The sequence below is a fragment of the Clarias gariepinus genome, chromosome 28 (genome assembly GCF_024256425.1).
Source record: "Clarias gariepinus isolate MV-2021 ecotype Netherlands chromosome 28, CGAR_prim_01v2, whole genome shotgun sequence".
Lineage (NCBI taxonomy): Eukaryota > Metazoa > Chordata > Actinopteri > Siluriformes > Clariidae > Clarias > Clarias gariepinus.
In genome coordinates, this window is record NC_071127.1 from 17,307,560 (window position 1) to 17,451,397 (window position 143,838).

General features: G+C 39.0%; 20 protein-coding genes and 1 long non-coding RNA gene across 22 annotated transcripts; 9 read left to right on the forward strand and 12 right to left on the reverse strand.

Moving 5' to 3' along the window:
* Positions 1–14,291: 14,291 nt before the first annotated feature.
* On the forward strand, positions 14,292–14,927 carry LOC128515620 (histone H1-like). The gene has a single exon (XM_053489705.1). The coding sequence runs from the start codon at positions 14,292–14,294 to the stop codon at positions 14,925–14,927; it is 636 nt and encodes a 211-aa protein (XP_053345680.1).
* A 1,397-nt stretch (positions 14,928–16,324) lies between these two features.
* On the forward strand, positions 16,325–45,787 carry LOC128515749 (histone H2AX-like). Its single transcript, XM_053489903.1, has 3 exons — positions 16,325–16,707; positions 23,430–23,443; positions 45,381–45,787. Exons 1-3 carry the CDS (start codon positions 16,325–16,327, stop codon positions 45,770–45,772), a joined length of 789 nt encoding a protein of 262 aa, XP_053345878.1. The 3' UTR covers positions 45,773–45,787.
* Positions 18,592–19,017, forward strand: LOC128515768 (histone H3). The gene has a single exon (XM_053489922.1). The coding sequence runs from the start codon at positions 18,607–18,609 to the stop codon at positions 19,015–19,017; it is 411 nt and encodes a 136-aa protein (XP_053345897.1). The 5' UTR covers positions 18,592–18,606.
* Positions 24,229–24,603, reverse strand: LOC128515764 (histone H2B-like). The gene has a single exon (XM_053489918.1). It carries the CDS (start codon positions 24,601–24,603, stop codon positions 24,229–24,231), a length of 375 nt encoding a protein of 124 aa, XP_053345893.1.
* Positions 25,433–25,744, reverse strand: LOC128515766 (histone H4). The gene has a single exon (XM_053489920.1). The coding sequence runs from the start codon at positions 25,742–25,744 to the stop codon at positions 25,433–25,435; it is 312 nt and encodes a 103-aa protein (XP_053345895.1).
* Positions 43,618–44,255, forward strand: LOC128515752 (histone H1-like). The gene has a single exon (XM_053489905.1). The coding sequence runs from the start codon at positions 43,653–43,655 to the stop codon at positions 44,253–44,255; it is 603 nt and encodes a 200-aa protein (XP_053345880.1). The 5' UTR covers positions 43,618–43,652.
* Positions 45,788–46,475: 688 nt separating the features above from the next.
* On the forward strand, positions 46,476–53,152 carry LOC128515621 (uncharacterized). Its single transcript, XM_053489706.1, has 3 exons — positions 46,476–46,889; positions 50,380–50,551; positions 52,791–53,152. Exons 1-3 carry the CDS (start codon positions 46,485–46,487, stop codon positions 53,108–53,110), a joined length of 897 nt encoding a protein of 298 aa, XP_053345681.1. The 5' UTR covers positions 46,476–46,484; the 3' UTR covers positions 53,111–53,152.
* A 671-nt stretch (positions 53,153–53,823) lies between these two features.
* On the forward strand, positions 53,824–54,218 carry LOC128515762 (histone H2B-like). The gene has a single exon (XM_053489916.1). It carries the CDS (start codon positions 53,834–53,836, stop codon positions 54,206–54,208), a length of 375 nt encoding a protein of 124 aa, XP_053345891.1. The 5' UTR covers positions 53,824–53,833; the 3' UTR covers positions 54,209–54,218.
* Positions 54,219–56,578: 2,360 nt separating this feature from the next.
* On the reverse strand, positions 56,579–56,989 carry LOC128515756 (histone H3). The gene has a single exon (XM_053489910.1). It carries the CDS (start codon positions 56,987–56,989, stop codon positions 56,579–56,581), a length of 411 nt encoding a protein of 136 aa, XP_053345885.1.
* Positions 56,990–57,552: 563 nt separating this feature from the next.
* LOC128515748 (histone H2AX-like) lies at positions 57,553–81,639 on the reverse strand. Its single transcript, XM_053489902.1, has 3 exons — positions 81,257–81,639; positions 58,699–58,709; positions 57,553–57,961 (listed from the first exon to the last, which is right to left on the reverse strand). Exons 1-3 carry the CDS (start codon positions 81,637–81,639, stop codon positions 57,567–57,569), a joined length of 789 nt encoding a protein of 262 aa, XP_053345877.1. The 3' UTR covers positions 57,553–57,566.
* LOC128515758 (histone H2A-like) lies at positions 69,093–69,493 on the forward strand. The gene has a single exon (XM_053489912.1). It carries the CDS (start codon positions 69,093–69,095, stop codon positions 69,477–69,479), a length of 387 nt encoding a protein of 128 aa, XP_053345887.1. The 3' UTR covers positions 69,480–69,493.
* On the forward strand, positions 70,057–70,467 carry LOC128515757 (histone H3). The gene has a single exon (XM_053489911.1). The coding sequence runs from the start codon at positions 70,057–70,059 to the stop codon at positions 70,465–70,467; it is 411 nt and encodes a 136-aa protein (XP_053345886.1).
* Positions 72,828–73,222, reverse strand: LOC128515760 (histone H2B-like). The gene has a single exon (XM_053489914.1). The coding sequence runs from the start codon at positions 73,210–73,212 to the stop codon at positions 72,838–72,840; it is 375 nt and encodes a 124-aa protein (XP_053345889.1). The 5' UTR covers positions 73,213–73,222; the 3' UTR covers positions 72,828–72,837.
* Positions 73,894–74,247, reverse strand: LOC128515767 (histone H4). Its single transcript, XM_053489921.1, has one exon. It carries the CDS (start codon positions 74,245–74,247, stop codon positions 73,936–73,938), a length of 312 nt encoding a protein of 103 aa, XP_053345896.1. The 3' UTR covers positions 73,894–73,935.
* On the reverse strand, positions 80,044–80,549 carry LOC128515755 (histone H3). Its single transcript, XM_053489909.1, has one exon. The coding sequence runs from the start codon at positions 80,538–80,540 to the stop codon at positions 80,130–80,132; it is 411 nt and encodes a 136-aa protein (XP_053345884.1). The 5' UTR covers positions 80,541–80,549; the 3' UTR covers positions 80,044–80,129.
* Positions 81,640–82,768: 1,129 nt separating the features above from the next.
* On the reverse strand, positions 82,769–83,422 carry LOC128515751 (histone H1-like). The gene has a single exon (XM_053489904.1). The coding sequence runs from the start codon at positions 83,369–83,371 to the stop codon at positions 82,769–82,771; it is 603 nt and encodes a 200-aa protein (XP_053345879.1). The 5' UTR covers positions 83,372–83,422.
* Positions 83,423–94,433: 11,011 nt separating this feature from the next.
* On the forward strand, positions 94,434–95,872 carry LOC128515772 (uncharacterized). Of its 2 annotated transcripts, none has more exons than XR_008356706.1 (3): positions 94,434–94,584; positions 95,425–95,471; positions 95,655–95,872. It is a non-coding gene; the product is annotated as an uncharacterized LOC128515772 (long non-coding RNA). The 2 variants fall into 2 exon arrangements; XR_008356705.1 differs by lacking the exon at positions 94,434–94,584 and adding an exon at positions 94,998–95,111.
* A 7,304-nt stretch (positions 95,873–103,176) lies between these two features.
* Positions 103,177–103,608, reverse strand: LOC128515770 (histone H3). The gene has a single exon (XM_053489923.1). The coding sequence runs from the start codon at positions 103,591–103,593 to the stop codon at positions 103,183–103,185; it is 411 nt and encodes a 136-aa protein (XP_053345898.1). The 5' UTR covers positions 103,594–103,608; the 3' UTR covers positions 103,177–103,182.
* A 1,836-nt stretch (positions 103,609–105,444) lies between these two features.
* Positions 105,445–107,453, reverse strand: LOC128515622 (histone H2A-like). The gene is made up of 2 exons (XM_053489708.1): positions 107,443–107,453; positions 105,445–105,817 (listed from the first exon to the last, which is right to left on the reverse strand). Exons 1-2 carry the CDS (start codon positions 107,451–107,453, stop codon positions 105,445–105,447), a joined length of 384 nt encoding a protein of 127 aa, XP_053345683.1.
* Positions 107,454–109,395: 1,942 nt separating this feature from the next.
* Positions 109,396–112,474, reverse strand: LOC128515623 (histone H1-like). The gene is made up of 2 exons (XM_053489709.1): positions 111,872–112,474; positions 109,396–109,965 (listed from the first exon to the last, which is right to left on the reverse strand). The coding sequence occupies exons 1-2, from the start codon at positions 112,472–112,474 to the stop codon at positions 109,396–109,398; spliced, it is 1,173 nt and encodes a 390-aa protein (XP_053345684.1).
* Positions 112,475–131,683: 19,209 nt separating this feature from the next.
* On the reverse strand, positions 131,684–132,058 carry LOC128515763 (histone H2B-like). Its single transcript, XM_053489917.1, has one exon. It carries the CDS (start codon positions 132,056–132,058, stop codon positions 131,684–131,686), a length of 375 nt encoding a protein of 124 aa, XP_053345892.1.
* Positions 132,059–143,838: the final 11,780 nt, after the last annotated feature.

A 143,838-nucleotide genomic window follows, 5' to 3' on the forward strand; every position in this document is an offset into this window, starting at 1 on the left:
AACTTTTGATTTGGTGATAACAAAATTACTGGTAAACAAGTACACACGTAGACACACTAGGGGAAGACAAAATGGCATCTCAGTAATTCCGCGACCCAGATCTTTTTCCCTCGGACTGAGGTGGCACAGATATTACACAAATAAGTTTACCTTTTGTTCAAAATCCATACAGTGCAGAGTAAAATCTAAAACATACCACTAAATGTCAATAAATTTGTAGAAAAATGGACAGTCCAGTATATCCAAGCAAGAATGATCCTCTTATATATAAAATACAAAATTATGAAGTAAAAAACTCATTAATTTGCCCTTTACTTAAAAAAAACCTAAAAAAAAAAACAGATAGATAGATAATTTTTTCCATAAGTGTTTGTGCAAGCCTGCGCTGTATATGTGTGGGTGTGTGTTACAGAGGTTAAAGATCCATTTTCTCTCAGCCTGCACTATTTGTGTGTGTGTGTGTGTGTGTGTGTGTGCACGCACGTCAGTAGACACTGTGTCCCTCCCCTCCTCCTCCTCTCATCTTCACACACACACCCACAGACACACACTTTTTAACGGAAACAAGAGTCTGTCGCAATTCTTTCCAAAGGTAAAGTGCAGGTTAATTGTTTATTTTTACTTTAAAACTTGTAATTATTTTGGCAAGTATTTTGTAGTTAGTATTCATAAGCCTTGGATTGCAAGCATAATTCGTTTCGCAAGCAGGCTCGTATATCAAAACATTCGTAAATCAAGTAAAGCAGGCGCTGTGTGTGTGTGTGTGTGTGTGTGTGAGTGTGTTTGTGTATGTGTGTGAAGCTAAAGTAAGAGGAGAGGAGGAATGAGACCATCCCCTTTCCCTCTTCTTATCTTACACAGTAACCCTTCCTTCTCTCTTACTGTTTTTGAGTTTCACACACACACACACACACACACACACACACACACACACACACACACACACACACACACACACGCACACAGGCACACACACACGCATACAAAAGCATTTTGAGCACTCAGGTCATGTGAGATTGTGTCACTTTCGATGTAACATGGCATGAGTGCAGGAGTCCTCAAAATGAATGTATTATAAAACCAAACATAAAACAGAATACAATTCAATAGAATTTATTGCTTACAATCATTCTATTTGATGGCATAACTGTTTCAATTTCAACTATAAAGTTAAATATCTTTTAACTGTGTCTATATAGTAGGTGTGACATGTTACTCTTTACAGAGTTAAAAATCATAAACAAGCAGGCAGTTTGTAAGGAACTATTGCGTGACGCATAGCACCAAACTGAAGGAGGGTCTATGCAAATGATTTTTTTTGTTTGTTTCTACACATACAGTATAAAAGGAAGTAAAAAAAAAAAAATGCAGGGATGATATTTACTAATATTTTCTGAATCTACACATTTGCTGGGGTTCAATGTAAATAACCAAAAATTATTTAACAAAATAAGTACATTTTGGATAAAAATCTGGACAGGCAGACTGTTGGCATGGTGGCAATCAGGCAAAACACACCAAGCAACAAGCACACAAACACTTTCACTTTCCCCAGCACAACATAACACACCCCTTGTTGTTGCTCTGTTACACCTCTTGTCACTATAGTCATAACAAAAAGATTACCCTTAACTGATAAACTACAGTACTATAATACGTAATTGTTATGCCTCGGTCTAGATCGGGCCATAACAGGAATGAAAAGAAAAGAAAAGGGGGGGGGGGGGGGGAGTGAGGCCTATTGTGCGTTCGCTTAGTGTTTATTTACAAAGTTGAATAAGCAAATCCTAAAAAGGTGGCTGTGAGCTTCAGAAGCCGACAATGCCAAAACAATGAACAAAATTCCTTCTACCTAGTACGGAAGTGAAAGAACTAACCTGCACCAAAATTAATAAAACGGAAATACAAAATACTACTCTTACTCCTTTACTGAACACAAACTAGGAGAAAACAGAGTACAAACAAAATGGTGTCGCCTCTCTACCGCTAAATACATAATTATGTACAAACATTCTGTATATACAAATGTGTTTACAAAACAAACAATCAAAGAAGGGTGTATCCAAAAACATAGTCAAAACAAGCAAATGGTCATACACAATAGTCTGTCAAATGTCAATTAAATATTAAAGGGGGAAAACAGATCGTCTCTTGATTACTTAATTATCAGTCAGGAGGCAGGATCAACAAAGGACAGGCAGGGCAGCAACCAGTAGATTGCAGGCAAGGGTACACTGAAAAGGGCGGGACCTGAAACAATTAGGGAAGAGGCACCCTCATCCCACCACCAGCAGAGACACGCGGAGACAAACAAAACATATCCAGAGACACAAATAACAAATAGATCCAGTATCATAACAGTAATGACGCAGGTCTTGCAAGGGACAGAACTGGGCAAGAATACTCTCTACTGTTCAGAATGGGCAGATCCGCAGGCTACTACTCCGCGAAACACCCGGAGTGACGCAGCTGCAGAGGCAATCAGTGAGGACATGCTGCACCTGGTGCATGCTTATTTAAGAGTCCTGATACCAGCACAGTTTGTGGGATCAAAAGTGAGTGGCCTGTATGCTCGCTTTGAGTTTATATTGTATAAGCACAAAAAAAAAAATCACACATAAATCATTGGTAAGGGCAAACCCTTGAAAGAATTAATGTTTTATTTTTATTTTCCAGAGCCCTGTCAGTTGTCAAAGCGACGGAGCTTGAGATTGGACTGAATTCGAGTTTATTTTGTGTTTCCAGTTTACCTTTAATTCCTTTGTAGTTTACTAATTAATAATCCCACGTTACTTAATTACCTTCCCCTTTATATCTACATAGCACGTAACACAAGGAAACATAACACAAGGCCTCTTGTGCTTTATATAACACACCTATGATTCACTTTTTATTTAGACACTTTTTATCTACTGACCATATTTTATTTATTGACATAATTTAGATGCAGTGACGGTCCCAAGCCTGAATAAAATGGGAGGGTTGCGTCAGAAAGGGGATCTGGCATAAAACCTGTGCCAGTCTTGCGTGCCCACCAGATGGTCTGCTGTGGCAACCATTTGCTGGGGAGAAGCCGACAGGCCTAGAACAAGCCAAAGAAGGCTTTTGTATTACATTGTCTTCCTTTTACTGTATATGATTGTTCTCTATTAACAATTCAATTCAATTTTATTTCTATAGCGCTTTTAACAATTGGCATTGTCCCAAAGCAGCTTTACACAATCAAAAAAATTATTTAAGTTTGTATGGAATTTGAATGTTCTGTATATGAATCAAAATGGTCAGATAGTTTATGGTGAGCAAGCCGAGGGCGACAGTGGCAAGGAAAAACTCCCTAAGATGGTAGTAGGAAAAAACCTTGAGAGGAACCAGACTCAACAGGGAACCCATCCTCATTTGGGTGAAACAGAAAGCAGGAATTGATCTGCATTCATACTGTGTGTTAGTTGGCAGGCAGTTCAGCTATAACAGTTGATGTAAATTGATGTTAATATGGAGTCCAGTTAGTTATTGAAAACTCAGGTAGACTGGTATGAAGTTCCAGTCCTGAACGATCGAACGATCAAGTCCTCAGAGAAACAGTTGCCAGACACCAGTCAATGGCCAGAACCATCATCTAGGTAGAGAGAACCATCCCCAGACACGAGACACATCCCAAAGAGACACACGGGGCATCCATGTGATGAGATCTCCAACCAGAAGCGGGGCACCAGGATGGGTCAGACAGGTCCGGAGGGGAGAGGGAGTCTGGATCACTGGCAGCTCGTGTGTGTAGCTCGACAGAGAGAGGGTAGGAGAAAGAGGGAGAGAGAGGGAAGAGAAAGAGCAGGAGAGAGAGCAGAAGAGGAGAGATAACAGTTAGGTCTGGTCACGGTCACATAATCTATAATGTGAATGTACAGTATATTGACTGTAGAGTGCAGGCAGAGAATCCGGCAGGACTAAAAGGATTAACACACTGTTTTATTAGATTAAAAATATCATAAACAAATTTTATTAATTTAATCTCCAGTTTTCTGTCATATTTATCTAATTTAAAAAAAATTGATAAATAGACAATTGAAAAAAAAAACCCTACAAACAAAATATTAGAGAAACAGAGTTGCTTTGTTAAGATGACCAACTGCCCCATGCCAGGGAGTAAAGAGGTTGAAACACTTGAACATTTTCTTCTCACATGTTATCGCTCCAAGTAAGAGTGGGGAAAAATAAATTAAATTGGTGTTTAAATCGATAGTAATATGAAATGAGTGTTTTATGGCATATTTAATTGAAAATTTAATCAAAATAAACATGATCTTATCTGATTATATGCGTGCCTAAAAACACGCACTAGAATGACCATTGACCAAAAATTTGGACATAGTGAAAAAATGTTTAAATCACTGCATGAATAAATAAATTGAAAAAGACAATGAACAAATCATTTAAAGGCTCATTTAAAGAGGGACACACTTTCCTTATAAATGTGGACTCTTTAAAAGATAACAAATGTAATTGCTTATTTAAAATTTCACATGACATTCTCTGAAAAATGTACATGGAACTTATTTCTTTACCTTTTTTTGATGAAATTATTTAAAATTATTGCAAATATTTTTGTAAAAAAAACTTTCCAACTTTTATTCATACTAATATTCTTAGCCTGCATCTGTCCTGTAGTTTTATGTAAGGAAATGTCACGAACTGGGTGTTATTGCGGTTGTTGTAGTCGCTGTGGGCATAAGGAGCAGGCATAAGTGAAGAGGGTTGGTTTATACAAAAAGAGTCTTTAATAACACAATCACCCAAAACATGACCATTAAAGAAATAAAACAAACAAAGAAACCATAAACAAACTCAAACTATAACTAAAAGCAAAAAGCGAACAAAAGGTCTACGGTAAACACAGGCTCTAGAGCTTAACACGTGTTACTTAGGCTCTGTAGCGTTAGACAAGAGGCTCAGAAACAAACAAATTATGCATGGAGCTGAAACAAGACGAGACGGGACCACAGACATGACAAGGCTAGTGACAGGACGAGACTAGATACAGGACAAGACCAGAGACTGGACAAAACGAGACAGAAAGGGAGAGCATATGACGGAACGGGTTAGTAGTTAAAAACAAACCTAGCCCTAGCTACACATACACCCAGCTAAACATGGCAATTAGCTAAACATACTGGAATACCTCAACATTAGGGAGACAGCAAACCAAACTTACATAAAACTTGATACTAACACAACACTTCACAATACGGAATCATCTCCACACACACTAAAACACAGCAATCATACTTATGAACTTAATACTTGAGCCTTGGGACTTACACAGCGCTTACAGAGTAAAACAAAATCAAAATACACCCAATATTTTGCATCCGCATCACCTGACCGAGGTGCCTTCTGGGAAACTGAGTCTGCCAACCAAAACTGGCAAACAAACAAAACAGTGACCTCCAGTGGTGGTCCCTTACAGAAAATACAGGGAGGTTACAGAAAGAGACCTCTTGTACAAAAACACAGATCATGACGGTTTAATCACCATCTGCAAAAAACTAAAAGTTGCCTTCTGAAAAAGATCTCATAAGCAGTAAACAGACAAGCAAACTGGATAGGAGACATGAATACATGAAATAAAAAGGGCAGTGCAATATATAAAACTATAAATGTATATTTGTTGATTTTATTTTTTAATATGAAATGTAAAAATTTACAGAAAAAAATTTGAATTGGGTGAATGCTTTAAGTAAAGAAATTTATAAATAAATCAATGACAAAGAGAATGGAGAAATTGTCAAACAAACATCTCTCGACAAACGAAAAAAAAAATTTACAAACTAAGGATATAAATTAGACCATGAGGGATATGATGTGGCTCATCAGTGGTGGTCGTCTAGCTGTACGTTCTGTTGTCAAATGGAGTTATGTTACATACAAAGCATGCCCTGTTGAAAACTATTCTAATGATGAGACGATTGAACACCTACTAATACTGTACACTGTCACCGCTCAGCTGACACATGGCACAATAGGAATTCAGTTGGATTGACCACAAACATTAATAAAAATCAATAATGTATGAAGTTTTATAGTAAGTAAAAAAATAAAAAATAAAAAATAATAATGTAATGTGTTTGACAGTACCCTGAAATAGTACATGTACCAAACTGTGGCAATTGTAGATGCACTATAGTACGGTACACGGTTCTATCATGTACTGCAGTGCAGTTTTGTTGAACACGTACCAGGATACTGTCAAAAATATGCTACACTCATTTATGAACTGTAATGATAATATTTGATATACTAATCTCTGCAGTGCAATCTTACATGTTACGATAACCTCCAAATGTTATTATACAATACTCTGGTGAATACCATTGTACTTATTGGGTACCACAGCTACCAAAGTGCAGTAGGTATGTAATATGGCCTGTAACTATACCATAATGGTACAGTATGAACGAAGTGCCACAGTACATATCCTGGTACTATATATGGTGCCTTTTTCCATGGTACCTACATATCCTGGTACTATATATGGTGCCTTCTTCCATGGTACCTACATACCCTGGTACTCTATATGGTGCCTTCTTCCATGGTAATACTATGGTATATATGGTTATGACATTTACTATAGTTTACCATAATAACATTTATTTAATAACACAGTAGAAGTAAATCAAATTTAAGCTAAAATCAAATTTAGAAAGACTCAGAAAGTCTGTTTTAGTAATTTAATTAGCATAAAGACCACAAACTTGGATCAGACTGAATGCGCAGCCGGCACCTCTGATCTGAAGCTAGGACTGTTAAATATTAGATCTCTCGCATCTAAAGCAGTTATAGTTAATGAAATTATCACAGATCAGGAGTTTGATATACTCTGTTTAACAGAAACCTGGATTAAACAGGACGAGTATGTAGCTCTAAATGAAGCTAGTCCTCCTGGATACAGCTACATACACCAGCCTTGGTTAACTGGTAGAGGAGGAGGCGTCGCAGTTATTCACAATGATAATTTGACTATTGTACAAAAACACGGACACAAATTTAATTCATTTGAAATTCTTTATAGTAACATAAGTGTATTTAACTATATTAAGTCAGCTCAGTCGATCCCGCTAATTGTCATTTACAGACCTCCAGGGCCGTACTCGGAATTTCTTAGTGAATTTGCAGATTTCCTCTCAAACCTAGTCGTTTCTGTAGACAAAGTGTTAATTGCTGGAGATTTTAATATTCATTTTGAAAACCCAGAAGACCCTCTGAGAACTGCATTTATGTCTATACTGGACTCGGTAGGAGTAAATCAGTGTGTAGTAGGACCCACTCATAAAGCAGGTCACACTTTAGATTTAATAATATTATTTGGATTAAGTATAAGAAATTTATTCACAATACCACTATCTGAAGTTATCTCAGATCACTATCTTGTCTCAATTCAAGTGTGGTACAATAATAATGTACACACAGCGCCGCGCTACCGTATGAAACGTACATTCACATCAACTACCAAACAGAGTTTTATCAGTAATCTCCCAGAGTTCCCAACTTCGATTAGATCACCGTCTGACCCCACAGAACTCGATCAGGCGACTGAATATTTAGAGTCGACATTTCGCTATACCCTAGATAATGTAGCTCCAGTCAAAAGAAAAATTATTAGAGATAAAAAACTTGCTCCCTGGTATAACGATCACACGCGCACTTTAAAACAGACCGCTCGGAAATTAGAACGTAAATGGCGTCAAACTAAATTACTAGTATTTCAAATAGCATGGAAGGAGAGCATCCTGAACTATAGAAAAGCTCTTAGTGTAGCTAGATCAACATATCTCTCCACTCTTATAGAAAATAACAAAAATAATCCTAGATTCTTATTTAATGCTGTAGCCAAATTAACCAGACATAAGACCACTGCAGAAATCTCCACAACAACATCATGCAATAGTGAGGACTTCATAAACTTTTTTAATAAAAAAATTGTAAATATTAGGCATAAAATTGAGGTTTTGAAACCGAACAATGTAATTGATGCAGATGTTAATCTAGCCATGTCAGACCAGAACCTAGAATACTTTACTCCCCTTGAAGAGAATGAACTAATTTCACTCATCTCTTCTTCAAATTCATCAACCTGTATATTAGATCCTGTACCGACACATTTTCTTAAACAGATAGTACCAGCAATAATAGAACCCCTGTTGAGAATAATTAATTCTTCACTCAGCATTGGATATGTTCCAAAATCTTTTAAATTAGCAGTTATCAAACCAATAATTAAGAAACCTGACCTCGACCCCTGTCAGCTGTCCAGTTACAGACCAATATCAAACCTCCCCTTTATCTCTAAGATCCTGGAAAAGATAGTAGCAGAGCAGCTATGCTCATAAATACATAGAAATGGCATACATGAACTGTATCAGTCAGGATTTAGGCCCCATCACAGTACAGAGACAGTGCTCGTTAAAGTAGTAAATGACATTCTATTGGCCTCTGATCAGGGTTGTGTAACTATGCTTGTATTACTTGACCTCAGTGCAGCTTTTGACACTGTTGATCACGCTATTCTTCTTCACAGATTAGAAAATGTAGTGGGAATTAAGGGTACAGCCCTCTCCTGGCTCAGATCCTATCTGACCCATCGTTATCAGTATGTAGACTTAAATGGTGATTATTCTGCATGTTCTCTAGTGGAGTTTGGCGTTCCGCAGGGTTCAGTTTTAGGTCCACTGCTTTTTTCCCTTTACATGCTTCCTCTGGGCAACATAATCCGTAAGCATGGTATTAGTTTTCATTGTTATGCTGACGATACACAGTTATATGTCTCAGCAAAACCTGATGAGAAAAAACAGCTTACTAAAATTGAGCAATGTGTGCAGGACATAAGAAATTGGATGCTAATTAACTTCCTTCTGCTAAATCCGGATAAGACAGAAGTTCTAGTCATAGGACCGCATACAGCTAGGAGTAAAATTTTAGATCACACCGTAACTTTAGATGGCCTTTCTGTTCCATCAAATGCAACAGTGAAAGACCTTGGTGTGATTATTGATTCCAGCCTTTCATTTGAAGCACATGTAGATAATATTACCAGGATAGCATTCTTTCACCTCAGAAATATTGCCAGAATAAGAAATTTATTGTCGCTAAATGACGCAGAAAAACTAGTTCATGCTTTTATCACCTCTAGGTTGGACTATTGTAATGCCTTACTGTCTGGTTGTTCAGCTAGATGCATAAATAAGCTTCAGCTAGTCCAGAATGCAGCAGCGAGAGTCCTCACCAGAACCAGAAGATATGAGCACATCACCCCTATCTTATCTTCACTCCATTGGCTCCCTGTGAAATTTCGCATTGATTTTAAAATACTACTCTTGACATATTAAGCATTAAATGGTCTCGCGCCGCAGTACCTGAGCGAACTGCTAGTGTCTTACGATCCGCCACGCCTACTTCGATCAAAGGATGCAGGCTGCTTGTCAGTACCGCGTATTATGAAAAATACAGCTGGGGGCAGAGCTTTTTCTTACAAAGCCCCAAAGTTATGGAATAGTCTTCCAAATAGTGTTCGGGACTCAGACACAGTCTCAGTGTTTAAGTCCAGGCTAAAAACCTATTTATTTAGCCGAGCATTTTTATAAATAGATTTGCCATAGGTAAAGGAGCAGATCTGCGGGACTCATGGACGTAGAGTATTATGGTGAACTGGTATGTTTGGATGCTGTCTTCCTCACTCTCATTGATCACTCAGGTTTGCTGACGGTGAGGTGATTGTTTGCTTTACATGTCAGGAAGCCCTCATGTTTGTGTTTCCTTCTGGCTCTCCCTTTTAGTTATGCTGTCATAGTTAGTCCTGCCGGAGTCTCTGCTTGCACTCTACAGTTAATATACATTCACATTATACATTGTGTGACTGTGACCATACCTAACTGCTATCTCTCCTCTTCTTCTCTTTCCCCCCCTCTTTCTTTTTCCTCTCTCCTCCTGTCCCCCCCTTTCACCCTTTCTCTCTCTCTCTGTCGAGCTACACATGTCGTTCCTGAGCTGCCAGTGATCCAGACTCCCTCTGCCCTCCGGACCTGTCTGACCCATCCTGGTGCCCCGCTTCTGGCTGAAGATCTCGTCACATGGATGCCCCGTGTGTCTCTCTGGGATGCGTCTGGTGTCTGGGAATGATTCTCTCTACCTAGAAAATGGTTCTGGCCTTGACTGGTGTTGGCAACTGTTTCTCTGGGGACTTGACAGTTCGATAGTTCATGACTGGAACTTCTTACAAGTCTACCTGGGTCTTCAATAACTACCTGGACTCCATATTAACATCAATTAACATCAGCTATTATAGCTGAACTGCCTCCCACCCTACACACTGTATAAATGCAGATCATTTACTGCTTTCTGTTTCACCCAAATGAGGATGGGTTGCCTGTTGAGTCTGGTTCCTCTCAAGGTTTCTTCCTATTACCATCTCAGGGAGTTTTTCCTTGCCACTGTCGCCCTCGGCTTGCTCACCAGGGACAAACTGACCATTTTGATTCATACAAATTCACATTTCATACAAACCTAAATAATTCTTTTGACTATGTAAAGCTGCTTTGCGGCAATGAAAATTGCTAAAAGCGCTATACAAATAAAATTGAATTGAATTGAAGTAAATGTAAGAGGCTGAAAATGTAGCTTTTGTATTCTGTATACACTATCTCTAAATGACCTCTAATTAAATCTTTGTTATTTCACATACAGTGGTGTAAAAAACTATTTGCCCCCTTCCTGATTTCTTATTCTTTTGCATGTTTGTCACACTTAAATGTTTCTTCTCGTCAAAAACCATTAACTATTAGTCAAAGATAACATAATTGAACACAAAATGCAGTTTTTAAATGAAGGTTTACGTTATTAAGGGAGAAAAAAAACTCCAAATCTACATGGCCCTGTGTGAAAAAGTGATTGCCCCCCCTTGTTAAAAAATAACTTAACTGTGGTTTATCAGACCTGAGTTCAATTTCTGTAGTCACCCCCAGGCCTGATTACTGCCACACCTTTTTCAATCAAGAAATCACTTAAATAGGAGCTACCTGACACAGAGAAGTAGACCAAAAGCACCTCAAAAGCTAGACATCATGCCAAGATCCAAAGAAATTCAGGAACAAATGAGAACAAAAGTAATTGAGATCTATCAGTCTGGTAAAGGTTATAAAGCCATTTCTAAAGCTTTGGGACTCCAGCGAACCACAGTGAGAGCCATTATCCACAAATGGCAAAAACATGGAACAGTGGTGAACCTTCCCAGAAGTGGCCGGCCGAGACAACTCATCCGAGAGGCCACAAAAGACCCCAGGACAACATCTAAAGAACTGCAGGCCTCACTTGCCTCAATTAAGGTCAGTGTTCACAACTCCACCATAAGAAAGAGACTGGGCAAAAACGGCCTGCATGGCAGATTTCCAAGGCGCAAACCACTTTTAAGCAAAAAGAACATTAAGGCTCATCTCAATTTTGCTAAAAAACATCTCAATGATTGCCAAGACTTTTGGGAAAATACCTTGTGGACCGACGAGACAAAAGTTGAACTTTTTGGAAGGTGCGTGTCCCGTTACATCTGGTGTAAAAGTAACACAGCATTTCAGAAAAACAACATCATACCAACAGTAAAATATGGTGGTGGTAGTGTGATGGTCTGGGGTTGTTTTGCTGCTTCAGGACCTGAAAGGCTTGCTGTGATAGATGGAACCATGAATTCTACTGTCTACCAAAAAATCAGAGGACAGAGGACCCTCCTTCTTCTCAATTGGGAAAATAAGGCAGACGGTATAGCAATATTATTTTATAACAACAAGATTAAAACTATTAAAAGCCGAGAGATAATTCCAGGTAGACTCATGTTCATGGATGTCTTTTATTGTGGTCGGAAAATTAGAATAATTAATCTGTATACAGCGCAAGACACGGTTAGGAAAATCCAATTATTTAGAAAACTTAAAATGTTATTATGTGCCGGTTTCCCGATAGTAATCTGTGGTGACTTTAACACTATTACTGACAAAAATTATAGGATTTCAGATATATTGTGTAAAATTAGGAGAGAAGAGATCTTCTTAAAAACCATGATGAATGAACACCAATGCCTGGACACTTTTAGAATTTTATTTCCAATGAAGACTGACTTTACAAGATTTGATGTTAACTGCAAAACCCGGATTGACAGAATCTACATTAGCAACAATTTTGGAGTAAAGTATTATAAGACTAAATTGTTAATTGACTCAGACCATCTAACTAATTTTAAAAATGTTCCAAGAGTTAGTTATTGGAAGTTAAATGTGCAAATGTTAAAAAGCCTTTCTTTGATCCTAGATACAAAAAACTAAATAAATAGAATACAATCTCTAGATGTACTCACAATAAATAATTGTGAACTATGGGAAGTTTTAAAAAAACAATTAAAGGCCTTTTTAAAATATAAAAGTCGTACGTATAACAATGAAAAAAATGATAAATATAATGGTATCATGAATGAATATATTGAAAACAAAAGCCTCCCGAAATGAAATCGAAGAAAACACTTTAAATAACCTTAAAAAAGAGATCGAATCTTATCATAATCAAATCTTGTTCAATATTCAGGTGCACGCAGGAACAAACACAGAAGAACTTTTAAATTCAAACAAAAGTATATCATTATACAATAGAAGAAATGAATCTAAGTTTATTGGATTAATTAAGGCAGAAGACGGAACGGTGGTAAATCAATCCGCAGAAATTAGGAAAACAATCCGTCAACTATGTTTAAATATGTACAAAGAAATTAAAATTGATGATAACCTGTTAAAAACCTTCTTAAATGATCAAGGTCAAATAACTACGTTTTAAAAGTCGAAGAGAGCGAAGTCAACTCAGCAATTCAGCAATTAAATAATAAAAAAAAAATCACCAGGAAAAGACGATCTTCCTCTAGAATTCTATAACACATTTTCTTCAGACATATCTAAACTGTTAACTAAGGCTTTCAGTGAGGGCATTAACAAAGGTTTCATGTATGACTCCTTTTATGATGGAATATTATCTTTACTATATAAAAATGGAGACACACAAGACATTAATAATTGGAGACACTTAACTCTAATGAATGTAGACTATAAAATATTTGCAAAAATAATCATGAATCGTATGACTGAAATATTAGATTTAATTATTTTCAAAGAGCAAACGTGTGCAATTAAAGGTAGACTCATATGGGACAATTTAAACACCTTAAGATAACTTGTGTATGAGAAACACGAAGCCGGTTTTTACGTGGTAGCTTTGGGTCAAAGAAAAGCTTTTGATCTTATATCTAGAAAATATTTATGGGAAGTCTTAAGAATGTACAATTTCTCTGAACACTTTATAAAAATGGTTCAATGTTTGTATGGACAATCTAATATGCAAGTCAACGTCAATGGTCATCTGACAGAGTATTTACAATAAGGAGAGGCGTTAAACAAGGATGTCCCCTGAGTGCAGCCATTTATGTTCTGGCAATAAGTCCATTAATTCATAAAATTCAAAGTGACAAGTGACTTGAAGGAGTAAAATTAGGGGAGAACAGAATTGTAATATCTGCTTATGCAGACAACATTACAGTTTTTATTAAATCAAAACATGACCTAGAAATAATACTCGAGCATTTTAAATCGTACGAAAAAGTCGCTAGAGCGTCACTAAATATGAATAAAACTGAATGTGTATGGATCGGAAATCCTAAAAAGAAATTTAAAAAACAAAAGACTATAAACAAAACATTGGGGGATTCTGTAATGTGGGATGCACTCTCCTTATAGATGTGGACTCTATGAAATATAACAATTGTTAAATTTTGTTTGCAAATGTATTTATTATTATTATTATTATTATTATTATTATTATTATTATTATAACTGTCATTATTATTTCTTATTATTACCCTTTGACCTATTTGTCTTCTGAATTAAATTATCGTTGCGGATATTGTAATATAATGTGACTGTCATTGTAATCATTTACAATCATTATATGCCTTTTCTCAATAATAAAAAAAAAATAATAAAAGGCCTTTCTCACTAATCGTGTGCTTGAACGCTTGAGATCTGCTGTCAGGACTCGGATTTTCGCCGAAAAATGTCCGGAGAAAACACAGTTGCTAGGATGTGACGGAAGTGCAGTCATTCCGCGCCTGCCTGGTTGAGTCTACACCGATCTCATGTGTGTTTTAAGATCAGTCCCATTCCAGTGTGTTCCAGCGTACTCAGCGTTACACTCGCTTATTCTACTTAGCTTCCTGAGAGATGGCAGAAGTGGCTCCTGCTCCCGCCGCCGCGCCGGCTAAAGCGCCCAAGAAGAAAGCAGCTTCGCGGCCAAAGAAAGCTGGTCCTAGCGTCGGCGAGCTTATTGTCAAAGCGGTTTCTTCATCCAAGGAGAGGAGCGGCGTGTCTCTCCCCGCCTTGAAGAAAGCTCTGGCTGCCGGTGGATACGATGTGGAGAAAAACAACTCCCGCGTTAAGCTCGCCGTCAAGAAACTAGTGGAAAAGGCCGTCTTACTTCAGACCAAAGGCACCGGCGCGTCTGGCTCTTTCAAGCTAAACAAGAAGCAGTCCGAAGCCAAGAAAATCGTGCCCAAAGCGAAGAAGGTGGCCGCAAAAAAGCCCAAAAAGTTAGCGGTCAAGAAATCCGCCGCGAAGAAGTCTCCTAAGAAGGCGCCGAAGAAGCCCGCCGCCGCCAAGAAGTCGGCTGCCGCCAAAAAGTCGCCGAAGAAGCCGGCTGCCGCGAAGAAGTCGCCGAAGAAGCCGGCTGCCGCGAAGAAACCCACCAAGAGCCCCAAGAAGGCGAAGAAGCCGACGACTCCGAAAAAGACGGCCAAAAGCCCAAAGAAGGCAAAGGCCGTTAAGCCCAAGGCAAAAAAGCTAGCTCCTAAAAGGAAGTAAACGTGTTAGTTTTTATTTTATTTTGCTTCCCCTAAACGGCTCTTTTAAGAGCCACCCACATTGTCCTGTACGGAGCATTGGTATTCCGTTTTTATAGTCAAATTCCATTTTCTTTTTCACACAATTAAGTGCAGAAAGGTCTTTAATCATGTGTTGCATAATATTTTCAAACGATTTCATAGTTTGCACGTTCTTTCTTCTGTTTTTATTTATATTACCAAATGATCTGTTTCATGATTGTTTTAGCTACATTTCCTATATTTTAACCGTGCACGGATGTATACATCACTAATGATTTCTTTCATGTTTCTGTCCCTGAATTATTTTTTAAAAAGCCATCAAAAGTGTCAAGAAGCAATCATTTTCATAAACAGATGACGATTATTAGCTGTTCACTGTGTACAATATAAACACACACACACACGTATTTTTCTTATACAAAACAAACTTCAGACACCTTAATTTATATAAAAAACTACTATATTTATATAAAAAAAGGTAGGTCAGTCACCACTTAACTCCTATATGTAAAATACATAACATTTTGTACTGTAATACACATTGCTGTTATTTGCACTTTAATGGACAAACGCTTTATGTTAATAAAATAAACTCAGGTTAATCTGTGAGTGTGAATCTGAAAGAAAGGAAGAGAAAGAGAGTGACACATTTCATTTTCATACCTGCACTGATTCCTGCTACAGTCTAATAAGAATCAGCTAAATCACTGATCAGATGAGGAGAGTTTATCTGAACGGAGTATCTCTTCACCGTCATAAATGTAAAGCAGAGACAGATCCTGTGAGTGAGCACGGTCTGGCTGTGAAGATGGGCCGGCACAGGAAAACCTGGCTGCACAGAGAAGAGAGACTGTGCACTGTGTACGAGCGGTGAGGTCAAGATAGAGCTACACGTCCTCCTCCAGTGTCACCTTCACTAAGATCATCACTCAAATTTTTTTTTTCAAAATTAACCCATGGTGAATATATATATATATATATATATATATATATATATATATATATATATATATATATAATTATTTGGGCGGGCGTGTTTTGATTGTGTGTACTCAATATGATATTCTTTTCCATCATATCTAATATGTTTATAATTGTATATCTGTTTATACATTCAGATTTATGTTATTTATAATGTAATTAATGTTTTATCCTGTAATTGCCAGTTCATGCCAATAAAGTTCTTCAAAACTGAACTGAACTTCAGGTGTTTAGAATTTGACGGCCTTATTTGTAATTGGTGGATTTTCTACAACAACCGGAGCCAATGAGAGTGAGAATGCAGCCAATGAGAACGCAGCAGTTGAATCTATATTAGAGAGCGCTCGGGTCATGTGTTGTTTTACTTAGTTCGCGGAACATATCTCAGAATTAATCATGACTGGAAGAGGCAAAACCGGGGGAAAAGCTCGCGCTAAGGCCAAGACTCGCTCATCCAGAGCAGGATTGCAGTTTCCCGTGGGCCGTGTCCATAGGCTTCTCCGTAAAGGGAACTACGCCGAGCGTGTTGGTGCCGGTGCTCCGGTCTACTTGGCCGCCGTGTTGGAGTATTTGACCGCTGAGATTCTCGAGCTGGCTGGCAATGCCGCCCGCGACAACAAGAAGACTCGTATCATTCCCCGACATCTGCAGCTCGCTGTGCGTAACGATGAGGAGCTGAACAAACTGCTCGGTGGAGTAACCATCGCTCAGGGTGGTGTGTTGCCTAACATCCAGGCTGTCCTTCTTCCCAAGAAGACCGAGAAGCCGGCCAAGACCAAGTAACTTCCCCCACTGCTGCATTTGTCAGTACCCAAAGGCTCTTTTAAGAGCCACCCATTTTTCCCTTTAAAAGTGCGACTTTCTTTGTTAGTAATCATGGGTTTAACGCGGGTGTGAGTAGAAACTGTATAAACCTAAGAATAATTACAATGGATCCCATGTTCTCCAGTCGGGGTCTACTTGTGTGCTACACTATATGCTTCTGAGAGACTATATAATATTGTGAGAGGAATCGTGTTCGGAAGACAGTAATATTTTGAGCTACATTGTTTAGAAATGTTTTCCTGTTATATGAAGTGAATACTTGTAAGTATTCAGTTTATTTTTCTACCAAAGTTATTCTGTCCAATAAGGTATGTAATGTTTGACGTAATGCTCAAATGACTTTAGGTTCAAATTTTATGTCACATAGTCATACACAGTACGATATTCAGTGAAATGCTTACACGACTGCCAGTGACCTTAAAAAAAAAGCTTATACATAAGAAAATAAATACAAATATATAATACGTCATTGTAAGAACATACAATAACTAGTAAAATATGCTGTACAAAAATACTGTAATAAAAGAAATGTTCGAAAATAAGAACTAGTGAAATGAGAAAATATCAATATAACAGATAGAAATATAAAAATAGAAATATGTCAAAACAGAAATTTAGTTTGAAATGGCTCTGGTGTGCAAATATGCAAAAGAAGTGACTTCGTAAGTGTCTTATTTAAAGTGATTTGTGCTAAAAATCTAAATGTCTTATTTAAAGTGATTTCTGCTATTAGTGATAGTTACCCCACGTTACGTTATTGCTTATGATCTATCTCGCTGATAATATCTGGAAAGCCCGATTCTCTCTCTGTATCACTCTTACATCCCCGCTGACGAAGTCTTAAAATAAATCACTTGGGAACTAAAATGAAAAAGAATAAAAAAGTAAAACTGGTAAAATAGGAAATATGCATAAGATTACGTTTTGACGTTTCTTATGTATATACCCTTGTAAATATGTATAGTTCGTCTAAATTCCTGCATAATATATGTCTATATTATAATAATAGTCTGCTCTTATTCATGTATATACATATATACATCCTCATATTTATATGCTATCTTGGTGGCTTAAACGGGACCTGGGTCCTAATTTCGTACCAAGACATGGAAGTGTGCTGGTATGACAATAAAGCATCCTTGAATCCTTGAAATAACATTTGATAAAGTTGTTTTATTGATTTTTACAATCAATCAATCAATCTTTATACATCCATGGACACTATATTCCACGCACATCACATCTACACTACATGTTCACGTTTACATTCTGGACCATTGCACATTGAACGTTTACACTCTGGACCATTGCACATTGAACGTTTACACTCTGGACCATTGCACAAAGACACTTTAATAACCCCTGCACAAAGTCACTTTTCCTATGCATATTTGCACACCATTATATTTCTATTTGTACAGTATATTTCTATTTTCAGTTTCTATTTTTAGTTCTATTTCTATTTCTCCTAGTTAAATTTTATTTTTATATTTAAATTTTCTATCGTATTTCTTTTATTTATATTTATTACTTATTATAAGCTTTAATTCTCTTTTTAAGGTCACTGGCGGTCGTGTAAGCAATTCACTACATTTCGTACTGTGTATTTGACAAATAACATTTGAATTTAACGCAGGTCCACTTGGTTTTGGATACAGATATAAGAGGCTTTGAACGAGTCGGTGGTGGAAGAGGAGCCAATAAACACGAGGTGACGTAACGCACTGGGACCAATGACAGGCCGCGCTTTCAAGACGCCCAATCAGCTCAGCCGAGCGTTCGGTTGTAAATAGGCCGCGGTCTGTGGCTTTGCTTATTCGCTTTTCTTCGAAAAAGCTCAGAGTTCGTTAGCTATGGCAAGAACTAAGCAGACCGCGCGTAAATCCACCGGTGGTAAGGCGCCCAGAAAGCAGCTAGCCACTAAAGCTGCCCGCAAAAGCGCTCCGGCCACCGGCGGCGTGAAGAAGCCTCACCGTTACAGGCCCGGCACAGTGGCTTTAAGAGAGATTCGCCGTTACCAGAAGTCTACCGAGCTGCTCATCCGTAAGTTGCCGTTCCAGCGCCTGGTGAGAGAAATTGCTCAAGACTTCAAGACTGACTTGCGCTTTCAGAGCTCGGCTGTCATGGCCCTGCAGGAGGCAAGCGAGGCCTATCTGGTCGGCCTGTTCGAAGATACCAATCTGTGCGCGATCCACGCCAAGAGAGTGACCATCATGCCCAAGGACATTCAGCTGGCCCGTCGTATTCGCGGAGAGCGCGCTTAGACTACAACTTCGTATAATCTACACAAAGGCTCTTTTAAGAGCCGCCTCATTGTTTCAGAAAAGTTAGCAGGTTTCTCTATTTTCTTAAATTATTACAGCATTGTTTGTACATATTTCCGTAAACAAATTGACTCAATTAAAAATCTTACACATTATATCTACATGTTTGGTAATAAATTTCAATATTCAAATATTTATAAGTTTATTTAATGTGTTTAAAATCATATGTAATTATGAACATCTGTTCCACTGCCCAAACCCACATATGTAATGAAAAGGTAATAAAAGTTACAGAAGACAGACATTAATAATAAACTTTTGTCAAATAGTCTTTTAATGTCATGTAAAGCTTGTAAAATCCAGACCAACAAATGCACCTATACACATGTAATGAGAATAAAATCCGTCTTCTTAAAAATAAACATCAACATGAAAAGCAAACATGCATTTAATATTAAGAATTGTTTTGTGTATATTGTTATAGCCCCTATCTGTTAAATATAAAAGTGTAGCATCACATTAAGTGAGTTTGACACTGACTTGAGCTGATATTTTAATTTTAAAATGCAGTACATAAGTATTGAGATTATTTTAAAGAAGTAATATAGTATGCTAAAGTAATTGAGATTATTCAAAACTCTTGTCCTTCCAAATTTATGTTTTTCTGTACATGGTAAGTATTTTAATAAGACTATTGTAGCATATAGAATAGAGACATTTCCCCCCTCACCAAACAATGATTTTACTTCAATTAATTAATTTAAATAATACAATTTGAGGCCTTCAGTGCTGTTGTATGTTAATATTGAGACACTCATCTCTAGTACAGTGGAACCTCGGATTACGAGTATATTTCGTTCCGAAAGTGGGCTCGTATTCCAAAACACTCGTAAACCAAATTAAAATTTCCCATAAGAAACAATGGAAACTTAAATTATTTGTTCTACAGCCCCAAAAAATAAATACATAAAAATAATTAATACAAAATATTAAGTAAAAATAAAACAAATTAACCTGCACGTTACCTTTAAAAAAAAGTTAAAATTAAATCCCGGCAGATAAGCGTTTCCCTTTGTGAAACCGTGCAATCGAGGTGTGTGCGCGTGTGTGTGTGTGAGGCTAGAGTAAGTTAAGACTCTTGCTTTCTGCCCCTCCTGTCTCCCTTTCCTCATCTTACACATTAAAACTTTCTTCTCTCGTTTAAACACACTCACACACACATTAACGGAAAGACTGTTGTTCTGTTATAAATTGTTAAAGCTTCTCCGCTTTTTTTTATGTTTCTCGCGACAGTGTAACAGCCCATTAATCCATGCTCGTGTAATGATGAGAAGGACAAACTGCTCGATGCCCGTTCTTTTTATTTTCTGCATTGTCAGGTTATAGTACAAACTTTAGGGTGGATCCTGCACTTAAATCCAACTAAAAACTACTGAAAAACAAAACTCAGACTCAATATCCTAACCTAAATCTAACATTCGCGTTCACACACACCGGACTGCATTACCCACAATGCATCTCCCGCACTGGACTACACTTTCGTAAACAGAGGTCATAAATCAACGTCTCTCTCCCGTTACACTGTTTTATCAAAAAAAAAAAGCAATAAACATCGCTAAAGACACTCGTGTGAGCTCAAACTAACAGAATCACAGCTGTAAAGTAAAACAAACAAACAAATGACCCGGCATCTTACGTCTGAAAAGATTTGCGACAAAGTTTCTTTGGAGAGCAGAGTGTGTGTCTCTTGCCTTCATTTCTGAAGCGCGTGTGTTTGTGAATGAGGGTTTCACACACACACAGCCGGCACAGTGTCTAATTACGCTTGCGCGCGTGCACACACACACACACACACACACACCGCGATGAGGAAGAAAATAGATTTTTAACCTCTGTATTAAGAATTTCTTTTGCCTTACTCGCGCGCACACACGTGTGTTATTAGAAACTGTACACGCGCTGTACACACGCGCTCCCGAACACAAAATAAAATGTTTTACAGACACACAGAGTCACAGTGTTATAGTAAACAGTATACGCGTGCACAGATGTTGATTATACCAAAAAGAGACGAGCACTAAGACCCAGCAGGGGAGACATTTCCGCAGCGCAGGAGAGAGAAAAACCGTCGGCTCAGTTGTGATCACGTGACGCTCGGCGTCTAAACAAGAAGCGCATGCGTGAAACATGATACTCGGTGCTCGTAAACCAAGAAAATGCTCGTTTTTCAAGTTCAATTTTATTAAAAATCTTTGCTCGTCTTGCAGAACACTCGTAAACCGTGTTACTCGTAATCCAAGGTTCCACTGTATATGCATTTGAATGTGTCTGGCCATCTAAGCAGCAGCACAGTGGTGTGGTTTGTACTGCTGCCTTGCACTATCAGGCTCTATGTTCAATTCCTGTCTCATGGTCTGTGTGCATGAAGTTTGCATGTTGTCCCCGTGGGTAGGGAGATCCCTCTGGGCTCTCTGGTTTCCTCCAACAGTCCAAAGCCATGCAGATCACCCAAAAATAAAGTAATCCAATGTGTGCGTGCCAGGGCACATTTAAGCAGAACGGCTCGATTTGTGATGTCACTATTTAGTTCTTTACTATCTGGCTGACAAGCTAATTAGAATCCGCTGATTTTGAATCTAGCTATAATTCCTCTTACTCCCAGAACTTCTCTTTCACACTTAGAGTCCTGGAATATGACCATACCATCAGGGAAGATGCTGGGTGGAAATTGTAAATGCCTTTATTTTAATGTTGATTTTTTTTCATTAAAAATGTTTAAGTGATCTCCTTCATATTAAGATTTACCACTGCTCTTCTGGGTTTTAATAATGTGTTGAAAGGTTCCTAACTCAGGTCCAGGAATTAAAAATTTCCTTAGTTGTTTTCTTTGCCTTCTGCAGCCCAATAATTTAAAACTTCTGAAATGGTGACAATATATAACAATAAAAAGTCCACCGTCCTTGTATGAAATAAGCGAATAAAACAGTAAAACAATAAATAAATAATAATACTACTTGGTTTTAAAAGTTCAGAAATATATTAAAGTGCTAAATTATTTAGGGCATTAACACTACTTTAAACGTGACCCTGAACTGCACGGAAAGCCAGTGTAAGGATGCCAAGACAGGAGTTAAGTGTTCCCATTAAAAAACGTGCAGCAACAATTTGGATCAGTAAACCGTGCAATCGAGGCCTGTCCAACACCAGGACCATTACAATAATCAAGCCAACTTGAAATGAAAGTGTGACCTTGGACAAGACGAGCCCAAGCTCAAAAAACACGAGTTAATTTGCTTATCCAGTTTCAAATCACTGTCCTTTAAAACACCCCATTTTTCTAGCAGTTGGTTTTACATTCAATTCACATTCAATTCACATTCCCTGAGGGAACTCCTCTCAGGGAAAGGGTCAACACGGGCTGCATTAAGTCCAAACACCAGCACTTCAGTTTTAGTCTCATTAAGAGTTAGAAAATTTAAAGCCATGCAAAACTATGCTTTGACATCCTCTAGTCATTCCAAATGTGTTAAAGTGTTTGTATCCATCTGTGTCAGAGGAAGATATTTCTAATATCATCTGCAAAACAGTGAAAAGACATTCTGTCTTTCCTAATTATGCGTCCCAATTGCAGTAAGTAAAGTAAAAATAACAAAGGCCCAAGACAATTGTGCGACTCCGCATGTGAGGACTGCTGATGAGAATACAGTGTGTGAAAAAACTTCTGTTTGTCAGGTAAGATCTAAACCAGTAATCAACACACTTTGTTGGAATGATCCACAGTGTCAAATGCAGCTGTGATATCCAAAAAGCGGAAGAAAGGCAGAATTCCCTGAGTCAGTAGTTATTAAGAGATCATTAAAAACTTTTAAGAGGGCGAATTGGTGCTGTGGGGAGCTTTAAAACAAGATTGGAACACCTCAAGAATGTGCGTCTAAGTAAGACTAAGTATGACTAGGGCTGTACAGAGACAATTTCTGCAGTAAAGAAATTGTAAGTTAGATATTGGTCTGAAGTCAGAATCAAGAATCCCGGTTAGGTTTTTTTTTATTATTAGTTGCACCACAGAATGCTTAAAAGTCTCAGCCACATCACCAGGAGTCAACCTGACATTTTAAAGTTCCTGAACCACTGGTCCAGTGGTATGAAAGATCTTTAAAAAAAAATCAAGGAGGGACAACATCTGTGGGACAGGATTAACATTTTCTATAGCCACAATTTCTAAAAATGGAAGTGAAACAAACTGCTTAAAAGTGGCAGATCATGTAGCATGAGTGAGTAACACCAGAAAACTGCAAATAACTATTTGACTTTATGCTAGGACTTCATACTAAATACTAATTGCTGATAGCAATTAAATGAAGAAAAAAAAATCTTATTAACCTGATTGACATTATTAAAAAATAAACAATTAGAATGTCATTAAAACATTTGAACCCTTTCAATATTGGTTTATATGTAGTTTCTCAGAGATTTACACATTTGGTTTTCTCAAATGGCATAAAATCACAGAGCTCTTCAGGTTAAAAATAAAATAATCTATAAAAATAAAACAAAATACATAAAAGGTCTTCATGTGTTTTTCCATATGAGTATGAACATTTAGAGAGAAAAAAAAAGACTAAATGAATAAGTGTCTTGTTTTCCAATTTTGGGTTGTGTACTCAAACCAAAGACGATTACTTCATGTGTTGTGTTGGATAACTTTCTTTAATAATCAATTAATTTTATCTGAGGCGACAGTTTTTTGTAACACGAGATGCCACATTTAAACAGGCATGAAAGCAGGATTAATTAGACTTTGAGCCTTGGTGATACTGTACTCATGCACAAAGTATCTGGTACATGGGATCCTCTTCTTTTCCTCAAACAGAATATAGATATCCATATGAGCAGCTAACAAATGCGAAAAGCAAGTATTCATTTAATCTTAAGTAATATAAAAAATGAAAATACGATGTCAGGACTTCTTTTATTTACACAATTGAAAACTTAAAATCAAACAGCCATTATTTTTTCATTTGGTTATGGGAAACATAAATGCCTTCGTCTCTCATTTAATTAAACCTACAAATTTTATTTATTAGGCGCTGCTAAAACGTTCTGAATTTGATCATAAGAGCTCCCTTTCACAATAGGCAATCGCTCTTTAACGGAAAACATGGGTGGCTCTTAAAAGAGCCGTTGGTTTGATGAAGGCAGCGGTGAAGCGCTTTACTTAGAGCTGGTGTACTTAGTCACAGCCTTGGTGCCCTCGGACACGGCGTGCTTGGCCAGCTCGCCAGGCAGCAACAGGCGCACGGCGGTCTGGATCTCCCTGGAAGTGATGGTGGAGCGTTTGTTGTAGTGAGCCAGACGCGAGGACTCACCGGCAATGCGCTCGAATATGTCGTTGACGAACGAATTCATGATTCCCATCGCCTTAGACGAAATGCCGGTGTCGGGGTGAACCTGCTTCAGGACTTTATACACGTAGATAGCGTAGCTCTCCTTCCTGGACTTTCTGCGCTTCTTACCTCCTTTGCCGGCCGTCTTGGTCACGGCTTTCTTCGAGCCCTTCTTGGGCGCAGTCTTGGCTGGTTCGGGCATGGTGCTGTTGTTTCTCAATGATACTAAGAGAGAAATGACCAACTCCGCCTCGCAGGCCCTCCAAGTATAGACTACATTGTAATTAAGCACAAGCCAGCAAAGGAGTTTGATTGGTCGACATTCTAAAGCTCCTCATATAAGGTTTCTCACTCTGCCCCGCCTCCGCTACGTTGTATGTCTCTTCCCGCCGGTTTAGAATCGTGACATTCCTAATTATTTTGTTTGTGTAGAAAAGGGACATTTACACAAATTTTATCCAAAAAAGATTTTCAACTATTAGAAAAGTTATATAAATATAAATGTCATTCAAATGTATATTTGAAAGAGTATCACATATACTTTAAATGCTTTCTTTTCTCATACAATCGAATGGTTTCCTAATTATTTTTTAAGACAAACGCTAGAATTAAATTTAGTTCAAAGCATATATCCATAATTGCAGTTTGTATTATCCCTCCTTGGTTTTTTTTTATAACTCTTGTGTAGCTTTTAAACGGTAAAAATAAAATAAAAAAGAAGAAATATATATGTACATACACAAAATTTTATCCTGAATTTTAACGTTATATTTTAAAGAGCCCACATCTATAAGAAGAACGTATCCCATATAAAATACCTTAAACGCGCTGCTCATTTATTCTGTCAAATGCTTTTCCAATTATTTCCACACACTGAACACGTCTTCTGATTAAGAAAACTTATGCAGGTGCCTACTAATTTGTGAAAACTTGACTTTTACACACATACACAGGGGAAAGCTCTTTTTTTCTGAAGATGTGGGTGGCTCTTAAAAGAGCCGTTGTGGTTGCGTGGTTAGCTGTTGAAACGTTTAACCGCCAAAGCCGTACAGGGTGCGTCCCTGGCGTTTCAGAGCGTACACCACATCCATTGCAGTGACGGTCTTTCTCTTCGCATGCTCGGTATAGGTGACGGCGTCGCGGATCACGTTCTCAAGAAACACTTTGAGCACACCGCGAGTCTCCTCGTAGATCAGACCAGAAATACGTTTTACTCCACCACGACGCGCCAGACGACGAATGGCTGGCTTGGTGATACCCTGGATGTTATCGCGGAGAACCTTACGGTGACGCTTAGCGCCTCCCTTTCCGAGCCCTTTACCGCCCTTGCCTCTGCCTGACATCGTACTGCTCTAACGAATGTAAAACTCTGAATGGAACTCAAAGCACAGCGACCACATTGTTAAACGCCTCCAGAGGACCTACTTGAGACCAAGCGAGGGGCGGGACCAACGATCTTAAAATATATCGTTTTAATGTTTTGCTCTGTAACAGCAGGAGGCGGAGACGTATCTCTTCCTCTTAAAATACATAAAGTCTTTTTTTTTTTTTTTTTTTTTTTAATAAAGTTTGATTAAAACAAGTTAGTGAGTAGCAATCCACTGCAGGGAGTGTGCAAACACACACCAAATTTCAGACACTTAGGATGTAACAGTCTGTCGCTGAAGGGACTGCTCAGCGATGAAACAATTTGATACATGGGGTGAGAGTCATATTCCAGCAGTGATGATTACTTAGCTACCATCCTCCTTTCTCCCACCTCCTGTACAGTGTCCAGGGGAATCCCTAGTACTGACCTGGCCTTCTCTATCAGCTGTGTCTAGTCTTTTCCTGTCTGCAGTAGAGAGGCTGCTGCACCAGCAAACAACTCCAGAGAAGACGGCTGATTCCACCAAAGAGACAAAAAAAGGTCTTTGGTAGTGCTCCACTTCTCAGCAGAAAGAGTCTGCTCTGTACTTTTCTATAGATTGCATCCGTGTCTGAACAGTACAGTTTATTGTTTTATAAATACCTGGGTGTTCATCTAGAGTCCACTCTCTCAATATCCTTTCCATGATTGTTTACTGGTGATAGGGAATGCAGAGGACTGATTTAGAACTTTGTGGTCTGGTGCCACAAACATACTTCACTATCATTATCCTCTGTGATCAGGCCGACGAATTCCCACATTCAGCTGCTTGTTCGCCGCTCTTTTTATCTATGCCATTACCATTACCATCACTACTGCCATCTAGTGTATAGGTGGGTTTATTGTTGCTAAATGTATACAAAAATGCCCAGTTGAACTTTTTGATGATATTCTAATTTATTGAGATTTAAGTAAGCTAATGTTACTATTGGGTATTGCAGAGACTGATTTCCCTGATTACACAGTGTGAAGTTCAGTTCTGTGTTTTAACTTCTTCTGTATCTTTTGTTCTGGAGCAGTGGAACCTGATCAAAAGTTCCTCCCTCAAGCAGTGGCTCTAGTGTGTTCACTGAGTCCCACAATGAAATGATACGTTGAAGTATCATTTCATTTCAGTGTGTACACTGAGTCCCACAATGAAATGATATGAAGGTTAACAAAAATAAGTGTTTCACTCACCAATTTTATCAAGTACATTATATTATAAAGAAATTATATTAACATTTCAGGATAAGGATTTTTTCCTCCTTCTTTTATTTTTCTAAAATGTCCCCCTAATGGCTAAACCATTCCCAGCCCGGAGCGGGGTTGGGGAGGGGGATGTAAACTAGATATATATTCTTCCGAATAATTTCATCAGGACAGAAGAATGAAATATGACTGTAAAACTGTACAGTATAGTATATATTTCTTGTGTTATGAATGATCTGTGGTTTATTTGGTGACATGTCGTAGTGTAAATGAATAAAAAGAAAATTCTATATACTTATTTAATGCTTTCTACAAATCTTTCTATTTACTATGTTCAATCGTTTTCTATGTTTCATGATGCTTGAGTCAACACAGGGTGATTTGAAATACATGTTCTTCTTTTTATCTGTTGGCAAGAAGGTGTGAAGCTAAGCATCACCCATCCCATTAAACAGTGGGGAGAAAGATGACTCACTCTTTTAAATACTGTATGTCAAGCCACTCCGCTGCAAAATGCAATTTGCTGACAGAGCAAGGGCCATGATCCTGTTAGTGGCAAACAAAGACATAGTGTACAGTAAAGAACGTCGTCTTCAATTTGGTCACCCAAAAAAAAAAATTCTTTTGATGGAGAAGGACTGGACCTAGAGTGGCTGGATGAGTGACGAAACAGTTCAGATGAATTATTGGACATCCAATGCCGCAGGGTAAGGGGTAGCAATATTAATGTAATAGCTAACATATCTACTTTGGTTATGAGCTAGATTAAAGTACTTTTTGCAAGAGACAACTGGGAACAAATATACATTATGCCGGTTAATTCAATAAGGCAGTAAGCGCACTACCGTACACGAGCGCTCAAAAGTTTGTACACCCCTTCTCTCACCGTAAAACAATACTGAAGGTGTTTATCCAAACTATACATTACATATAAATACATACATTATAGATTTACACAAATTTCACAGTATGAAAGAAGTGTTATTAATCTCAGATCAATAGTACAATTTCTATCATGACTGTTTCATGGCTGCACTGATGCCTTTATTGGCTATTAGGCTGAATAAATTGAATATTGGATAAGCCATAACTAACTAAAACAATGTGCCAAAAATACACTACATAAAAAAAAAACAACTGAAAGTATTCACGCTCCCATGTACAGATATTGTAATCTTTATTCTTCTGTTTTTTCTGTACACTGAAGCTCACTATTACAGCTGCTACTAATACCACTGCTACTGCTACTAATATTTTTTGCTCTTTAACTGCTTGATTGTAATTTGACAAAATTCTTAAATACTTTTTCTTTTTTAGCTACACAGACAAATGCTTGAATACACAACAGAATCTCCATCAAGTTCTGAGGTCAGTGAGGATGAATATATTCCTCATTTATCTCAAGAAACAGAAAGTGACAGTTTAGCAGAAAATATCAAACTGCACAAGATTAAGAAACAAAAGTTACAAAAATCATTCTTAGCTGCCCTTCGGAAAGTAGATGTCCAACCCCCCAAGAGAAGGCATACAACACATTCCAATTCGCTGACTGAAAATTACACCAGAGACTCCACCTCACTTGATGCTAATGACTCCACCACACCTGATAGTTCTGACTGTGATGACGCTAAAGAAAAAAGAACATGGCGGCAGACTGTACAACAAAAAGTGTGTGTTTTGCTCTAAGCCTTTTAGCAAAATGTCACGCCATTTGGAATCAAAAGACAAAGATAAGCCAGAAATGGCTAGAGCAGTTGCATGTCCCATCAGGTCTAAAGAGCAAAAAATACAGTGGGGTTTATTAAGAAATCGAGTGAATCATGCTCATAACAATCGGGTGCTTAGAGAAGAAAAGGGAATAGTTATACCTCGTCAATAAGCGAATGTATCTGTAACAGCCAGCAATTACTTGCATTGTATTAACTGTGAAGCTTACCGCAAGAGGAGATATGGAGGCACATGCAAAGATGTCAGCTCAGCAGAAAAGTCAAGGGTTTAAAGCCAGGAGTGTCTAGAGACTATGCTTTATATAAATGTGCTGAGGCATATCCAGACAATGTACTGTAAATGCATGGCTTTGGAAACTGGTACAGTGCATGCATGATGATAAGAAAACAAATCTTGTCCACAAAGAAAAAAACATACTTAAATTCGGAGAGCATCTCTTCAAAAAACATGGACATGATGCCACTAAACACAAATATATTAGACGCAAAAGATGCATGAGACAGGGCGACTAGTGCTTCAAGGACAGAAAAATGTCAAGTAAAAGACACTTTCTGATTTCTTTGTACCTACTAATTTCCATCATGTGATTGAAGCTGTGAAAAATTTAGCTGGCTTGGATGAAAAAAAAAAACACATACAAAACACTGTCTTTCACTGTCTGAAGTTAGGCTGCAACCTTAAGAAATAGCTGGTGTTATCCAATGTGAAGCAATGTGCGCATGTTCAAGCAAATCTGTGACACTAAATGGAGTGAGTATGTGTCATCCAAAGCTCTCAGGAATTTAAGTGAGGCAAATTGGAATGCTCCCCAACTACTTCCTTTTGCAGAAGATCTGAAGAAGATGCACCAGTATCTGAGCATACAAAGGCTGGAGTGCCAAACAAGACTTGGAGAAGAGTAAAGTAAGAAGCACTGGGCAGAACATGCAAAAATCACACTCTGTGATGTGATACTCTTTAACCGTAGAAGAGAAGGAGTGGTATCCAAGATGTCTATTAATGCTTTTACATTGAGAGACAACTTATCAACTCATCCAGATTTTGAACTTGGTTTATCTGACCATGAGAAGGAGCTTTGTAAGCACTTTCAGTGAATAGAGATAAAAGGCAAATGTGGAAGAAAGGTTCCCATTCTCCTCACACCTGATATGCTGGCATCAATGGAGTTACTTGTCAAGATCCGCCCTAACTGTGATGTCCTGATTAAGAATCCCTTCATGTTTGAGAGGCCACAAGCACTTAACCACGTCAGAGGATCAGATGTTATTCGCCAGATGGCTCTAAATTGAGAGCATTCAGAAGCTTTATCCTCCATCAAGTTGGCCTCAATGTCTAAGGTATTCAACTTAAAGGACAACGAAATGGATGACCTTGCAGATTTTTTTGGGCATGATATCAGAGTACATCACCATTATTATAGGCTGCCTGAAGGGACATTACAGTTGGCGAAGATACAGTAAGTAAAGTTCTTATGGCCCTGGAAAGAGGATTAAAGCGGTAGATTAAATTCTCCAATGCAGTATTGCAACCAGCAAATGGTTAATGATGGATGCACTCTAAAAAATAAAACTGTGCTGTACTCAATTTTTTTGGTGAAACATTTTTACACTTAAAAATATTGAGTAAATATAAAAAAATATAAAAATCATGTAAAATATACTTCATGAATTGAGTACAAGTCAGTAAAAAAATTAAGTAGACCTGAATAACTATATTTAGTACAATGATGTACAAAATTGAGTAAATGTAATGAAAATTAGAAGTTAATGAAAAGTGAAAATGAGTAAAATAATTGAGTAGATATAATTGAAATGGAAGGTAGAAGATACTGAAAATTATACTATTATTTAATAAACAAATGTGCTACAGTACATTTACTAAATATTTTAACTGAATGAAAGAAACAATACACACATTTTCATTTTAATTAAACATTTATTCGCCAAATTTGACAAGACATGAAGTCTAAACTCAACCTGGTTTACTTTGCAAATGACACGTAACAAGATCATAAACAAGGAGCTGAATTTATGTTATTAGTAAATAGTCTCAGAAACAATACTCCTGCCACAAGAATTATACAGTTAACACATGGGAAGTAGACTTTTGTATTATAATCTAATGAGTCACATTTTACATCTGAAAGATTGCACACCTTCACTTCAGTTTCCTGCAAACTGTGGGATCCATACAAATGTGTGTGCAGACCTTCTCAGGTCTTAAAGAAGCAATGACAGTCTAAATGAAGACAGGACACTAAATATCCATGACCAACAGTACCATGCTTCACTCTGTAATGATCGGAATTCCTTTTGATGATACGACAAATGTGCAGAGCTTACACCGCCATCCCATAAGCTGGCACCTGAAAAAGGAACAATAGTATACAAGTAAGTATAAGTGTGACTGTTAATATAAAGTCTACCAGACTGGTAAAATAGTACTTCCGTTCAAATACATACTTTTTGGACTAATAGTCTATTTCTATCTTTGATTCAATAGTTACACATTTAATACTTCTGTAACATTTAAAAAAGTTGACATTTACCTCCTGTTTTATCTCCATTCAACTTCTCTTCATTAGTGGTGTTGGTGCTGTGAAAGAGATATAGAAAATATATAACATGTTTCACACAAACACACACACACAAAATCAATCAGTTTTAGGTTCTTTTACTTACATATCAGAACATACATAATGTTTCACTTCAATATTTAAATTTCATATTACTTTCTCCCAATTCTAATTCTGAGATGTTGTATTTTCACTAAATCTTTATATTTCATAGCTTTAGTTACTAGTACAGTACTTAGCACATTTATTTTATAACATCTGCTGCTGCGTGCTCAGTGTTTAATCATGTTAAAAATACTTATATACAGTAACGGATAAAACACTGCCAGAGTCCGGACACTGCACCTCATTTCTGCTGTTTAAACCGGATTTGTTCTGAGTTTCCTCCTTAAAGTGTCGGAGTGACCGAGCAGACTCGCGGTTCAGTGTGTGTGAGGTGGACCGGTACACATGCGGTAATTATTTGAACATGTTAGTTTTATATCCTCTCCACAGTGGCGGTAGGCTGCGCAAAATCACCGCATTTGGCGGGAGAAATTCAAATATTGCGGCACAACCGCCGCCGTTTACACCGAGAAACCCGGAAAAAACCCGGACATGCACGCGCTGCTGCTCGGTGTTAAATCTCTCCTTTTACACCAGAGTTTAAGTGTCTGTATTAACGCCGCTTTAGCTGAGCAGTTTGGTGGTTGGAACAAACAAGCTAAATCACACTGAACCCCAGGACTGGCCTGTTGCTAGCTATCGTTAGCTCTGGAGCTCGGTGACAGGATTCAGAACAGTAACACACACCCTATAAAGTTGTGTGTGCGGGCAGACAGAGTCATTATTACAGTAACGTGTGTTAGCTGTTTACTCACCAGGATTTGTAAGGAATGTTCCAGAATGTTCCAGGTGCTTCATGTCCATTCTCACATCCTCACAGCCTTCTTGTCTCTGATGTTACACCAGACTTCCCATGAGCACTTGCACAGGGCAATTTACTCAATTATTTAAGTTTTTGTTGTTAAACATAAAGAATATTGAGTTGGAATAATTTATAATTGTAGTTCTTGAAACTAATCAGTACAATTACTCCATTACCAGATATTTTGATTAAAATGTATCAAAAAATATTAAGTGCATGTTAAAAATATAATTCAGTTAGTCAAATACTGATTTTTACTAGTGAAGTAAACTTAAATTATAGTGTAAATTTAAGACAAAATAAATAATTGTTTTTTTAGGCATTTATTTTGATTTGTCTAACTCAAACAATCATGTATGTGACTTTTAGAGATTTTATTAAGGTAACATAACTTTTTTATAACTGTGAAATTTACAAGGCCACAGAATCATTTTTTAGAGTGTGGGAGCTTCCTTTGGTGGAAAGAAGTTAAGTTTTAGCATAGTTCAATGACTAATGGTATGTCAATTTATGCCATTATGATAGGAGTATACTCCTTCTGGTAGGGCAGTATTGTTCAAAGAATGCGTCAAAGGATGTAACGCAGTTTGTTTTAACAGTGCTTGTTAGTGAAGTGTTTCTTTCTTAACATTGCTCATTTTCTAATGTTTTTATCCACGTGGTTGCTGTGGCTTTCAGAGAATATAGCTATAGACACTGATGCATCAGACACTGAAGATGAGGATCAAATGAGTGTGTTGGATTCTGCATCTTCAGCCGCACTTTCATCTACGCAATCATCAGGTGAGAAAGAAAGAATAATAGAAAACCTAAAAAGCTACTCATAAGAAAAAAAAAATTACTGACACTGAGTTGCTAAATGGTTGTTATTGTGTTATGATTAACATAAGGGGGTTTCCAGATTAATAATAAAAATATAGAGATTATGCAAGATAAAAGTGTGTTGTAGGGTTGGAGCAGTATTCAGGTTTAACAGTACACTGAGGTGTTAAAGTAGATGGTAATCATACCTTAAACATTTGCTTTTTACTGGTATTGAATTTTTTTATTTTTTTTATTTGACATCTAATCTCTGTGTGCGTGTCAGACTTTTTGCTCATCAGGGACAAACTTATCATTTTGATACATACACATTCACATTTCATTCAAATTTCCATAATTCTTATGATTGTGTAAAGCTGGTTTGCAACAATGACAATTGTTAAAATTGCTATACAAATAAAATTAAATTGAATTCTACCAATATGCTCACAATCTCTGCTCTGAACATCTCAATCTGGCCTCTCTGACTTTATCTCCAAAACATCTGAAATGGGTTGTCTGTGATGTACTCATACTTAATCCTATCCATCCTTGTCACTCCCAAAGAGAACCTCAAAAGCTTGATCTCTGCTACCTCCAACTCTGCCTCCTGTCTTCTCTTCAGTGTCACTGTTTCTAAGCTGTAGAGCATCGCTGGTGTCACCACTGTCCTGTACACCTTTCCTTTTATTCTCGCTGATACTCTTTTGTCACATAACACACCTGACAGTTTTCTCCACCCGTTCCAACCTGCTTCTACACGCCTCTTCACCTCCTTTTCACACTCTAGGTTGCTCTGGATCGTTGACCCTAAGTACTTAAAGTCCTGCACCTTCTTTACCTCTGCTCCTTGTAGCCTCACCATTCCACTTGGTTCCCTTTCATTCACACACATGTATTCTGTCTTGCTGCGGCTAACCTTCATTCCTTCTTTCCAGAGCGTACCTCCACCTCTCTAGGTTTTTCTCCACCTGTTCCTTGTGTGACAGTCTTGCCTGGGCGGCCTCTACACAATGAGGATAAAATGTGGAAATAAGAATTTTGTTGCATGAGACATGAATCAGCTCCACAGGGTGTCTCATTAGCTCTGCTGTTTATTTAAAACAGTATTCTTATTTTTTTATCAAATGAAATCTTTTAGCTTTGTGATCATATAGTGGAATGTCTATTTTAAATTAGCAGTTTCAATAAACATTGTTGATGAATTACATATATTTAATTATGAATTACAATTCATTCTATTACATTCTGATTTTACGGAATAATATCCCCTAGTGGTGAACATGCACAACTCTCAACAAATTAACCAATGAATCCATTAAACACTTTAAAACAACATTTTCTGTAACATACAGTACCTGCACAATGAGGATTTAATGTGGAAATAAGGACTTTGTTGCATGAAAAGAGAATCAGATCTACATAAAACACACACATGAACTACAAGTCAAAAATAAAAAAGTAAAAATGACTCTATATAAAATAACACATTTGATGCCAAATAAGTAATAACAGTTACAGAAGAAGTTCACAAAGGGATGAATCGAAAAAATAATTTATGTGTTTTTAATAACTTTTTAACTAAATTTTTTTTAATAGTTTCTCACCCACAGCGTGTCTTATTAGCTCTGCTTTTGGCGGTCCTTATTCCACAGATCAAATACCATCACGGCCCAAGAAATGGCGCTGTCTCCATTTATGCATTAATTTAACCTTTTTACACTCTGTTACACTTGCTCTCGCCACAAAGCACAATGTCATCTGCAAACATCATTGTCTATGGCGACTCCTGTCTAACCTCATCTGTCATGCTGTCCATCACCATAGCAAACAAGAGTCGATCCTTGATGCAGACCCATCTCCACCTTGAAGTCTTCTGTTACACCTGCAGCACATCTCACCACTGTCTTACAGCTCTCATACATGTCCTGCACATGCAGACTTTCTTATACAATACCACAGCTCCTCTCTAAATCTACAAAGACACAATGCAACTCTCTATTACCTTCTCTGTACTTCCCCAACAGCATCCTCAAAGAAAATGCTACATACATTGTACTTTCCTAGGCATGAAACCATACTGTATTGCTGCCCACAAATGCTCACCTCTGCTCTTAACCTAGCTTCCACTAATTACAGGCAAATCAAGGCTGAAAAAGAAATCTACGCCTGAAGTTGGACAAAACAAATATCCACATCCGGCTAAAGGTAATAATACTTATAATATGTGTAAAGAAACATGATGATTATGAAAATTTTGGTTAAATATTTTTAATTGTAAAGAGAGCACAAAATGTTCAGTGACATTCCTTGCCTTTATTTATTTTTTTTTGCACGTTTCTTTAAACTACAGAAACTATTACAGAAAAGTTTGTTGCCCATATTCTTTGGACACCAACAGACAGCAGACATACACTTTATCGCCAAAGTATTCATTCGCCCATCCAAATAATTGAGGTGGTCCTCATAAATCAGGTGTTCCAATCAGTTACATGGTTACAGGTGTATAAATTCCGCTTCTACACACATTTGTAAATGAATTGGTCGCACTCAGGAGCTCAGTGATTTCTAGCGTGGTATCTTGATAGGAAGCCATCTGTGAGTGGCCATAAGTCCAGTTATGAAATTTCCTACTGATTATTCCACAGTCAACTGTTCATGGTATTCTAACAAAAAGGAAGTCCTTCTCACACTCTAAAAACTAACTCAGAGGACCTTTTACCACTACTTGATTTAATACATGGATGCAAGTAAAACATTCTAATTAATTGATTTAGATGAACTTTCTAAGTTGCAAACTTTATTTTTTATAAGTTGTGATCAAATAATAATGCTGGTAATTATATCAACTTAATTTTGCATGTCATTTAAACTCAAATTTAATTGTTAATGGGTTGAAAACAAAATTTAAGTTGTCTTAACTTTAAAAAGTTGGCATAATAAGTTCATTCTTTTAAGTTATATCCTACCCCCTATGCCTGGACGTGTTCCAGTGGTAAGATTGTGTGTTAGCAGACTTATAGGCTAACCAAACTCAATATAAACAAAATTTCATGGTGAGTATTGTAACACTTCAATTTACATCTAATAGTTCTACTAAAGTAATGAATTTGCACTTGTTTCATTGAGATATCTGCTCAGCAAGAGAGCTGATCGGAAAAACTTTATTCAAGTTTTGCTAATTTGACCATTTGACTGTAAGCTACGTAATGTTAACTAATTTCAGTCACAGCCACAGTTTTTAAAAATCTTTTGTTCATTCACATGGATGGCTGTGTGCTTCCACTGTAGGCAAATTGTAGTAGCAAAGAAGTAAAAGCAGAGTGTTTCTTTTATTTTAGTTTGCTTGTATTTTAGTTACTTTTGTAATACAATTCAAAGTTAATATTTGTCTGGGTTTTGTGGTATTTTTCATAACATTAAAGGGCATGTAAAATGTTGGTATTGTGATTCTGACAGTATCACTGAGGTGTATGTGTCCACCTGAAATTAATATTTTGCATTAATAGTTATTCAATAGACATTATCAATCTAATTAGATTAGTGTGTTAAGTTTGACAATATGGTTTTAAAAAATGGGCTGTGAGTGCAAACTGTGTAAATTTATCTCTCTCATTGGAAATGACTGTCATTCAGAGCTTAGTCTCTTGGAATGTTCTATGACATGCTACTTGGCTTTTGACTGTTATATTTATAGAGATTTGCCTAACTTTTTTGTGATAGCATAATTTATTATGCTCAGTTATTCTTAATGAGGACCAGTTGAATTTTGAGTTTTTTATTTGCATTTAGTGCAAGATTTATATATGATTTGTTCACATACTCAACTGCAGTTGAAAATAAAAGCTAATTGCACAAAAATAATGGTTGAACTAATGTCTTTTTTTTAATCTACTACAGTAACAAAAACCAAAAAACCCTACATAAAAAGAAACCTGAAAAAAAAAATCTATTTGGAGTCACTTAATTTTTTAAATGGTTGCTATTTGAAATTTTGTATAAATTATTATAGTAATTAAACAACATATAAAATTGCTTTAAAACAATATGGTAAAGCCATTTGGAGCAACATAATTTATACAAGTTATCAACTTAAAAACTTGCCTTTTGTCTAACAGTTAATAAGTAAGGGGTAATTAAAATAATCTTTGACTGAAGAGGAAAAGCTAATTCCCCCAACGCAAAGAAGCTTGTTGGTTCAAAATAATTTCAAATGAAGTTGTCATAACGCAAAAAGACTAATGCAAAACGTTGCGTTAATTTTTTTTGTTAAGTCTAAACATTTCTTTTTAGAGTGCAGTTTTGTTCACCTGTTTTATATATAAAAAATATAAATATATATATATATATATATATATATATATATATATATATATATATATATATATATATATGAAGAGATGTCGCTGGTCGTAGAGGTCTCTGGGTGTAACACATTAGTGTACTTGGATTACTTTTTTGATGTAACGAGTAATCTAATGCATTAGTTCTGCCATTTAAGTGCTCAGTTATTTCATTATTTTTTCATAAAATAAAAAATCCGTTATTTAGACAATTTACGTAATCCGTGAGCCAGACAGCAGTTCTCAGTTCTCAATCCCCTAGTGTGTGTGTGAAAGTCGTCCTACAAGCCCAGCCCCAATAACCCGCCCCCCTCTGTTATTCCTGCTGTTATACCCCTATCTCACCTATGCGGTTCGACTATGCAAGGTTGAACGTGTGGAAGATGGGAACCTAAACACAGCGCCAAAACTCGCGGTTAATCATGATGAACCCACATCACAAACTTGCTGAGTGATGATGGTAGAATACAGTAATTATAAAGGTCTTGACTAAAACAACATGCATAAGGAATCACAAAGGAGTTTCCTTTTTTGCAATAGAAAACTACTCCAACTGGTTACTTTTATCAGAATGTAACACGGTAATGTAACTGACTAATTTTTAAAGAGAGTAATTTTGTAATGGAATAAGTTACTAGAACAAACCTTATGCTCCTCTTTTTTAAGAACTTTAAGTGACTGTCTCCTTTTATTCAGGGTCATCACAAAACCAAAGATGTTACTGAAGAAGAAATCCAGCCTGTGGAGAAGACACTCATGGACTACATCAGCTCTGGGAAGGTTCCTGGGAAAGCCCATTGCCTCAAATGCATTGAAAGTTCACCAGTAGCACTTAAAGGGAGGAGTTGAGAGGGAGTGAAAGTTTATGTGAAAAACCGCATTGATGTTTTAAAGTAAGACTGTGTAAAAATAAGGTAAGCTCTGAAATTGCTGAGACATAAAAGATTAAACAGATACAATTTTGGTGGAACTCTAAATCTTTTCTGTACTCTAAGTCATGTTTGGATTTTTTTTTCTGTTAATTTAATAGGAATGTGTTTTTATTTATAACAACAGATAGATTACTTTGGAGAGTGATATATGGTGAATTTAGTTTTTTGATCAGTGACTCAGTTATTTTAAATAAAACTGAACTAAACTTTAGAGTGTGTGCTTAGTACTTTTACTCCCACCACATACTGTATGTATTTATAGATACATAGTTGTTTTGATAAAAATAAAAGTAAGTGACGTTAAATATACATTCACTGTCACATATAAGCTATAACCCAAGGTCAAAGGCATAATATTGTAGCATTTTACTGCCAGAAAAAATGTTGGAAAGACAAGCGAACTTAATTGCTGCCCAATGCAATGACTGGGAGTACTTTATTTAAACAACCTAGTACAGTCACCGTATAGCATGAACAGCACATTCACACGAGAACCTAAACCCAATTCAGCCTAAGCATGAATCAGATCATATTCAACAGGTCACACAAACCCCACATACAAACATGGCCGAAGCCACTAACCCAAACACCCTTCCCCAACAGGGTGAACACACAGCAACCCCTCCCGCAAGGCATTAACTGGGAAAATAAAGCCTTCATTACATTTTTATTGAATATGGAGTCCATAAAATAATAATAATAAAAAAATATATATATATAAATAGGATGCAGAAATATTTTTTTAAATTTCAAATAATAATTTTCTTTATAGTACAAACATATACTTATTATTTATGGTTGCAGATGTGTTACAGTATGTATATTTATGAATAAATCTAATATAGATAATATTAAATTAAAATAATAAATCTAGTCTGGAAATCCTCACGGTACAGGAAAAACAAGTGTGTGTGTGTGTGTGTGTGTGTGTGTGTTTATCAGTCCAGTCCCTTTGTGTTGAGGAGACGGATGGCTCGTGGGTAAAAACTGTTACACAGTTGTTGTTTTTTTTTCCTTTTTCCAGATGGCAGGAGGGTGATAAGTGAGTGTGAGGGGTGTGTCTTGTCAGCCACAATCCTGGTGGCTTTGCGGATGCAGCATGTAGGGTAGATGTATGTGAAGCTGGGCCCTCCTTAGCTTTCCCAGGAAGAAAAGACATTGGTGGGCTTTCTTGTGCAGAGAGCTGGTGTTGAGGGACCAGGTGAGGTTCTCCTGCAAGTGGACACCCAGGAATTTTGTGCTCTTGACGATCTCCACAGAAAAGCCATCAATGCTGAACGGAGCGTGATCGCTCCGTGTCCTCCTAAAGTCAACAACCGTGATCGCTCCGTGTCCTCCTAAAGTCAACAACCATCTCTTTTGTCTTATCAATGTTCAGAGACACTGTAACAGGCAGGTGATGTCTTCCTGTAGTTAGTGATGGCTTGTATGCCCTGCCACATGCGCCATGTGTCACTGCTGTCCCTGAAGTGGTTGAGGATTCTCTGGGCGTGTGCGCCTCTCTGATGGCCTGGGACAGTTTGGCCCTTTCTGTTCTTAGGACCACCTTGTCCCCCACTCTGAAGGCAGAGTCTCGGGTCCTCAGAAGTGTATACACCTCTGCAGTAATCTATGGTTCTGGTTGGGTCGTGAGATGATGCTCTTGGGGACAGTGACGTCACCGGTACACTTGTTGATGTAGCTGGTCACTGATGACGTGTACTCCTCCAAGTCGGTGAAGTCACCGTAGGTCGCAGCCTTCCTAAACATGTTCCAGTCAGTGTTCTCGAAACAGTCCTGAAGAGCAGAGATGGCTCCTGCTGGCCAGGTTTTTACCTGCTTCAGAACCGGTTTTAAACGCCTGACGAGTGATCTGCATGCTCGAATTAGCATAACAGAGATGTGGTCTGAGTAGCCGAGGTGGGGGCAGGACTCTGCACGATATGCGCCAGGGATGTTTGTGTAAACACTATCCCCTCTTGTTGCGAAGTCCACATACTGATGGAATTTAGGAAGCACTGTCTTGAGATTTGCATGGTTGAAATCTCCAGCAACAATAAACAGTCCATCGGGGTGTGTTTTCTCCGCGGTTTAATGCCGTAATGTTATTCTCCGGTGGAAGCGCTTGTGGAATTATAACATCGCAGGTGACATGAAAAAGGAAAAGCACCCAGCCCCCCCCCCCCCTTTTTAATGCTTATTAGGGCTAAATAACATTAAGAAATCAGTATTTGGTGAATGAAGCATACTGTACTGTACATACTCACTTGTCATTATTCACAATATAAGGAATAGCTTATACCCCTCGCTGTAAGATGTGGTGTTGTATGTTGTAGCGCGTTTATTTTACTCAGTATATGGACATTGGTCCACCACCAGACACTTTTATACCTCAATAACTTGGTAAAATTCATTCAAGATGAACTGCGTCAGAAGCTATGTGATCTCGGCTTGCTGCGGGCCTCCAGTCCTCGGCGTTTTCTGATGCCGATGGCCAAAGAAGGGGACATCGTAAGTGGGCTGGAGTCTGTGCTAGGCTAAAATAAAACCCTAGCTGGCCGGCTCTTCCGTCCATCATCTTATTAAACGTCTGCTCCCTCAACAATAAACTGGACTACATCTGACTCCGAAAGACTACACATCGTGAGTTTAGGGACTTCTGCGTCTTTGTTTTCACTAAGGCTACGTTTACACTGCAGGTCTCGTTGCTTAATTCTGATTTGTTGCTTATATCTGATTTTTTTGACCGTCTGTTTACACGTTCTTTCAACTATGACTCATCTCCGATACACGTGTTTACACTTGCCATACCATATGAAACATTGCACATACTTAAAGGGAGGTTCTTGCGCTACATACTAGCCAAGATAGACGAAGGTGAAATATGCTTAACACTAGCTCTGCGATATATGCAAAGTTCGAGAAAGGTCACCATGGAAAAAACGGCATAATTGCAGCCTGCGCATACAGTATATTTCAGCATGATACTTTTATATTCCAGCATAGCAGGTTGATATAAATATTTTACCCTACATTGTTGCATTATCAATATAAAGTTTTGCAGAAACAATTATTGACAAAAGGTTACTTGTCCCTTTTGTTTTCAATTTTTTTAGTGTTTAACACACACAACATTGAAAACACTGAAATTGCAAGTTATAGTGAAGTGAGCTTTGAAATTAAGAAAATTGTTTTATAATTTCAAATACTCTCATAACAGTTCTACATGCAACAGGCCCAAAACCTGCCTCCAATCTTCACAGTCCATTGAGAGGGCATTTGATAAGGACAGCTGACGTGGGTGGGTGTGCTTTCTGTAACTACAAAAGACAAGAGTACAGTAAGTCATTCTGGCCCCAATAGATGGACAAATTTCTCATACACACCGATAGTAGCTGTACCATGGTATATAGTATTGTGTTTGACAGTACCCTGGTACATATTTGCTGAAAGAGTACATGTACCACAATGTGGTAATCTGGTTCTACTATGCTCTTCCTGTGTTTACTTTGAATTACAGTAATTAAAAACAACTTACCGAGTAGTAGCGTCCGCGTCGCGTAACCGCACAGCGGCCACCAGTAACTAAAAGTATATTACAACCGTAATGATTTAGCACTACAACTGAAAGTGAATGGGAAATGGGCGGGCGTAGTTCTTGTCCACATTGTGTCCGCTGGCAGCCAGAGCTCATGTTATTTCATTATAAATCCACAATTATATTGATGAATGCAACTTTTACCGCACATATATATTTTTTTATCATTGGTTTAGAATATGTGAGGAAAGAAAGTCTGAAGTCTAAACCATTTCATCTTAGGTCAGGCAAAAATGGCCATATACATAAACAGACAGAATAAAATTGTAAAAAGTTGAAAAGCGCTTTGGGGAAGCTGTGCGTGTGCAGTTTAGGATGATGAACTGCACACAGGTTTTTTTTTTTTTTTTTTAAGCTTGATTACATAATTAATGTTTTAACCAGTACATATTTAAATGTTTTACCAATTTTTTATCCAATTTATTTATTTTTATCCAATTAAGTCTTTTTTTAATTATTATTTTTACTGGTTAAAACCAGTGCCACGGTGAACACAAAATGTTTAAAAGTAAAATCAAAACTCAGTCTCTCTCTCTCTCTCTCTCTCTCTCTCTCGATTTTTCACTCTTAATCAAGTTTGTTAGCTCCTGAGTTTACTTGTATATATAATTGGTGATAAATTCACAATTTATCAAGAGCAGCAAAACAAAAGTGCATGAAATGTGTTGAGAAATAGGCTAATTATTGTACAATGATTTAAATCAGATAATCAGTAGCCAATGGGCCAGGGGTAGCTCAGTGGTTAAGGCATTACGGACTACGGTTCGGAAGATCCCAGTTTCAAACCCCACAACCACCCAGTTGCCACTGCTGGGCCCTTGAGCAAGGCCCTTAACCCTCAGATGTGTAATGACATTAAACATTTCCCTGAAATTGGTGTCCACCCTGTCATTTGGGAAAACTGTCAGTTTGAAAAAAAGTTGTTAATATAATCATTGACTTCACCACCCACATTTTGCCTTTCCTCTCTAGAGAAAAAAGACACTAAACATATTCACGTATACAGTATGCTATAATTTTCATCATATTGTGATTGTAGTTTGATGCCAAGCTTAATATGTCGACAAGAAATCCAAAATATGTAAGAAACAGTACACAGTCACCTGCAACAGTGAGTCACTTTGCTAACTGAAGGTACATCATGTGATCATAGGATGGAATAGTGTGGGACATTTCTTAGACGGGTGCCAACAAACAAACAAACAAGACAGACCTCCCCCACACCTGACACACACGCGCTCTCAACCTGTCTCCCTATAATCTGTGCTTTACACAGGCCAAATCAAGCTTCGTTTAAAATTTTATACACAACGCCCGGCCAGTGCTCATACATCAAGCTCACAGACGGGGCTCGCCTTCAGGTCGGACCAGAGTGCTTACAACAGCTCGACCTGTTTTTGTCCGGTTTTTAGACACAACACGCACGAAATGCACAGTCCCCGGCTCGAGCAGCAGGCACGCCGCGCACTTTTATGGCTATTGCGTGAAAGTGCGACTGTCTAGCAGGTCATGCTGGGCCTTAGAAGAAAGAGGAAAGGCCTTTCTCAGTAATCGTGTGCTTGAACGCTTGAGATCTGCTGTCAGGACTCGGTTTTTCGCCAAGAAATGTCCGGAGAAAACACAGTTGCTAAGATGTGACGGAAGTGCAGTCATTCCGCGCCTGCCTGGTTGAGTCTAAACCGTTCTCATGTGTGTTTTAAGATCAGTCCCCCACCAAGGGCAGGGAGATTCTAGTGTGTTCCAGCGTACTCAGCGTTACACTCGCTTATTCTACTTAGCTTCCTGAGAGATGGCAGAAGTGGCTCCTGCTCCCGCCGCCGCGCCGGCTAAAGCGCCCAAGAAGAAAGCAGCTTCGCGGCCAAAGAAAGCTGGTCCTAGCGTCGGCGAGTTGATCGTCAAAGCGGTTTCCTCATCCAAGGAGAGGAGCGGCGTGTCTCTCCCCGCCCTGAAGAAAGCTCTGACTGCCGGTGGATACGATGTGGAGAAGAACAACTCCCGCGTTAAGCTCGCCGTCAAGAAACTGGTTGAAAAGGACATCTTGGTTCAGACCAAAGGCACCGGCGCGTCTGGATCTTTTAAGCTGAACAAGAAGCAGACCGAAGCCAAGAAAACCGCGCCCAAAGCGAAGAAGGTGGCCGCAAAAAAGCCTGCCGCGGCGAAGAAGCCCAAAAAGGTAGCGGCTAAGAAGGCGAAGAAGCCCGCCGCCGCCGCCAAGAAGTCTCCTAAAAAGGCGAAGAAGCCCGCTGCCGCCAAGAAAGCTACCAAGAGCCCGAAGAAGCCGGCGACTCCTAAAAAGACAGCCAAGAGCCCAAAGAAGGCAAAGGCCGTTAAGCCTAAGGCTGCGAAGCCCAAGGCGCCGAAGGCAAAGAAGGCAGCTCTTAAAAAGAAGTAGACGTTTTAGGTTTTTTTTCTTTCATTTTGATTCAACTAAACGGCTCTTTTAAGAGCCACCCACATTGTCCTGTAAGGAGCAATAATATTCCGTATTTATTTATAGTCACTCTTCGTTAGCGAAGAAGCATGTGATTGAGTGAAGAAAGGTCTTTAATCATGTGTTGCATTATATTTTCAAACGATTTTATAGTTTGCATGTTCTTCCTTCTGTTTTTATTTACATTCCCACAGGATCTGTTTTAAGGTTGTTTTAGCGGACATTTCAATATATTTTAACCGTGCATGGATGTATACAGCACTATTTCTTCCTTTCATGTTTCTTTCCCGAGATTAATCTTTAAAGAGCCACCAAAATTGTCAAGGAGCAATCATTTTCCATTTCCTGTTCTTGCAATCATGCAATCATAAACAGATGACGATTATTTACAGTTGACTGTGTACAATACATACATATATACACACAAAAAAACATTAGACACCTTGATTTAGATTGAAAAAAAAAAAAGGTCACCACTTACTTCCTATGTGAAATACTATTGTCCTATTTTTACATCTTATACTGTACATTTTGTGTTGCAATACCCGTGTACACTCATGTGACACACAATGCAGTTATTTGAACTTTAATGGACACACGCTTTCTGTTAATTAACTCAGGTTAATATTGTGCGTGTGGATCTGAAAGAAAGGAAGAGAAAGTGACACACTGCAGTCTCATACCTGCACTGCTTCCTGCCACAGTCTAATCAGAATCGGCTAAATCACTGATCAGATGGGGGTTTGGTTGTGTGTACCCAATATGATATTCTTTCATATCTAATATGTTTATAATTTTATATATGTTTATAAAATCAGATTGATGTTATTTATAATGTAATTAATGTTTTATGCTGTGAATGCTTTGGCATTCATGCCAATAAAGTTCTTCTAAATTGAACTGAACTTCTGAGTATGGGAGGTGTTTAGAATTCGACGGCCTTATTTGTGATTGGTTGATTTTCTACAACAATTGGAGCCAATGAGAATGAGAATGCAGGCAACGCGACTGCAGCAGTTGAACCTATATTAGAAAGCGCTCGGGTCATGTGTTACTTTACTTTGTTCGCTGAACATATCTCGGAACTCATCATGTCTGGAAGAGGCAAAACCGGGGGGAAAGCTCGTGCTAAGGCCAAGACTCGCTCATCCAGAGCAGGATTGCAGTTTCCCGTGGGCCGTGTTCATAGGCTTCTCCGTAAAGGGAACTACGCTGAGCGCGTTGGTGCCGGTGCTCCGGTCTACCTTGCCGCCGTGCTAGAGTATTTGACCGCTGAGATTCTCGAGCTGGCTGGTAATGCCGCCCGTGACAACAAGAAGACTCGTATCATTCCACGGCACCTCCAGCTCGCCGTGCGTAACGATGAGGAACTGAACAAACTGCTTGGCGGAGTAACCATCGCTCAGGGTGGTGTGCTGCCTAACATTCAGGCTGTGCTTCTGCCCAAGAAGACCGAGAAGCCGGCCAAGACCAAGTAATTTTACTCACTCCTATGTTTGTCAGTACCCAAAGGCTCTTTTAAGAGCCACCCATTTGTTCCTTTAGAAGTGCGGTTTTCTTTCAATTCGTAATCATGGGTATAACCCGTGATGAATAGGAACTATATAAACCTAAAAGAATTTAGAACCAGTTCTTCAGTCCGGGTCTACTAGTGTGCTACACTATATGCTTGCACATATTGTGAGAGGGATTGTGTTCGGCAGACAGTAATATTTCGCGCTACATTGTTGTGTAGAAATGTCTTCCTGTTTAAAGGAATGAATACTTCATGAGTACTCTGGTCTGATCTGAATGCTAACCGGCCGTTGCGTACAATATTGCTTGTGAAAAATTGAAAGTGGAACTGGTAAAAAAGGAAATAAGATTATGATGTTTTGACGTTGCTTTATAAACGTATATTTATGTACATGTTCAAAATCTATACCCTTGTAAATAAAATAACATTCGATGAAGTTCTTTTAAAACGCAAGCAGTCCGCTTAGTTTGGCATACATATAATAGGAGTTTCAAACGAGTCGGTGGTGGAAAAGGAGCCAATAAACACGAGGTGACGTAACGTATTGGAACCAATAACAGGCCGCGCTGTAAAGACGCCCAATCAGCGCAGTCGAGCGTTAGGCTGTAAATGGGCCGCGGTCTGTGCCTTTCGTCATTCTGTTTTTCTTCGAAGAAGTCCAGAGTTCCTTGGCGATGGCAAGAACTAAGCAGACCGCGCGTAAATCCACCGGTGGTAAGGCGCCTAGGAAGCAGCTCGCCACTAAAGCTGCCCGCAAAAGCGCCCCGGCTACCGGCGGCGTGAAGAAGCCTCACCGTTACAGGCCCGGCACTGTGGCTTTGAGAGAAATTCGCCGTTACCAGAAGTCTACCGAGTTGCTCATCCGTAAGTTGCCGTTCCAGCGCCTGGTGAGAGAAATCGCTCAGGACTTCAAGACTGACTTGCGCTTTCAGAGCTCGGCTGTCATGGCCCTGCAGGAGGCGAGCGAGGCCTATCTGGTCGGCCTGTTCGAAGACACTAACCTGTGCGCTATCCACGCCAAGAGAGTAACCATCATGCCTAAGGATATTCAGTTGGCCCGCCGTATTCGCGGAGAGCGCGCTTAAACCACAACTCCGTCTAATCTACACAAAGGCTCTTTTAAGAGCCACCTCGATGTTTCACAAAAAGCAGCATTTCTCAATTTTCTAAAATTATGGCATTGTGTTTGTACATGTTTCTGTCATAATTTGACTTGAAAATCTTACATAATATATCCACAATAATGTTTGGCAACAAATTTTAATATAAAAATATTTATACAAATTTGTTTGTGTTTATAATCATATGTAATTATCAACGTCTCTTGCACTGCCTAAACCTTTATATGTAATGAAAAGGTAAGAAGAAAATTTACAGACGACAGATGTTAATAATAAACTTTTGTCATATAGTCTTTTAATGTCATGTAAAGCTTGCAAAATCTGACCAACATGAAAAGCAAATCGTGCATTATATATTTAGAATTGTTTGTGTATTTTTTTTATAACCTCTCTCTTAAATATGAAAGTGTGGCATCACATTAAGCGATTTTGACACTGACTTGAGCTATTTTACTTTACAAATGCAGTACATAAGTATTAAAATTATTTTTAAGTATTATAGTATGCTAAAGTGAGATGGGGTATTAGCAGTTAACAGATTATGGGCCAAACTTCGCTGAGTGATGATGGTAGAATAATTATAAAGGTCTTGACTAAAACATAAGGAATCACAAAAGAGTTTTGTTTTTTTTGCAAGGGAAAAGTGCTCAAACTAGTAACTAGAAATCTTTTTTTTTTTTATTTCAAATAAAATTTTTCTTAGTTCTACAAACTTATTGTTTATGGTTACAGATTTTGATACTGTAGAATTAAGTAAGTAGAATTTAAGTAGAATTTGGGGATTTTAAAATTTTGTAGGTTACAACCATGCCTCAACTATGCTGTTATTACATAAAAAAAAAAAAAACGATTGTCCTCATGCTTCACCACCTAGTCTGGAAATCCTCACGGTGCAGGAGAAACGTGTGTGTGTGTGCGAGCGTGTGCGTGTGACCCAAAGTGTGATAGAAGATGATGTCTCATACAGTAAGTGATATCTGATTGATCAATAACCACTGAAGTAGTTACTGTATTTCTGCATCTGCTTTAATGTTCCTGTAGGTCTTTTAACAGCTGTTGTAATATTTTTTTTCTTGTCAATTTTCTCCACTTCCTGATTCTAACCATTCTGATGTTTTATAACTAAAATTAGAGATCCTATGTGTCAGGGTTCTTTAATTTTTGACCTGTTATCTGTTACTTTGATTTAATACATGGGAAGTATTAAACTTTGCATAAAAAATTAAAAAGTTCTAATTAATTGATTTAGGTGAACCTTCTAAGTTGCAAACTTTATTTTTTATAGGTTGTGATCAAATACTGTAATAATGTTGGTAATTCTTCCATGCTTGGTCTCAGTGCACGGGCGTCACTCGTATAGTCAACATCCTTTCACATGTGTACTGTTTACTATAACACTGTCACTACGTGTGTCCGTGTAAAGCATCTTTTATACTACTAGTGCTATATACTAGTACTAGTGGTATAGTGAACTAATGTCTTATTAAAAGCTACTACATTAACAAAAACTGCAACAAAACTACCAAAAAAGAAACCTAGAAAAAAACAAATGTGTATATATATATATATATATATATATATATATATATATATATATATATATATATATATATATAAAAAACAGGTACATGAAAATGCTTCAGTAAAGCCCAAACCTCGGCTGAATACTCACAAAGGGAAGAAACCTGCTGGCATTGTTGAAACTGGTACAGGTGGAGACATCCAAGTCATAAAATCCAAACTGGTGAGTGTATTTGCAACAAAATTCTCTCCTGATTTGGACTCTGAGACTTTGACTAAATATATGAAAGATAAACTTGGGCGTGATGTAACCTGCCAAAAGGTAGAAGCTGTACAAAGTCGGTTCAGCTCTTTTAAAATAACCGCAGAGTGCAAAGAAGTAGATGAAATGTATAATCCAGAGCTGTGGCCTGAGGGCACTTTTGTGCGGCGATTCTATGAGGCACGCAAACCTAAATCTACAGCTATGTCAATATCAGTGATGAATGTGCCTGTAATGGGATCAGGGGTACCCTTATGCCTAGTACTAGCAATAGTGATGGTGCTCAAAGTGGTGTCATACAACTCACGAGGCTTGCGCCTAGGACAGAGTGCTGGGGACAGAGCACGTCGGAGTGTGGTTGACTAGCTACTGGAGACCACAGATATTCTCTGCCTGCAAGAGACATTTTTAGCCAAACAGGACCTTGATAAACTTAATTCTGTCCACAGTGATTTTCATGGAGCAGGAGAATCCACAACAGATTTAAGCACCAAAATGGTGCGTGGTAGAATACCTGGAGGCGTGGCCATTTTGTGGCGCAAGAAATATGATCCAATGATTAGTATTATCAGATTAAAGGTGGACTGGTGCATTGCAATTAAAGTTGTGCATTCTATGAATGTTTTTATTATTTTAAATGTCTATACCCCATACGACTGTTATAAAAATGAAGATGAATATATGAATAGATTGGCTTTTTTGAACTCTTATATTAGGGAATGTGCATATGCAAATATATTTGTGATGGGTGATTTGAATGCAGATATCTCTGATGACAAATCTCTTTTTGGTCAGCACTTGTTACAGTTCTGTCATGATAGTAAACTGGTTCTTTCCAGTATGAATTTTCTCCCTGCCGGTAGCTATACTTACATCAGTGAAGCTTGGAACACTATATCTTGGCTGGATCATGTAATTTGTACAGCTGATGCTCATGAAAGTCTGGAAAAAGTTGAAATTCTGTATGATTTGACTACAACTGATCACTTACCTGTCTCTATGATTATAAATGTCGATAACTTGCCTGACTGCAGTAGTTTGACAGAAGATGGTGCCAACATGGGTAAAGTGGATTGGGATAAACTACATAGAAAGGATGTCTTGTACTATTGTGGGAGGACGGATGCTCTCCTAAGGGAAATACAGCTACCCATGGGTGCTATTTTGTGTTCAAATATTAATTGTGATGATGTCACTCACTGTAATGATCTATGTGAAATGTACTATGGTATAGTGAGTGCTATACATGATGCTAGTTGCCCACTATATACACATTCCAGAAAGGCTAAGAATATTAAGCCTGGTTGGAATGAGTATGTAGGTGACTACCAAGAAGCTGCTAAGACGGCTCATAGGTCCTGGGTTATAGCTGGTAGACCCAGACAGGGGCCAGAGTTAGAACATAAAAAACATACCAGGGCTAAATATAAATATGCAGTGCGCTTTGTTGAAAAACATGAGGAAGCCTTAAGAGCTCACTATATGGCGGGAAACTTGATTGGCAACAATGTCACTGAGTTCTGGAAGGCTACAAATAGGGCCAAGACAATATTGCCTTGCCATATCGAGGGTGTATCTGGTGCAGAAAATATAGCAGAGCTGTGGAGACAGCACTATGCAACTCTGTTTAATTGTATTAAAAGTGAGCCCTATTGTGTGGGTAAGTTAAATGAGGATTTAATTCACTTTACTCCAAATGAGATCTATAATGCTGTAGAGCAACTAGCTGATAACAAAGCTAGTGGCAAAGATAACATCACTGCGGAGCATCTCAAGTTAGCCAGCCCTAGAGTGGCAGCCCTGTTATCTATTTGCTTCACAGGGCTGATGACTCATGGTATACTGCCAGACACCATGTTGACCGTCACATTAGTGCCCGTTATCAAGGATAAGGCAGGGAAAATAGGGAGTCTTGACAATTATAGACCCATCGCTCTAGCTAGCATTCTTTCAAAGGTGTTAGAAAAGTTGCTACTAGATAGACTGAGTGGGCTCATTTGCACTACAGAAAATCAATTTGGCTTTAAGTCTCAGCATAGTACTGATCTATGTATCTATGCCTTGAAAGAAGCTGTTGAATACTACAGAAGGCAGGGCTCTACAATGTTTATTGGGTTTATTGATGCGTCCAAGGCATTTGACAGAGTAAATCATCATAAGCTTTTTACTAAACTCATGCTTAGGGGTGTGCTGGGATGCATCATACGTATACTGGTTTACTGGTATGCCAAACAAAGCATGCAGGTTAAACGGGGAAATAGCCTATCGGCACCCTTCAGTGTAAGTAATGGAGTACGGCAGGGGGGGTTTGTCTCCAGCCCTGTTTAACTTATATATGGACAACCTTTCAAAGCAGTTGGGGAAATGTAAGACGGGTTGTGTAATAGGGAATACTCTGTTAAACCACCTGATGTATGCAGACGATTTAGTTATTGTGTCCCCCAGCACTGTTGGGTTCCAGCAGTTGGTGGATATATGTTCCAAGTATGGGGTTGAGTTTGATGTACAGTACAATGCAAAGAAGAGTGTTGTGTTGATTTGTAGGACTTAGGAAGATCAAAAGGTGCACTTCCCTATGTTTTACCTGTCAGGACACTGTATCTGTGTATCTAACTGTACAAAATATCTTGGGCATATTATTACTGACAAGATGGAAGATGATGCTGACATGTATAGGCAGAGACGAATGTTGTATATCCAAGCGAACATGTTGGTCAGGAAATTTCATTACTGCTCTGATGATGTGAAGGTGCACTTGTTTCGTGCTTATTGCACCCCTATGTATGCAGCCCCATTATGGGTCAACTATAAAAAGGAGACTATGCGCAAACTGCAGGTAGCATATAATAATTGTCTGAGAATATTGTTGAAGAAGCCTAGGAGTAGCAGTGCAAGTAAGCTTTTTTGTGACGTGAGGCTAAGTTGTTTACCGGCCCTTTTGAGGAAACTAATGTTTAAGTTTATGTGTCGACTTGATGAGTCAGAAAACTGTATTATAGTAAGGCTCACAAGTCCTATGTGTAGCTCGGTCCGATATCAAATCACATCTATGGAAGCATTGGTATGAGTGCCTTTTAAGACTCTTGTGAAAAAGGGTGTATTTTTATATGTTTATGTAGATTTTTTTTTTTTTTCCTTGTATATGTTGTATGTTCTGTTATTGGGCCTGGAGCCTGTAATAAAGATTGTGTATATATATATATATATATATATATATATATACACACACACATACACATACACACACATACACAGAACAAAAATATAAACGCAACACTTTTATTTTTGCTCCCATTTTTCATGAGCTGAACTCAAAGATCTGTAACATTTTCTACATACACAAGAGACCCATTACTCTCAAATATTGTTCACAAATCTGTCTTAATCTGTGTTAGTGAGCACTTCTCGTTTGCCGAGAGAATCCATCCCACCTCACAGGTGTGGCATTTTAAGGTGCTGATTAGACAGCATGAATATTGCACAGGTGTGCCTTAGACTGTCCACAATAAAAGGCCACTCTGAAATGTGCAGTGTGATCAGTATTTTTGTTCAGTGTATATATATATATATATATATATATATATATATATATATATATATATATATATATTCAGCCACTTAATTTTTAAAATGGTTGCTATTGAAATTTTTGCATACATTAATATAGTAATTAACTGTCCAACATGTAAACTTGTTTTAAAATAATATGGTAAAGCCAGTTGGAGCAAGATTTTTTTTTATGAGTTATCAACTCAGGTAAGGGGCAATTAAAATTATATTTTCCCCAACATAATGTAGTTTGTTGGTTCCATATAATTTGAAGTTGTCATAACTCAAAAAAATTAGTAATTTATGATTTATTGGTATGAAATATATTCACGCATTTTATATATTTTGAAAGAAGGGAGGCTTCTTCTCCTGCTAATATCACAGGGGAAACTTTTAAAAACATTCTATTGCACGATCGTCGATTTCAGCCTCTGCCCCCTTCGCCTGGTCTCAAGTAGGTCCTCTGGAGGCGTTTAACCGTGTGGTCACTGTGCCATGAGTTTCATTCAGTGTTTTACTTTCACAAGGTAGCACGATGTCAGGCAGAGGCAAGGGCGGTAAAGGACTCGGAAAGGGAGGCGCTAAGCGTCACCGTAAAGTTCTCCGCGATAACATCCAGGGTATCACCAAGCCAGCCATTCGCCGTCTGGCGCGTCGTGGCGGAGTAAAACGTATTTCTGGTCTGATCTACGAGGAGACTCGCGGTGTGCTCAAGGTGTTTCTTGAGAATGTCATCCGCGACGCCGTAACCTACACCGAGCATGCTAAGAGAAAGACCGTTACCGCTATGGATGTGGTGTACGCTCTGAAACGCCAGGGACGCACTCTGTACGGCTTCGGCGGTTAAACGTTCCAACAGCTAACCACAACGGCTCTTTTAAGAGCCACCCACATACTCAGCAAAAGAGCTGTTACCCATTGTGTGTTAAAGTGAGAACGTTAATGCTTAAAAAAAAAAAAAAAAAAAAGGTCTTCGAAACACGTAATGTTCCTTTTATTTTTTTAATATGCTTCTTATACCTCCTTTATAATTTTTAATTGCTTATATAGATAATTAAATCGGTATAAGTTGTCTATTAGTCAGAAGACGATGTGGTGAAGTCTTGTAGAAATAATTAGGTACTTAATAAATTAGGAGTCTTATTTAATAAATTAAAGCACTCGGATGCATAAAAAAGTGATTAAGACTGAACAAAGCGTTTAAAGTCTATTATGTTGGATCCGCTCTCCTTATAGAAGTAGGCTCCAAACCATAGCAAATATTAATGCTTATTTACAAATGTTTTTTTGTTTTTTTAAAGGTTGAACACTTATTTTCTGGATGAAATTATGGTAAGCATCTTTGTTTTTCGAAAATAAAAATAAGATAACCCGCCAGTGTCACGATTCAAAAAATCGGCGGGAAAGGGCACGTAGTGGAGGGAGGGCTCTCGAACGAGGAGTTATGGAATGTCGACCAATCAAAATCCGGTCCTGGCTTGCGCTTAATTACAATGTTTACTGTACATAGATGGCCCGCGAGGCGGAGCTAGTTATTTCTCTATCAGTATCGCTCAGAGGTGCTGTCACTATGCCTGAGCCAGCCAAGACTGCGCCCAAGAAGGGCTCGAAGAAAGCCGTGACCAAGACGGCCGGCAAAGGAGGCAAGAAGCGCAGAAAGTCCAGGAAGGAGAGCTATGCCATCTACGTGTACAAAGTTCTGAAGCAGGTTCACCCCGACACCGGCATTTCGTCCAAGGCGATGGGGATCATGAATTCGTTCGTCAACGACATTTTCGAGCGCATTGCCGGTGAGTCCTCGCGTCTGGCTCACTACAACAAACGCTCCACCATCACTTCCAGGGAGATCCAGACCGCCGTGCGCCTGTTGCTGCCCGGCGAGCTGGCCAAGCACGCCGTGTCTGAGGGTACCAAGGCCGTGACCAAATATACCAGCTCCAAGTAAAGCGCCTCACCGCCGCCTTCATCAACCCAACGGCTCTTTTAAGAGCCACCCATGTTCTCCGTTCAAGAGCGATTACCTATTCTGTTCGTGTGGTAGGAAAGTTAATAGCATCATTATGATCACATTTAAAAAGGTTTTCTTGCACTCATCTAAAGTCCAAGTTAATAAAATTTGTAGCTCTACTCTAAACTGCAAAATTGTTTCTAACCAGCACAGTAACTCAAGTCCACTTTTCAGTTACATTTTAATACGCCATTACATGAAAGATTTAGGTTGATATTCGGTGAAATTCAATGTTTTAATTACATTCTAATTCAATTAAATTGCTATACAGCAGTCAGTACAAGTTCTTTTCTTTTTTTTCCAGAATCATCTGGAACCGCCTGGTCAAAAAGTCATCAGCAGTACTCTTGAATATCACGTAAAGAAATTTGACACGAGAGTTCACAAGTTATTTGACAGATCCTGAGGTTTAGGCATTTCTGTGCCCTACCACTTATTTGTTTGCTAAATCAGCTGGTTCTAATATAGCACTAAAAAGAGAGAACTAATTAGTGACATCTGTTTTGTGTGCATGGCGAAATATAATTATTACAAAGAGTCAGACAAAAAAAATGTATACACACTTCAGGAAAAGAAAACCTTTTATAAATATTATAATACTAATCTATTGCTAGAAGTTAAATATCATAACACATTATGATAAGATTGTGATTCTTTTATTTTCTTAAAATTTAAGTTTCTGAATAAACGTATATACTGAATATATATAATTAGCCAAATGTGTAGTTCTTAATAGTCTGAATTATTTGAGCCTTCGCGTGCGTCTCGTATGTGAGGGAGATAGATGTGTTATTAACACACACACACACACCTACCATGTTAAGCACAATGTGAAGGTGGACAAATTGAGATACTCTGTTCAAATAGCCTTAAATATGCCCGGGCCTTTTTCTGGTCAGCACACATAGAATTAGTTTATTTAGGGGGCATGTGAGTGGAGAACACAACCCACTTCTTTACCATGTCCTCCTTATTTACAGGCACATATAGTAGATGGTAACCACAAGTTGATCACCTGGATATTGTTAATATGTGCATGATAACATACCTATTACCGATTGTGTGTCAAACAACAGAGCATCCAGTGTGTTAACCTTGTTCCAAGAGGCAGGGTGAAACCAGCACGGACTGTCTGAAAATAATAGTAATTCTTTTGATTGTGTAAAGCTGCTTTGCGGCAATGACAATTGCTAAAAGCGCTATACAAATAAAATTGACTTAAATACTAAGATTCAACAGTACTGAATGCCTCAAAATGTATTTTTAAATGATTTAACTGAAGTAAGATCATTTTTTATTGTGGTGATGAAAACAAATTGTATCATTATATATGCCACAGCAATCCTATTATTAAAAGTGTTATTTCATACTAATATACCAATACTTATACTGTAATACTAATAATCTCAACCCTTGCTATATATTGCATTTGAAAACTAAAATATCAGTCAGCGTCAAAATCAATAATCACTTATATTTCACTGAGAAGGATTAAGACAAAATACACAAAACTAGTCTTAATATCAAATGCATTCTTCCTTTTCATGTTGATGTATCGTCTTATTGTCATTTTATTTCCATTATGTGTAATATCAGACTACCAAATGCATCTATACACAAGCTTTCAGTGAAATTATAATAGTTTATTATAAACTTCTCATCCAAATCTTACCTAATGTCTTCTGTAACTTTTTTGTTACATTTGCATATGATGGCAATGGACGAGGTTACTTTGTCAAATTTTGTAGTTAACAGTTGGTGTTTTAATGATGCAACTGTTTTGCAAATAGTATTTATTCAAATGTTTATATATATATATATATATATATATATATATATATATAAAATTTTAGATTAGAGTAGAGTATGAATGTTCAAGTTTAAAGGTAAAATGCATGTTTAAAAAGTGATCAACAAACACATGGATCGTGCACCAATAGTTTATATGATATTTGATTAATAATTCTTGAAAGTATGAATATTTACACTGATATGAAGGTTTGGGGAGCGTTAGAGGAACATTCTGGAAACATAAAAAACGTTCTTTTCATTCTATTTTATTGTTGCCGTATGTTACTTACTGTACGGGTATGCTTATAACTGCTCAACACAAGTTGAGAGTTATGAAACTTTTTTGCACGATATACATATATACACATACATATCGTGCAAAAAAGTTTCATACACACATAGTACATAGTATATATAATATATAATTTTTAAGAAAATATGGAAACATGCTGACTTTTTTTAAACAATGAGGTGGCTCTTAAAAGAGCCTTTGTGTCGTTCGGACGGAGTTGTAATCTAAGCGCGCTCTCCGCGAATACGGCGGGCCAGCTGAATGTCCTTGGGCATGATGGTCACTCTCTTGGCGTGGATAGCGCACAGGTTGGTGTCTTCGAACAGGCCGACCAGATAGGCCTCGCTCGCCTCCTGCAGGGCCATGACAGCAGAACTTTGAAAGCGCAAATCAGTCTTGAAGTCCTGAGCGATTTCTCTCACCAGGCGCTGGAACGGCAGCTTACGGATGAGCAGCTCAGTAGACTTCTGGTAACGACGAATCTCCCTCAGAGCCACAGTGCCGGGCCTGTAACGGTGAGGCTTCTTCACGCCGCCGGTAGCCGGCGCGCTTTTACGGGCAGCTTTAGTGGCGAGCTGCTTCCTAGGTGCCTTACCACCGGTGGATTTACGCGCGGTCTGCTTGGTTCTTGCCATTGTTCAAGAGCTCTGCACTATGTTTTAAAGAAAAACAGTATGAAACACATCAGAGAAGGTGGCCTATTTACAGCATAACGCTCGGCTACGCTGATTGGGCGTCTTGAAAGCGCCGCCTGTCATTGGTTACAATGCGTTACGTCACCTCGTGTTTATTGGCTCCTCTTCTACCACCGACTCGTGTCCTAACGCCCTTATCGTTGTGTGCTTTAAAACTTTATTGAATGTCACCATTTATCAATGTTATTTACGTGGTATAATTTTTGTTCATATACACGTCTAAAAATTCTAAATATCGCACTTATATTACGCGTTCTGTCGCGCTCTCTTTAAACCGCCGTGACAAGCTCGTTCTGTCTAACACACAGACTTTGCCATCTCAACTACCATATCTGTATCGCCAAGTAACACAATCGTTAATGTTTACATAGTCAATCAACATAATTATATTGTGTTGCGGCTTATGTGCTTACAACCAGAAACAAGGGAGATGAAATGGAAAAACGCAGTCTTAAAGCAGATATGGGTGGCTCTTAAAAGAGCCTTTGGGTACTGACAAACGCAGCAGTGGGGGAAGTTACTTGGTCTTGGCCGGCTTCTCGGTCTTCTTGGGCAGAAGCACAGCCTGAATGTTAGGCAACACACCACCCTGAGCGATGGTCACTCCGCCGAGCAATTTATTCAACTCCTCATCGTTACGCACGGCTAGCTGCAGGTGCCGGGGTATGATACGAGTCTTCTTGTTGTCGCGGGCGGCATTGCCAGCCAACTCCAGGATCTCAGCAGTCAGATACTCCAGCACGGCGGCAAGGTAGACAGGAGCACCGGCACCAACGCGCTCAGCGTAGTTCCCCTTACGGAGAAGCCTATGGACACGGCCCACGGGGAACTGCAGTCCGGCTCTGGATGAGCGGGTTTTAGCCTTAGCACGAGCCTTCCCCCCGGTCTTACCTCTTCCAGACATGATCAATTGTTCGATATGTTCAACGAACAGAATGTGATACCAAGTGGCTCGAGCAGCTCTGTAATATAGGACGAACTACTGCATTCTCATTGGCTACAATCGTTGTGGAAAATCAACCAATCACAAACACGCCGTCGAATTCTGACTTCCTCGTCTTCACCGACCCCCCCCCCCACACACACACACACACACACTCTCTCGCGCTCTCTCTCTCTCAGATCCCAACTCACAAATTAGCCACAGTTAATTAACATAAAGCTTGTGTTCACATCTGTATCACAATCTAAAATACAGAATGTGAGAGTAGCGCAACCAACAGTTTTGCATGTCACATATACGGATGAAGTGGTAACTGACCTTTGACCTGTTCTTCCAATATAGTACTTTTAGATATGATTCAGGGTGTACGAGGTTTTGTAAGAAAAATTACGTTGGTGCTATTATACAGCCAACTGCAAGTAATCAACGTCACCTGTTAGGCATGGTGATGACAGGAGATGGAAAACTTTTGCTCCTTAAATGACAATTTTGGTGGCTCTTAAAAGATCCATGTAGGGGAAGAAACATGAAAGAAATAAACACAGTTGCCTCTTTTTAGGAGCTGCATGTTTATAGTGATGTATACATACATGCACGTTTAAAATAAAGTGTCATTTTTTAATAGGACCTATGACAATCTTTGAAAATATAATGCAACACGTGATTAAAGACCTTTTACACTCAATTACATGCTTTTTTTGCTAATTAACTTTGACTCTAAAAATGTAATATTATTATTGCTTATTATTATTAATTCAATTACAATTAATAATACGAATAAAAAGAGACGTTGTGGGGAAGAAACATGAAAGAAACAAACATGTTTACTTAGGGGCTGCCTTTTTTGCTTTGGCGAATGGAGCTCTGTCAGTGAGCTGGATGTATGAGCACTGGCTGAACGTTGTGTGCAGGGTTTGAAACAGAGCTTGTTTTGGCCTGTGTAAAGCACAGCTAAGGAGACAGGTTGAGAGAGCGAGAGGGTGTGAGTGTGTCACGTGTGTTTGTTAGGTTTAACATTAAACTACAATCACAATATGATGAAAATTATAATATATTGTAGCGTTTTTACGCCGGGAAGAATGCTGGAGAGACGAGTGAGCTTATTTGCTGCCCAATGCAATGGCTGGGAGTACTTTATTTAGCACACAGCAGGTATGGCATGAGCAGCACCTTCACTCAGGGGCCTACATCCAATTCAGCACTAGCTTGAACTGGAGCACATTTCACACATCACACCCTACACACATAAACAGGGCCGAAGCCACCAACCCAAACACCTTTCCCCATCATGGTGAACACACCGACATTCCCGCAAGGCATGCTGGTCGTCAGCCGCCGCCCCGCCCACGCCACAATATGTATAAGTGTAAATATGTATTGGCCTTACATTTTTTTAAATCTCCAGTGAGAAAAGACAAAATAATGGTGGTGATGTCACTGATTATATCATCACTTTTTTCCCGATACACATTTCAAGGAACTTATAATTGTGTTGTACTGTGTTTTGTCCTTTATAATGAAACCTCAGAATTTCATTATTTTGCAGTATGTTTACCACAACTGGATAATTTTGATGACGACACCAAAGGCACTTCATAATGATATTAACAGTATAGCAACCGGTAGCATAGTATAATGGTATATTCTGTCACTTAGAGGCAAATTTAAGGCTTTGGCGAACATCTGTGGCAAACCTCTGCCAACGCCACCACAAATTTACTGTAAGGACATATTTTCACATGCAAATTAGGTTTGATGCAAACATGTGGCAGATTTCAGGCTACAAATATAAATACTTAGCTCCCATGTCACCGGCTAACATTTAAGCAAGGTGATGTCTTTACAAATTCTAAATATAAATTTACTTCTAATTAAATATTACATAATTTTTAATAAATAAAACAGGAACAAGTGTCACCGTCAACAACACAGTGTCACTGTTCAATAATTTGTACTATAATAAATACTAATAAAAAAATTAGAGCTACGTGTTAAATCACACCAAAACATGATATGGCATGAGGTTTTGGTCTTTGAATGCCTTCACACTGTACTTCAAACAACTTCAATTCTGTGCCACTCTTCCAGAACACTCTGGGACCTTGATTTCTGAACGAAATGCAAAATTTACTCACTCACTCACTCACTCACTCACTCACTCACTCAAATCAATTACTCGACTCTTTGGAGAGGGGAGAGGACGCAGGCGTTGTATGTATGCCATTTCTCCACCTACGTTGTATGTTGTATGTATGTATGCTGCTTTTCCACCTATTCTACCGCTGTATTGAAAAGGACAAAGAACATGCACCTGGGAAAGGAGAGAAAAAGGAGGGGAGAGGACATAGGGGTTTTGGACGCCAGCCAAATGGCCATAAATGGTGCTGGGCCAAGTCTAAAGGCGCCCAGCACTACCTTTAAATACTCTGTCTCTCAGCTGTTGAGTCTTAACTCCCGGCTACCTCCATCTTGCATCCCAGTCATAAAACAGCTTGGACTTCTTCGTCGACCCTGGTATATCCATAGAAGCCACCGAAAAAAGTTTGTCTATTTCCAGCATGGCGTTGATAAAATTCCATCCGTCTGGTCTGCAACAGCACGTATCGCACCTGAGAGATGTCATCAGAACATCGGCGTACCTGGATACTCTCTCTGAGATCCTCTAGTGCTGGGCGGAATGAAAATCGTGGAGTGGATTATAGTGTTTTGCGGAGCTTACAGAGACACGTACCAATAGATCTGTCACCTGATACTATGGAACTACTGAACACACAATCGCTTAATAATAAATCATTTATCATACATGATCATATCTTGGAGAAATACTGGACTTTATGTGCCTGGTTAAAACTTGGCATAAAACAGGAGATTATTTATCACTCAACGAAGACTGTCCTCAGGGCTACAGTTATTTGGAGAAAGCTCGCTGCACTGGACGTGGAGGTGGCCTGGCTGTTATTTATCGGGATGATCTGAAACTTTCTCTTTTGCCACTACCTGACTTTATCTCTATGGAATGCTTAGCCTTTAAATGCAAACCTCCATACTCAATGACAGTGCTGCTTATATATCGTCCCCCCAAGCCTCACTCCATATTCCTTCCTAAAATGCATGATTTACTTACATTATTCTGTTCTATGTCAACCAACATAGTTATTGTTGAAGATTTAAATACCCATGTAGACGATCCCTTTTGTCAGCTTTCAACAGAATTTTTGAGTCTGCTCGACTGTCTTGGTCTCCAACAGCATGTGAATGTCCCCACACACACTAGGGGGCACACTTTAGATCTTGTCATTACTGACTCAGCCCCCATCAAAGGCTTAGAGGTCTATGACCTGGGTGTGTTGGACCATATGGTGATATCTTTGGCCCTCACGTTCTAAATGCCTATTACTAGATCTAAGCGCCAAATGTCTTTTCGAAACTGGAAACGCATTAATCTAACCTCCATGGCTGCAGACTTCATACAAACCACCTGTCCAGTTGGCACGACAGCGGATGAACTGGTAGAATACTATAACAAATCCCTGAGCAGTACTCTTGACCGCCATGCTCCTATCAGGACACGTGAAGTAAGTTTTAAACGCTCTGCTCCCTGGTACACACAGGAACTACGCCGTATGAAAATGGCTGGTCGGGCCTTGAAGCGCCAGTTTAGAAAGTCTGGACTTACTGTTTATTAGCTTGCTTTCCGTGCCCATCAAAGAGCATATTTCAAGGCCTTGAAGGATATGCAGCATCAATTTTACTCTAATCAAATTAATAAAAATCCCGGTAACTCAAAGCAGCTTTTTGCCACCATAAACCATTTTCTGGAGCCACAGCAGTCTACTTTTATTGAAGCCACAGAAGAGCGATGCAACAGCTTTATTGACTTTTTTAGACTCAAAGTCTATAGTATTCGCTCTTCAATTTCTGGGCCTCTCCCTCAATCTCCTTTGGTCTCTGACTCCTCATCTGGGAGTTTGCCATCTCTCCCATACTTCACTGAGGTTTCAAACAGCCACATTAAAGAAATTTTGCGAGGAATGAGACCATCATCTCGTACATTGGACCTTATCCCAACAGTACTGCTCAAGACATTAATTCCCAGTATCAGTCCATTAATAACACAGTTAGCTAATCTTTCACTACAAACTGACTACGTTGCACCTTATTTGAAAGCCGCTGTCATTCGTCCGACTTTGAAGAAGCCTTCACTTGATCCTGATGTGTTTGGAAACTACAGGCCCATTTCAAATCTTAAATTTCTATCAACGTTTTGCAAAAGTGACCTAAGTATTGAGAAATGTGTCCTAGCGTCTGTAAAATTGATTCGGTGGAAAGGTGGTGAGAGACGTGACCCAGCAGGGACAGATTGAGGAAGGCTTCAGAATAGCTACTGTACGAGTCCGGTAAGAAGTAGCTGAAATGTTGGCAAAGTGAAGGAAGAGACATTTATATAGGGAAGACAGAGGGCTTTTTTGTGTTGTGTGTGTATATGTGTGTGTATATGTGTGTGTGTGTGTGTGTGTGTGTGTGTGTGTGTGTGTCACTCGTGCATTTGAGTGTTTGTCGACAACCTGCACCACTAGCCTACCTAGCTGCTACTCGCAAATGAACCGTCTGCCAATTAGGCTAGGCTACATTGCCATCCACATCAACTTAACGAGTCTTACAGTACGTCTGTAACGATTGATCGAAATTGTTGTCAATCTTCACACAGTACAACAAATAAACCCCCAGAGCTATATAAATGACATGGCTGACTATTGGATTTCACACGTAGACACACGTAGGCCTACACACACGCAGAATGATGATAGCCCATGGAATTAACATTGAAAATGTTAAGTGTAGCCTACATCTTCACTAAATAGTGAGCTATCTGGAGGATTTGTAGGCTAACACTGTGCAAATGCTCATATTATTGCAGTCAGACTTAAAAACATTTAATAGTAGACTATGAGTTTTGTGGAGAACTTCATCCTTGCTAGGTTGGAGGTGTGTGTGTGTGTGTGTGTGTGTGTGTGTGTGTGTGTGTGTGTGTGTGTGTGTGTGAGAGAGAGAGAGAGAGAGAGAGAGAGAGAGAGAGAGAATTGCTAATAAAAGACTGTATAATAACAATAATAATAATTAAGAATAATTTTTTATCAAGGTTCTTCGCTTCCAGGCAGGTTACTGTGGTTTAATGTTTGAAACAAAACAGTGAGCGCATATATCCTTTGATGTGTCATATGCATATTTTTTAAATATGGCCAAAAATACCAGGGCGTTTTTTTGGTTCCAGTCCAGCCCTGCACTCCGTGGAAATTCCTATTTAATTTTACTACAGTCCATTACTTTTTCGATGTACAAATCCATTTTTTTCAATGTACAACCACAGGGGTGGGGGGGCGCAATCCAGTGTCTTCTTGTGCCAGTCCCAAGTCTGGATAAATGCAGAGGGTTGTGTCAGGAAGGGCATCCGACGTAAAACATTTGTCAAATCAATGATTCGAATCACGAATATAAATCCCATACTGGATCGGTCGTGGCCCGGGTTAACAACGACCACCACAAGTGTTGTTGACCTACAGGGTGCCGGTGGAAATTGGGCTACTGTTGGTCGAAGAAGGAGAGGAAGAAGGCGTGTTCGAAAGCAGAAAGAGAAGAGGAGAGGCAAGAGTTTAGGAGTGATAGTAGGGACTTTGAATGTTTGGACCATGACAGGGAAGGGAAAAGAGTTGGTTGATATGATGCAGAGAAGGAAGGTGGATATACTGTGTGTCCAGGAGACCAGGTGGAAAGGTAGCAAGGCCAGAAGCTTAGGATTAGGGTTCAAATTGTCTTACCATGGTGTGGATAGGGAAAAAAATGGAGTAGGAGTTATTCTAAAAGAGGAGTTTGTAACGAATGTTCTAGAGGTGAAGAGAGTATCAGATAGGGTGATAAGTCTGAAGTTGGAAATTGAAGGGATAATGTTTAATGTTGTTAGTTGTTATGCCCCACAGGTAGGATGTGAGTTAAAAGAGTAGGAGAAATTCTGGAGTGAGTTAGATGAAGTAATGCAGAGCATCAACAGAGGTGAGAGAGTGGTGATTGGTGCAGACTTCTATGGACATGTTGGGGAAGGGAACAGAGGTGATGAACATGTGATGGGCAAGTTTGGTCTTCAGGACAGGAATGTAGAAGGACAGATGGAGGTGGACTTTGCAAAAAGGATGGAAATGGCAGTAGTAAATACTTTCTTCCAAAAGAGGCAGGAACATAGGGTGGCATATAAGAGTGGAGGCAGAAGCACTCAGGTCGACTACAACTTGTGTCGACGTTATAATCTGAAAGAGATCAGTGACTGCAAAGTGCTGGTAGGGGAGAGTGTAACCAGACAACACAGAATGGTGGTGTGTAAAATGACCCTGGTGGTGAGGATGGTGAAGAGAACAAAGGCAGAGCGGAGGACAAAGTGATAGAAGCTAAGAAAGGAAGAATGTTGTGTAGACTTCAGGGAGGAGTTGAGACAGGCTATGGGTGGTCAGAAGGTGCTTTCAGTTGACTGTACAACTACAGCCAATGTGATTTGATACCCTTTTTCCACTGCTCTGGTTCTCGTGCCGGTTCCAAGCCGGTTCCCAATTTTGGAATCAGTGCAGCTCTTTTCCACAGAAAAAAATTGGTGCTGGTGCCCGAAAATAAGCACTGAACTGGCTCCTAAACTCTGCTGGTCTAGTTGCGAGAACCTGTGACGGGCGGTGGGCGGAGTTATAGGGAGTGTTAAAAAAAATAAGGGAGACCCAAAGTCCGTTAATGTGGCGCGCGGACGAAACAAAAGCAATTTTTCGGCATTTTGGACATTCGCCGAGATTCAGCAGAAATTGGAAAGTGCTTTAAGAAAAAAAAAGTGCATGAGAAAATAAGAGAAGAAGTAATAGTCGCAGGCTTTACACGCACAACCGACCAAATAGTGTATAAGCTAAAAAAACTGAAGAAAGACTTTCAGCAGTTATAACATGTCGAATAAGCTGCTTTTGGATACTGAAATACATTTTCATACTAGTTTGGAGAATAACCAGTAAACTGACTTCGGCCATGGTCGTTTCTGTTTAGTGGGCGTGGCCGGTGACGTATTATAATGCAGCTCCCGCTGAGCTCCTGTCTAGTGTAAATGCGGGCCGACCCTTTTTGTATGTCGAGGTTAAAACTTTGGACAATTAGTGACCACCGCATTAGCCTCTGATTTGAATTCGCCATTCGGAGCAGGAAGACTAAGGGGTTATGGTCTGTATAGACCACTATAGGTAGGGAACTACCACCGACATAGACTTCAAAATGCTGAAGGGCAAGGAGTAAGGCTAAGGCCTCCTTCTCAATAGTGCTATAATGCTGTTGTGTTTTTGAGAATTTTTTTGAGAAGTAGTACACAGGGTGGTCAATTTCTGCCTCGGCTTCTTGTAATAAAACAGCAGCTGCGCCTAATGCGCTTGCATCCACGTCCAACTTAAATGGTTTAGAAAAATCAGGGGCGGAGAGAACTGGCGCACTACACATAAGATCTTTGGCAGCATCAAAAGCATTATCGCATTTAACACTCCAAGCGAAGGTTTTGGATTCACTCAGTAAGTCTGTTAAAAAGCATACAACAGAGGAAAAATTTTTGCAGAATGCACAGTAATACCCAATCATACCCAGAAAGCGGCGCAGCTCCCTTTTTGACTTGGGAATGGAAAAATTCCTGATTCTCTCGCACCTGGCCCTGGCCAACCTTCTTACCCAAGTAAGTGACCATGGCTTTTCCGAATTCACATTTTTTTAAGTTCACCGTTAACTACGCTTTGTCTAAGCGAGCAAATACTGTACGTAACAAGTCTATGTGGGCACCCCCCGAATTAGAATAAATGACCACGTCGTCCAGATATGCTTCTCAATTTTTCACGCCAGATAAAACTTTTTGCATTTACCTTTGGAAGGTAGCTGGAGCGCTTCGCATACCATGCCATAACGGTATACTGCAAGAAATTATCTGGCGTTACAAACGCAGAGATATACGAAGCACGCTGCGTAAGTGGCACCTGCCAATAACCTTTTAACAAATCCAATTTTGTTACGAAGGACGAGGCACCAACACGATAAACGCAGTCTTCCATTCTAGGCAACGGAAAACAATCTGCTTTGGTGACACTATTCACCTTTCTGTAATCTGTGCAAAACCTGAAAGAAGCATCGGATTTCAACACCAGCAAACACGGTGAGCTTCACTGGCTCGAACTGGGAATGGCTAAACCATGCGTAAGCAAGTACTCTACCTCTCTTCTCATCACTTCTCTCTTTTGGGGATTAACACGATAAGGATGTTGTTTTATCGGCGATGGGTCTATAAGTTCGACATCATGGAATAGCACATGGGTTTGTCTGGGAATGTCTAAAAAGAGAGAAGAGAACTCATAAATCAGAGAAATCACATCTGTTCTTTGGGAGTATGAGAGGTAGGACAAATGTTCTTTTAAATTTTCAAGTACTGTATGTCAGAATTAGACAGTTTATTGGTAGACATATTCTCATGCTTATCTAAACTATCATTCTCAGACTCAACTTCAAGAAATGAAGGAGAAACAGTTACCACAGATGACATTTTTACAGCAGGCCCCACAGACGTTGCTCTCTTCAAGTACAAGTCAGGTCTAGGCGTATGGCACCAGGCACCAGCACCAGTGTAGTGGAAATGAGGTAAGGTAGGAGTGTACTTGGTGTATCATCAGGTAAGGGGAAAGTGGACAAGGAGCCTTGGTGGTAGAATGAGGAAGTCCGGAAGTGTATACAGGGAAAGAGGCTAGCTAAGAAGAAGTGGGAAACTAAGAGGACTGAAGAAAGTAGACAGGAGTACAGGGAGATGCAGAGTAAGGTGAAGGTAAAGGTGGCAAAGGCCAAACAAAGAGCATATGAGGACTTGTATGCTAGGCTAGACAGTAAGGAGGAAGAGGTGGATCTGTACAGGTTGGCAAGGCAGAGAGATAGAGATGGGAAGAATGTGCAGCAGGTTAGAGTGATTAAAGATAGAGATGGAAATGTACTGACAGATGCCAGGAGAGTGATGGGAAGATGGAAGGAGTACTTTAAGGAGTTGATGAATGAGGAAAACGAAAGAGAACAAAGAGTAGAAGAGGTGACTATTGTGGAACAGGAAGTAGCAAATATTAGTAGAAGTAAGGTGAGAAGGGCATTGAAGAGGATGAAGAGTGGAAAGGCTGTTGGTCCTGATGACATACCTGTCTGACTAGTTTGATTAACAAGATCTTGGAGAGTGAGAGGATTCCAGAGGAATGGAGGAGACGTGTATTGGTGGCAATTTTTAAGAACAAGGGAGCTGAAAATATGTCCTTACAGTAAATTTGTGGTGGCGTTGGCAGAGGTTTGCCACAGATGTTCGCCAAAGCCTTAAATTTGCCTCTAAGTGACAGAATATACCATTATACTATGCTACCGGTTGCTATACTGTTAATATCATTATGAAGTGCCTTTGGTGTCGTCATCAAAATTATCCAGTTGTGGTAAACATACTGCAAAATAATGAAATTCTGAGGTTTCATTATAAAGGACAAAACACAGTACAACACAATTATAAGTTCCTTGAAATGTGTATCGGGAAAAAAGTGATGATATAATCAGTGACATCACCACCATTATTTTGTCTTTTCTCACTGGAGATTTAAAAAAATGTAAGGCCAATACATATTTACACTTATACATATTGTGGCGTGGGCGGGGCGGCGGCTGACGACCAGCATGCCTTGCGGGAATGTCGGTGTGTTCACCATGATGGGGAAAGGTGTTTGGGTTGGTGGCTTCGGCCCTGTTTGTGTGTGTAGGGTGTGATGTGTGAAATGTGCTCCAGTTCAAGCTAGTGCTGAATTGGATGTAGGCCCCTGAGTGAAGGTGCTGCTCATGCCATACCTGCTGTGTGCTAAATAAAGTACTCCCAGCCATTGCATTGGGCAGCAAATAAGCTCACTCGTCTCTCCAGCATTCTTCCCGGCGTAAAAACGCTACAATATATTATAATTTTCATCATATTGTGATTGTAGTTTAATGTCAAACCTAACAAACACACGTGACACACTCACACCCTCTCGCTCTCTCAACCTGTCTCCTTAGCTGTGCTTTACACAGGCCAAAACAAGCTCTGTTTCAAACCCTGCACACAACGTTCAGCCAGTGCTCATACATCCAGCTCACTGACAGAGCTCCATTCGCCAAAGCAAAAAAGGCAGCCCCTAAGTAAACATGTTTGTTTCTTTCATGTTTCTTCCCCACAACGTCTCTTTTTATTCGTATTATTAATTGTAATTGAATTAATAATAATAAGCAATAATAATATTACATTTTTAGAGTCAAAGTTAATTAGCAAAAAAAGCATGTAATTGAGTGTAAAAGGTCTTTAATCACGTGTTGCATTATATTTTCAAAGATTGTCATAGGTCCTATTAAAAAATGACACTTTATTTTAAACGTGCATGTATGTATACATCACTATAAACATGCAGCTCCTAAAAAGAGGCAACTGTGTTTATTTCTTTCATGTTTCTTCCCCTACATGGATCTTTTAAGAGCCACCAAAATTGTCATTTAAGGAGCAAAAGTTTTCCATCTCCTGTCATCACCATGCCTAACAGGTGACGTTGATTACTTGCAGTTGGCTGTATAATAGCACCAACGTAATTTTTCTTACAAAACCTCGTACACCCTGAATCATATCTAAAAGTACTATATTGGAAGAACAGGTCAAAGGTCAGTTACCACTTCATCCGTATATGTGACATGCAAAACTGTTGGTTGCGCTACTCTCACATTCTGTATTTTAGATTGTGATACAGATGTGAACACAAGCTTTATGTTAATTAACTGTGGCTAATTTGTGAGTTGGGATCTGAGAGAGAGAGAGCGCGAGAGAGTGTGTGTGTGTGTGTGTGTGGGGGGGGGGGTCGGTGAAGACGAGGAAGTCAGAATTCGACGGCGTGTTTGTGATTGGTTGATTTTCCACAACGATTGTAGCCAATGAGAATGCAGTAGTTCGTCCTATATTACAGAGCTGCTCGAGCCACTTGGTATCACATTCTGTTCGTTGAACATATCGAACAATTGATCATGTCTGGAAGAGGTAAGACCGGGGGGAAGGCTCGTGCTAAGGCTAAAACCCGCTCATCCAGAGCCGGACTGCAGTTCCCCGTGGGCCGTGTCCATAGGCTTCTCCGTAAGGGGAACTACGCTGAGCGCGTTGGTGCCGGTGCTCCTGTCTACCTTGCCGCCGTGCTGGAGTATCTGACTGCTGAGATCCTGGAGTTGGCTGGCAATGCCGCCCGCGACAACAAGAAGACTCGTATCATACCCCGGCACCTGCAGCTAGCCGTGCGTAACGATGAGGAGTTGAATAAATTGCTCGGCGGAGTGACCATCGCTCAGGGTGGTGTGTTGCCTAACATTCAGGCTGTGCTTCTGCCCAAGAAGACCGAGAAGCCGGCCAAGACCAAGTAACTTCCCCCACTGCTGCGTTTGTCAGTACCCAAAGGCTCTTTTAAGAGCCACCCATATCTGCTTTAAGACTGCGTTTTTCCATTTCATCTCCCTTGTTTCTGGTTGTAAGCACATAAGCCGCAACACAATATAATTATGTTGATTGACTATGTAAACATTAACGATTGTGTTACTTGGCGATACAGATATGGTAGTTGAGATGGCAAAGTCTGTGTGTTAGACAGAACGAGCTTGTCACGGCGGTTTAAAGAGAGCGCGACAGAACGCGTAATATAAGTGCGATATTTAGAATTTTTAGACGTGTATATGAACAAAAATTATACCACGTAAATAACATTGATAAATGGTGACATTCAATAAAGTTTTAAAGCACACAACGATAAGGGCGTTAGGACACGAGTCGGTGGTAGAAGAGGAGCCAATAAACACGAGGTGACGTAACGCATTGTAACCAATGACAGGCGGCGCTTTCAAGACGCCCAATCAGCGTAGCCGAGCGTTATGCTGTAAATAGGCCACCTTCTCTGATGTGTTTCATACTGTTTTTCTTTAAAACATAGTGCAGAGCTCTTGAACAATGGCAAGAACCAAGCAGACCGCGCGTAAATCCACCGGTGGTAAGGCACCTAGGAAGCAGCTCGCCACTAAAGCTGCCCGTAAAAGCGCGCCGGCTACCGGCGGCGTGAAGAAGCCTCACCGTTACAGGCCCGGCACTGTGGCTCTGAGGGAGATTCGTCGTTACCAGAAGTCTACTGAGCTGCTCATCCGTAAGCTGCCGTTCCAGCGCCTGGTGAGAGAAATCGCTCAGGACTTCAAGACTGATTTGCGCTTTCAAAGTTCTGCTGTCATGGCCCTGCAGGAGGCGAGCGAGGCCTATCTGGTCGGCCTGTTCGAAGACACCAACCTGTGCGCTATCCACGCCAAGAGAGTGACCATCATGCCCAAGGACATTCAGCTGGCCCGCCGTATTCGCGGAGAGCGCGCTTAGATTACAACTCCGTCCGAACGACACAAAGGCTCTTTTAAGAGCCACCTCATTGTTTAAAAAAAGTCAGCATGTTTCCATATTTTCTTAAAAATTATATATTATATATACTATGTACTATGTGTGTATGAAACTTTTTTGCACGATATGTATGTGTATATATGTATATCGTGCAAAAAAGTTTCATAACTCTCAACTTGTGTTGAGCAGTTATAAGCATACCCGTACAGTAAGTAACATACGGCAACAATAAAATAGAATGAAAAGAACGTTTTTTATGTTTCCAGAATGTTCCTCTAACGCTCCCCAAACCTTCATATCAGTGTAAATATTCATACTTTCAAGAATTATTAATCAAATATCATATAAACTATTGGTGCACGATCCATGTGTTTGTTGATCACTTTTTAAACATGCATTTTACCTTTAAACTTGAACATTCATACTCTACTCTAATCTAAAATTTTATATATATATATATATATATATATATATATATATATAAACATTTGAATAAATACTATTTGCAAAACAGTTGCATCATTAAAACACCAACTGTTAACTACAAAATTTGACAAAGTAACCTCGTCCATTGCCATCATATGCAAATGTAACAAAAAAGTTACAGAAGACATTAGGTAAGATTTGGATGAGAAGTTTATAATAAACTATTATAATTTCACTGAAAGCTTGTGTATAGATGCATTTGGTAGTCTGATATTACACATAATGGAAATAAAATGACAATAAGACGATACATCAACATGAAAAGGAAGAATGCATTTGATATTAAGACTAGTTTTGTGTATTTTGTCTTAATCCTTCTCAGTGAAATATAAGTGATTATTGATTTTGACGCTGACTGATATTTTAGTTTTCAAATGCAATATATAGCAAGGGTTGAGATTATTAGTATTACAGTATAAGTATTGGTATATTAGTATGAAATAACACTTTTAATAATAGGATTGCTGTGGCATATATAATGATACAATTTGTTTTCATCACCACAATAAAAAATGATCTTACTTCAGTTAAATCATTTAAAAATACATTTTGAGGCATTCAGTACTGTTGAATCTTAGTATTTAAGTCAATTTTATTTGTATAGCGCTTTTAGCAATTGTCATTGCCGCAAAGCAGCTTTACACAATCAAAAGAATTACTATTATTTTCAGACAGTCCGTGCTGGTTTCACCCTGCCTCTTGGAACAAGGTTAACACACTGGATGCTCTGTTGTTTGACACACAATCGGTAATAGGTATGTTATCATGCACATATTAACAATATCCAGGTGATCAACTTGTGGTTACCATCTACTATATGTGCCTGTAAATAAGGAGGACATGGTAAAGAAGTGGGTTGTGTTCTCCACTCACATGCCCCCTAAATAAACTAATTCTATGTGTGCTGACCAGAAAAAGGCCCGGGCATATTTAAGGCTATTTGAACAGAGTATCTCAATTTGTCCACCTTCACATTGTGCTTAACATGGTAGGTGTGTGTGTGTGTGTTAATAACACATCTATCTCCCTCACATACGAGACGCACGCGAAGGCTCAAATAATTCAGACTATTAAGAACTACACATTTGGCTAATTATATATATTCAGTATATACGTTTATTCAGAAACTTAAATTTTAAGAAAATAAAAGAATCACAATCTTATCATAATGTGTTATGATATTTAACTTCTAGCAATAGATTAGTATTATAATATTTATAAAAGGTTTTCTTTTCCTGAAGTGTGTATACATTTTTTTTGTCTGACTCTTTGTAATAATTATATTTCGCCATGCACACAAAACAGATGTCACTAATTAGTTCTCTCTTTTTAGTGCTATATTAGAACCAGCTGATTTAGCAAACAAATAAGTGGTAGGGCACAGAAATGCCTAAACCTCAGGATCTGTCAAATAACTTGTGAACTCTCGTGTCAAATTTCTTTACGTGATATTCAAGAGTACTGCTGATGACTTTTTGACCAGGCGGTTCCAGATGATTCTGGAAAAAAAAGAAAAGAACTTGTACTGACTGCTGTATAGCAATTTAATTGAATTAGAATGTAATTAAAACATTGAATTTCACCGAATATCAACCTAAATCTTTCATGTAATGGCGTATTAAAATGTAACTGAAAAGTGGACTTGAGTTACTGTGCTGGTTAGAAACAATTTTGCAGTTTAGAGTAGAGCTACAAATTTTATTAACTTGGACTTTAGATGAGTGCAAGAAAACCTTTTTAAATGTGATCATAATGATGCTATTAACTTTCCTACCACACGAACAGAATAGGTAATCGCTCTTGAACGGAGAACATGGGTGGCTCTTAAAAGAGCCGTTGGGTTGATGAAGGCGGCGGTGAGGCGCTTTACTTGGAGCTGGTATATTTGGTCACGGCCTTGGTACCCTCAGACACGGCGTGCTTGGCCAGCTCGCCGGGCAGCAACAGGCGCACGGCGGTCTGGATCTCCCTGGAAGTGATGGTGGAGCGTTTGTTGTAGTGAGCCAGACGCGAGGACTCACCGGCAATGCGCTCGAAAATGTCGTTGACGAACGAATTCATGATCCCCATCGCCTTGGACGAAATGCCGGTGTCGGGGTGAACCTGCTTCAGAACTTTGTACACGTAGATGGCATAGCTCTCCTTCCTGGACTTTCTGCGCTTCTTGCCTCCTTTGCCGGCCGTCTTGGTCACGGCTTTCTTCGAGCCCTTCTTGGGCGCAGTCTTGGCTGGCTCAGGCATAGTGACAGCACCTCTGAGCGATACTGATAGAGAAATAACTAGCTCCGCCTCGCGGGCCATCTATGTACAGTAAACATTGTAATTAAGCGCAAGCCAGGACCGGATTTTGATTGGTCGACATTCCATAACTCCTCGTTCGAGAGCCCTCCCTCCACTACGTGCCCTTTCCCGCCGATTTTTTGAATCGTGACACTGGCGGGTTATCTTATTTTTATTTTCGAAAAACAAAGATGCTTACCATAATTTCATCCAGAAAATAAGTGTTCAACCTTTAAAAAAACAAAAAAACATTTGTAAATAAGCATTAATATTTGCTATGGTTTGGAGCCTACTTCTATAAGGAGAGCGGATCCAACATAATAGACTTTAAACGCTTTGTTCAGTCTTAATCACTTTTTTATGCATCCGAGTGCTTTAATTTATTAAATAAGACTCCTAATTTATTAAGTACCTAATTATTTCTACAAGACTTCACCACATCGTCTTCTGACTAATAGACAACTTATACCGATTTAATTATCTATATAAGCAATTAAAAATTATAAAGGAGGTATAAGAAGCATATTAAAAAAATAAAAGGAACATTACGTGTTTCGAAGACCTTTTTTTTTTTTTTTTTTTTAAGCATTAACGTTCTCACTTTAACACACAATGGGTAACAGCTCTTTTGCTGAGTATGTGGGTGGCTCTTAAAAGAGCCGTTGTGGTTAGCTGTTGGAACGTTTAACCGCCGAAGCCGTACAGAGTGCGTCCCTGGCGTTTCAGAGCGTACACCACATCCATAGCGGTAACGGTCTTTCTCTTAGCATGCTCGGTGTAGGTTACGGCGTCGCGGATGACATTCTCAAGAAACACCTTGAGCACACCGCGAGTCTCCTCGTAGATCAGACCAGAAATACGTTTTACTCCGCCACGACGCGCCAGACGGCGAATGGCTGGCTTGGTGATACCCTGGATGTTATCGCGGAGAACTTTACGGTGACGCTTAGCGCCTCCCTTTCCGAGTCCTTTACCGCCCTTGCCTCTGCCTGACATCGTGCTACCTTGTGAAAGTAAAACACTGAATGAAACTCATGGCACAGTGACCACACGGTTAAACGCCTCCAGAGGACCTACTTGAGACCAGGCGAAGGGGGCAGAGGCTGAAATCGACGATCGTGCAATAGAATGTTTTTAAAAGTTTCCCCTGTGATATTAGCAGGAGAAGAAGCCTCCCTTCTTTCAAAATATATAAAATGCGTGAATATATTTCATACCAATAAATCATAAATTACTAATTTTTTTGAGTTATGACAACTTCAAATTATATGGAACCAACAAACTACATTATGTTGGGGAAAATATAATTTTAATTGCCCCTTACCTGAGTTGATAACTCATAAAAAAAAATCTTGCTCCAACTGGCTTTACCATATTATTTTAAAACAAGTTTACATGTTGGACAGTTAATTACTATATTAATGTATGCAAAAATTTCAATAGCAACCATTTTAAAAATTAAGTGGCTGAATATATATATATATATATATATATATATATATATATACACTGAACAAAAATACTGATCACACTGCACATTTCAGAGTGGCCTTTTATTGTGGACAGTCTAAGGCACACCTGTGCAATATTCATGCTGTCTAATCAGCACCTTAAAATGCCACACCTGTGAGGTGGGATGGATTCTCTCGGCAAACGAGAAGTGCTCACTAACACAGATTAAGACAGATTTGTGAACAATATTTGAGAGTAATGGGTCTCTTGTGTATGTAGAAAATGTTACAGATCTTTGAGTTCAGCTCATGAAAAATGGGAGCAAAAATAAAAGTGTTGCGTTTATATTTTTGTTCTGTGTATGTGTGTGTATGTGTATGTGTGTGTGTATATATATATATATATATATATATATATATACACAATCTTTATTACAGGCTCCAGGCCCAATAACAGAACATACAACATATACAAGGAAAAAAAAAAAAAATCTACATAAACATATAAAAATACACCCTTTTTCACAAGAGTCTTAAAAGGCACTCATACCAATGCTTCCATAGATGTGATTTGATATCGGACCGAGCTACACATAGGACTTGTGAGCCTTACTATAATACAGTTTTCTGACTCATCAAGTCGACACATAAACTTAAACATTAGTTTCCTCAAAAGGGCCGGTAAACAACTTAGCCTCACGTCACAAAAAAGCTTACTTGCACTGCTACTCCTAGGCTTCTTCAACAATATTCTCAGACAATTATTATATGCTACCTGCAGTTTGCGCATAGTCTCCTTTTTATAGTTGACCCATAATGGGGCTGCATACATAGGGGTGCAATAAGCACGAAACAAGTGCACCTTCACATCATCAGAGCAGTAATGAAATTTCCTGACCAACATGTTCGCTTGGATATACAACATTCGTCTCTGCCTATACATGTCAGCATCATCTTCCATCTTGTCAGTAATAATATGCCCAAGATATTTTGTACAGTTAGATACACAGATACAGTGTCCTGACAGGTAAAACATAGGGAAGTGCACCTTTTGATCTTCCTAAGTCCTACAAATCAACACAACACTCTTCTTTGCATTGTACTGTACATCAAACTCAACCCCATACTTGGAACATATATCCACCAACTGCTGGAACCCAACAGTGCTGGGGGACACAATAACTAAATCGTCTGCATACATCAGGTGGTTTAACAGAGTATTCCCTATTACACAACCCGTCTTACATTTCCCCAACTGCTTTGAAAGGTTGTCCATATATAAGTTAAACAGGGCTGGAGACAAACCCCCCCTGCCGTACTCCATTACTTACACTGAAGGGTGCCGATAGGCTATTTCCCCGTTTAACCTGCATGCTTTGTTTGGCATACCAGTAAACCAGTATACGTATGATGCATCCCAGCACACCCCTAAGCATGAGTTTAGTAAAAAGCTTATGATGATTTACTCTGTCAAATGCCTTGGACGCATCAATAAACCCAATAAACATTGTAGAGCCCTGCCTTCTGTAGTATTCAACAGCTTCTTTCAAGGCATAGATACATAGATCAGTACTATGCTGAGACTTAAAGCCAAATTGATTTTCTGTAGTGCAAATGAGCCCACTCAGTCTATCTAGTAGCAACTTTTCTAACACCTTTGAAAGAATGCTAGCTAGAGCGATGGGTCTATAATTGTCAAGACTCCCTATTTTCCCTGCCTTATCCTTGATAACGGGCACTAATGTGACGGTCAACATGGTGTCTGGCAGTATACCATGAGTCATCAGCCCTGTGAAGCAAATAGATAACAGGGCTGCCACTCTAGGGCTGGCTAACTTGAGATGCTCCGCAGTGATGTTATCTTTGCCACTAGCTTTGTTATCAGCTAGTTGCTCTACAGCATTATAGATCTCATTTGGAGTAAAGTGAATTAAATCCTCATTTAACTTACCCACACAATAGGGCTCACTTTTAATACAATTAAACAGAGTTGCATAGTGCTGTCTCCACAGCTCTGCTATATTTTCTGCACCAGATACACCCTCGATATGGCAAGGCAATATTGTCTTGGCCCTATTTGTAGCCTTCCAGAACTCAGTGACATTGTTGCCAATCAAGTTTCCCGCCATATAGTGAGCTCTTAAGGCTTCCTCATGTTTTTCAACAAAGCGCACTGCATATTTATATTTAGCCCTGGTATGTTTTTTATGTTCTAACTCTGGCCCCTGTCTGGGTCTACCAGCTATAACCCAGGACCTATGAGCCGTCTTAGCAGCTTCTTGGTAGTCACCTACATACTCATTCCAACCAGGCTTAATATTCTTAGCCTTTCTGGAATGTGTATATAGTGGGCAACTAGCATCATGTATAGCACTCACTATACCATAGTACATTTCACATAGATCATTACAGTGAGTGACATCATCACAATTAATATTTGAACACAAAATAGCACCCATGGGTAGCTGTATTTCCCTTAGGAGAGCATCCGTCCTCCCACAATAGTACAAGACATCCTTTCTATGTAGTTTATCCCAATCCACTTTACCCATGTTGGCACCATCTTCTGTCAAACTACTGCAGTCAGGCAAGTTATCGACATTTATAATCATAGAGACAGGTAAGTGATCAGTTGTAGTCAAATCATACAGAATTTCAACTTTTTCCAGACTTTCATGAGCATCAGCTGTACAAATTACATGATCCAGCCAAGATATAGTGTTCCAAGCTTCACTGATGTAAGTATAGCTACCGGCAGGGAGAAAATTCATACTGGAAAGAACCAGTTTACTATCATGACAGAACTGTAACAAGTGCTGACCAAAAAGAGATTTGTCATCAGAGATATCTGCATTCAAATCACCCATCACAAATATATTTGCATATGCACATTCCCTAATATAAGAGTTCAAAAAAGCCAATCTATTCATATATTCATCTTCATTTTTATAACAGTCGTATGGGGTATAGACATTTAAAATAATAAAAACATTCATAGAATGCACAACTTTAATTGCAATGCACCAGTCCACCTTTAATCTGATAATACTAATCATTGGATCATATTTCTTGCGCCACAAAATGGCCACGCCTCCAGGTATTCTACCACGCACCATTTTGGTGCTTAAATCTGTTGTGGATTCTCCTGCTCCATGAAAATCACTGTGGACAGAATTAAGTTTATCAAGGTCCTGTTTGGCTAAAAATGTCTCTTGCAGGCAGAGAATATCTGTGGTCTCCAGTAGCTAGTCAACCACACTCCGACGTGCTCTGTCCCCAGCACTCTGTCCTAGGCGCAAGCCTCGTGAGTTGTATGACACCACTTTGAGCACCATCACTATTGCTAGTACTAGGCATAAGGGTACCCCTGATCCCATTACAGGCACATTCATCACTGATATTGACATAGCTGTAGATTTAGGTTTGCGTGCCTCATAGAATCGCCGCACAAAAGTGCCCTCAGGCCACAGCTCTGGATTATACATTTCATCTACTTCTTTGCACTCTGCGGTTATTTTAAAAGAGCTGAACCGACTTTGTACAGCTTCTACCTTTTGGCAGGTTACATCACGCCCAAGTTTATCTTTCATATATTTAGTCAAAGTCTCAGAGTCCAAATCAGGAGAGAATTTTGTTGCAAATACACTCACCAGTTTGGATTTTATGACTTGGATGTCTCCACCTGTACCAGTTTCAACAATGCCAGCAGGTTTCTTCCCTTTGTGAGTATTCAGCCGAGGTTTGGGCTTTACTGAAGCATTTTCATGTACCTGTTTTTTATATATATATATATATATATATATATATATATATATATATATATATATATATATATACACATTTGTTTTTTTCTAGGTTTCTTTTTTGGTAGTTTTGTTGCAGTTTTTGTTAATGTAGTAGCTTTTAATAAGACATTAGTTCACTATACCACTAGTACTAGTATATAGCACTAGTAGTATAAAAGATGCTTTACACGGACACACGTAGTGACAGTGTTATAGTAAACAGTACACATGTGAAAGGATGTTGACTATACGAGTGACGCCCGTGCACTGAGACCAAGCATGGAAGAATTACCAACATTATTACAGTATTTGATCACAACCTATAAAAAATAAAGTTTGCAACTTAGAAGGTTCACCTAAATCAATTAATTAGAACTTTTTAATTTTTTATGCAAAGTTTAATACTTCCCATGTATTAAATCAAAGTAACAGATAACAGGTCAAAAATTAAAGAACCCTGACACATAGGATCTCTAATTTTAGTTATAAAACATCAGAATGGTTAGAATCAGGAAGTGGAGAAAATTGACAAGAAAAAAAATATTACAACAGCTGTTAAAAGACCTACAGGAACATTAAAGCAGATGCAGAAATACAGTAACTACTTCAGTGGTTATTGATCAATCAGATATCACTTACTGTATGAGACATCATCTTCTATCACACTTTGGGTCACACGCACACGCTCGCACACACACACACGTTTCTCCTGCACCGTGAGGATTTCCAGACTAGGTGGTGAAGCATGAGGACAATCGTTTTTTTTTTTTTTTATGTAATAACAGCATAGTTGAGGCATGGTTGTAACCTACAAAATTTTAAAATCCCCAAATTCTACTTAAATTCTACTTACTTAATTCTACAGTATCAAAATCTGTAACCATAAACAATAAGTTTGTAGAACTAAGAAAAATTTTATTTGAAATAAAAAAAAAAAAGATTTCTAGTTACTAGTTTGAGCACTTTTCCCTTGCAAAAAAAACAAAACTCTTTTGTGATTCCTTATGTTTTAGTCAAGACCTTTATAATTATTCTACCATCATCACTCAGCGAAGTTTGGCCCATAATCTGTTAACTGCTAATACCCCATCTCACTTTAGCATACTATAATACTTAAAAATAATTTTAATACTTATGTACTGCATTTGTAAAGTAAAATAGCTCAAGTCAGTGTCAAAATCGCTTAATGTGATGCCACACTTTCATATTTAAGAGAGAGGTTATAAAAAAAATACACAAACAATTCTAAATATATAATGCACGATTTGCTTTTCATGTTGGTCAGATTTTGCAAGCTTTACATGACATTAAAAGACTATATGACAAAAGTTTATTATTAACATCTGTCGTCTGTAAATTTTCTTCTTACCTTTTCATTACATATAAAGGTTTAGGCAGTGCAAGAGACGTTGATAATTACATATGATTATAAACACAAACAAATTTGTATAAATATTTTTATATTAAAATTTGTTGCCAAACATTATTGTGGATATATTATGTAAGATTTTCAAGTCAAATTATGACAGAAACATGTACAAACACAATGCCATAATTTTAGAAAATTGAGAAATGCTGCTTTTTGTGAAACATCGAGGTGGCTCTTAAAAGAGCCTTTGTGTAGATTAGACGGAGTTGTGGTTTAAGCGCGCTCTCCGCGAATACGGCGGGCCAACTGAATATCCTTAGGCATGATGGTTACTCTCTTGGCGTGGATAGCGCACAGGTTAGTGTCTTCGAACAGGCCGACCAGATAGGCCTCGCTCGCCTCCTGCAGGGCCATGACAGCCGAGCTCTGAAAGCGCAAGTCAGTCTTGAAGTCCTGAGCGATTTCTCTCACCAGGCGCTGGAACGGCAACTTACGGATGAGCAACTCGGTAGACTTCTGGTAACGGCGAATTTCTCTCAAAGCCACAGTGCCGGGCCTGTAACGGTGAGGCTTCTTCACGCCGCCGGTAGCCGGGGCGCTTTTGCGGGCAGCTTTAGTGGCGAGCTGCTTCCTAGGCGCCTTACCACCGGTGGATTTACGCGCGGTCTGCTTAGTTCTTGCCATCGCCAAGGAACTCTGGACTTCTTCGAAGAAAAACAGAATGACGAAAGGCACAGACCGCGGCCCATTTACAGCCTAACGCTCGACTGCGCTGATTGGGCGTCTTTACAGCGCGGCCTGTTATTGGTTCCAATACGTTACGTCACCTCGTGTTTATTGGCTCCTTTTCCACCACCGACTCGTTTGAAACTCCTATTATATGTATGCCAAACTAAGCGGACTGCTTGCGTTTTAAAAGAACTTCATCGAATGTTATTTTATTTACAAGGGTATAGATTTTGAACATGTACATAAATATACGTTTATAAAGCAACGTCAAAACATCATAATCTTATTTCCTTTTTTACCAGTTCCACTTTCAATTTTTCACAAGCAATATTGTACGCAACGGCCGGTTAGCATTCAGATCAGACCAGAGTACTCATGAAGTATTCATTCCTTTAAACAGGAAGACATTTCTACACAACAATGTAGCGCGAAATATTACTGTCTGCCGAACACAATCCCTCTCACAATATGTGCAAGCATATAGTGTAGCACACTAGTAGACCCGGACTGAAGAACTGGTTCTAAATTCTTTTAGGTTTATATAGTTCCTATTCATCACGGGTTATACCCATGATTACGAATTGAAAGAAAACCGCACTTCTAAAGGAACAAATGGGTGGCTCTTAAAAGAGCCTTTGGGTACTGACAAACATAGGAGTGAGTAAAATTACTTGGTCTTGGCCGGCTTCTCGGTCTTCTTGGGCAGAAGCACAGCCTGAATGTTAGGCAGCACACCACCCTGAGCGATAGTTACTCCGCCAAGCAGTTTGTTCAGTTCCTCATCGTTACGCACGGCGAGCTGGAGGTGCCGTGGAATGATACGAGTCTTCTTGTTGTCACGGGCGGCATTACCAGCCAGCTCGAGAATCTCAGCGGTCAAATACTCTAGCACGGCGGCAAGGTAGACCGGAGCACCGGCACCAACGCGCTCAGCGTAGTTCCCTTTACGGAGAAGCCTATGAACACGGCCCACGGGAAACTGCAATCCTGCTCTGGATGAGCGAGTCTTGGCCTTAGCACGAGCTTTCCCCCCGGTTTTGCCTCTTCCAGACATGATGAGTTCCGAGATATGTTCAGCGAACAAAGTAAAGTAACACATGACCCGAGCGCTTTCTAATATAGGTTCAACTGCTGCAGTCGCGTTGCCTGCATTCTCATTCTCATTGGCTCCAATTGTTGTAGAAAATCAACCAATCACAAATAAGGCCGTCGAATTCTAAACACCTCCCATACTCAGAAGTTCAGTTCAATTTAGAAGAACTTTATTGGCATGAATGCCAAAGCATTCACAGCATAAAACATTAATTACATTATAAATAACATCAATCTGATTTTATAAACATATATAAAATTATAAACATATTAGATATGAAAGAATATCATATTGGGTACACACAACCAAACCCCCATCTGATCAGTGATTTAGCCGATTCTGATTAGACTGTGGCAGGAAGCAGTGCAGGTATGAGACTGCAGTGTGTCACTCTCTCTTCCTTTCTTTCAGATCCACACGCACAATATTAACCTGAGTTAATTAACAGAAAGCGTGTGTCCATTAAAGTTCAAATAACTGCAATGTGTGTCACATGAGTGTACACGGGTATTGCAACACAAAATGTACAGTATAAGATGTAAAAATAGGACAATAGTATTTCACATAGGAAGTAAGTGGTGACCTTTTTTTTTTCAATCTAAATCAAGGTGTCTAATGTTTTTTTTGTGTGTATATATGTATGTATTGTACACAGTCAACTGTAAATAATCGTCATCTGTTTATGATTGCATGATTGCAAGAACAGGAAATGGAAAATGATTGCTCCTTGACAATTTTGGTGGCTCTTTAAAGATTAATCTCGGGAAAGAAACATGAAAGGAAGAAATAGTGCTGTATACATCCATGCACGGTTAAAATATATTGAAATGTCCGCTAAAACAACCTTAAAACAGATCCTGTGGGAATGTAAATAAAAACAGAAGGAAGAACATGCAAATTATAAAATCGTTTGAAAATATAATGCAACACATGATTAAAGACCTTTCTTCACTCAATCACATGCTTCTTCGCTAACGAAGAGTGACTATAAATAAATACGGAATATTATTGCTCCTTACAGGACAATGTGGGTGGCTCTTAAAAGAGCCGTTTAGTTGAATCAAAATGAAAGAAAAAAAACCTAAAACGTCTACTTCTTTTTAAGAGCTGCCTTCTTTGCCTTCGGCGCCTTGGGCTTCGCAGCCTTAGGCTTAACGGCCTTTGCCTTCTTTGGGCTCTTGGCTGTCTTTTTAGGGGTCGCCGGCTTCTTCGGGCTCTTGGTAGCTTTCTTGGCGGCAGCGGGCTTCTTCGCCTTTTTAGGAGACTTCTTGGCGGCGGCGGCGGGCTTCTTCGCCTTCTTAGCCGCTACCTTTTTGGGCTTCTTCGCCGCGGCAGGCTTTTTTGCGGCCACCTTCTTCGCTTTGGGCGCGGTTTTCTTGGCTTCGGTCTGCTTCTTGTTCAGCTTAAAAGATCCAGACGCGCCGGTGCCTTTGGTCTGAACCAAGATGTCCTTTTCAACCAGTTTCTTGACGGCGAGCTTAACGCGGGAGTTGTTCTTCTCCACATCGTATCCACCGGCAGTCAGAGCTTTCTTCAGGGCGGGGAGAGACACGCCGCTCCTCTCCTTGGATGAGGAAACCGCTTTGACGATCAACTCGCCGACGCTAGGACCAGCTTTCTTTGGCCGCGAAGCTGCTTTCTTCTTGGGCGCTTTAGCCGGCGCGGCGGCGGGAGCAGGAGCCACTTCTGCCATCTCTCAGGAAGCTAAGTAGAATAAGCGAGTGTAACGCTGAGTACGCTGGAACACACTGGAATCTCCCTGCCCTTGGTGGGGGACTGATCTTAAAACACACATGAGAACGGTTTAGACTCAACCAGGCAGGCGCGGAATGACTGCACTTCCGTCACATCCTAGCAACTGTGTTTTCTCCGGACATTTCTTGGCGAAAAACCGAGTCCTGACAGCAGATCTCAAGCGTTCAAGCACACGATTACTGAGAAAGGCCTTTCCTCTTTCTTCTAAGGCCCAGCATGACCTGCTAGACAGTCGCACTTTCACGCAATAGCCATAAAAGTGCGCGGCGTGCCTGCTGCTCGAGCCGGGGACTGTGCATTTCGTGCGTGTTGTGTCTAAAAACCGGACAAAAACAGGTCGAGCTGTTGTAAGCACTCTGGTCCGACCTGAAGGCGAGCCCCGTCTGTGAGCTTGATGTATGAGCACTGGCCGGGCGTTGTGTATAAAATTTTAAACGAAGCTTGATTTGGCCTGTGTAAAGCACAGATTATAGGGAGACAGGTTGAGAGCGCGTGTGTGTCAGGTGTGGGGGAGGTCTGTCTTGTTTGTTTGTTTGTTGGCACCCGTCTAAGAAATGTCCCACACTATTCCATCCTATGATCACATGATGTACCTTCAGTTAGCAAAGTGACTCACTGTTGCAGGTGACTGTGTACTGTTTCTTACATATTTTGGATTTCTTGTCGACATATTAAGCTTGGCATCAAACTACAATCACAATATGATGAAAATTATAGCATACTGTATACGTGAATATGTTTAGTGTCTTTTTTCTCTAGAGAGGAAAGGCAAAATGTGGGTGGTGAAGTCAATGATTATATTAACAACTTTTTTTCAAACTGACAGTTTTCCCAAATGACAGGGTGGACACCAATTTCAGGGAAATGTTTAATGTCATTACACATCTGAGGGTTAAGGGCCTTGCTCAAGGGCCCAGCAGTGGCAACTGGGTGGTTGTGGGGTTTGAAACTGGGATCTTCCGAACCGTAGTCCGTAATGCCTTAACCACTGAGCTACCCCTGGCCCATTGGCTACTGATTATCTGATTTAAATCATTGTACAATAATTAGCCTATTTCTCAACACATTTCATGCACTTTTGTTTTGCTGCTCTTGATAAATTGTGAATTTATCACCAATTATATATACAAGTAAACTCAGGAGCTAACAAACTTGATTAAGAGTGAAAAATCGAGAGAGAGAGAGAGAGAGAGAGAGAGAGACTGAGTTTTGATTTTACTTTTAAACATTTTGTGTTCACCGTGGCACTGGTTTTAACCAGTAAAAATAATAATTAAAAAAAGACTTAATTGGATAAAAATAAATAAATTGGATAAAAAATTGGTAAAACATTTAAATATGTACTGGTTAAAACATTAATTATGTAATCAAGCTTAAAAAAAAAAAAAAAAAACCTGTGTGCAGTTCATCATCCTAAACTGCACACGCACAGCTTCCCCAAAGCGCTTTTCAACTTTTTACAATTTTATTCTGTCTGTTTATGTATATGGCCATTTTTGCCTGACCTAAGATGAAATGGATCAGACTTCAGACTTTCTTTCCTCACATATTCTAAACCAATGATAAAAAAATATGTATGTGCGGTAAAAGTTGCATTCATCAATATAATTGTGGATTTATAATGAAATAACATGAGCTCTGGCTGCCAGCAGACACAATGTGGACAAGAACTACGCCCGCCCATTTCCCATTCACTTTCAGTTGTAGTGCTAAATCATTACGGTTGTAATATACTTTTAGTTACTGGTGGCCGCTGTGCGGTTACGCGACGCGGACGCTACTACTCGGTAAGTTGTTTTTAATTACTGTAATTCAAAGTAAACACAGGAAGAGCATAGTAGAACCAGATTACCACATTGTGGTACATGTACTCTTTCAGCAAATATGTACCAGGGTACTGTCAAACACAATACTATATACCATGGTACAGCTACTATCGGTGTGTATGAGAAATTTGTCCATCTATTGGGGCCAGAATGACTTATTGTACTCTTGTCTTTTGTAGTTACAGAAAGCACACCCACCCACGTCAGCTGTCCTTATCAAATGCCCTCTCAATGGACTGTGAAGATTGGAGGCAGGTTTTGGGCCTGTTGCATGTAGAACTGTTATGAGAGTATTTGAAATTATAAAACAATTTTCTTAATTTCAAAGCTCACTTCACTATAACTTGCAATTTCAGTGTTTTCAATGTTGTGTGTGTTAAACACTAAAAAAATTGAAAACAAAAGGGACAAGTAACCTTTTGTCAATAATTGTTTCTGCAAAACTTTATATTGATAATGCAACAATGTAGGGTAAAATATTTATATCAACCTGCTATGCTGGAATATAAAAGTATCATGCTGAAATATACTGTATGCGCAGGCTGCAATTATGCCGTTTTTTCCATGGTGACCTTTCTCGAACTTTGCATATATCGCAGAGCTAGTGTTAAGCATATTTCACCTTCGTCTATCTTGGCTAGTATGTAGCGCAAGAACCTCCCTTTAAGTATGTGCAATGTTTCATATGGTATGGCAAGTGTAAACACGTGTATCGGAGATGAGTCATAGTTGAAAGAACGTGTAAACAGACGGTCAAAAAAATCAGATATAAGCAACAAATCAGAATTAAGCAGCGAGACCTGCAGTGTAAACGTAGCCTTAGTGAAAACAAAGACGCAGAAGTCCCTAAACTCACGATGTGTAGTCTTTCGGAGTCAGATGTAGTCCAGTTTATTGTTGAGGGAGCAGACGTTTAATAAGATGATGGACGGAAGAGCCGGCCAGCTAGGGTTTTATTTTAGCCTAGCACAGACTCCAGCCCACTTACGATGTCCCCTTCTTTGGCCATCGGCATCAGAAAACGCCGAGGACTGGAGGCCCGCAGCAAGCCGAGATCACATAGCTTTTGACGCAGTTCATCTTGAATGAATTTTACCAAGTTATTGAGGTATAAAAGTGTCTGGTGGTGGACCAATGTCCATATACTGAGTAAAATAAACGCGCTACAACATACAACACCACATCTTACAGCGAGGGGTATAAGCTATTCCTTATATTGTGAATAATGACAAGTGAGTATGTACAGTACAGTATGCTTCATTCACCAAATACTGATTTCTTAATGTTATTTAGCCCTAATAAGCATTAAAAAGGGGGGGGGGGGGGCTGGGTGCTTTTCCTTTTTCATGTCACCTGCGATGTTATAATTCCACAAGCGCTTCCACCGGAGAATAACATTACGGCATTAAACCGCGGAGAAAACACACCCCGATGGACTGTTTATTGTTGCTGGAGATTTCAACCATGCAAATCTCAAGACAGTGCTTCCTAAATTCCATCAGTATGTGGACTTCGCAACAAGAGGGGATAGTGTTTACACAAACATCCCTGGCGCATATCGTGCAGAGTCCTGCCCCCACCTCGGCTACTCAGACCACATCTCTGTTATGCTAATTCGAGCATGCAGATCACTCGTCAGGCGTTTAAAACCGGTTCTGAAGCAGGTAAAAACCTGGCCAGCAGGAGCCATCTCTGCTCTTCAGGACTGTTTCGAGAACACTGACTGGAACATGTTTAGGAAGGCTGCGACCTACGGTGACTTCACCGACTTGGAGGAGTACACGTCATCAGTGACCAGCTACATCAACAAGTGTACCGGTGACGTCACTGTCCCCAAGAGCATCATCTCACGACCCAACCAGAAACCATAGATTACTGCAGAGGTGTATACACTTCTGAGGACCCGAGACTCTGCCTTCAGAGTGGGGGACAAGGTGGTCCTAAGAACAGAAAGGGCCAAACTGTCCCAGGCCATCAGAGAGGCGCACACGCCCAGAGAATCCTCAACCACTTCAGGGACAGCAATGACACATGGCGCATGTGGCAGGGCATACAAGCCATCACTAACTACAGGAAGACATCACCTGCCTGTTACAGTGTCTCTGAACATTGATAAGACAAAAGAGATGGTTGTTGACTTTAGGAGGACACGGAGCGATCACGCTCCGTTCAGCATTGATGGCTTTTCTGTGGAGATCGTCAAGAGCACAAAATTCCTGGGTGTCCACTTGCAGGAGAACCTCACCTGGTCCCTCAACACCAGCTCTCTGCACAAGAAAGCCCACCAACGTCTTTTCTTCCTGAGAAAGCTGAGGAGGGCCCAGCTTCACATACATCTACCCTACATGCTACATCCGCAAAGCCACGAGGATTGTGGCTGACAAGACACACCCCTCACACTCACTTATCACCCTCCTGCTATCTGGAAAAAGGAAAAAAAAAAAAAACTGTGTAACAGTTTTTACCCACGAGCCATCCGTCTCCTCAACACAAAGGGACTGGACTGATAAACACACACACACATACACACACACACACACACACACACACACACACACTTGTTTTTCCTGTACCGTGAGGATTTCCAGACTAGATTTATTATTTTAATTTAATATTATCTATATTAGATTTATTCATAAATATACATACTGTAACACATCTGCAACCATAAATAATAAGTATATGTTTGTACTATAAAGAAAATTATTATTTGAAATGTCCTATTTATATATATTTTTTATTATTATTATTTTATGGACTCCATATTCAATAAAAATTTAATGAAGAGCTGTATTTTCCCAGTTAATTGCAAGGCAACAGGAATACACTGGTATATTTTAGATATGCAGTATAACAACAGACATACTATAAAGGTAAAACAGTAGCAAAACCCGAGAGCTTGCAAATTCGATTGTGAGAACTTGTAAAATGAATATTTGTATTTGTAAGTTGAAATTTATACTCACAGCTCTGATGTGAAAAGCTGCATCTATCGATTTGCACACCTGTGTTTTGAATTCGAAGTTGCAGATTAACAGGCACAATTGTGTACTACACATTTATCTTTGCGCTTTACTTCAGTTTCGCTGTACAACCACAAGTCGGCGCTCACAACCTCTCAGATCTGGCAGTACAACCTCAAATCCCGGCGCTCTGACTTTTGGTACTCATTTTGCGATATTCCTGTAGCAAAACTGACTTGTGCACTTGTAAACGCGGGGGCAGGGCTGGGGTGGAAATGAAGTCATTTTATTGGTCAATGCCTCACCAATGAACATTTAATTGGTTGGAGCCAGCCAATGAAGTGGGACGTTTTGTGCGCGATGACGTCACAGACTACACATAGCAGCTCGCGCCCTTTCGGTGGTGGTGGGTCGTCTATGCCAACCAATTAAACGACATTGCTGCACTTTTACTGGTATATAAAATCCAGTAAAACTAATGATAGTTAATAAAAAAAATTTTCCAAGCGTTTAAAAACAAAATAGCTGATACATATGCATACAAATGTTTGCATTGTGGCTGGCGTTGTTCATTAGAGAGGCATTGACCAATAAAATTACTTCATTTCCACCCTCGACTCAACCATGAACAGTTGACTGTGGAATATTCAGTAGGAAATTTCATAACTGGACTTATTGCACAGATGGCTTCCTATCAGGATACCACACTAGAAATCACTGAGCTCCTGAGTGCGACCAATTCATTTACAAATGTGTGTAGAAGCGGAATTTATACACCTGTAACCATGTAACTGATTGGAACACCTGATTTATGAGGACCACCTTAATTATTTGGATGGGCGAATGAATACTTTGGCGATAAAGTGTATGTCTGCTGTCTGTTGGTGTCCAAAGAATATGGGCAACAAACTTTTCTGTGATAGTTCCTGTAGTTTAAAGAAACGTGCAAAAAAAATAATAAAGGCAAGCAATGTCACTGAACATTTTGTGCTCTCTTTACAATTAAAAATATTTAACCAAAATTTTCATAATCATCACGTTTCTTTACACATATTATAAGTAGTATTACCTTTAGCCGGATGTGGATATTTGTTTTGTCCAACTTCAGGCGTAGATTTTTTTTTCAGTCTTGATTTGCCTGTAATTATTGGAAGCTAGGTTAAGAGCAGAGGTGAGCATTTGTGAGCAGCAATACAATATGGTTTCATGCCTAGGAAAGTACAATGTATGTAGCATTTTCTTTGAGGATGCTGTTGGGAAAGTACAGAGAAGGTAATAGAGAGTTGCATTGTGTCTTTGTAGATTTAGAGAGGAGCTGTGGTATTGTATGAGAAAGTCTGCATGTGCAGGACATGTATGAGAGCTGTAAGACAGTGGTGAGATGTGCTGCAGGTGTAACAGAAGAGTTCAAGGTGGAGATGGGTCTGCATCAAGGATCGACTCTTGTTTGCTATGGTGATGGACAGGATGACAGATGAGGTTAGACAGGAGTCGCCATAGACAATGATGTTTGCAGATGACATTGTGCTTTGTGGCGAGAGCAAGTGTAACAGAGTGTAAAAAGGTTAAATTAATGCATAAATGGAGACAGCGCCATTTCTTGGGCCGTGACGGTATTTGATCTGTGGAATAAGGACCGCCAACAGCAGAGCTAATAAGACACGCTGTGGGAGTTGTGAGTTGCATGTTTGAAACTATTAAAGAAATTTTAGTTAAAAAGTTATTAAAAACACATGAATTATTTTTTCGATTCATCCCTTTGTGAACTTCTTCAGTAACTGTTATTACTTATTGGGCATCAAATGTGTTATTTTATATAGAGTTATTTTTGCTTTTTTATTTTTGACTTGTAGTTCATGTGTGTGTTTTATGTAGATCTGATTCTCTTCTTATGCAATAAAGTCCTTATTTCCACATTAAATCCTTATTGTGCGGGTATGTTACAGAAAATGTTGTTTTAAAGTGTTTAATGGATTCATTGGTTAATTTGTCGAGAGTTGTGCATGTTCACCACTAGGGGATATTATTCCGTAAAATCAGAATGTAATAGAATGAATTGTAATTCATAATTAAATATATGTAATTCATCAACAATGTTTATTGAAACTGCTAATTTAAAATAGACATTCCACTATATGATCACAAAGCTAAAAGATTTCATTTGATAAAAAATAAAAAATAAGAATACTGTTTTGAATAAACAGCAGAGCTAATGAGACACCCTGTGGAGCTGATTCATGTCTCGTGCAACAAAATCCTTATTTCCACATTTTATCCTCATTGTGTAGAGGCCGCCCAGGCAAGACCGTCACACAAGGAACAGGTGGAGAAAAAACCTAGAGAGGTGGAGGTACGCTCTGGAAAGAAAGAATGAAGGTTAGCCGCAGCAAGACAGAATACATGTGTGTGAATGAGAGGGAACCAAGTGGAATGGTGAGGCTACAAGGAGCAGAGGTAAAGAAGGTGCAGGACTTTAAGTACTTAGGGTCAACGATCCAGAGCAACCTAGAGTGTGGAAAGGAGGTGAAGAGGCGTGTAGAAGCAGGTTGGAACGGGTGGAGAAAAGTGTCAGGTGTGTTATGTGACAAAAGAGTATCAGCGAGAATAAAAGGAAAGGTGTACAGGACAGTGGTGACACCAGCGATGCTCTACAGCAACAGTGACACTGAAGAGAAGACAGGAGGCAGAGTTGGAGGTAGCAGAGATCAAGCTTTTGAGGTTCTTTTTGGGAGTGACAAGGATGGATAGGATTAAGTATAAGTACATCACAGACAACCCATTTCAGATGTTTTGGAGATAAAGTCAGAGAGGCCAGATTGAGATGTTCAGAGCAGAGATTGTGAGCATATTGGTAGAATTCAACAATTGTCATTGTTGCAAACCAGCTTTACACAATCATAAGAATTATGGAAATTTGAATGAAATGTGAATGTGTATGTATCAAAATGATAAGTTTGTCCCTGATGAGCAAAAAGTCTGACATGCGCACACAGATTAGATGACAAATAAAAAAATTAAAAAAATCCATACCAGTAAAAAGCAAATGTTTAAGGTATGATTACCATCTACTTTAACACCTCAGTGTACTGTTAAACCTGAATACTGCTCCAACCCTACAACACACTATTATCTTGCATAATCTCTATATTTTTATTATTAATCTGGAAACCCCCTTATGTTAATCATAACACAATAACAACCATTTAGCAACTCAGTGTCAGTATTCTTTTTTTTTTCTTATGAGTAGCTTTTTAGGTTTTCTATTATTCTTTCTTTCTCACCTGATGATTGCGTAGATGAAAGTGCAGCTGAAGATGCAGAATCCAACACACTCATTTGATCCTCATCTTCAGTGTCTGATGCATCACTGTCTATACAGTAGCTATATTCTCTAAAGCCACAGCAACCACATGGATAAAAACATTAGAAAATGAGCAATGTTAAGAAAGAAACACTTCACTAACAAGCACTGTTAAAACAAACTGCGTTACATCCTTTGACGCATTCTTTGAACAATACTACCCTACCAGAAGGAGTATACTGCTATCATAATGGCATAAATTGACATACCATTAGTCATTAAACTATGCTAAAGGGTAAACTTAACTTCTCCACCAAAGAAAGCTCCCATCCATCATTAACCATTTGCTGGTTGCAATACTGCATTGGAGAATTTAATCTACCACTTTAATCCTCTTTCCAAGGCCATAAGAACTTTACTTACTGTATCTTCGCCAGCTGTAATGTCCCTTCAGGCAGCCTACTGTATAATAATGGTGATGTACTCTAATATCATGCCCAAAAAAATCTGCAAGGTCATCCATTTCGTTGTCCTTTACGTTGAATACCTTAGACATTGTGGCCATGTGCTTTCTCAACTTGATGGAGGGTAAAGCTTCTGGATGCTCTCTGCCACAATTTAGAGCCATCTGGCGAATAACATCTGATCCTCTGACGTGGTTAAGTGCTTGTGGCCTCTCAAACATGAAGGGATTCTTAATCAGGACATCACAGTTAGGGCGGGTCTTGACAAGTAACTCCATTGATGCCAGCATATCAGGGGTGAGGAGAATGGGAACCTTCCACATTTGCCTTTTATCTCTATTCGCTGAAAGTGCTTACAAAGCTCCTTCTCATGGTCAGATAAACCAAGTTCAATATCTGAATGAGTTGATGAGTTGTCTCTTAATGTAAAAGCATTAATAGACATCTTGGATACCTCTCCTTCTCTTCTACGGTTAAAGAGTATCACATCACAGAGTGTGATTTTTGCATGTTCTGCCCAGTGCTTCTTACTTTACTCTTCTCCAAGTCTTGTTTGGCACTCCAGCCTTTGTATGCTCAGGTACTGGTGCATCTTCTTCAGATCTTCTGCAAAAGAAAGTAGTTGGGGAGCATTCCAATTTGCCTCACTCAAATTCCTGAGAGCTTTGGATGACACATACTCACTCCATTTAGTGTCACAGATTTGCTTGAATATGCGCACATTGCTTCACATTCGATAACACCAGCTATTTTCTTAAGGTTGCAGCCTAACTTCAGACAGTGAAAGACAGTGTTTTGTATGTGTTTGTTTTTTCATCCAAGCCAGCTACATTTTTCACAGCTTCAATCACATGATGGAAATTAGCAGGTACAAAGAAATCAGAAAGTGTCTTTTACTTGACATTTTTCTGTCCTTGGAGCACTAGTCGCCCTGTCTCATGCTCCTTTTGTCGGATATATTTGTGTTTAGTGGCATCATGTCCATGTTTCTTGAAGAGATGCTCTCCGAATTTAAGTATGTATTTTTCTTTGCGGACAAGATTTGTTTTCTTATCATCATGCATGCACTGTACCAGTTTCCAAAGCCATGCATTTACATTGTCTGGATATGCCTTAGCACATTTATATAAAGCATGGTCTCTAGACACTCCTGGCTTTAAACCCTTGACTTCTCTGCTGAGCTGACATCTTGCATGTGCCTCCATATCTCCTCTTGCGGTAAGCTTCACAGTTAATACAATGCAAGTAATTGCTGGCTGTTACAGATACATTAGCTTATTGACGGGGTATAACTATTCCCTTTTCTTCTCTAAGCACCCGATTGTTATGAGCATGATTCACTCGATTTCTTAATAAACCCCACTGTATTTTTTGCTTTTTAGACCTGATGGGACATGCAACTGCTCTAGCCATTTCTGGCTTATCTTTGTCTTTTGATTCCAAATAGCGTGACATTTTGCTGAAAGGCTTAGAGCAAAACACACACTTTTTGTTGTACAGTCTGCCGCCATGTTCTTTTTTCTTTAGCGTCATCACAGTCAGAACTATCAGGTGTGGTGGAGTCATTAGCATCAAGTGAGGTGGAGTCTCTGGTGTAATTTTCAGTCAGCGAATTGGAATGTGTTGTATGCCTTCTCTTGAGGGGTTGGACAACTACTTTCCAAAGGGCAGCTAAGAATGATTTTTGTAACTTTTGTTTCTTAATCTTGTGCAGTTTGATATTTTCTGCTAAACTGTCACTTTCTGTTTCTTGAGATAAATGAGGAATATATTCATCCTCACTGACCTCAGAACTTGATGGAGATTCTGTTGTGTATTCAAGCATTTGTCTGTGTAGCTAAAAAAGAAAAAGTATTTAAGAATTTTGTCAAATTACAATCAAGCAGTTAAAGAGCAAAAAATATTAGTAGCAGTAGCAGTGGTATTAGTAGCAGCTGTAATAGTGAGCTTCAGTGTACAGAAAAAACAGAAGAATAAAGATTACAATATCTGTACATGGGAGCGTGAATACTTTCAGTTGTTGTTTTTTTAATGTAGTGTATTTTTGGCACATTGTTTTAGTTAGTTATGGCTTATCCAATATTCAATTTATTCAGCCTAATAGCCAACACTCTAAAAAATGATTCTGTGGCCTTGTAAATTTCACAGTTATAAAAAAGTTATGTTACCTTAATAAAATCTCTAAAAGTCACATACATGATTGTTTGAGTTAGACAAATCAAAATAAATGCCTAAAAAAACAATTATTCATTTTGTCTTAAATTTACACTATAATTTAAGTTTACTTCACTAGTAAAAATCAGTATTTGACTAACTTAATTATATTTTTAACATGCACTTAATATTTTTTTATACATTTCAATCAAAATATCTGTTAATGGAGTAATTGTACTGATTAGTTTCAAAAACTACAATTATAAATTATTCCAACTCAATATTCTTTATTTTTAACAACAAAAACTTAAATAATTGAGTAAATTGCCCTGTGCAAGTGCTCATGGGAAGTCTGGTGTAACATCAGAGACAAGAAGGCTGTGAGGATGTGAGAATGGACATGAAGCACCTGGGACATTCTGGAACATTCCTTACAAATCCTGGTGAGTAAACAGCTAACACAAGTTACTGTAATAATGACTCTGTCTGCCTGCACACACAACTTTATAGGGTGTGAGTTACTGTTCTGAATCCTGTCACAGCCGAGCTCCAGAGCTAACGATAGCTAGCAACAGGCCAGTCCTGGGGTTCAGTGTGATTTAGCTTGTTTGTTCCAACCACCAAACTGCTCAGCTAAAGCGCGTTTAATACAGACACTTGAAATCTGGTGTAAAAGGAGAGATTTAACACCGAGCAGCAGCGCGTGCATGTCCGGGTTTTTTCCGGGTTTTTTCCGGGTTTCCCGGTGTAAACGGCGGCGGTTGTGCCGCAATATTTGAATTTCTCCCGCCAAATGCGGTGATTTTGCGCAGCCTACCGCAACTGTGGCGAGGATATAAAACTAGCATGTGTACCGGTCCACCTCACACACTGAACCGCGAGTCTGCTCGGTCACTCCGACACTTTAAGGAAGAAACTCAGAACAAATCCGGTTTAAACAGCAGAAATGAGGTGCAGTGTCCGGACTCTGGTACTGTTTTATACGTTACTGTATATGAGTATTTTTAACATGATTAAACACTAAGCAAGCAGCAGCAGCAGATGTTATCAAATAAATGTGCTAAGTACTGTACTAATAACTAAAGCTATGAAATATAAAGATTTAGTGAAAATACAACATTTCTCTCAGAATTAGAATTGGGAGAAAGTAATAAGAAATTAAAATATTGAAGTGAAACATTATGTATGTTCTGATATGTAAGTAAAATAACCTAAAACTGATTGATTTTGTGTGTGTGTGTTTGTGTGAAACATGTTATATATTTTCTATATCTCTTTCACAGCACCAACACCACTAATGAAGAGAAGTTGAATGGAGATAAAACAGGAGGTAAATGTCAACTTTTTTAAATGTTACAGAAGTATTAAATGTTTAACCATTGAATCAAAGATAGAAATAGACTATTAGTCCAAAAAGTATGTATTTGCACGGAAGTACTATTTTACCAGTCTGGTAGACTTTATATTAACAGTCACACTTGTACTTACTTGTATACTATTGTTCCTTTTTCAGGTGCCAGCATTATGGGATGGCGGTGTAAGCTCTGCACATTTGTCGTATCATCAAAAGGAATTTCGATCATTATCGAGTGAAGCATGGTACTGTTGGTCATGGATATTTAGTGTCCTGTGTTCATTTAGACTGTCATTGCTTCTTTAAGACCTGAGAAGGTCTGCACACACATTTGTATGGATCCCACAGTTTGCAGGAAACTGAAGTGTGAAGGTGTGCAATCTTTCAGATGTAAACTGTGACTCATTAGATTCCAATACAAAAGTCTACTTTCCATGTGTTAACTGTATAATACTTGTGGCAGGAGTATTGTTTCTGAAACTGTTTACTAATAACATAAATTCAGCTCTTTGTTTATGATCTTGTTACATGCAATTTGCAAATTAAACCAGGTTGAGTTTAGATTTCATGTCTTGTCAAATTTGCCAAATAAATGTTTAATTAAAATGAAAATGAAAATGTGTGTATTGTTTCTTTCATTCAGTTAAATATTTAGTAAATGTAGCACATTTGTTTATTAAATAATAGTATAATTTTCAGTATCTTCTACCTTCCATTTCAATTATACTGTATCTACTAATTTTCACTTTTCATTAACTTCTAATTTTCATTACATTTACTAAATTTTGTACATCATTGTACTAAATATAGTTATTCAGGTCTACTTAATTTTTTTACTGACTTGTACTCAATTCATGAAGTATATTTTACATGATTTTTATATTTTTTTTTATATTTACTCAAAATTTTTAAGTGTAAAAATGTTTCACCAAAAAAATTGAGTACAGCACAGTTTTATTTTTTAGAGTGAATAAAGGCATCAGTGCAGTCATGATAGAAATTGTACTATTGATCTGAGATTAATAACACTTCTTTCATACTGTGAAATTTGTGTAAATCTATAATGTATGTATTTATATGTAATGTATAGTTTGGATAAACACCTTCAGTATTGTTTTACGGTGAGAGAAAGGGTGTACAAACTTTTGAGCGCTCGTGTACGGTAGTGCGCTTACTGCCTTATTGAATTAACCGGCATAATGTATATTTGTTCCCAGTTGTCTCTTGCAAAAAGTACTTTAATCTAGCTCATAACCAAAGTAGATATGTTAGCTATTACATTAATATTGCTACCCCTTACCCTGCGGCATTGGATGTCCAATAATTCATCTGAACTGTTTCGTCACTCATCCAGCCACTCTAGGTCCAGTCCTTCTCCATCAAAAGATTTTTTTTTTTTTGGGTGACCAAATTGAAAACGACGTTCTTTACTGTACACTATGTCTTCGGTTGCCACTAACAGGATCATGGCCCTTGCTCTGTCAGCAAATTGCATTTTGCAGCGGAGTGGCTTGACATACAGTATTTAAAAGAGTGAGTCATCTTTCTCCCCACTGTTTAATGGGATGGGTGATGCTTAGCTTCACACCTTCTTGCCAACAGATAAAAAGAAGAACATGTATTTCAAATCACCCTGTGTCGACTCAAGCATCATGAAACATAGAAAACGATTGAACATAGTAAATAGAAAGATTTGTAGAAAGCATTAAATAAGTATATATAATTTTCTTTTTATTCGTTTACACTACGACATGTCACCAAATAAACCACAGATCATTCATAACACAAGAAATATATACTATACTGTACAGTTTTACAGTCATATTTCATTCTTCTGTCCTGATGAAATTATTCGGAAGAATATATATCTAGTTTACACCCCCCTCCCCAACCCCGCTCCGGGCTGGGAATGGTTTAGCCATTAGGGGGACATTTTAGAAAAATAAAAGAAGGAGGAAAAAATCCTTATCCTGAAATGTTAATATAATTTCTTTATAATATAATGTACTTGATAAAATTGGTGAGTGAAACACTTATTTTTGTTAACCTTCATATGCAGCGTATCATTTCATTGTGGGACTCAGTGAACACACTAGAGCCACTGCTTGAGGGAGGAACTTTTGCTCAGGTTCCACTGCTCCAGAACAAAAGATACAGAAGAAGTTAAAACACAGAACTGAACTTCACACTGTGTAATCAGGGAAATCAGTCTCTGCAATACCCAATAGTAACATTAGCTTACTTAAATCTCAATAAATTAGAATATCATCAAAAAGTTCAACTGGGCATTTTTGTATACATTTAGCAACAATAAACCCACCTATACACTAGATGGCAGTAGTGATGGTAATGGTAATGGCATAGATAAAAAGAGCGGCGAACAAGCAGCTGAATGTGGGAATTCGTCGGCCTGATCACAGAGGATAATGATAGTGAAGTATGTTTGTGGCACCAGACCACAAAGTTCTAAATCAGTCCTCTGCATTCCCTATCACCAGTAAACAATCATGGAAAGGATATTGAGAGAGTGGACTCTAGATGAACACCCAGGTATTTATAAAACAATAAACTGTACTGTTCCGACACGGATGCAATCTATAGAAAAGTACAGAGCAGATTCTTTCTGCTGAGAAGTGGAGCACTACCAAAGACCTTTTTTTGTCTCTTTGGTGGAATCAGCCGTCTTCTCTGGAGTTGTTTGCTGGTGCAGCAGCCTCTCTACTGCAGACAGGAAAAGACTAGACACAGCTGATAGAGAAGGCCAGGTCAGTACTAGGGATTCCCCTGGACACTGTGAAAAACACATGAAGACCTTTTATGTATTTTGTTTTATTTTTATAGATTATTTTATTTTTAACCTGAAGAGCTCTGTGATTTTATGCCATTTGAGAAAACCAAATGTGTAAATCTCTGAGAAACTACATATAAACCAATATTGAAAGGGTGCAAATGTTTTAATGACATTCTAATTGTTTATTTTTTAATAATGTCAATCAGGTTAATAAGATTTTTTTTTTCTTCATTTAATTGCTATCAGTAATTAGTATTTAGTATGAAGTCCTAGCATCAAGTCAAATAGTTATCTGCAGTTTTCTGGTGTTACTCACTCATGCTACATGATCTGCCACTTTTAAGCAGTTTGTTTCTTCAATAACTACCTGGACTCCATATTAACATCAATTAACATCAGCTATTATAGCTGAACTGCCTCCCACCCTACACACTGTATAAATGCAGATCATTTACTGCTTTCTGTTTCACCCAAATGAGGATGGGTTCCCTGTTGAGTCTGGTTCCTCTCAAGGTTTCTTCCTATTACCATCTCAGGGAGTTTTTCCTTGCCACTGTCGCCCTCGGCTTGCTCACCAGGGACAAACTGACCATTTTGATTTATACAAATTCACATTTTATACAAACCTAAATAATTCTTTTAACTATGTAAAGCTGCTTTGCGGCAATGAAAATTGCTAAAAGCGCTATACAAATAAAATTGAATTGAATTGTTTCACTTCCATTTTTAGAAATTGTAGGCTATAGAAAATGTTAATCCTGTCCCACAGATGTTCTCCCTCCTTGATTTTTTTTAAAAGATCTTTCATACCACTGGACCAGTGGTTCAGGAACTTTAAAATGTCAGGTTGACTCCTGGTGATGTGGCTGAGACTTTTAAGCATTCTGTGGTGCAACTAATAATAAAAAAAACCTAACCGGGATCCCTTGATTCTGACTTCAGACCAATATCTAACTTACAATTTCTTTACTGCAGACATTGTCTCTGTACAGCCCTAGTCATACTTAGTCTTACTTAGACGCACATTCTTGAGGTGTTCCAATCTTGTTTTAAAGCTCCCCACAGCACCAATTAAAAAGTTCTTAATGATCTCTTAATAACTACTGACTCAGGGAATTCTGCCTTTCTTCCGCTTTTTGGATATCACAGCTGCATTTGACACTGTGGATCATTCCAACAAAGTGTGTTGATTACTGGTTTAGATCTTACCTGACAAACAGAAGTTTTTTCACACACTGTATTCTCATCAGCAGTCCTCACATGTGGAGTCGCACAATTGTCTTGGGCCTTTGTTATTTTTACTTTACTTACTGCAATTGGGACGCATAATTAGGAAAGACAGAATGTCTTTTCACTGTTTTGCAGATGATATTAGAAATATCTTCCTCTGACACAGATGGATACAAACACTTTAACACATTTGGAATGACTAGAGGATGTCAAAGCATAGTTTTGCATGGCTTTAAATTTTCTAACTCTTAATGAGACTAAAACTGAAGTGCTGGTGTTTGGACTTAATGCAGCCCGTGTTGACCCTTTCCCTGAGAGGAGTTCCCTCAGGGAATGTAAATTGAATGTGAATTGAATGTAAAACCAACTGCTAGAAAAATGGGGTGTTTTAAAGGACAGTGATTTGAAACTGGATAAGCAAATTAACTTGCGTTTTTTGAGCTTGGGCTCGTCTTGTTCAAGGTCACACTTTCATTTCAAGTTGGCTTGATTATTGTAATGGTCCTGGTGTTGGACAGGCCTCGATTGCACGGTTTACTGATCCAAATTGTTGCTGCACGTTTTTTAATGGGAACACTTAACTCCTGTCTTGGCATCCTTACACTGGCTTTCCGTGCAGTTCAGGGTCACATTTAAAGTAGTGTTAATGCCCTAAATAATTTAGCACTTAATATATTTCTGAACTTTTAAAACCAAGTAGTATTATTATTATTTATTAATTGTTTTACTGTTTTATTTGCTTATTTCATACAAGGACGGTGGACTTTTTATTGTTATATATTGTCACCATTTCAGAAGTTTTAAATTATTGGGCTGCATAAAGCAAAGAAAACAACTAAGGAAATTTTTAATTCTTGGACCTGAGTTAAGAACCTTTCAACACATTATTAAAACCCAGAAGAGCAGTGGTAAATCTTAATATGAAGGAGATCACTTAAACATTTTTAATGAAAAAAAAATCAACATCAAAATAAAGGCATTTACAATTTCCACCCAGCATCTTCCCTGATGGTACGGCCATATTCCAGGACTCTAATTGTGAAAGAGAAGTTCTGGAAGTAAGAGGAATTATAGCTAGATTTAATATCAGCGGATTCTAATTAGCTTGTCAACCAGATAGTAAAGAACTAAATAGTGACATCACAAATCGAGCCATTCTGCTTAAATGTGCCCTGGCACGCACACATTGGATTACTTTATTTTTGGGTGATCTGCATGGCTTTGGACTGTTGGAGGAAACCAGAGTGCCCAGAGGGATCTCCCTACCCACGGGGACAACATGCAAACTTCATGCACACAAACCATGAAACAGGAACTGAACATAGAGCTTGATAGTGCAAGGCAGCAGTACAAACCACACCACTGTGCTGCTGCTTAGATGGCCAGACACATTCAAATGCATATACAGTGGAACCTCGGATTACGAGTAACACGGTTTACGAGTGTTCTGCAAGACGAGCAAAGATTTTTAATAAAATTGAACTTGAAAAACGAGCATTTTCTTGGTTTACGAGCACCGAGTATCATGTTTCACGCATGCGCTTCTTGTTTAGACGCTGAGCGTCACGTGATCACAACTGAGCCAACGGTTTTTCTCTCTCCTGCGCTGCGGAATCGTCTCCCCTGCTGGGTCTTAGTGCTCGTCTCTTCTTGGTATAATCAACATCTGTGCACGCGCATACTGTTTACTATAACACTGTGACCCCGTGTGTCTGTAAAACATTTTATTTTGTGTTCGGAAGCGCGTGTGTACAGCGCGTGTACTGTTTCTTATAACACACATGTGTGCACGCGAGTAAGGCAAAGGAAATTCTTAATACAGAGGTTAAAAATCTATTTTCTTCCTTATCGCAGTGTGTGTGTGTGTGTGTGCGCACGTGCGCAAGCGTAATTAGACACTGTGCCGGCTGTGTGTGTGTGTGTGAAACCCTCATTCACAAACAGACGCGCGCACAGAAATAAAGGCAAGAGACACACACTCTGCGCTCCGAAGAAACTCTGTCGCAAATCTTTTCAAGATAAAGATCAAGGTAAGATGCTGGGTCATTTGTTTGTTTGTTTTACTTTACAGCTGTGATTCTGCTAGTTTGCGCTCACACGAATGTCTTTAGCGATGTTTTTTGCTTTTTTTTTTTTTTTAGATGAAACTGTGTAGCGGGAGAGAGACGTTGATTTATGACCTCTGTTTACAAAAGTGTAGTCCAGTGCGGGAGATGCATTGTGGGTAATGCAATCCGGTGTGTGTGAATGTGAATGTGAGATTTAGGCTGAGTTTTGTTTTTCAGTAGTTTTTAGTTGGATTTAAGTGCAGGATCCACCCGAAAGTTTGTACTATAACCTGACAATGCGGAAAATAAAAGAACGGGCATCGAGCAGTTTGTCCTTCTCATCCACCACGAGCATGGATTAACGGGCTGGTACACTGTCGCGAGCAACATAAAAAAAAGCGGAGAAGCTTTAATAATTTAGCTTTAATAAAAACAGAACAACAGTCTTTCCGTCAATGTGTGTGAGTGTGTTTAAACAAAAGAAGAAAGTTTTAATGTGTAAGATGAGGAAAGGGAGACAGGAGGGGCTGAAAGCAAGAGTCTCCACTTACTCTAGCCTCACACACACACACGCACACATACACAGCGCCTGCATGCACAAAGGGAAACGCTTATCTGCCGGGATTTAATTTTAACTTTTTTTAAAGGTAACGTGCAGGTTAATTTGTTTTATTTTTACTTAATATTTTGTATTAATTATTTTTATGTATTTATTTTTTGGGGCTGTAGAACAAATAATTTAAGTTTCCATTATTTCTTATGGGAAAATTTAATTTGGTTTACGAGTGTTTTGGAATACGAGCCCACTTCCGGAACGAAATATACACGTAATCCGAGGTTCCACTGTACTAGAGATGAGTGTCTCAATACTAACATACAACAGCACTGAAGGCCTCAAATTGTATTATTTAAATTAATCAATTGAAGTAAAATCATTGTTTGGTGAGGGGGGAAAAACATAAATTTGGAAGGACAAGAGTTTTGAATAATCTCAATTAATTTAGCATACTATATTACTTCTTTAAAATAATCTCAATACTTATGTACTGCATTTTAAAATTAAAATATCAGCTCAAGTCAGTGTCAAAATCACTTAATGTGATGCTACACTTTTATATTTAACAGATAGGGGCTATAACAATATACACAAAACAACTCTTAATATTAAATGCATATTTGCTTTTCATGTTGATGTTTATTTTAAAGAAGACCGATTTTATTCTCATTACATGTGTATAGGTGCATTTGTTGGTCTGGATTTTACAAGCTTTACATGACATTAAAAGACTATATGACAAAAGTTTATTATTAATGTCTGTCTTCTGTAACTTTTATTCTTACCTTTTCATTACATATGGGGGTTTGGGCAGTGGAACAGATGTTCATAATTACATATGATTTTAAACACATTAAACAAACTTATAAATATTTGAATATTGAAATTTATTACCAAACATATGTAGATATATTGTGTAAGATTTTCAAATGAGTCAATTTGTGTACGGAAATATGTACAAACAATGCTGTAATAATTTAAGAAAATAGAGAAACCTAACTTTTCTGAAACAATGAGGTGGCTCTTAAAAGAGCCTTTGTGTAGATTATACGAAGTTGTAGTCTAAGCGCGCTCTCCGCGAATACGACGGGCCAGCTGAATGTCCTTGGGCATGATGGTCACTCTCTTGGCGTGGATCGCGCACAGATTGGTATCTTCGAACAGGCCGACCAAATAGGCCTCGCTTGCCTCCTGCAGGGCCATGACAGCCGAGCTCTGAAAGCGCAAGTCAGTCTTGAAGTCTTGAGCGATTTCTCTCACCAGGCGCTGGAACGGCAACTTACGGATGAGCAGCTCGGTAGACTTCTGGTAACGGCGAATCTCTCTTAAAGCCACTGTGCCGGGCCTGTAACGGTGAGGCTTCTTCACGCCGCCGGTAGCCGGAGCGCTTTTGCGGGCAGCTTTAGTGGCTAGCTGCTTTCTGGGCGCCTTACCACCGGTGGATTTACGCGCGGTCTGCTTAGTTCTTGCCATAGCTAACGAACTCTGAGCTTTTTCGAAGAAAAGCGAATAAGCAAAGCCACAGACCGCGGCCTATTTACAACCGAACGCTCGGCTGAGCTGATTGGGCGTCTTGAAAGCGCGGCCTGTCATTGGTTCCAGTGCGTTACGTCACCTCGTGTTTATTGGCTCCTCTTCCACCACCGACTCGTTCAAAACCTCTTATATCTGTATCCAAAACCAAGCAGACTTGCGTTAAATTCAAATGTTATTTGTCACATACACAGTACGAAATGTAGTGAATTGCTTACACGACCGCCAGTGACCTTAAAAAGAGAATTAAACCTTATAATAAGTAATAAATATGAATAAAAGAAATACGATAGAAAATTTAAATATAGAAATAAGATTTAACTAGGAAAAATAGAACTGAAAATAGAAATATACTGTACAAATAGAAATATAATGGTGTGCAAATATGCATAGAAAAAATGACTTTGTGCAGTGGTTATTAAAGTGTCTTTGTGCATTGGTCCAGAATGTAAACGTTCAATGTGCAATGGTCCAGAATGTAAACGTAAACATGTAGTGTAGATGTGATGTGCGTGGAATATAGTGTCCATGGATGTATGAAGATTGATTGATTGATTGTGAAAATCAATAAAACAACTTTATCAAATGTTATTTCAAGGATGCTTTATTGTCATACCAGCACACGTCCATGTTCCGGTACGAAATTAGGACCCAGGTCCCGTTTAAGCCACAAAGATAGCATATAAATATGAGGATGTAGGCTATATATGTATATACATGAATAAGAGCAGACTATTATTATAATATAGACATATATTAGGCAGGAATTTAGACCTAAACTATACATATTTACAAGGGTATATACATAAGACACGTCAAAACGTAATCTTATGCATATTTCCTATTTTACCAGTTTTACTTTTTATTCTTTTTCATTTTAGTTCCCAAGTGATTTATTTTAAGACTTCGTCAGCGGGGATGTAAGAGTGATACAGAGAGAGAATCGGGCTTTCCAGATATCAGCGAGATAGATCATAAGCAATAACGTACACTACGATCCTTGCGGTAACTTTATCACTAATAGCAGAAATCACTTTAAATAAGACATTTAGATTTTTAGCACAAATCACTTTAAATAAGACACTTACGAAGTCACTTCTTTTGCATATTTGCACACCAGAGCCATTTAAAACTTCTATACTTCTAAATTTCTGTTTTGACATATTTCATTTTTATATTTTTATATCTGTTATATTGATATTTTGTTCTCATTTCACTAGTTCTTATTTTCGAACATTTCTTTTATTACAGTATTTTTGTACAGCATATTTTACTAGTTATTTATGTTCTTAACGTATTCTTTATTTATATTTATTTTCTTATGTACAAGCTTTTTTTTTAAGGTCACTGGCAGTCGTGTAAGCATTTCACTGAATATCGTACTGTGTATGACTGTATGTGACATAAAATTTGAACCTAACGTCATTTGAGCATTACATACCCTATTGGACAGAATAACTTTGGTAGAAAAATAAACTGAATACTTACAAGTATTCACTTCATATAACAGGAAAACATTTCTAAAAAATGTAGCTTAAAATATTACTGTCTTCCGAACACAATTCCTCTCACAATATTATATAGTCTCTCAGAAGCATATAGTGTAGCACACAAGTAGACCCCGACTGGAGAACATGGGATCCATTGTAATTATTCTTAGGTTTATACAGTTTCTACTCACACCCGCGTTAAACCCATGATTACTAACAAAGAAAGTCGCACTTTTAAAGGGAAAAATGGGTGGCTCTTAAAAGAGCCTTTGGGTACTGACAAATGCAGCAGTGGGGGAAGTTACTTGGTCTTGGCCGGCTTCTCGGTCTTCTTGGGAAGAAGGACAGCCTGGATGTTAGGCAACACACCACCCTGAGCGATGGTTACTCCACCGAGCAGTTTGTTCAGCTCCTCATCGTTACGCACAGCGAGCTGCAGATGTCGGGGAATGATACGAGTCTTCTTGTTGTCGCGGGCGGCATTGCCAGCCAGCTCGAGAATCTCAGCGGTCAAATACTCCAACACGGCGGCCAAGTAGACCGGAGCACCGGCACCAACACGCTCGGCGTAGTTCCCTTTACGGAGAAGCCTATGGACACGGCCCACGGGAAACTGCAATCCTGCTCTGGATGAGCGAGTCTTGGCCTTAGCGCGAGCTTTTCCCCCGGTTTTGCTTTTTTTTTTTTTTTTTATTGAGAAAAGGCATATAATGATTGTAAATGATTACAATGACAGTCACATTACATTACATTACAATATCCACAACGATGATTTCATTCAAAGGACAAATACGTCAAAGGGTAATAATAAGAAATAATAATGACAATTATTATTATTGTTATAATTAATAATACAATAAGAATAATTATAATAATAAATAAATTTGCAAACAAAATTTAACAATTGTTATAGTTCATAGAGTCCACATCTATAAGGAGAGTGAATCCCACATAACAGAATCCCCCAATGTTTTGTTTATAGTCCTTTGTTTTTTCAGATGTATTTGAATACTTTTAACAACTTTTTCACTAGACACAAATTGTTGATCAATGGTCATCCGAGAGCGTGTTTTCCAAAGTTTTGACTTTGTTACACATATTATATACCAGAAAACATCACGTTCTTTTTGATTGTATTTTCCATTAAAAATGCCATAAAACACTGATTTCATATTAATTTCAATTTTTACACCAATGTCACTTATTTTGTCCCACACTTCCTTAGAGCGATAACATTAGAGGAGAAAATGTTCAAGCGTTTCAATTTCTTCACATCCTGGCATGGGACACGTGGTAGTCTTAACAAAACAGCTCCATTTGACTACTGCTCTTACTGGAAGTCTTCTTACAGCCACCAGCCAGGATGTGTCTCGAATGTTCTCAGAGAGGTTTTTATTTTGTAAGTTTTTTATGCATTCAGCATTTTGGTCAATTTCAAGATTTTTAAATGCTATTGTTTGTCCATGGATTTGGTCATTAATTAAAGTAAAGATTTTTTTATTAGAGTCATTTATCCAATCAATGTTTAAATCTCTATATTTATATGTAAAATCCGAAAATATAAGTTTATAGTAGGGTACTGCAGTTCTGAGGCGGCCTTTCTTTTGTTTCCAATTGGTGATGTTTCCGATCCATTTCGCGTTTCTGTTGATCCCGCTCGAGATTATTTTAATAGCAGAGATTTTGGTTTTGATGCCGAAATCGATGGCACCTAATCCGCCTAGGTCTCTGTTCTTAAATAACAATGTTCGTTTAGTGACTTCTCTGGTCGTGTCCCAGACGAAGTTACAGCATATTTTGTTAAGTTTTTTTATCCATTTATCTGGTGGTGGAAAGATACATGTTAAAAACATTATTTTAGATAATATAAAGGTTTTGATAATATTAATTCGCACTTTGTAACTTAAGTTCCGCATTTTCCATTTATCTAATTCTTCCTTAATTACATTTTCTTTTTTAGCCCAATTATGTTCAACACATCCTTCGTTGTCAATGTAAACTCCCAAAACTTTTAAATGTTGAGTCTCTGGAATTTGGACATTAAATTTCTTGGTAGGATTTCCGATCCATACACATTCAGTTTTATTCATATTTAATGACGCTCCCGAGACTTTTTCATACGATTTAAAATGCTCGAGTATTATTTCTAGGTCATGTTTTGATTTAATAAAAACTGTAATGTCGTCTGCATAAGCAGATATTACAATTCTGTTCTCCCCTAATTTTACTCCTTCAAGTCGCTCGTCACTTTGAATTTTATGAATTAATGGACTTATTGCCAGAACATAAAGGGCCGCACTCAGGGGACATCCTTGTTTAACACCTCTCCTTATTGTAAAAGACTCCGTCAGATGACCATTGACGTTGACTTGCATATTAGATTGTGCATACAAACATTGAACCATTTTTATAAAGTGTTCAGAGAAATTGTACATTCTTAAGACTTCCCATAAATATTTTCTAGATATAAGATCAAAAGCTTTTCTTTGATCCAAAGCCACCACGTAAAAACCGGCTTCGTGTTTCTCATACACAAGTTCTCTTAAGGTGTTTAAATTGTCCCACATGAGTCTACCTTTAATTGCACACGTTTGCTCTTTGGAAATAATTAAATCTAATATTTCAGTCATACGATTCATGATTATTTTTGCAAAAATTTTATAGTCTACATTCATTAGAGTTAAGTGTCTCCAATTATTAATGTCTTGTGTGTCTCCATTTTTATATAGTAAGGATAATATACCATCATAAAAGGAGTCATACATGAAACCTTTGTTAATGCCCTCATTGAAAGCCTTAGTTAACAGTTTAGATATGTCTGAAGAAAATTTGTTATAGAATTCTAGAGGAAGACCGTCTTTCCCTGGTGATTTTTTAAAATTTAATTGCTGAATTGCTGTGTTGACTTCGCTCTCTTCGACTTCTTGATCTATATTTTTTGAAAACGTAGTTGTTTGACTTTGATCATTTAAGAAGGTTTTTAGCAGGTTATCATCAATTTCGATTTCTTTGTACATATTTAAACATAGTTGACGGATTGTTTTTCTAATTTCTTCGGGTTGATTTACCACCGTTCCATCTTCTGCCTTAATTAATCCTATAAACTTAGATTCTTTTCTTCTATTGTATAATGATATACTTTTGTTTGAATTTAAAAGTTCTTCTGTGTTTGTTCCTGCGTGCACCTGAATATTGAACAAGGTTTCATTATGATAAGATTCAATCTCTTTTTTAAGGTTATTTAAAGTGTTTTCTTCGATTTCATTTCGGTAGGCTTTTGTTTTTAACTCAATATATTCATTCATGATACCATTATATTTATCATTTTTTTCTTTGTTATACGTACGACTTTTATATTTTAAGAAGGCCTTTAATTGTTTTTTTAAAACTTCCCATAGTTCACAATTATTTATTGTGAGTACATCTAGAGATTGTATTCTATTTATTTCGTTTTTTGTATCTAGGATCAAAGAAAAGCTTTTAAACATTTGCACATTTAACTTCCAATAACTAACTCTTGGAACATTTTTAAAATAAAGTCCACACATAACAGTTAGATGGTCTGAGTCAATTAACAATTTAGTCTTATAATACTTTACTCCAAAATTGTTGCTAATGTAGATTCTGTCAATCCGGGTTTTGCAATTAACATCAAATCTTGTAAAGTCAGTCTTCATTGGAAATAAAATTCTAAAAATGTCCAGGCATTGGTGTTCATTCATCATGGTTCTTAAGAAGATCCCTTCTCTCCTAATTTTACACAATTTATCTGAAATCCTATCATTTTCGTCAGTAATAGTGTTAAAGTCACCACAGATTACTATCGGGAAACCGACACATAATAACATTTTAAGTTTTCTAAATAATTGGATTTTCCTAACCGTGTCTTGCGCTGTATACAGATTAATTATTCTAATTTTCCGACCACAATAAAAGACATCCATTAACATGAGTCTACCTGGAATTATCTCTCGGCTTTTAATAGTTTTAATCTTGTTGTTATAAAATAATATTGCTATACCGTCTGCCTTATTTTCCCCAATTGAGAAGAAGGAGGGTCCTCTGTCCCACAATTCTTTTGTCTCTCTAACATCTGAAAACGTTGTTAATCTAGTTTCTTGTAAACATAAGATATCAAATTGTTCTTGACAAAGAGTTTTTAATTTTTTAAATCGATTAGCCTTGGATTGGATTCCTCTTACATTGGAGGTAGCGATTATCAAGTCCAATGACATTTAAACGGGAGAAGAGGTCAGTGATCATTTACCTTTGTCTTTCTCATCTTGGATTTTTCGCTGTTTCCTTCATCTGGTGATGCAAGAATCCTCTTTTTAGTCTCCGTGTCGGTCTTTGTTGATTTGTGGTTCATTCCTAGATCTTGCCTCATGTCCGGTGTTGACGTTGCCATCTCCGTCTCTTTTCCATGTTTTGTTACAGCATTGTTGCCCTTGCGCTTGACCGCAGTCTCACGTGTTTTACTTGGGTTGATTTTGGTTGCCTCGTCAGGTCTGCGTGTGTTCCTCTCCTGTGTCTCGCCTCCTGGCTGTGCATCCTGATGTCTTCCGGAAGCATCTGAGCGGTTGCTGTCGCTCTCCGATGAGTCAGAGTCGCTGTCGCTGTCATCACCACTGGTGCAGCTGCTTCCAGAAGAGGAGGCTTCCTCGTCGTCGTCGAGTTTTGTTTCTTCCCAGCTGTTTGCTACTTGATTTCCTTGCTTGGTTTTCTTTCCTGCTGTTGATTGAACCTGAGCGATTTGGACAGTGCTGGGTTCACCTGCCTGTTGTTGTCTTGATTTAAGTTTATTACTGTACGAGTTTGGGCACTGAAAGAAAGTGTGACCTTCTGTCTGACAAAGATTACACACTTCTCTATTGTTACAGTCCTTGCCCTTGTGCCCGAAATTGCCACATTTCCAGCACCTCGTCTCTCCGCAGTCTTTAGCTTGGTGGTCATGTGCATTGCATATAAAACAGCTTTGAGTCTGTCCAGGATAAGAAATTTTTCCATTATAAGGGCCCATTGAAATAGAACTGGGAATTTTCATCAGAGTACCATCAGGATATTTTTTTTTAGTTCAATTTTATATTTCCTAACTCCGTACCAAAAACCAAATTCATCAACAGGCTTGTAGACAGGTTGTAAGATTTGACAAAACCGCAAGAGATATTGTTCAATATCAGCATCGGCTATTCTACCAGTCCAGAATTTTACAATGACATACTTGGTGTCAACTGGGGATGAACCCCCGGTTTTGCCTCTTCCAGTCATGATTAATTCTGAGATACGTTCCGCGAACTAAATAAAATAACACATGACCCGAGCGCACTATAATATATGTTCAACTGCTGCGTTCTCATTGGCTGCATTCTCATTCTCATTGGCTCCAGTTGTTGTAGAAAATCCACCAATTACAAATAAGGCCGTCAAATTCTAAACACCTGAAGTTCAGTTCAGTTTTGAAGAACTTTATTGGCATGAATTGGCAATTACAGGATAAAACATTAATTACGTTATAAATAACATAAATCTGAATGTATAAACAGATATACAATTATAAACATATTAGATATGACGGAAAAGAATATCATATTGAGTACACATAATCAAAACACCCCCGCCCAAATAATATATATATATATATATATATATATATATTCACCATGGGTTAATTTTGAAAAAAAATTGAGTGATGATCTTAGTGAAGGTGACACTGGAGGAGGACGTGTAGCTCTGTCTTGACATCACCGCTCGTACACTGAGTACACAGTCTCTCTTCTCTGTGCAGCCAGGTTTTCCTGTGCCGGCCCATCTCCACAGCCAGACCGTGCTCACTCACAGGATCTGTCTATGCTTTACATTTATGACGGTGAAGAGATACTCTGCCAATTTATATTTTCTCTTTTGGGCACAATAGCCAAATAGGTCCCAGTGCTCCAGATAAACTCTCCTCATCTGATCAGTGATTTAGCTGATTCTTATTAGACTGTAGCAGGAAGCAGTGCAGCTATGAGAATGCAATGTGTCACTCTCTATCTCTTCCTTTCTTTCAGATTCACACTCACAGATTAACCTGAGTTAATTAACATAAAGCGTTTGTCCATTAAAGTGAAAATAACAGCAATGTGTATTACAGTACAAAATGTTATGTATTTTACATATAGGAATTAAGTGGTGACTGACCTACCTTTTTTATATATAAATATAGTAGTTTTTTATATAAATTAAGGTGTCTGAAGTTTGTTTTGTAAAGGAAAAATACGTGTGTGTGTGTGTTTTTATATTGTACATAGCAAATAATCGTCATCTGTTTATGATTGCGATGACAGGATATGGTAAATGATTGCTTCTTGACACTTTTGGTGGCTTTTTAAAAAATAATTCAGGGAAAGAAACATGAAAGAAATAATTAGTGATGTATACATCCGTGCACGGTTAAAATATAGGAAATGTCGATAAAACAATCATGAAACAGATAATTTGGTAATATAAATAAAAACAGAAGGAAGAACGTGCAAACTATGAAATCGTTTGAAAATATTATGCAACACGTGATTAAAGACCTTTCTGCACTTAATTGTGTAAAAAAGAAAATGAAATTTGACTATAAAAACGGAATACCAATGCTCCGTACAGGACAATGTGGGTGGCTCTTAAAAGAGCCGTTTAGGGGAAGCAAAATAAAATAAAAACTAACACGTTTATTTCCTTTTAGGAGCTGCTTTTGTTGCCTTGGGCTTAACGGTCTTCGCCTTCCTTGGGCTTTTGGCTGTCTTTTTCGGAGTCGTCGGCTTCTTCGCCTTCTTGGGGCTCTTGGTGGGTTTCTTCGCGGCAGCCGGCTTCTTCGGCGACTTCTTGGCGGCAGCCGGCTTCTTCGGCGACTTTTTGGCGGCAGCCGACTTCTTGGCGGCGGGCTTCTTCGGCGCCTTCTTAGGAGATTTCTTCGCGGCGGATTTCTTGACCGCTAACTTTTTGGGCTTTTTTGCGGCCACCTTCTTCGCTTTGGGCGCGATTTTCTTGGCTTCGGACTGCTTCTTGTTTAGCTTGAAAGAACCAGACGCGCCGGTGCCTTTGGTCTGAAGTAAGACGGCCTTTTCCACTAGTTTCTTGACGGCGAGCTTAACGCGGGAGTTGTTCTTTTCCACATCGTATCCACCGGCAGCCAGAGCTTTCTTCAGGGCGGGGAGAGACACGCCGCTCCTCTCCTTGGATGAAGAAACCGCTTTGACAATAAGCTCGCCGACGCTAGGACCAGCTTTCTTTGGCCGCAAAGCTGCTTTCTTCTTGGGCGCTTTAGCCGGCGCGGCGGCGGGCGCGGGAGCCACTTCTGCCATCTCTTAGGAAGCTAAGTAGAATAAGCGAGTGTAACGCTGAGTACGCTGGAACACACTGGAATCTCCCTGCCCTCGGCGGGGAACTGATCTTAAAGCAAACGTGAGAACGGTGTAGACTCAGCCAGGCAGGCGCGGAATGACTGCACTTTCGTCACATCCTAGCAACTGTGTTTTCTCCGGACATTTCTTGGCGAAAATCCGAGTCCTGACAGCAGATCTCAAGCGTTTAAGCACACGATTAGTGAGAAAGGCCTTTCCCCTTTCTTCTAAGGCCCGGCATGACCTGCTATACAGTCGCACTTTCACGCAATAGACATAACAGTGCGCGGCGTGCCTGCTGCTCGAGCCGAGGACTGCGCATTTCGTGCGTATTGTGTCTAAAAACCGGACAAAAACAGGTCGCTCTGTTGTAAGTACTTTGATCCGACCTGAAGACGAGCCCTGTCATTAAGCTCGATGTATAAGCACTGGCCCAGCGTTGTGTATAAAATTTTAAACGGAGCTTGTTTTCGCCTGTGTAAAGCACAGATTATAGGGAGACAGGTTGAGAGACCGTGTGTGTGTGTGGTTTGTTTGTTGGCACCTGTCTAAGAAATGTCCCACACTATTCCATCCTATGGTCACATGGTGTACCTTCAGTTAACAAAGTTGCAGGTGACTGTGTACTGTTTCTCACATATTTTGGATTTCTTGTCGACATATTAAGTTTGACATCAAACTACAATCACACTATGATGAAAATTATAGCATGTAAGTGTGAATATACCTCCAGTTTACTCTCTTTTTTAATCTCCAGTGAGAAAAGACAAAATGGGGTTGGTGAAGTCAGGGATTATATTGACCATTTTCTCAAACTGACAGTTTCCCCAAATGACAGGGTGGACACCAATTTCCAGGGATATGTACAAAAGGTTTATTTTTTTTAAAAAACGCAATATAAAAAATTATCATTTAAGGACTTTCACTCTGCCTAGTCATCATAAATTGAGTATAAAGTATCGTATTTTTACATTCAAATTAGGTTTGATGCAAACTTGGTAGATTTCGAGCTAACCATTTATGGCAAATTTCTAGCAAATGAACATCTCCCATGTGTCCAGCATCATTTAAGCAAGGTGAGTTTTTTTTTATTTTATAAGTTCTAAACACAAATTTACTACTGATTAAATATTACATAACTTGTAATAAATAAAACAGGAACAACAAAACAGTGTCACTGTACAATAATTAGCCTATTTCTCCAAAATTTTAATTACAGGCAACACATTTCATTGCATGTGCTTAGGTTGTGTTGCTCTTGATAGATTGTGAATTTAGCACTATTTATATTCACAAGTAAACTCAGGAGCTAACAAACTTGATTAAGCGTGAAAAATATATATATATAGAGAGAGAGAGACTTTGACTTTTGACTTTAATTTTAACCAATTTTGTGATCACCATGGCACTGGTTTTAACCAGTAAAAATAATATAAAAAAGCCTTCATTGGATAAAAATAAATAAATTGGATGAATAAATGATTGAATAAAAGGTAGGTAAACATTTAAGTATGTACTGGTTAAATCATTAATTAGCTAATCAAGCTTTTTAAACAAACAACAAAAAAAGAAAAAAAAAACTGTTCATTATAAACTGCACACACAGCTTTCCCAAAGCGCTTTTCAACTTTTTACCATTTTATTCTGTCTGTTATTGTACAGTATATGGCCATTTTTGCCTGACCTATAGATAAAATTGATCAGATGATACTTCAACCTTTCTTTTCTCACATATTCCAAACCAATGATAAAAACATGAGCGATAGAAGTTGCATTAGTTATGATAATTGTGGATTTATAATGAAATTAAATGAGCTCTGGCTGCTAATTGGTAAGTTGTTTTTAATTAATTTAAATTAAACACAGGACAAGCATCCTTTTACTAAGGTTATCGTGTGTTAGCCTTCATCATTCATTAACTGTGTGCTTGTGTTTCCGGCTTAACATGTTGTGTTTCCAGGTTGCGTTGGAATCACTTATGTGAAATAACATGAAGATTTAATTAGAGGTCATTTAGGGATAATGGATACAGGATACAAAAGCTACATTTCAGCCTTTTACATTTACTTCTAATGTGTTATTAAATAAATATAATGGTAAACTATAGTAAATGTAATAACCATATATACCATAGTATTACTATGGAAGAAGGCACCATATAGAGAACCAGGGTATGTAGGTACCATGGAAGAAGGCACCATATAGAGTACCAGGATATGTACTGTGGCACTTCTGTGCATACCAATACTTAGTAACATATCTAAAATGGTACAGTATGAACGACACAGTACTGGTATGGTATAGTTACAGGCCATATTAGATACCTACTGCACTTTGGTAGCTACTGTGGTACCCAATAAGTACAATGGTATTCACCAGAGTATTGTATAATAACCTTTGGAGGTTACCGTAACGGGTAAGATGGCACTGCAGAGGTTAGTATATCAAATATCATTACAGTTCATAAATAAGTGTAGCATATTTTTGACAGTATCCTGGTACGTGTTCAACAAAACTGCACTGCAGTACATGATAGAACCGTGTACCATACTATAGTGCATCTACCATTGTGCCAAAGTGTGTACCATAGTAAAACACATGTACTATTTCAGGGTACTGTCAAACACATTACATACTATATGTTTTTTTTACATTATTGATTTTTTCATTAATGTTTGTGGTCAGTCCAACTAAATTCCTATTGTACCATATGTCAGCTGAGCGGTGACAGTGCATTAGTAGGTGTTCAGTCGTCTCATCATCCTTGGTTTGTCCTCTGACATGACCTGTCAACTGTGGGACCTTATATAGACAGGTGTGTGCCTTTCCAAATCATGTCCAATCAACTGAATTTACCACAGGTGGACTCCAATTAAGCAAAAAGATAAAAGTAATGCGCTGTGAATACTTTTTCCGGATGCACTGTATGATTAAGTGAAATAAAAAGCATCTATTATGACAGATAATCAGGCCAGTGATTAATATACTGGTTATGCTGAATGGTGTAAACAGACAAGAGGGTAAATAGGGTTGCTTCTGAGGCTGTTACATCACCATGTATATTTTAATTGTATTTTTAGACATTTATTCACATTAATTGGAGAAGCTAATGTTTAGTCAGATAAGATTTAGGTATTTTAGGAATAAGAAAATATTGTGTTCTGTGGGGTTAGATGAGGACAGCTAAAAATGTGTGTGTGTGTGTGTGTGTGTGTGTGTGTGTGTGTGTGTGTTGTGCATAATAAAACAGGACTTTAACAACCAATTCGAGTGTCCTGCATGATTTTACACAAAGTTGCAGTATGCTGTATTGAAGCTGTAGATGCTTGCATTTACACAGACACACACATCCTTTTTGCAGCCTTATGTACTGCTCCGAGTGCAACTGTTTCTAATATTAGTTCATTAATTAATCCTATTTAAACACACCATCAAACATCCATTTTCTGCCAGATTATTTTGTTCCTTCGTGCCCAGTATTCCATCAGTCTTACCTACCTCAGTATCAGATCTCAACCCCTTATCCCACACTTCTCGCTCTGGAATCTTTGCTTGCTTGGATTTTTGGCTGCTGACTTCTGATTTCTGATTTCTTTTGATTTTCTTTCAGATTTTCTGGAGTACAGACTTTGTTGACTATCTGATTTAGAACCCTGCCTGTTTACAACCACCATGTATTTCAGAAGATCTTCTATTAATTGAATTTGCGCCAGGCTCTGCACTTCTGCATTCCTTCACGAAGCTCGTGCAAAGCCTCTGCTACACACCCTGGAAAAATTGCTTTTTTTTTGCCATCTCTTTTGCAATTTGCGCTTTGTGTTTGGATCCATCTACCCAGGCCAGATTGTGATAGGCCAGGAATAATCGCAAAAGTAAAGATCTTAATAATAATCTAGACATAACAAAGAAACCAAATAACTGCAAGAGTAATCAAAATCAAAAGAAACAGAATCACCAAGATAACAATACTGTATTTGTTTAGATGCAAGACTGTTACGTCCCTTATATGTATTTGTCTTTGTTCTGTTTTGTTTTTTTGGGAAGTGCTGTATGTGTGTTTCTGTGCAGGATGAAGTCTGATTGGTTCCTGCCCTTTAACCCGTGCTTATTGTTTATTTTGCCCTGGTCGGCTCCTGAAGTCAATTCCCCCACTTCCATTTGTAAAAATCTTTGTTTTTCTATTAAATTATTGCTTATTAAAATTATATTATAAATATTTGCCTTTAATCTCCTCGGCATCCTTGTACTCTTTCATGTTGCGCCTTCACCCTAGATGGGGCGTAACAAAGACAAACATGAACACAACCCTAGATATATTTATACACAGGGCCAAACTAACCACAGATCACAATTACACCACGTGACACAGGTGCACCTTGGGAAATTGAGTCCCAGCCTTGTATACACAATAGTCCATAGGTGCAAGGAGCCCTCCAGGGTTATTCCTGAGACACACTTCTTAGGAACTTTTTCCAATCTGAGAGTCAAAGCAAATACAGAGTACTCTAACCTGGGCAAAAGAGCAAGACCTCGAAAAACGGAAGTCAGAGCAAAGATCTCAAACCTGGGCAGTGGAGTGAGTAAGATGTCTCCTAACCAGGGAGGTGGAGCAGAGACTAAATTATCTGTTTAAACCTTCCCAGCCCTATGTGCAAAAGTAATTGCCCTAAACCTAATAACAGGTTGTGCCACCCTTGACAGCGGCAATTGCAATCAAGCAGCTCTAAATTAACAGAAAATTTTATTTAAAAAATAAAAAAATTTAAAAACTGTTTTGAAGTCAGTCTGCTCATACATGAATGCCACATGAAATCATGATACATAACTGAATAAAGTTTTACTAATCTATAACATACATGCGATATTAATAGTTAATATTATAATTATATAATAATTACAGATTCCATCCATCTATCTAGGAACCAAACTAATAGGATAAATCAATTGTGTAAATAATAGGTAGAACATCTTTAGTCAGTAGTTACTCATATAGTGCCAATAAAGTGTCCCTGAAGTACAAAAAGTATGTTTTAACAGGGTTGGAACCAAGGGCGTAGATTTGCTCTGGACATTGGTGGGGACCTATGACTATTCTTTTTTGAGCCATAGTGCAAATGAAACATCTCAAACATCAGTATATATAAAAGTAGATTAGATTTTAACATGAACTACTGTTAGGTACCACACAACAGCTCAATGCCTATTGCTCCTATATGAAGGAGCCAAAAAGACCCTTCTCTCCATCGCTGTCTGATATACAGCAGTTGTTTAGATTGTCACCTGACAAAACAGGATAAACACATGCCATTTAAACAGCAATCATTTTATTTCACTTTTTCTGAGTCTTAGTGTGCAAATCTCGAATCAAATCATTAATGTTTGCCAAGTCAGTGAATGCATTTTAAAAATTATTTGTGCAAAGCGGATTGTCTATTGGTGAACTGTCAACAAAATTCTAGCCATGGCAATATTACTATGTAGCACATCAATTTCTTTCACAAGACTGATTTCTGACAAATAGTCGTCATTAGATTAGGAGAACTGACAGGGATCATATTTATACCTTTACATTTAGCTGTTTAATCTGCTGTTAGTTTTAAGTCTGTATTCAAAGACTATAGCCAGGTCAAGACCTTGTGATATCCATGGACAACAACCAAATCACTCCCTCAACCACTGCCCGCAATCTTGGGGTAACCGTGGACAATCATCTGTCATTTTCCCCACACATCGCTAACCTTACTCGCTCTTGTCGATTTCTTCTTTACAATATCAGAAGAATTCGCCCATTTCTTTCTTCACAGGCTACTCAGGTGCTTGTTCAGTCTCTTGTTATTTCAAGACTGGACTACTGCAACTCACTCCTGGCAGGCCTGCCTTTGTCCACGATTCGTCCTCTGCAACTGATCCAGAATGCAGCAGCACGACTCGTTTTTAACCTTCCCAAGTTCTCCCACACCACCCCACTCCTCCGCTCCCTGCACTGGCTTCCTGTAGCTGCCCGCATCAAATTCAAAACACTGATGCTTGCCTACAAAGCCAAAAATGGCCCAGCACCCACCTACCTCTCTGCGCTAATTACACCACGCACTGCCCCACGCTCCCTCCGATCCTCCAGCACTGCTCGCCTCATCCCACCATCTCTCAGGGATCGAGGGCGGCATTCATCCAGGCTCTTTTCTGTTCTGGCACCTAGGTGGTGGAATGAACTTCCTCTAGATGTCCGTACATCAGAGACTTTGACTATCTTTAAACGACAACTCAAGACGCATCTGTTTCTCCAGTACTTGGACTAACCACCCCCCCCCCCCCGCCCCCCCCCGAAAAAAAAAAAAAAGAAAAAAAAACTCTTCTCAGATGTGTTGGACTAATGGTACTTAGTTATTAACCTAGTTAACCCAGTGTAAGTATGTATCCAATGTTGTAAACTTTAAAGCACTTTTTGTAAGTCGCTCTGGATAAGAGCGTCTGCCAAATGCCTAAATGTAAATGTAAATGTATAGCCTGCCCTGCTAGAATGAATGTGCATCAAAGCGATAAAAAAAAAAAAAAACTAGCGTTAACATTAACTGTTGTCGTTACGTTGATGGACTTTGATAGATTCACTAGCGAACTTGAAGTGACGTACACTTTTCTTTGAAAAAAAGGTCCTTATGTCCAGCTTTTTTTTTTTTTTTTTTTTGCTGCTGCCATCCTCACATGTATGTCACCCAACACACCTTGCACGGGGAAAAAAATCCACTGCATTTGGCGCTGCTTGTATCTGAACGCAGCCATAGCCACTCACGTGATAGCAGGGAAAGGCACAGCCAATCAAAATGTTCATATGTGTTTTGCAAGCGGGAGGACTCACAGAGAGAATGTGATTCATCCCTTTCTGCGTGTCTAGGTTAATGTTGACAGCACGATTTTTTAAAGTGGATTAAATTATTGGTGGGGACATTTCAATCGGAGGATATTGGTGGGGACACATCCCCTCTGTCCACCCTAAATCTACGCCCCTGGTTGAAACAGAGCAAAGTGCAAGCCTGTGCCTTGTAGGGTGTGAAAACAAAGCCATAAGGAAGAATACAATTTTTTTTTCTCTTTTATTAAAAATGGATGTAATCACAGCTAATGCACCACTGTTCGAATTCTACAGGCATGAAGGCTGTGGCCAGTGCACCCCCTGCAGGAAAGGTGAGGAACTGCATATCAGTGGTGTCGGTTTGTGGATGTGATGATATGTAATAAATAAATCCGGACATGCTGTTATGATAAAATAATCAGTGCCAGGCCAGTGTGATACAGCCAAGTGTAAAGTGCAGTTAATCTTGGTACCCTAAAGTCAATTATTTTACTTTAAGAGCTCATTCTTAACCGCTTTATTCCTTTTATACCACACTGATATGCCAATGGTTACTATGAACTAATCAAGTATTACTAACTGACAAATCATAATTTAAAATCATTTGTTTTCACCTTTAATGTAGTTGAAGCTTCATAAAACAAGTAAGTTATCACTTACATTATAGCTAGTATAAATATGCACCAGCTTCTCTTTTTGACTTTCTCAGTTAATCAGATAAAAAATGTTGCAAGAAAAATTTGTAGGATAATAAACTGTATGAGTTGTGATGTTATAGAAAAATAATCTGATGTGGTTTAAGAGCAGTTTAAAAGCAGTCCATATGATAAACAGGATGTAAGTATTTTATAGAATAGCAATATAATACCTTCTGTGGAGAAGGAAACAGCAGATGAAGCAATTGCTTCGATCTTCAAACTTTCTTTAAGTATTAATATATTGTAATTACAGTGGAACCTCGGATTACGAGCTTAATTCGTTCCGGAAGCGGGCTCGTATTCCAAAACTCTCGTAAACCAAATTTTATTTTTACCCACCATTACCAATCAATAAAGAAATCCATATTTAGTCTTTAATGTTGTATATAAATAATAAAGACATGGCAGAACCTAATGTGTCATTTTGTCAAAATTACTATGGAACAAAATGTGTTAAATAACAGACAATATTGTAGCGTTTTTACGCCTGAAGAAATGCTGGAGAGACGAGCGAGCTTAATTGCTGCCCAATGCAATGGCTGGGAGTACTTTGTTTAGCATACAGCCGGTATGGCATGAGCAGCACCTTCACTCAGGAGCCTACTTCTAATTCGGCGTCAGCCTGAACTAGAGCACATTTCACACGTTACACCCAACACACACACACACAACAGGGCCGAAGTCACTAACCCAAACACCTTTCCCCATCATGGTGAACACACCGACATTCCCGCAAAGCATGCTGGTCGTCAGCCGCCGCCCCGCCCACGCCACACTGCCCCCACCCGAGCTGTGACCGTCCCTGGTCACCATGAAGAACTCCATTTCGGAGGCGTGGAGGCGGTCGGCGCTGGCGGTGGGAACGCCGGCGTCCTTTGGCAGGTGAGGGATGAACACAAACGTAGTCCTGAGGCGGTCCGGCCTCCACAGAGTTCAATGTTTCCCCGGCGTGCGGCTGGCAAGGCGCAAGACGGTCCCGGTGGAGCAAAACTCGTGCCCGCCCCGCCAACCGCACCCGGTAGATGACATCGGAGAGCCGAGCTATTACCGTACAGGGGCCCACCCAGTGAGACACACGCCCGGCCGAGAGCCCCCTCCTTCTCCTTCCGGAGGAACACACCCACACCTGCTCGCCAGCAGCAAAATCTCGCCCCTGGCTGTGAGTGTCCACACCCATTCGCTCCATGGGTGCCCCCACCCGAAAGTCTTGCAGCGGTGCCCGCGAGCGCTGGGTGGGGCCCTTCTGCCTGGCGATGAGCGGTTCACAGTGCAGCTGTGAGACCGGCGAAACGACTGCGGGTGACGCAGTAACTCGGCTGCACGCTGGCTCGGACGGCTGATCACCGCTGGAGAGCCTGGAGGACTGCACGGGGGAAATGTTCGGCGTCGAGGGTTCTACGTCGTCACGGCGCTCCACTCGCTCGCAGCACCGAGGGTTTCCCGCTCGGTCTGCTACCGGAAGTTCCGCCCCCCGGGTGTGTGCTGCTAACCTGTCCGACTGTGGCTTGGGTCCGAGCAACCTGGCTACCCCGAAGTTACCACGCAGAGTCCCGCCAGACAAGTTCAGCACCGCACCCCATCTCTCTAAAATGTCCAACCCTAAAACGCAGTCCTCCTCGACATTCCCCACTAAGAACTGGTGTGTAAAAGTTCGACCACCCACCTGGACTCGCGCTGTGCGACACGCCCGTACCTTGACGCAGCCCCCAGCAACGGTGCGGATGGTGAAGGCAGGATCAGGCCGTCGGCGAACACGCTTGCTTTGCCCCAGTACTCCAGAGCGCAGCAGCGAAACAGTGGAGCCGGTGTCCACGAGCGCCCGCAGTAAGACGCCATCCAGCACACAGTCAATGTAGAGCCCAGCGCGGCTTACCACGCGTCCTCCCGGCGCTAGTCTAGCGGCTGCTGGTGTACGCTGTCCCGTGCCTCGGCCTCGCCGCGAAACGTCGAAGCGCTGCTCGTTGCCTAGCCGCGACGGGTAGCCCTGTCCCCGGCTAGGTTCACGAACCGAGCGCCACTGAGCTGCGGGCGGTCGCTCGGCTCTTCCGCCGTGATGTACCGCCGATATGGGCTCAGCGCGATCGGCCTCGCGCAGCGGCAGGACGCTTTGCCGGCTAACAGCGCACGGAGCTGTAGCTTGCTCCGGCGCTTGTGCCGCGCCAGCCTCCGCCCCGAGATCCAGCGCCGGGATTTTATTCTTCCCGCTCCGCGTTGGCTGACGTGGTGTGCTCGCGCTAGCTCCGTCAGGAAAGCGCTTCTTCCGTGCGAGTAGTCGCTCCGCTACTCGGCGGCCCGCTTGGATTTTCTGAAGGTCCTCCGTTGTGCGCTCAAACTCGTGACTCTCCATCCCACTTCTGACACCAATTTAGCGTTTTTACGCCTGAAGAAATGCTGGAGAGACGAGCGAGCTTAATTGCTACCCAATGCAATGGCTGGGAGTACTTTATTTAGCACACAGCCGGTAATGGCATGAGCAGCACCTTCACTCAGGAGCCTACCTCTAATTCAGCGTCAGCCTGAACTAGAGCACATTTCACACGTTACACCCAACACACACACACACAACAGGGCCGAAGTCACTAACCCAAACACCTTTCCCCATCATGGTGAACACACCGACATTCCCGCAAAGCATGCTGGTCGTCAGCCGCCGCCCCGCCCACGCCACAATATGTTTTATATTTTAATTTTTCAAAGTAGCCACTTTTTAAAAACAGCTTTGCACAACAAGTCATTCTCTCAGTCATGAGGTAGAGATTTGAAATGGTTTCCAGATGTGCTGAGTACTTGATTTATATTTATACTGATTTTCCTTCCTCCTCTTTTATCCAATTCATTCCAAATGATCTCAACAGGATTTAAATTGGGGGATTGTCGGAGCGAGGCCATCTGATGCAGTGCTCCATCACTCTCCTTCTTGGGCAAATAGCTCTCTATTGTGTGATTAGGGAAATTGTCCTATAGAAAAAACAAATGATGATCTCATCTCACTAAGTGCAAGCCAAGGAGAATGGCATGTTGCTACAAAATGCAGTGGTAGCCATGCTAGTTGAGTGTGCCCTCAATTTTGTCTAAGTTACCAACAGTGTCAGCAGCAAAGCACCAGACACCAGACACCATCACCCTCTCCAGAGTGGCAACCAATCAATAAGGAATTGTCTGTTCACCCTCTCTACCTCCTGCAAGCACATGGAGTTTAACAAATCTCTAATTCGGACTTCTCAGGACAGTTTTCACTGATCTAATGTATATTCCTTGTGTTTCTTGGCACAAAAATGTCTCTTCTGCTTGTTTTTCTGGACTGACCACACAACTCTGCGCTGGCTAATCAGATTGAAGGAACCTGAAGGCCAACCTTATTTATTCACAATTCCACTATCTAAAGTTATCTCAGATCACTATTTTGTCTCAATTCAAGTGTGTCACAGTAATAATGTACGCAGAGCGCCGCGCTACCGTATGAAACGTACATCTCCCAAAGTTCCCAACAGAACTCGATCAGGCGACTGAATATTAAGAGTCGACATTTCGCTATACCTTAGATAATGTAGCTCCAGTTAAAAGAAAAATTATTAGAGATAAGAAACTTGCTCCCTGGTATAACGATCACACACGCATTTTAAAACAGACCGCTCGGAAATTAGAACGTAAATGGCGTCAAACCAAATTAGTATTTAAAATAGCATGGAAGGAGAGCATCCTGAACTATAGAAAAGCTCTTAGTGTAGCTAGATCAACATATCTCTCCACTCTTATAGAAAATAACAAAAATAATCCTAGATTCTTATTTAACGCTGTAGACAAATTAACCAGAAATAAGACCACTGCAGAAATCTCCACAACAACATCATGCAATAGTGAGGACTTCATTAACTTTTTTATTAATAAAATTGAAAATATTAGGCATAAAATTGAAGTTTTGAAACCAAAAAATGTAATTGATGCAGATGTTAATCTAGCCATGTCAGATCAGAACCTAGAATACTTTACTCCCCTTAAAGAGAATTAATTAATTTCACCCATCTCTTCTGCAAATTCATCAACCTGTATATTAGATCCTGTACCGACACATTTTCTTAAACAGATAGTACCAGCAATAACAGAACCCCTGTAGAGAATAATTAATTCTTCACTCAGCATTAGTTATGTTCCAAAATCTTTTAAATTAGCAGTTATCAAACCAATAATTAAGAAACCAGTCCAGTTACAGGCCAATATCAAACCTCCCCTTTATCTCTAAAATTCTGGAAAAGATAGTAGCGGAGCAGCTATGCTCATATCTACATAGAAATGGCATACATGAACTGTATCAGTTAGGATTTAGGCCTCATCACAGTACAGAGACAGCACTCGTTAAAGTAGTAAATGACATCCTATTGGCCTCTGATCAGGGTTGTGTAACTATGCTTGTATTACTCGACCTCAGTGCAGCTTTTGACACCGTTGATCATGCTATTCTTCTTCACAGATTAGAAAATGTAGTAGGAATTAAGGGTACAGCCCTCTCCTGGCTAAGATCCTATCTGACCCATCGTTATCAGTATGTAGACTTAAATGGTGATTATTCTGCTTGTTCTCAAGTGGAGTTTGGCGTTCCGCAGGGTTCAGTTTTAGGTCCACTACTTTTTTCCCTTTACATGCTTCCTCTGGGCAACATAATCCGTAAGCATGGTATTAGTTTTCATTGTTATGCTGACGATACACAGTTATATGTCTCAGCAAAACCTGATGAGAAAAAACAGCTTACTAAAATTGAGCAATGTGTGCAGGACATAAGAAATTGGATGCTAATTAACTTCCTTCTGCTAAATCCAGATAAGACAGAAGTTCTAGTCATGGGACCGCATACAGCTAGGAGTAAAATTTTAGATCACACCGTAACTTTAGATGGCCTTTCTGTTCCATCAAATGCAACAGTGAAAGACCTTGGTGTGATTATTGATTCCAGCCTTTCATTTGAAGCTCATGTAGATAATATTACCAGGATAGCATTCTTTTACCTCAGAAATATTGCCAGGATAAGAAATTTATTGTCGCTAAACGGTGCAGAAAAACTAGTTTTATCACCTCTAGGTTGGACTATTGTAATGCCTTACTGTCTGGTTGTTCAGCTAGATGCATAAATAAGCTTCAGCTTGTCCAGAATGCAGCAGCGAGAGTCCTCACTAAAACCAGAAGATATGAGCACATCACCCCTATCTTATCTTCACTGCATTGGCTCCCTGTGAAATTTCGCATTGATTTTAAAATACTACTCTTGGCATATAAAGCATTAAATGGTCTCGCGCCGCAGTACCTAAGCGAACTGCTAGTGTCTTACGATCCGCCACACCTACTTCGATCAAAGGATGCAGGCTGCTTGTCAGTACCGCGTATTATGAAAAATACAGCTGGGGGCAGAGCTTTTTCTTACAAAGCCCCAAAATGGAATATATGGAATAGTCTTCCAAATAGTATTCGGGACTCAGACACAGTCTCAGTGTTTAAGTCCAGGCTAAAAACCTATTTATTTAGCCAAGCATTTTTATAAATAGATTTGCCATAGGTAAAGGAGCAGATCTGGGGGACTCATGGACGTAGAGTATTATGGTGAACTGGTATGTTTAGATGCTGTCTTCCTCACTCTCATTGATCACTCAGGTTTGCTGACGGTGAGGTGATTGTTTGCTTTACATCTCAGGAAGCCCTCATGTTTGTGTTTGCTTCTGGCTCTCCCTTTTAGTTATGCTGTCATAGTTAGTCCTGCCGGAGTCTCTGCTTGCACTCTACAGTTAATATACATTCACATTATACATTGTGTGACTGTGACCATACCTAACTGCCATCTCGCCTCTTCTTCTCTTTCCCCCCCCCTTTCTCTTTCCTCTCTCCTGCTGTCTCCCCCTTTCACTCTTTCTCTCTCTCTCTGTCGAGCTACACATGTCGTTCCTAAGCTGCCAGTGATCCAGACTCCCTCTGCCCTCCGGACCTGTCTGACCCATCCTGGTGCCCCGCTTCTGGCTGAAGATCTCGTCACATGGATGCCCCGTGTGTCTCTCTGGGATGCGTCTGGTGTCTGGGGATGATTCTCTCTACCTAGAAAATGGTTCTGGCCTTGACTGGTGTTGGCAACTGTTTCTCTGGGGACTTGACAGTTTGATAGTTCAGGACTGGAACTTCTTACAAGTCTACCTGGGTCTTCAATAACTACCTGGACTCCATATTAACATCAATTAACATCAGCTATTATAGCTGAACTGCCTCCCACCCTACACACTGTATAAATGCAGATCATTTACTGCTTTCTGTTTCACCCAAATGAGGATGGGTTCCCTGTTGAGTCTGGGTCCTCTCAAGGTTTCTTCCTATTACCATCTCAGGGAGTTTTTCCTTGGCACTGTCGCCCTCGGCTTGCTCACCAGGGACAAACTGACCATTTTGATTCATACAAATTCACATTTCATACAAACTTAAATAATTCTTTTGACTGTGTAAAGCTGCTTTGCAGCAATGAAAATTGCTAAAAGCGCTATACAAATAAAATTGAATTCAATTAAATTGAATTGAACCAGCACACTGGTTAGAGAAATATGACTTCCAATTTCTCCACTATTCAGGAACCTAAATGTTAACGCACTGTCTAGGAGAACGTCTTGATGTTTGTCCCCATGCACAGTGCCAAAGAACAGCAATAATGGCAACCCTCAAACAGAATAAAGAAGTCAATGTGGATAAGACTCCAACCAACCCATTTCATCCTGTGTGTGCTAGCCAAATAGAGCATTGTAACAACACTTTTTTTTAAACACTGTAAATTCTCACCTTGAATTTTCAAAAGAGTTGTAACATCTATACCACCTCAGTCCTGGGGAAAAAGATCTGGGTGACCGGATTACTTAACCGCCGCTTTGTCTCCCCCTAGTGTGTCTATGTGTGTACTTGTTCCCCAGTATCTGTATTATCACCAAATCAAGTTCACCTGTGTCTACATTTACATTTAGGCATTTGGCAGACGCTCTTATCCAGAGTGTCTACCCCTGTGTGTCTCTATATATACCAGCCTAGCCTGTAGCCCTTTGTCTATTCACTGTTGTGCACCTGCGTGTTTGTTCGATGTTGTGTATGTGCTTATGACTCTGTTCCCTTCCCCCAGGAGTGAAAGGCGTCTGCAGGACAGGGCAAGAGGCAGTCATTACAGCCAAGGCCTACGGGCAGATCAGTACACGACTAAAGGACAATGAGTTGTCCTAGTCAGAAAGCAACTGAGTTCTTAGTATAAAACATTACCTGTGTGTTTACTGCCTACCTGCAGACCCAGCTGGGAAAGTCTCAAACCCAGAAAGGGTAGCGCCATAGCCGGCATTTTCTTTGGTTTTGTTTTGTTTGTTGTGTTGATAATTTCTGTCAATAAATCTTCTTTGTTTGGCCCTGCATCTGCGTCTGCAGTCTCTACACCATGATAGACATGCCACGAGTACACTTTTCACTGAGTTGTAAACAATATGATAAAAACATCTGTCAGGTTCAGTACCAGGTTCATTACCAAGTTGGTCAATATTGTACCAACTCTTGGACCATGGAAGCAGGTTATAAAACTATGGTTACAGTGGGCAATGTTTCTTTAATTGATATAATGTCTTTAAGTTTCCTTTTATTAACGAGTGAAATTGGACTGAAGTGATATTAAGAGTTTTATCATCACCCCTTTCTTAAGACGGGCAGTATGGTAAGAAACATTTGTATGATGTAAGGTGTAAGGCCTCTGTGATCATGATCTCCTGTTGTCCCTTAACATTGTGGTATAGAAACAAAGAAAAAATGTTACCACTTCAACTCTGTAAAGAGTAACATGTCACACCTACTGTATTATAAAGACACAGATAAAAGATATTTAACTTTATAGTTGAAATTTAAACAGCTATGCCATCAAATGGAGTGATTGTAATCAATAAATTCTATTGAATTCTATTCTGTTCTATGCTTGGTTTTATAATACATTCATTTTGAGGACTTATGCAGTGGAAGCTGCTCTAAGACTACAAGGGAAGCTTTGCTTCCTCTACTAAGTCAGAAAATGTTCACGTTCAACTTCATGACTAGCTCGTTCAGAATCAGGTATTTATTGTAGATTGTTTGGGGCGATTTTCTTGTCATACATTTTCGTGCAGCACAGTGCGTTAAACCCTCCTGAAGCCCAGCTTCACTGGAGCTCTATGGGCAAGCACAGAGGAGCTTTTTTTTACTGCAGAAAAATTGGACGGTAATTGGATAAATGCACCAAAATTGTCACTTCCAGGGAAGCTCAGCTGAATGGAGCAGTGGGCGGGCCAGGACGCTTGGCTGCTGCTTGATGATTGGAGGAGCTGTTTAAAGGGCGGAACCCCTTTTTTTGATTGACAGCATGTCTTAAGTATACATCAGCGCTAGTTTAGCGCTCCTGGTATGACAAGGTGAACTGGCTGACTGGAAGTGCTGTGAAAAAGAAGATGTACTGTTGGCCATGCCTCTTGATGAACCCTTCTCAGGGAATGGGATGTGTTTGGTCGAATGTGGGTTTTGTGGATCTAACTTTGACAGGTCATACAAAAGGCATGAAAAGTGCAAAGAACATACACATAACATAATGAATTTATAATGAAGGCCTGATATGAGCTTGCCCTGTTTCATGATTCTGTGAAATATCGACAATTCGGTATTTATTCCATTCATTCCCGCATTAATAAACAGCGATATTTCATAAGGAGATTTAGGGATTTAGCTCTACTTAATTTTATAATGTTTTGAGAAGATTCATTAGTTTGTTCATTCTATTTGAAGCTTCTGCGATTTAGTTCTGAATTCGCTTCCGTGAAATTATCGCTAAAACAATGTAATTACCCCTCCTGAGGATATAAAGCTGTATTATTGCGTTTGAATAAACGCAGAACTAAATCGTTGCTCCTGCCCCATCTAAAGCACTGTCACACTAAACACACATCCAAGAAGTTCAGAAGCTTTAAATAGAATTAACGAACGAATGAATTTTCTCGTTATAAAATTAAGTGAAGAAACAGTAGAGACTCTATAGTAGGTTGTCTCAGTTGAATCTGAAAAAAAAAAAATACAGCTGATTATCAATGCGGGAATGAATGGCGCATTGCTCAAGTGCAAGTTTATATTGGATACGATAATTTTACGGAAGCGAGTTCAGAATTAAATCGCTGCTCCTGCTCCATCCGAGAAGTTCAGAAGCTTCAAATAGAATGAACAAACTAATTAATTTTTTCAAAACGATATAAAATTTAGTAGAGCTTTCCTTTTTGTTATAGTACAAAGCCCCTAGATGGACGAAGGAGGAGAAAAACATCAGAAAATCTTCCACAATATATCCACATATAATGTTTGGCAATACATTTTAATAATATATTTTTTTTAAATGATCGATTAACATTATATACCTGTCTTGCAAAAAACTTTCATAACTTCCTACTTGTGTTTAGCAGCACAGAGTACATATAGGCCTATGTACATGTATGTTATAACTAACATATGGCAACAATAAAATAGAATGAAAAGAACATTGTTTTTAAGGTTTTTCAGAATGTTCCTCTAACGCTCCCCAAACTCTCACATCAGTGTAAATATTCATACTTTCAAGGGTTATTAATCAAATATTCTATAAACTACTGGTGCACAATCCATGTTTTTGTTAATCACTTTTTAAACATAAAATAATGTAAACCTTTAATCTTGAACATTCATAATCTACTTCAATCTAAAATAAAAAAATATATCAAAACATTTGAATAAATATTCTTAAACATTATTACCATAATTCGACAAATTAACCTCGTCCATTGCCGTGCAAATTTAACAAAAAAGTAAGAAAGAAAAGTTACAGAAGACACTAGGAAAGATTTGGATGAGAAATGTATTCAAAATTTATAATAAACTATTATAATCTCACTGAAAGCTTGTGTATAGACGCATTTGGTGGTCTGATATTACACATAATGGAAATAAAATTATAGTAAGATGATACATCAACATGAAAAAAAGAGTGCATTTGATATTAAGACTAGTTTTGTGTATTTTGTAATAATCCTTCTTAATGAAATATAAGTGTAGCATCACATTATCGATTTTGATGCTGATTGATAAGTTTACAAAATACAATATATAGCAAGGGTTTAAATTATTAGTATTATTATTTTAAAATGTTATAATGATAGTGTGCTTAAGTTATATATTCAAAACTCTTATATTTCATTAAAACTTGTGCATTGTAATTTCCCTGTACACAATAACTATTTTAATAATAAGGTTGCTTTGGCATATATAATGATACAATTTGTTTTCATTACCAAACAAAATTATCTTACTTTAATTAAATCATTTAAATAATACATTTTAAGGCATTCAGTACTGTTGTATCTTAATATTCAGACAGTCCGTGCTGGTTTCACCCTGCCTCTTGGAACAAGGTTAACACACTGGATGCTCTGTTGTTTAATACAATCTAGGTATGTTATCATGCACATATTAACAATATCCAGGTGATCAACTTGAGGTTACCATCTACTGTATGTGCCTGTGAATAAGGAAGACATGGTAAAGAAGTGGGTTGAGTTCTCCACTCACATGACCCCAAAATAAACTAATTCTATGTGTGCTGACCAAAAAAAGGCCAGGGCATACAGTATTTAAGGGTATTTGAGCAAAGTGTTTCAATTTGTTCAGCTTCACATTGTGCTTAACATGGTAGGTGTGTGTGTGTTAATCTATTTCCCTCTCACACACGAGACGCACGTGATGGACCAAATAATTTAGACTATTAAGAACTACACATTTAGGGGAAAAAATATTCAGGAACTTAAATTTTTAAAAAATCATAATCATATCATACAGTAACATGTAATCATATTTAACTTCTAGCAATAGATTAGTATTATAATATTTATAAAAAGTTTTCTTTTCCTGAAGTGTGTATAAATTTTTTGTCTGACTCTGTATATTAAACATATTTCGCCATGCACACAAAACAGATGTCACTAATAAGTTCTCTCCAATTCAAATCAGCTGATTTAGCTAACAAATAAGTGATAGGGCACAAAAACGCCTAAAACTTAGGATCTCTCAAATAACTTGTGAATTTTTGTGGCAAATTTCTTTGCATGATATTCAGAGTACTTCTGATGACTTTTTGACTTTATGATCAGGTGGTTCCAGATTATTCTGAAAAATTAAGCACTTCATACTTATCCTGATTGCTGTATGGCAATTTAATAATACTTTTAAAAAATTGACAACTTGATATAAAAAAAAATAATAAATTGATTGTATGTAATTTCACCTAAAATTAATCTAAATCTGTTATGTAATAGAATATCAAAATTTTACAGAAAAGTGAACTTGAGTTACTGTACTTGTTCAATACAATTTTGGAGTTAACGAGTAAAGCTACAATTTTATCTTACTTACTAGATGGTGCAATAAAATTGTTTTATGTGATCATAAGAGCCAGATTAGAACTTGAGCTATTGATGCTATTAACTTTCCTAACACACTTCCCCCTCACACGCATAGAACAGGTAATCGCTCTTTAACGTAAAATATGGGTGGCTCTTAAAAGAGCCGTTGGGTTGACGAAGACGGCGGTGACGCGCTTTACTTGGAGCTGGTATATTTAGTCACAGCCTTGGTACCCTCAGACACAGCGTGCTTGGCCAGCTCGCCGGGCAGCAACAGGCGCACGGCGGTCTGGATCTCCCTGGAAGTGATGGTGGAGCGTTTGTTGTAGTGAGCCAGACGCGAAGACTCACCGGCAATGCGCTCGAAAATGTCGTTGACGAACGAATTCATGATCCCCATCGCCTTGGACGAAATGCCGGTGTCGGGGTGAACCTGCTTCAGAACTTTGTACACGTAGATAGCGTAACTCTCCTTCCTGGACTTTCTGCGCTTCTTGCCTCCTTTGCCGGCCGTCTTGGTAACAGCCTTCTTCGAGCCCTTCTTGGGCGCAGTCTTGGCTGGCTCAGGCATAGCTAGTAGCACCACTCAACGATACTGGAAGAAAAATAACTAGCTCCGCCTCGCGGGCCATTATGTACAGTAAACATTGTAATTAAGCGCAAGCCAAGACCGGATTTTGATTGGTCGACATTCCATTACGCCTCTTTCGAGAGCCCTCCCTCCACTACGCTATGTGCCTCTTTCCGCCGATTTTGAATCGTGACACTGGTGGGTTATTTATTTTTGAAAAACAAAGATGTTCACCATAATTTCATTCAGATAATAAGTGTTTAACCGTCAGAAAAAAAATCAAGCAAATATAATTCGAAAATAAGCATTAATATTTGGTATCGTTTGGAGCCTACTTCTAGAGAGTGTACCCAACAGAGACTGTACCCAACAGAGACTTTAAACGCTTTGTTCATAGTCTTGTTCACTTTTTTAATGCATCCGAGTGCTTTTTAAAAAGTTTCCTAATTATTTTTACAAACTGAACACTCAACCACATCGTTTTCCGACTAAGACAACTTATACCGATTTACGTATCTATAGCCTACAAGTATATATATATATATATATATATATATATATATATATACACACACTACTCGAATAAAGGGAATATTATGTGTTTCGAAGGCCGTCTTTTTAAGCTCTAACATTCTCACTTGAACACACAATGGGTAACAGCTCTTTTGCTGAATATGTGGGTGGCTCTTAAAAGAGCCGTTGTGGTTGCGTTGTTAGCTGCTGCAACGTTTAACCGCCGAAGCCATACAGGGTGCGTCCCTGGCGTTTCAGAGCGTACACCACATCCATAGCAGTGACGGTCTTTCTCTTAGCATGCTCGGTGTAGGTGACCGCATCGCGGATCACGTTCTCAAGAAATACTTTGAGCACACCGCGAGTCTCCTCGTAGATCAAACCAGAAATACGCCTTACTCCGCCACGACGCGCCAGACGGCGAATGGCTGGCTTGGTGATACCCTGGATGTTATCGCGGAGAACTTTACGGTGACGCTTAGCGCCTCCCTTCCCGAGTCCTTTGCCGCCTTTGCTTTTTTTTTTTTTTTTTTTTTTTTTTATTGAGAAAAGGCATATAATGATTGTAAATGATTATCGTTGTGGATATTGTAATGTAATGTGATTGTGATTGTCACTGTAATTTCATTCAAAGGGTAATAATAAGAAATAATAATGACAATTATTATTATTGTTATAATTAATAATACAATAAGAATAATTATAATAATAAATAAATTTGCAAACAAAATTTAACAATTGTTATAGTTCATAGAGTCCACATCTATAAGGAGAGTGCATCCCACATAACAGAATCCCCCAATGTTTTGTTTATAGTCCTTTGTTTTTTCAGATGTATTTGAATACTTTTAACAACTTTTTCACTACAAATTGTTGATCAATGGTCATCCTAGAGCGTGTTTTCCAAAGTTTTGACTTTGTTACACATATTATATACCAGAAAACATCACGTTCTTTTTGATTGTATTTTCCATTAAAAATGCCATAAAACACTGATTTCATATTAATTTCAATTTTTACACCAATGTCACTTATTTTGTCCCACACTTCCTTAGAGCAATAACATTCGAGGAGAAAATGTTCAAGCGTTTCAATCTCTTCACATCCTGGCATGGGACACGTGGTCGTCTTAACAAAACAGCTCCATTTGACTACTGCTCTTACTGGGAGTCTTCTTACAGCCACCAGCCAGGATGTGTCTCGAATGTTCTCAGAGAGGTTTTTATTTTGTAAGTTTTTTATGCATTCAGCATTTTGATTTTTAAATGCTATTGTTTGTCCATGGATTTGGTCATTAATTAAAGTAAAGATTTTTTTATTAGAGTCATTTATCCAATCAATGTTTAAATTCCTATATTTATATGTAAAATCCGAAAATATAAGTTTATAGTAGGGTACTGCAGTTCTGAGGCGGCCTTTCTTTTGTTTCCAATTGGTGATGTTTCCGATCCATTTCGCGTTTCTGTTGATCCCGCTCGAGATTATTTTAATAGCAGAGATTTTGGTTTTGATGCCGAAATCGATGGCACCTAATCCGCCTAGGTCTCTGTTCTTAAATAACAATGTTCGTTTAGTGACTTCTCTGGTCGTGTCCCAGACGAAGTTACAGCATATTTTGTTAAGCTTTTTTATCCATTTATCTGGTGGTGGAAAGATACATGTTAAAAACATTATTTTAGATAATATAAAGGTTTTGATAATATTAATTCGCACTTTGTAACTTAAGTTCCGCATTTTCCATTTATCTAATTCTTCCTTAATTACATTTTCTTTTTTAGCCCAATTATGTTCAACACATCCTTCGTTGTCAATGTAAACTCCCAAAACTTTTAAATGTTGAGTCTCTGGAATTTGGACATTAAATTTCTTGGTAGGATTTCCGATCCATACACATTCAGTTTTATTCATATTTAATGACGCTCCCGAGACTTTTTCATACGATTTAAAATGCTTGAGTATTATTTCTAGGTCATGTTTTGATTTAATAAAAACTGTAATGTCGTCTGCATAAGCAGATATTACAATTCTGTTCTCCCCTAAATTCACTCCTTCAAGTCGCTTGTCACTTTGAATTTTATGAATTAATGGACTTATTGCCAGAACATAAAGGGCCGCACTCAGGGGACATCCTTGTTTAACACCTCTCCTTATTGTAAAAGACTCCGTCAGATGACCATTGACATTGACTTGCATATTAGATTGTGCATACAAACATTGAACCATTTTTATAAAGTGTTCAGAGAAATTGTACATTCTTAAGACTTCCCATAAATATTTTCTAGATATAAGATCAAAAGCTTTTCTTTGATCCAAAGCCACCACGTAAAAACCGGCTTCGTGTTTCTCATACACAAGTTCTCTTAAGGTGTTTAAATTGTCCCACATGAGTCTACCTTTAATTGCACACGTTTGCTCTTTGGAAATAATTAAATCTAATATTTCAGTCATACGATTCATGATTATTTTTGCAAAAATTTTATAGTCTACATTCATTAGAGTTAAGTGTCTCCAATTATTAATGTCTTGTGTGTCTCCATTTTTATATAGTAAGGATAATATACCATCATAAAAGGAGTCATACATGAAACCTTTGTTAATGCCCTCATTAAAAGCCTTAGTTAACAGTTTAGATATGTCTGAAGAAAATTTGTTATAGAATTCTAGAGGAAGACCGTCTTTCCCTGGTGATTTTTTAAAATTTAATTGCTGAATTGCTGTGTTGACTTCGCTCTCTTCGACTTCTTGATCTATATTTTTTGAAAACGTAGTTGTTTGACTTTGATCATTTAAGAAGGTTTTTAGCAGGTTATCATCAATTTCGATTTCTTTGTACTTATTTAAACATAGTTGACGGATTGTTTTTCTAATTTCTTCGGGTTGATTTACCACCGTTCCATCTTCTGCCTTAATTAATCCTATAAACTTAGATTCTTTTCTTCTATTGTATAATGATATACTTTTGTTTGAATTTAAAAGTTCTTCTGTGTTTGTTCCTGCGTGCACCTGAATATTGAACAAGGTTTCATTATGATAAGATTCAATCTCTTTTTTAAGGTTATTTAAAGTGTTTTCTTCGATTTCATTTCGGTAGGCTTTTGTTTTTAACTCAATATATTCATTCATGATACCATTATATTTATCATTTTTTTCTTTGTTATACGTACGACTTTTATATTTTAAGAAGGCCTTTAATTGTTTTTTTAAAACTTCCCATAGTTCACAATTATTTATTGTGAGTACATCTAAAGATTGTATTCTATTTATTTCGTTTTTTGTATCTAGGATCAAAGAAAGGCTTTTTAACATTTGCACATTTAACTTCCAATAACTAACTCTTGGAACATTTTTAAAATAAAGTCCACACATAACAGTTAGATGGTCTGAGTCAATTAACAATTTAGTCTTATAATACTTTACTCCAAAATTGTTGCTAATGTAGATTCTGTCAATCCGGGTTTTGCAATTAACATCAAATCTTGTAAAGTCAGTCTTAATTGGAAATAAAATTCTAAAAGTGTCCAGGCATTGGTGTTCATTCATCATGGTTCTTAAGAAGATCCCTTCTCTCCTAATTTTACACAATTTATCTGAAATCCTATCATTTTCGTCAGTAATAGTGTTAAAGTCACCACAGATTACTATCGGGAAACCGACACATAATAACATTTTAAGTTTTCTAAATAATTGGATTTTCCTAACCGTGTCTTGCGCTGTATACAGATTAATTATTCTAATTTTCCGACCACAATAAAAGACAACCATGAACATGAGTCTACCTGGAATTATCTCTCGGCTTTTAATAGTTTTAATCTTGTTGTTATAAAATAATATTGCTATACCGTCTGCCTTATTTTCCCCAATTGAGAAGAAGGAGGGTCCTCTGTCCCACAATTCTTTTGTCTCTCTAACATCTGAAAACGTTGTTAATCTAGTTTCTTGTAAACATAAGATATCAAATTGTTCTTGACAAAGAGTTTTTAATTTTTTAAATCGATTAGCCTTGGATTGGATTCCTCTTACATTGGAGGTAGCGATTATCAAGTCCAATGACATTTAAACGGGAGAAGAGGTCAGTGATCATTTACCTTTGTCTTTCTCATCTTGGATTTTTCGCTGTTTCCTTCATCTGGTGATGCAAGAATCCTCTTTTTAGTCTCCGTGTCGGTTTTTGCTGATTTGTTGTTCATTCCTAGATCTTGCCTCATGTCCGGTGTTGCTGTTGCCATCTCCGTCTCTTTTCCATGTTTTGTTACAGCATTGTTGCCCTTGCGCTTGACCGCAGTCTCACGTGTTTTACTTGGGTTGATTTTGGTTGCCTCGTCAGGTCTGCGTGTGTTCCTCTCCTGTGTCTCGCCTCCTGGCTGTGCATCCTGATGTCTTCCGGAAGCATCTGAGCGGTTGCTGTCGCTCTCCGATGAGTCAGAGTCGCTGTCGCTGTCATCACCACTGGTGGAGCTGCTTCCAGAAGAGGAGGCTTCCTCGTCGTCTTCGAGTTTTGTTTCTTCCCAGCTGTTTGCTACTTGATTTCCTTGCTTGGTTTTCTTTCCTGCTGTTGATTGAACCTGAGCGATTTGGACAGTGCTGGGTTCACCTGCCTGTTGTTGTCTTGATTTGAGTTTATTACTGTACGAGTTTGGGCACTGAAAGAAAGTGTGACCTTCTGTCTGACAAAGATTACACACTTCTCTATTGTTACAGTCCTTGCCCTTGTGCCCGAAATTGCCACATTTCCAGCACCTCGTCTCTCCGCAGTCTTTAGCTTGGTGGTCATGTGCATTGCATATGAAACAGCTTTGAGTCTGTCCAGGATAAGAAATTTTTCCATTATAAGGGCCCATTGAAATAGAACTGGGAATTTTCATCAGAGTACCATCAGGATTTTTTTTTTGTTTAATTTTATATTTCCTAACTCCGTACCAAAAACCAAATTCATCAACAGGCTTGTAGACAGGTTGTAAGATTTGACAAAACCACAAGAGATATTGTTCAATATCAGCATCAGCTATTCTACCAGTCCAGAATTTTACAATGACATACTTGGTGTCAACTGGGGATGAAGAATTAATCTCCCAGTTTTCCCAGAAGCTATTGCCATTTGTATTGAAAATTGATGTAAATTTTTGCAAAGCTTGCTCACTGTTGAAACAAATCTTATAGTCTTTTTTTATTAGTCATAGCAATGAAAGAGTGAACATCTAAGGCTGTGATCCATTGACTTTGTAGTAGGTTAGATCCTATTTCTTTACTGCTTGGGGTTTCCCCTGAGCCTATGTATTTCAAACGGGCCCAATGTCTCACAACCGTCGGTGGGAGACCCGCATGGGCTGTCATTTTTTTAAAAATTGTTCGCAAAATCAATTCCCACCTTTGCCTCTACCTGACATTGCGCTGTTATTGCGAAAGCAAACCACTGAATGAAACTCATAGGACAGCAAACACATTCTTATACTCCTCCAGAGGACCTACTTGAGACCCGCGAAGGGGGCAGGGGCTAGTACCAACGATCGTGCAATAGAATGTTTTAAAAGTTTTCCCCTGTAATAGTTGCAGGAGGAAAAGTCTCCCCCCTCCAAATATATAAAATGCGTGAACATATTTCATACCAAATAAATCACCCAGTCTTTTGAGTTATGACAACTTCATTTCAAATTATATGGAACCAACAAACTACATTGTGTTGGGTAAAATATTATTTTAAATACCCCTTACTTAAGCTGATAACTCCAAAAATATGTTGCTCCAACTGGCTTTACCATATTTTTTAAAGCAAGTTATATGTTCCCTAGTTAATTACTGTACTGGTGTATTCAAATTATCAATAGCAACCATTTTTAAAAATAGTGACTCCAAAATTTTTTTCTTGAAGTGACTCTTCAAGTTTTTTTTTTTTTTAGGTTTCTTTTTTGTAGTTTTGTTGTTGTTGTTGCTGTTGTTGTTGTTGTTGTTGTTGTTGTTGTTGTTGTTGCTTTTAACAAGGACATTAGTTCACATACCACTATTTTTGTGTAATTAATGTTTAGGTTTTTGTTTGTTTGTTTGTTTGTTTGTTTGTTTGTTTGTTTGTTTGTTTGTTTGTTTTTTCAAATGAAATTAAGTATTTGAACTAATGATATAAAAACTTTTGTCAACTTTCAAGACAGGATTCATTGAACATAAACCTGAGAGGCAAACATTCTCAAGTTATTTCATCTTCACTTGACTTCCAAATACAAAACAATGTCAAAAAGTGGCAGTGGTCAAAAACAAGTGGAATCTTTAGAAAATATAGTTCTTGAGACTTTTGTACTGGCTTTCAGTCCATGAGGGTCAAAAAACAACTTCTGAAAAACATAAAAAAAAAAGGAAAGGTTGAGAGCATATTATGCCCATCAGCAAAGCACAGCAGCTCGGGATATCCTTTCCCACCAAGTCCCACCAAGACTTTTATTCCTTCCACCAAAATGGTTGCCATTCAGTGGTCAAATGCATGGGTAGCCCTTCACCAATGGTTGCAATTTTCATCATTTGCCTGAGCAAAAAAAAAAAACAAATAAAACATTATAACGGATTAGTGTGTAACAGAAAATGGATTATATGATTACTGGTTACTTTTTAGATCGCAGTGCCTTCTGAATTCAGATAATCAATTGCGCTATTATTGTATTTTAAGCCTTATACACATGCAAATACACACACAAAAGAGAAACATGTGTGCATCTTACTGTCCTACCATCATATTTTATCATACCGTGATTTTTCTCATGCTTATCATATAAAGACCATGTTCATTGACAAACTTAGCCTGCTAAACAGAAGTTTATTTCTTTCAGGGGCCTTGGCAGCCAAACGCCCCTTCCTATAGGGTCAGGGGCCCTTGTAGGCAGAGGATCAAAGAATGTAGGCCCTCTAAAATAGACAAACAAAAATACATTGTTGATAAGCGTTGCAAATTGTTTTGGGCTAGGGGCCCCATGGGCCCTCTGCACCCCAAAGGCTCCTTCTCTAAGCACCCGATTGTTATGAACACAAGTCCCTCGATTTCTTATTAAAATCAACTGTATTTTTTGCTCTTTTGACCTGACAGGACATGCAACTGCTTTAGCCACTTCTGGCTTATCTTTATGTTTTCTTTCTCCGGCCATCAGAAAGGCGAAGCGCGCACACGCCCAGAGAATCCACAACCACTTCATGTGGCAGGGCTTACAAGCCATCACTCACTACAGGACAACATCACCTGCCTGTGACAGTGACGGCTCCCTCCCAGATGCACTGAACAACTTCTACGCTCGGTTTGACAGGCAGAATGACGTGGCGGCGCAGAAGACCACCCTTTCTCCGAACGACCAGGTGCTGTGTCTCACTACAGCTGATGTGAGGAAAACTCTACGCAGAGTCAACCTAGGTAAAGCTGCTGGACCAGACAACATCCCAGGCAGAGTGCTCAGAGAATGTGCAGCACAGCTGGCAGATGTTCGCACCGACATCTTCAACATCTCTCTGAGCAGCGCCGTTGTTCCCACATGCTTCAAGGCCAGCACCATCGTCCCCGTGCCCAAGAAGTCTACTGTGTCCTCTCTCAATGACCACGGTCCCGTTGCACTTACACCCACCATCATAAAGTGCTTCGAGCGGCTCGTCATGAGACACATCAATTCAATTCAATTCAATTTTATTTGTATAGCGCTTTTAGCAATTATCATTTACACAATCAAAAGAATTATTTAAGTTTGTATGAAATGTGAATTTGTATGAATCAAAATGGTCAGTTTGTCCCTGGTGAGCAAGCCGAGGGCGACAGTGGCAAGGAAAAACTCCCTGAGATGGTAATAGGAAGAAACCTTGAGAGGACTTAGACTCAACAGGGAACCCATCCTCATTTGGGTGAAACAGAAAGCAGTAAATGATCTGCATTTATACAGTGTGTAGGGTGGGAGGCAGTTCAGCTATAATAGCTGATGTTAATTGATGTTAATATGGACTCCAGGTAGTTATTGAAGACCCAGGTAGACTTGTAAGAAGTTCCAGTCCTGAACTATCAAACTGTCAAGTCCCCAGAGAAACAGTTGCCAACACCAGTCAAGGCCAGAACCATTTTCTAGGTAGAGAGAATCATCCCCAGACACCAGACGCATCCCAGAGAGACACACGGGGCATCCATGTGACGAGATCTTCAGCCAGAAGCGGGGCACCAGGATGGGTCAGACAGGTCCGGAGGGCAGAGGGAGTCTGGATCACTGGCAGCTCAGGAACGACATGTGTAGCTCGACAGAGAGAGAGAGAAAGAGTGAAAGGGGGAGACAGGAGGAGAAAGGAAAGAGAAAGAGGGGGGGGAAGAGAAGAAGAGGCGAGATGGCAGTTAGGTATGGTCACAGTCACACAATGTATAATGTGAATGTATATTAACTGTAGAGTGCAAGCAGAGACTCCGGCAGGACTAACTATAACAGCATAACTAAAAGGGAGAGCCAGAAGCAAACACAAACATGAAGGCTTCCTGAGATGTAAAGCAAACAATCACCTCACCGTCAGCAAACCTGAGTGATCAATGAGAGTGAGGAAGACAGCATCCAAACATACCAGTTCACCATAATACTCTACGTCCATGAGTCCCCCAGATCTGCTCCTTTACCTATGGCAAATCTATTTATAAAAATGCTTGGCTAAATAAATAGGTTTTTAGTCTGGACTTAAACACTGAGACTGATAACTATTTGGAAGACTATTCCATAATTTTGGGGCTTTGTAAGAAAAAGCTCTGCCCCCAGCTGTATTTTTCATAATACGCGGTACTGACAAGCAGCCTGCATCCTTTGATCGAAGTAGACGTGGCGGATCGTAAGACACTAGCAGTTCGCTCAGGTACTGCGGCGCAAGACCATTTAATGCTTTATATGTCAAGAGTAGTATTTTAAATCAATGCGAAATTTCACAGGGAGCCAATGGAGTGAAGATAAGATAGGGGTGATGTGCTCATATCTTCTGGTTTTAGTGAGGACTCTCGCTGCTGCATTCTGGACTAGCTGAAGCTTATTTATGCATCTAGCTGAACAACCAGACAGTAAGGCATTACAATAGTCCAACCTAAAGGTGATAAAACTAGTTTTTCTGCATCGTTTAGAGACAATAAATTTCTTATCCTGGCAATATTTCTGAGGTAAAGGAATGCTATCCTGGTAATATTATCTACATGAGCTTCAAATGAAAGGCTGGAATCAATAATCACACTAAGGTCTTTTGCTGTTGCATTTGATGGAACAGAAAGGCCATCTAAAGTTACAGTGTGATCTAAAATTTTACTCCTAGCTGTATGCGGTCCTATGACTGGAACTTCTGTCTTATCCGGATTTAGCAGAAGGAAGTTAATTAGCATCCAATTTCCAATGAAAACTAATACCATGCTTACGAATTAAGTTGCCCAGAGGAAGCATGTAAAGGGAAAAACACAGTGGACCTAAAACTGAACCCTGCGGATGCCAAACTCCACTAGAGAACATGCAGAATAATCACCATTTAAGTCTACATACTGATAATGATCGGTCAGATAGAATCTGAGCCAGGAGAGGGCTGGACCCTTAATTCCTACTACATTTTCTAATCAGTGAAGAAGAATAGCGTGATCAACGGTGTCAAAAGCTGCACTGAGGTCGAGTAATCCAAGCATAATTACACAACCCGGATCAGAGAATAGAATGTCATTTACTACTTTAATGAGTGCTGTCTCTGTACTGTGATGAGGCCTAAATCCTGACTGATACAGTTCATGTATGCCATTTCTATGTATTTATGAGCATAGCTGCTCCGCTACTATCTTTTCCAGAATCTTAGAGATAAAAGGGAGGTTTGATATTGGCCTGTAACTGGACAGCTGACAGGGGTCGAGGTCAGGTTTCTTAATTATTGGTTTGATAACTGCTAATTTAAAAGATTTTGGAACATAACCAATGCTAAGTGAAGAATTAATTATTCTCAACAGGGATTCTGTCATTGCTGGTACTATCTGTTTAAGAAAATGTGTCGGTACAGGATCTAATATACAGGTTGATGAATTTGCAGAAGAGATGAGTGAAATTAGTTAATTCTCTTCAAGGGGAGTAAAGTATTCTAGGTTCTGATCAGACATGGCTAGATTAACATCCGCATCAATTACATTTTTTGGTTTCAAAACCTCAATTTTATGCCTAATATTTACAATTTTATTATTAAAAAAGTTCATAAAGTCCTCACTATTGCATGATGTTGTTGTGGAGATTTCTGCAGTGGTCTTATTTCTGGTTAATTTGGCTACAGCATTAAATAAAAATCTAGGATTATTTTTGTTATTTTCTATAAGAGTGGCGAGATATGTTGATCTTGCTACACTAAGAGCTTTTCTATAGTTTAGGATGCTCTCCTACCATGCGATTTGAAATACTAACAATTTAGTTTGACGCCATTTATGTTCTAATTTGCGAGCGGTCTGTTTTAAAGTGCGTGTGTGATCGTTATACCAGGGAGCAAGTTTATTATCTTTAATAATTTTTCTTTTAACTGGAGCTACATTATCTAAGGTATAGCGAAATGTTGACTCTAAATATTCAGTCGCCTGATCGAGTTCTGTGGGGTCAGACGGTGATCTAATCGAAGTTGGGAACTCTGGGAGATTACTGATAAAACTCTGTTTGGTAGTTGATGTGAATGTACGTTTCATACGGTAGCGCGGCGCTGTGCGTAGATTATTACTGTGACACACTTGAATTGAGACAAGATAGTGATCTGAGATAACTTCAGATAGTGGAATTGTGAATAAATTTCTTATACTTAATCCGAATAATATTATTAAATCTAAAGTGTGACCTGCTTTATGAGTGGGTCCTACTACACACTGATTTACTCCTACCGAAAGTACCAAAAGTCGAAAGCACCAAATTCCTGGATGTCCACCTAGAGAAGGACCTCAGCTGGTCCATCAACACCAGCTTTCTACACAAGAAAGCCCAACAGCGTCTCTTCTTTCTGAGAAGAAAAGAGCTTTCACCATCGATTCTGACCACCTTCTATAGAGAAACTATCGAAGGGGATTGGTTTGGGAATTGTGCCATATCGGACCGCAAGTCCCTACAACGGATAGTGAGGACAGCAGAGAAGATCATCGGGGTCTCTCTCCCCTCTATTGAGGACATCTACACCACACGCTGCACCTGCAAAGCCATCAGCATTGTGACTGATCGGACACACCCTCTCACACACACTTCACACTCCTGCCATCTGGAAAAAAGGTACCGAAGCATTCGGGCACACACATCCAGACT

Excerpts from the sequence above, each read along its gene's own strand:
- LOC128515620 (XM_053489705.1), top strand. The coding sequence starts at position 14,292 with ATGGCAGAAGTGGCTCCTGCTCCCGCCGCCGCGCCGGCTAAAGCGCCC.
- LOC128515749 (XM_053489903.1), top strand. The coding sequence starts at position 16,325 with ATGACTGGAAGAGGCAAAACCGGGGGAAAAGCTCGCGCTAAGGCCAAG.
- LOC128515768 (XM_053489922.1), top strand. The coding sequence starts at position 18,607 with ATGGCAAGAACTAAGCAGACCGCGCGTAAATCCACCGGTGGTAAGGCG.
- LOC128515764 (XM_053489918.1), bottom strand. The coding sequence starts at position 24,603 with ATGCCCGAACCAGCCAAGACTGCGCCCAAGAAGGGCTCGAAGAAAGCC.
- LOC128515766 (XM_053489920.1), bottom strand. The coding sequence starts at position 25,744 with ATGTCAGGCAGAGGCAAGGGCGGTAAAGGGCTCGGAAAGGGAGGCGCT.
- LOC128515752 (XM_053489905.1), top strand. The coding sequence starts at position 43,653 with ATGGCAGAAGTGGCTCCTGCTCCCGCCGCCGCGCCGGCTAAAGCGCCC.
- LOC128515621 (XM_053489706.1), top strand. The coding sequence starts at position 46,485 with ATGGCAAGAACTAAGCAGACCGCGCGTAAATCCACCGGTGGTAAGGCG. Across the intron at positions 46,890-50,379 it reads GCCGTATTCGCGGAGAGCGC|TTAAATGAGGATTTAATTCA; the intron begins GCTTAAACCACA and ends TGTGTGGGTAAG. Across the intron at positions 50,552-52,790 it reads CACAGGGCTGATGACTCATG|GTAGCACGATGTCAGGCAGA; the intron begins GTATACTGCCAG and ends TACTTTCACAAG.
- LOC128515762 (XM_053489916.1), top strand. The coding sequence starts at position 53,834 with ATGCCTGAGCCAGCCAAGACTGCGCCCAAGAAGGGCTCGAAGAAAGCC.
- LOC128515756 (XM_053489910.1), bottom strand. The coding sequence starts at position 56,989 with ATGGCAAGAACCAAGCAGACCGCGCGTAAATCCACCGGTGGTAAGGCA.
- LOC128515758 (XM_053489912.1), top strand. The coding sequence starts at position 69,093 with ATGTCTGGAAGAGGTAAGACCGGGGGGAAGGCTCGTGCTAAGGCTAAA.
- LOC128515757 (XM_053489911.1), top strand. The coding sequence starts at position 70,057 with ATGGCAAGAACCAAGCAGACCGCGCGTAAATCCACCGGTGGTAAGGCA.
- LOC128515760 (XM_053489914.1), bottom strand. The coding sequence starts at position 73,212 with ATGCCTGAGCCAGCCAAGACTGCGCCCAAGAAGGGCTCGAAGAAAGCC.
- LOC128515767 (XM_053489921.1), bottom strand. The coding sequence starts at position 74,247 with ATGTCAGGCAGAGGCAAGGGCGGTAAAGGACTCGGAAAGGGAGGCGCT.
- LOC128515755 (XM_053489909.1), bottom strand. The coding sequence starts at position 80,540 with ATGGCAAGAACTAAGCAGACCGCGCGTAAATCCACCGGTGGTAAGGCG.
- LOC128515748 (XM_053489902.1), bottom strand. The coding sequence starts at position 81,639 with ATGTCTGGAAGAGGCAAAACCGGGGGGAAAGCTCGTGCTAAGGCCAAG.
- LOC128515751 (XM_053489904.1), bottom strand. The coding sequence starts at position 83,371 with ATGGCAGAAGTGGCTCCTGCTCCCGCCGCCGCGCCGGCTAAAGCGCCC.
- LOC128515770 (XM_053489923.1), bottom strand. The coding sequence starts at position 103,593 with ATGGCAAGAACTAAGCAGACCGCGCGTAAATCCACCGGTGGTAAGGCG.
- LOC128515623 (XM_053489709.1), bottom strand. The coding sequence starts at position 112,474 with ATGGCAGAAGTGGCTCCCGCGCCCGCCGCCGCGCCGGCTAAAGCGCCC. Across the intron at positions 109,966-111,871 it reads CGAAGACCGTTAAGCCCAAG|TGCCCAAACTCGTACAGTAA; the intron begins GCAACAAAAGCA and ends ACTTTCTTTCAG.
- LOC128515763 (XM_053489917.1), bottom strand. The coding sequence starts at position 132,058 with ATGCCTGAGCCAGCCAAGACTGCGCCCAAGAAGGGCTCGAAGAAGGCT.